This window comes from Carcharhinus amblyrhynchos, chromosome 9 (genome assembly GCF_965287045.1).
Source record: "Carcharhinus amblyrhynchos chromosome 9, sCarAmb.v2.hapA, whole genome shotgun sequence".
Lineage (NCBI taxonomy): Eukaryota > Metazoa > Chordata > Chondrichthyes > Carcharhiniformes > Carcharhinidae > Carcharhinus > Carcharhinus amblyrhynchos.
Genome location: NC_137332.1, coordinates 110,238,577 through 110,382,755, shown reverse-complemented (window position 1 = coordinate 110,382,755; position 144,179 = coordinate 110,238,577). Strand labels below are relative to the sequence as shown.

General features: G+C 47.2%; 1 protein-coding gene across 3 annotated transcripts; it reads right to left on the bottom strand.

The window, feature by feature from the left end:
- Window positions 1–49,394: 49,394 nt before the first annotated feature.
- LOC145348550 (N(G),N(G)-dimethylarginine dimethylaminohydrolase 1-like) lies at window positions 49,395–134,676 on the bottom strand. Of its 3 annotated transcripts, XM_080196740.1 has the most exons (7): window positions 134,580–134,676; window positions 132,715–133,060; window positions 65,043–65,142; window positions 60,691–60,764; window positions 58,163–58,282; window positions 56,282–56,425; window positions 49,395–50,618 (listed from the first exon to the last, which is right to left on the bottom strand). In XM_080196740.1, the coding sequence occupies exons 2-7, from the start codon at window positions 133,003–133,005 to the stop codon at window positions 50,502–50,504; spliced, it is 846 nt and encodes a 281-aa protein (XP_080052866.1). In that variant the 5' UTR covers window positions 133,006–133,060; window positions 134,580–134,676; the 3' UTR covers window positions 49,395–50,501. The 3 variants fall into 3 exon arrangements, with proteins under 3 accessions (XP_080052866.1, XP_080052865.1, XP_080052867.1); XM_080196739.1 differs by lacking the exon at window positions 134,580–134,676 and having other exon boundaries at window positions 132,715–133,228; XM_080196741.1 differs by lacking the exons at window positions 132,715–133,060; window positions 134,580–134,676 and adding an exon at window positions 79,759–79,870.
- Window positions 134,677–144,179: the final 9,503 nt, after the last annotated feature.

The following is a 144,179-nucleotide window of genomic DNA, read 5'->3' as shown; positions in this document are numbered from 1 at the left end:
GGTGGCCATTCGGCCTATCGAGTCTGTGCCAACTCTCCAACAGAGCATCTTACCTACGCTCTACTCTTATAACCCCACATTTACCCCACTAATTCTCTCTGACCTACATGTCTTGCGATACTCAGGGGCAATCTAGAATGGCACATTCTACACATCATACATGAGTATGGGAGGAAACTGCAGCACTCCGGGGAAACCCACGCAGACACGGGGAGAACGTGCAAACTCCACACAGACAGTGACCTGAGGCCAGAATTGAACCTGGGTCCCTGGAGCTGTGAGGCAGCAATGCCAACCAGTGTGCCACCACACCGTCAGGTACACTGTGGGAGAATGTAGCATGGCCAATGCACCTAACCAGCACTTCTTTTGGACTGTGGGAGGAAACTCCACATAGACACGGGGGGAACATGCAAACTCCATATAGAGAATTATCCTAGGCGGGAATTGAACCCAGGACCCTGGTGCTGTGAGGCAGAAGTGCTAACCACTGTGCCATTAGGTATGGCAAATGGGAAAGCATTGCATTCCAATCCAATCATCCCCAAATAGCATGATGTATGGTCTACTCTTACTGATGGCGGAACCACCACTTTGAAGTGGGCAGCCCATGGAATGGTACATGCCCCTCAGAGCAAGCATTTAACTGAGAATGGGCATGAGCGGCAATGTGTTGAAGGTTTTCCTGCAGAATCAATAGTGACCCGTACTTACAGTGCGATTTCCTTTCAGGTCGGGTTTGTGTAAATGAATCTGTTTCGCCTCCACTTGCTGGTCTCCTTGTTGGAAAATGCATTCTCACCATCTTCCTCATTGTCTTTGGTGTCGTGGCGTGTGTGGTAAAGGTATGAGCTCGCTTGATTGTTTCTGACAGCTAAGTGTGGCACGGTGGTGCAGTGGTTAGCACTGCTGCCTCACAGCTCCAGGGACCCAGGTTCGATTCCCAGCTTGGGTCACTGTCTGTGTGGAGGCTGCACATTCTCCCCGTGTCTGCGTGGGCTTCCTCCAGGTGCTCTGGTTTCCTCCCACACTCCAAAGGTGTGTGGATTAGGTAGATTGGCCATGATAAATTGACCCTTAGTGTCCTGGGATGCATAGATAAGAGGGATTAGTAGGTAAATATGTGGGGTTATGGGGATAGGGCCGAGGTGGGATTGTTATCAGTGCAGACCTGATGGGCCAAATGGCCTCCTTCTGCACTGTAAGGTTTCTATGATGATGTCTATGAAAAAAAACAGTTATCTGTAAATTAATACTGTCTTAGGAATATAGGAAATAGAATCAGGGGCCACTCAGCCCTTCAAAACTACTGTGCCATTCATTTTGATCATGGCTGATCATCCAACCCAATATCCTGATCCTGCCTTCCCCTACTATCTCCGAAATATAGAAATAAAACCAGCTGATGGCCATTTTAGTGATTTCAATTCCTACAATCAGAAGAAAAGTAGTGTCCAGGGTTGACTATGGAACATAGGAACGTGAGAAGGTTTCTCAGTCTCTCGAACCTCCTGGTTTCCTGACTGAGTGGCTAATCTGAGGGCTAACTCCTTCGATCCACATCCTTTAACCCATCTGGCTCACAAAACATTGACAAATGTCAATTTCAAATTTAACAATAGATCAAATGTCAGTTGCTTGAATATTCTAACACTGGAGCAGACTCGATGGGCCGAGTGGCCTAATTCTGCTCCTTATTAAAGTTTATTTATTAGAATCACAAGTAGGCTTAAATAACACTGCAATTAACTTACTATGAAAATCCCCTAGTCCTCACACTCTGGCACCTGTTCGGGTGCACTGAGGGAGAATTTAGCCAATGCACCTAACCAGCACGCCTTTTAGTCTGTGAGAAGAAACTGGAGCACCTGGAAGAAACCCACGCAGACATGGGGAGAACATGCAGACTCCACACAGAGAGTGAACCAAGCCAGGATCAAACGCGGGTCCATGCTGCTATGATGCAGCAGTGTTAACCACTGAGCCACAAAAAAGAACTGAGCTGTAATTTTATTCCTTAATAGTCTGTTTATCTTTTACAGAATGCGCCCACTAGTTCTGGCTCCTGAACCAGCGACAATAATTTCCCTCCTTTTACCCTATCAGCTCCTTTTTAATATCTTGATCAAACCTTTTCAGTTGCATGGAATATCACCCTAGTTTCTACATATGTTTCCTGGTAATTTTATCCTGAAGGTTTAGTTAGGCTGCTTTCCCTCCAAGGTCAATATATCCTCCTGAGGTGTGGTGCCTTGACCTGCTCCAGTTACAGTTGTACCGGGATTTTGTATTGGTGAAACATAATTTCTATCTCCTAACTAACTGTATAAAACTTTGATTAGACCGAATTTGCACTATTGTCACACTGAAGTAAAAGTAAAGTTTATTTATTAGTCACAAGTCTTACATTACACTGTAATGAAATTACTGTGAAATTTCCCCTAGTCGCCACACTCTGGCACCTATTCGGGTCAATGCGCCTAATCAGCAGGTCTTTCAGACTGTGGGAAGAAACCGGAGCACCCGGAGGAAACCCACGCAGACATGGGGAGAATGTGCAGATTCCACACAGGCAGTGACCCAAGCCGGAAATCGAACCCAAGTCCCTGTGAGGCAGCAGTGCTAATTACCAGGACGTTGAAGCTTTGAAGGGAGTTCAAAGGAAGGTTCACCAGGATGTTTCTTGTTCCCGAGGGTGTTGGCTATGAGGAGAGGTTGAGTACACTAGAATTCTGTTCACTGGAAAGATATGAGGGGAGATATGATAATGGTCTACAAAATTATGAGAGGCGTAGACAGGGTGGATGGTCAGAGGCTATTTTCCCAGGTTGGAAGTATCAATTACAAAAGGACACAGGTTCAAGGTGAGAGGGGAAAGTTTAAGGGAGATGTGTGGGGAATGTTTTTCATACAGAGAATGGTGGATGCCTGGAATGCGCTGTCAGAGGAGGCGGTGGAAGCAGACATATTAGCAACATTTAAGAGACATCTGGACGGGTACATGAATAGGGAGGGAATAGAGGGATACAAACCAAGTAAGGGCAGGTTTTCTTTAAGTTTAGTTACAGCATTGTGATCGGCAAGGGCTTGGAGGGCCAAAGGACTTGTCCCTGTGCTGTACTGTTCTTAGTTCCTGCTTCTCTCATATTCCCGTGTTCTAGGTATGAAAGCATCCCATTAACCTCTTTAATTATTCTCTTTGCCTGCTCGTGACAACATCTTGTCTTTGCATCTGTTACCTCAAGTCTCTTTGGGCACACTAACTTTCCACAATTTGGAAAGTGTTGTTTTATCATCTTCCGTTCCAAAGTGAATAATCTCTCATACAACTGTGTTGAAATATTTTCACATTTACCTAATCTTCTAATATCATTTTGCAATGTTGCACCTCCATCTGCACTGCGTATGATGCTACTTACAAAGATTTGTGCAATTGACAAACTTGGATACATGGCTTTCTATTTTACATTTAAAGTTGTGAATGGGTTCAGTCAATGATTGAGACCCCAAAACAGATCACATTCCTTATCCCATTAAAATGACCAATGAATAATGGGAAAAGTCAACAGGTCTAGCAGTGTCTGTGGATAGAGGAACATTGTTTCGAGTCTAACATGACTCCATCAGAAATGGGTAGAAACAGAAATGTGGTGGCTATATGCAGTTACAAAAGTTTGGAGTGGGGAGGGTGCAGGTGGAATAAAATAGGCCAGGGATAGATCGGAGATCAGGAGAGATTAAATGATCAAGATGTAATTGAATACATAAGAACATAAGAACATAAGAAATAGGAGCAGGAGTAGGCCATCCAGCCCTTCGAGCCTGCCCCGCCATTCAATAAGATCATGGCTGATCTGTCGCTGCTCAGTTCCACTTTCCCGCCCTCTCCCCATAACCCTTAATCCCCTCTCCTATCAAAAACCCATCAACCCGCGTCTTAAAAATATTTAGCGAGGTAGCCTCCACCACTTCAAAGGGAGTGCTAATGCCAGTATTAAAGACTAAAGAAGCTGCTAATAGCAGAGTTAAGATCAGTACTATCTGAAAACAAAATAGCAGAATGTGTTAATAGCTGGAAAGGAGGATAAAGCTTTCTGAAAGTGAAACATGAGAACAAGACCCAGATTAGTAATAGTGAGTGTGGGGTGTCCAAATGATGGAAAAACTTTGTGGTCTAAAGTTATTAAACTCAATATTGAGTCCAGAAAGCTGTAAAGTGCCTATTTGGAAGATGAGGCTGTGTTCCTTCAGCTTGTGTTGGGCTTCATGGAGATACAGCACCAAGTCCAGTACAGAAATGTTATCATGAGAGACATGATGGGGAATTGGAATCATGTGTCACCCAAACACTACTAATGTTTGTCTCTAACTGGGATATTGTTATGAAGACTCTATTGGCCTTGGAAGAAATGCAGCATGCCTAGACTCCAAAGGTTTGATTGAGGCAGATTGATAAATATCTTTCACTTTCCTGCATTAACTATCATTTTTTTACACCTTCAGCCCAAGAATGCTGATTGCGATAAAGATCCGATTATGTAATCCACGACATCTAAAGTTCATTTGAGAAGATTGGCGATCTGAGAAAAATGACATGGAAGTTCATTTGGAATAAATGAGTAGTTCTCTCACTCCAACCCCACCCACACCCTTCACTGTAGAACTTGTGACAAACATTGCTGCCTTTACATCGTAAACTTGCATTTTGCCCAAAGGTGAAAGTTTTGTTTGTTTGTGAGCTGTTTTGTTTTAATTATAGACGAGTATTTACCATTTTCTGATCCAGAGACGTTTGAAGAAGCTTAAATTAAGTGTGGCTTAATTGCTCACTGAACATCATGTTATGAGCTGCAAAGTCAAGCAGCAGTGTTACATTTTTTTTCTGTATTTATGCTGTTATTAATGTAGGGCTGTGTATTCAGTGGGAAAAGCTGTGAATGTATTTAAGAAACTAACATTAGAAATAAAATCAGGAGTAGGCTATTTGGCCCTGGAACATGCTTCACCATTCAATTAGATTGTAACTGATCTGGTGGCCTTAACTCCATTTTAAGGCCATCCTCTCCCCCTCATCCCCTGTCCCGTGACCCTCTTATAGATCTGCCTCCTTCAATATGCATATGGATATACACCAAAATAAAATCTACACATTATGTTGGTCCAAACTTTGGATCTATGTTCCGCCACCATTCAAAACAACATCAATAAATGGAGTTCAGCAACTTCAGAGTGAGAATCTCTCCTCCATTTTCACCTTGTTTCTATTTGTTCTATTTTATTTCTTCCTGTCATCTTATTCATCCATTTTTATTACTTTATATTTTTAATTTTATCTTTCCACTTCTAAAATCTCACTTTCCATCTTGATTACCGGCCCCTACAGCTAACTGCTACATTCCTTAGGTTGTCCTTTGACACTCTGCACCTTTGTCATTTTTTTAACTCATTTCGATCTCTTAATGGACGCTATTAGCACCTTTCTCAGCCTTTATCACCATTTACATTCCCTTTCTTTTCATCTAGGCCATTCCTATCAATTACAGCCATCCCCAAGCCCCTCACTCTTATACTATAGATTTGGAGATTCCAGTGTTGGACTGGGGTGGGCACAGTAAGCTTCACAACACCAGGTTCAAGTTCAACAGGTTTATTTGGAATCATGAGCTTTCAGAGCGCTGCTCCTTCATCAGGTGAGTTTGGAATTTATTTGGAATCACTCATCTAATGAAGGAGCAGTGCTCCAAAAGCTCATGATTCCCAATAAATCTGTTGGACTTTAACCTGGTGTTGTGAGACTTCTTACTGTCCTCATAGTATAAATCTTGTCCAATTTTCTTTGTCTTCAACTCTGACAAAGGGTGACTCGAAATGTTGGCTCTATTCTCCCTCCACAGATGCTATCAGACCTGCTGAGATTCTGCAGCTTTTGTTTCAGATTCCAGCATCCACAGTATTTTGCCTTTATCAATAAACGATGCATCTATAACCTTTCCATACTTAAAATAGATCCCGTTGCATGTAAAAAAAAGGGCGGTTTGATACCCGCATAGTTGGTAGTGGTGTGGATGACCTGCTTGTAAATTAATGGGTGAATGTTTATTACATGTTTACATGTAATACATGTTTATTACATGTTTACATGTTTATTGGAAACAGCATTGGATGTCAATCATGTAAGGCAGCAGAACAGGTTGCATTATAAAGAAATCGATTTGAACACTTATTCCAGGATTTTTCTCAATTACTTGGGATGACCAGGAAAATATTCATAAAATCTTTCCTGTCAGAAGATTAAATAATTGTGGTCCCTTCATGATGAGTTCAATGGTGTAGGATCAGCAGTCTAAGCACCTTACATTGCTTTCTTTATGTACATAGCTACCAAGCCTCAACAGATTTGCACCAGGAAGTTGGTTTACTGGAATAACTGTAGCGATATTATAGCAGTAAATGATTATTTTGTGAATGTGTTAAAATATTCCACGTGTTAAGAGGAAATTGTGCATCCCGCTTCTGTGACTGGCGAGATTTTTTTCACTTTTTCTGCTAAAGGCTTGATGTGGAATATATTAAAAGTGTTCCAATTAGTGCTTTTTCATGTGAGTGTAATGTTTATTTCCTGTAACACTTTCTTGGACACGCTGTTATGCAATTGAGTAATTGATGACACACCCTCGGTAAGTGCCGGATCAAGCAGACTTTTCTGACATCAGATCTAAGATATCAAGATTAGATTTTCCAAGTTGTAGAATTACACTTGACAAGAAATCATATCAACCAATTGCCTAATTCACTATGGTCCACACTAAGTTAATTCAAGCCAAGTGGTTAAGACTGAAAATATAATGTAATTATAATTCTAATTATTGCATTTACACTTCAATGCTGCTTAGATTCATTTTAAGGTTAGAGGTTAACATATCCATTGCTCAGTAGAATATATAGGGGAATTTTGATTGTGCATACTTGTAGACAAAACTGTACTTACTGCCCATTCAGGGTGTCGAGAGAGCGTTGAGAGGGAACCATCCAATGTGCAACTAGAATCAAATATAGGGCAGGCCATTCATCAATCTCTTGAATATAAATTTCAAGAAGGAATTAAAGTTTATTTATTATTGTCACAAGTAGTCTCACATTAACACTGCAATGAGGCTACTGTGAAAATCCCCTAGTCGTCACAGTCCTCCACCTGTTCAGGTACACTGAGGGAGAATTTAGCACTGCCAATGCACCTAACTAGCACATCTTTCAGACTGTGGGATGAAACCGAAGGAAACCCACGCAGACACAGGGGAGAAGGTACAGACTCTGCACAGAGAGTGACCCAAGCCGGCTCACTGATACTGTGAGGCAGCAGTGCTAACCACTATGTCACCGTGCCGCCCCAGGAGTTATATGTATGTAATGTGTCAAGTGGCATAGAATAATAATATTGTATCGTGTTACGTAATGTCAAGTAGGTGCTTTATTTGGCATTTCTACAAAGCAAAACACCAGTTTGAGAGAATATTGTGAACTGGGCGACCGTATACTGTAGCACCACGATATTGTGGAAATGCCGGCGTTGGACTGGGGTAAACACAGTAAGAAGTCTCAAAATACCAGGTTAAAATCCAATAGGTTTATTTGGTCTCCATTTAGACTTCAAATAAACCTGTTGGACTTTAACCTGGTGTTGTGAGACTTCTTACTGTGTGTATCACAATATTGCCAGCAGATGGGGTGGCACAGTAGCACAGTGGTTAGCACTGCTGCTTCACAGCTTCAGGGTCCTGGGTTCGATTCCCAGCTTGGGTCACTGTCTGTGTGGAGTCTGCACGTTCTCCTCATGTCTGTGTGGGTTTGCTCCAGTTTCCTCCCACAGTCCAAAGGTGTGCGGTTAGGTTGATTGGACATGCTAAGAAATTGCCCCTTAGTGTCCAGGGATGTGTAGGTTAGAGGGATTAGTGGGTATAATATGTAGGGATATGGGGGTAGGGCCTGGGTGGGATTGTGTTCAGTGCAGACTTGATGGGCCAAAGGGTCTCTTTCTGCACTGTAGGGTTCTATGATTCCATGTCAATAATTCTACCACAACAGTTGCCAATATCTGTTTCCCATTACTCTTGAAGGGAAAGACACATTAGTTAATTTTCTCAACCAGCTGGTAAACTGCATACAGTTTAAGTGTGTATCACATTTCAAATAAGCACCTGGTGTTTTTAATGTAAGTCAAGGGGGAAATGCTGGCACAGGTCCTTATCCTCTTATGAACTCAGTGACCTGTAACTTTCTTGTACTTAAATTCTCTGTGCGACAACTGCAAGAGTCACCACCCCTGCATCCTGTCAATGAGGCATATAAGATGATAAATGGGATGGATAGGATAGAGATGGAGAGGCTCTTCCCGCTCAGAAAGGACAGTAGGACTAGGGGGCACAGCCTCAAGATAAAGGGGGGGGTGGTTTAGAACGGAGTTGAGGAGGAACTTCTTCACTCAAAGGGTGGTGAATCTCTGGAATTCTCTGCCCGTTGAAGTGGTGGAGGCTGCCTCGCTAAATATTTTTAAGACGCAGGTTGATAGGTTTTTGATAGGCAAGGGGATTAAGGGTTATGGGGAGAGGGCGGGAATGTGGAACTGAGACACGACACATCAGCCATGATCTTATTGAATGGCGGGGCAGGCTCGAAGGGCTAGATGGCCTACTCCTGCTCCTATTTCTTATGTTCTTATGTTCTTATGTATCGAACTGTTTGCTGATGAAGCCATTGTCGATTGTCCAAAAAACCCCATCTGCTTCACTAATGTCCTCACAGCAGCAGGGACCCAGGTTCAATTCTGACCTTGGGTGACTGTCTGCATGGAGTTTGCACATTCTCTCGTGGGTTTCCTTGGGGTGCTCCAGATTCCTACTACAGTCTAAAGATGTGCAGGATAGGTGGATTGGCCCTGCTAAAAAAAACTATTAGTGTCCAAAGATGTGCAGGTTGGGAGGATTAGCCACGCTAAATTGCCCCTTAGTTTTCAATTCCAGCCTTTAGATGACTGTACGGAGCTTGCATGTTCTCCCTGTGGGTTTATTCCAGGTTCTTCAGTTTCTTACCACGGTCCAAAGATGTGCAGGTTAGGTGGATTGGCCGTGCTATATTTCCCCTCAGTGTCCAAAGGTGTGACGGTTAGGTGGATTCGCCATGCTAAATTTCCCCTCAGTGTCCAAAGATGTGCAGGTTAGGTGGATTGGCCATGCTAAATTTCCCCTCAGTGTCCAAAGATGTGCAGGTTAGGTGGATTGGCCGTGCTAAATTTCCCCTCGGTGTCCAAAGATGTGCAGGTTCGGTGGATTGGCTGTGCTAAATTGCACTTGTGTTTCCCAAGGTGACTGGCTTACATGGATTAGCCATGGTAAATGTGTGGGGTTATGGCGATAGGTTGGGGTGCTGATTAGGATATTCTGTCACAGAGTTGATGCAGACTTGATGGGCCAAATGGTCTCCTTCTGCATTGTAGGTATGCAATGTATTCAAAATAGGGTGTGTGACCACCAACGTGTTGCTTCCTGTTTATAATAACTCCTGGGTAATACATGAGTGGGTCACTTCCCTTTTGTTAAACCAAACCCTAAGGGAAGGAGATCTGCGCTGCTTCTGAAACCGACACAAAAGGGGAACCCAATAATGAGAACCTTCGTCCAAAAATGACACATTGGATGAGCTTGTGGAGAGACTATATATATATCCATATATCACATATAGAGTTTTTAAAAGGGGATGCAGGAGCAGTGAGACCTCGGCTTTGATGCAAACACACATTTGAAGGTGATACACCGTTTGAAAAGATAGCCAGGCCCTTTGCTTGACCAGACTGCATTTTGTCAGTTGGGACAGAATGCAAATTTGCCTCCTCTTTATCCTGTCATGGAATGTGTGCATCGCTTGGCATTGTCAGCATTTGGTACTCATCCCTAACTGCCCATTGAGCTGAGTGGGTTGCTAAGAGCGCAGTTAGGAATAAACCATATTGCTGTGGGTCTGGAGTCACGTGTAGGCCAGACCAGGAAGGGAAGGCAGATTCCCTTCCCTAAAGGAACGATGGCACAGTGCTGTCTCACAGTGCCAGGGACCTGGATTCAATTCCTGGTCTCAGGTCACTGTCTGTGTAGAGTTTGTACATTCTCCCCGTGTCTGTGTGGGTTTCCTCCAGGTGCTCCAGTTTCCTCCCACAGTCCAAAAGTGTATGGATTTAGGTTGATTGGCCGTGCTAGATTGACCCTAGTTTCAGGGGTGTTAACAGAGTAAATATGTGGGGTTACAGGAATAGGGCCTGGGTGAGATTGTGGTCGGCGCAGCCTTGATGGGCCAAATGGCCTCCTTCTGCACTGTAGGGATTCTATAGTTCTGAGCCAGGCAGGTTTGAACCTAGTTGCCATGGTCAGCATTACTGAGGAGTGATTCATATTCCAGATTTTAGTGATTGAATTTAAATTCCATCATCTGCTGTTGTGAGATTAGAACCTACACCATCAGGATATGAACCTGGGCGCCAGGGTTACTAGTCCTGTTATATTCACATTACATCACTGTTTCCCCTCTAGTAAGTCTGCAGCTGGGGAGGTGGCAGCAACTGGTTGCAATTTTCCTGTAGGAAGTCAGAACACCTCAACATGTGGAATGCCTTCTGAAAATGTTGGAGAGGAGAGTTCTGCAGCAGTTAGGGGCATTGGTGTGGAGTGAACACCCAACTGGCCTTGCCAACAATGCTAACTTGGTGGTGTCTCCATTGGGACATTGAGCATCTAGCTTGGAAGCATACCCTACCCCCACTCCACCTCCAACCCGCCCATGCTCCTTATACCCCCTGCAATACCCCTCGCCGCAAACAAGCTCTGTCATCTACCAGGAAGCCACCTCCAGAAATAATGATATGATTTTGTCATTTGTGGTCATACTTTTTTTTAAACTGTAGGAGGAAACCGGAGCACCCGGAGGAAACCCACTCAGACTATCAGAAAGAAGAGGGACACCTCCATCAGGGAAAAACCCACATTGGCGTGCTAAAAGCAATAATTGTTCTCTCCACTCACATTGTCTGCACTTGTAAAGACTTGATTACCTGTAAAGACTCGCATTCCAACCATTATCTTCTAATTGAGTTTGTGTCTATATGTGAAATAAACCCTGCACTCACCTAATGAAGGAACGGTTCTCCAAAAGCTTGTGATACCAAATAAACCTGTTGGACTTTAACCTGGTGTTGTGAGATTACTTACTGCGCCGACCCTAGTCCATTGCCGGCAATTCCACATCAAAACAATAATTTGCAGCCAATTTGTTTTTACCTGCTTGACATTATTTTCTGCCCACCCACTGCCAACTCCCATAGAGAATGAATTGTGCCAGGGATCCATCCTCCTATTCCCTGCCCAATTCTTCTGCCCCTCACCCCACCCCAGCCCCTTCCCCCGCCATTTCACTGCCTCCAAATCCTGTCTGCACGGGGTGAGAAAATCAAGTTCATAGCGAAGGAAGCAGGAAAAGATGTAAATTGGCCTGGCCTACACGTGACTCCAAACCCATTGATATGTGGTTGGCCCTGAGATACCCTCTGGAATGGCCTAGCAGGGCACTTGGTTGTATCCAATCGCCGTGAAGGAATGAAATGGACAGACCACCCAGCATCGACCAGAAACAACAATGATAAACCCAGACAACGTGTGAGGGTTTGTGCCAAAATGAAGAGAACTATCTCACAGAATAGTCATATGGTCACACTCTCGGAATCATACATATCAGATAATATCCCAGACACAGCCATCGCCATTGCTGGGCACGTCCTGTCTCAGAGGCAGGTTGAACACCACTCAGAAGATGGGAAAGGCAGAGAATGTACTCTTGGCGGAGGACTTGGGCGGCACGGTAGCACAGTGGTTAGCACTGCTGCTTCACAGCTCCAAGATCCTGGGTTCGATTCCCGGCTCAGGTCACTGTCTGTGTGGAGGTTGCACATTCTCTTCATGTCTGCGTGGGTTTCCTCCGGGTGCTCCGGTTTCCTCCCAGAGTCCAAAGATGTGCAGGTTAGGTTGATTGGCCATGCTAAGAAATTGCCACGTAGTGTCCAGGGATGTGTAGGTTCAAGGGATTAGTGGGTATAGTATATAGGGATATGGGGGTAGGGCCTGGGTGGGATTGTGTTCGGTGCAGACTTTTGGGGCCGAAAGGCTTCTTTCTGCACTGTAGGGTTCTATGATGATGACTTCCATGTCCATCACCAAAACTGGCTTGGTAGCAACACCATAGATAGGGTGCTAAAGGACATAGCTGCCAGACTGTGACTGTGGCAGGCGGTGAATGATCCAAAAGGAGAGAAAAACATGACTTCATCCTCACAAACCAATCTGCCATAGATGCATCCAAGTGGGATAGACTTCAAGCAGATCTAGCAACTAAAGGCAGGACAACCATGAGGTGCTGTGGACCATTAGCAACAGCAGAATTGTATTCAACCACAATCTATAACCTCATAGCCAAGCCAACATTTGTTCCCCACCCCTAATTGTCCTTGAGAATGTGGTGGTGAGCCGCCTTCTTGAAGTGCATACAGTGTAGGCACACCGCAGTGCTGTTAGGGAGAAAATTCCAAGTGTTTGACCCAGCGACAGTGAAGAAACGGTGATATATTTCCAATCAGGATGGTGAGTGACTTGGAGCAGAGCACCAAGTGGTGGTGTTGCCATGTGTCTGCTCCCTTTGTTCTTCTAGATGGTAGTAGTCATGCATTTGGAATGCTGTTGAAGGAGCCCTGGGTGAGTTGCCACTGTGCATCCTGTGGATAGCACACACGGCTCCCACTAGGCATCGGTGATAGAGGGAGTGAACGTTCGTGGATGGGGTGCCAATCTGGTAGGCTGCTTTGCTCCGGTTGGTGTCCAGCTTCGTGAGTGCTGTTGGAGTTGTACTCACCCAGACAAGCGGAACCAGTGATTAGGAACTTTGGTAGTGTGGAGAGACTGAAGAATGGGATCATTCGAGTGAGCTGGAAAAGGTTAAGAGCAAATACAATAAAGGTGTTCAAAATCAAACTGGGTTTGGCTGAGAAAGTAAAGGGAAATTCTCTTCAAAATTACAGATGGCAATCGAGCAGCAATCAGAGGACATACATTTCAGGTTAAGGGCAATAGGACCAGAAGCAACATGGAAAAATAACAGTGGCACAGTGGTTAGCACTGCTTCCTCACAGCACCAGAAACCTGGGTTTGATTCCCAACTTGGGTCACAATCTGTGTGGAGTCAGCCCATTTTCCCTCCATCTGCATGGGTTTCCTCCGGGTGCTCTGATTTCTTCCCACAGTCCAAAAGACGTGCTGGTTAGGTACGTTTGCCCTGCTAAATTCTCCCTCAGTGTACTGCATAGGTGCTGGATTGTGGTGACTAGGGGATTTTCACAGTAAGTGTTAATTAATGTAAGCCCACTTGTGACACTAATGTATTGACTTTAAGTTATTATCAGCTGGGGTGAGTAAACTAAAAGTTGATTTAACAGTTGGCATGGAATATGCTTGTAATGGTTGTAGGAGCTGATGTATTGGTAACTTTTAACAGGGATTCAGATAAATGCTTGAAGGAAAATGCATGCAGGGCTAATTGAATATTATTTAAGTGGAGAAAGGCTACAGAAAACAGCAGCACAGAATGATTTGGAATACCTGGAATACTGGAATACCACGCCTGGAATACTGGAATACCTGGAATACTGGAATACCACACCTGGAATACTGTAAATAGTTTTGTGCTCCTTTGCTACAGAACGATATATTGGTATTCGAGACAATGCAATGAAATTTCACTAGGTTGATCCTGGGTATGGATGAATTTTCTTCTGAGGAGATGTTGAGTGCTCTTGTACTCAATGGACAATGAGAGATGATCTAATTAAGATATATCAGATTCTCAGGGATCTTAACTGGGTAGATTAGGAGAGGTTGTTCCCCTTTGCGGGAGAGTCTAGGACTAGAGGACACATCCTCAGAGTAAGATGTTGCCCATTTAAGACAGTGACGATGAGGATTTCTTCTCTAAGAATGTTCTGGAAGTATGGAATCCAGAGGGCTGTGGAGGTTTGGTTGTTGCATATATTCAAGGCTGGGGTATACAGATTTTTAATCCGTAAGGGAATCAAGAGTTATGGGATAAGGTGGGAAACTGGAGTTGTGAATTATCATATCAGATCAGTCATGATCTCATTAAATGATGGGGTAGGCTCGATGGGCAGAATTCCCTACTTTGATTCCATGTCTGAAGTTCGATGTTATGCAGGGGTAGAATTGTCTCTATATAACATTCACAAGATGCACTGCAGCAACTCACCACGGCTTCTTCAACATCAACTGCCAAAGTGTTACAACTACCATCTGGAAGGACAAAAGCTGCCAATAAATGGAAGTACCACTACCAAAATGGTTGATTGGCCATGCTAAATTGCCCTTTAGTGTCAAGGGGTTTAGCAGGGTAAATTCATGGGGTTTGGAGATAGGGTTTGGGTGGGATTGTTGTCAGTGCAGGCTCAATGGGTCAACTGTAGCGATTGTATGATATATCTGTCCTTATACGTACGTCCAATTTCCCTTTGCAATTGAACTTGCTTCCAACACCTTCTCAGCTCATTAGCACCATAACACTTATAACATCTCTCCGTGAAAAAATCCTAATCAACTTTATCCACCTCCCTAGTTTTTTTTTGCCATTTATTTTACTCTGCCCCTTTTGTTTGCTGATCCCTTCCCCTCCCCCTCCTCTGCCTCCGAACCCCACACGACCTGTGCAAACGCATCCTTCCCAGTCTGCATTATCACTTTCAACAGCTCTATGAATCTTAAATTCACTTTAACGTAGCAACGGGGACATAGAGTTTAAAATTTTAAAGTTTATTCATTAGTCACGGGAAAGGAACGCCACAAGGATGTAACTGTGAAATTTCCCCAGTCACCACACCACGGCACCTGTTCAGGTCAATGCACCTAACCAATATGTCTTTCAGACTGTGGGGGGAAGCCCACACAGACAAGAGGAGAATGTGTAAACCCCACACAGACAGTGATCCAAACCGGGAATTGAACCCGGGTCCCTGGTGCTGTGAGGCAGCAGTGCTAACCACTGTATCACTGCCTAGAACCAGGAGGTTACGTTGTATTTTATAAGTGATTTCAAAGCAAAGACAAATGAGGAAACAGGGGAATAAAAAATGTGTAAGAGAGGCAGTGTGGAATAAGAACATAAACATAAGAAATAGGAGCAGGAGTAGGCCATCTGGCCCTTTGAGCCTGCCCCGCCATTCAATAAGGTCATGGCTGATCTGTCATGGCTCAGTTCCACATTCCCGCCCTCTCCCCATAACCCTTAATCCCCTCTCTTATCAAAAACCCATCAACCCGCGTCTTAAAAATATTTAGCGAGGTAGCCTCCACCACTTCAACGGGCAGAGAATTCCAGAGATTCACCACCCTTTGAGTGAAGAAGTTCTTCCTCAACTCCGTTCTAAACCGTCCCCCCTTTATCTTGAGGCTGTGCCCTCTAGTCCTACTGTCCTTTCTGAGTGGGAAGAGTCTCTCCACCTCTATCCTATCCATCCCATTCATCATCTTATACGTCTCAATGAGATCTCCCCTCATTCTTCTAAACTCTAACGAGTACAAGCCTAGTTTATTCAGCCTGTCCTCATAGCTCAACCCCCTCAACTCCGGCATCAGCCTAGTAAACCTCCTCTGCACTCCCTCCAAGGCCAAAATATCCTTGCGTAAGTACGGCGCCCAAAACTGCACACAGTACTCCAGCTGCGGCCTCACCAATGCCCTATACAGCCGCAGCAAGACCTCCCTACTTTTATATTCAATCCCCCTCGCTATGAAGGCCAGCATCCCATTAGCCTTCCTGACCACCTGCTGCACCTGCAAGCTGGGTTTTTGCGACTCATGCACAAGGACCCCGAGGTCCCTCTGCACCGTCGCCTGCTGCAGTTTTTCTCCACGTAAGTAATAATCCTTCCTACCATTATTCCTACCAAAGTGAACCACCTCGCACTTGCCAACATTAAATTCCATTTGCCAGTTCCTGGCCCATTCGCCCAGCCTATCTAGATCCTTCTGCAGACTCTCCACACCCTCCGCACAATTTGCCTTTCCACCAATCTTGGTGTCATCAGCAAATTTCGACACCATACACTCAGTTCCCTCCTCCAGATCATCTATATAAACGGTAAATAGCTGAGTGAATGAAGAATGAAGAATGGTAGACCATTTAGGCACCAACAAAAAAACTGTTTCCTCCGCTTCGTGACTGCACAGTTAGATCTTTGCGTTCCTTTCTGTATGGCTTCCCTATTGAGTTAAGTTCAAATGTGGTCTGAAAGATCTCACTTCTCTCTGACAACTGCACATGACTGTTAAACATTGAAGTGTTTCTCTTGCTTCCATGGACTGCCGAAAGTAAAACAACGAAGATAGTCTCTTAGCTACTTGATTTGAGATTTTCATTGGGTTTGGGTGGATGGATGAGCTGATGATGTTCCCTCAACCCGTCCTCTCCAGAGCACCCTCATTCTAGTAAAGTGTCAGCAGCCTTTTGAGTCCCCAATCAATATATCATCATAAGCTCTTGTCAACAGATCAACCAGGGAAACTATGGGAACTAGTAATATTTAGCAATATTCCCAATAAAGCACATTGCTGGTTTGTGCTTCTGCCTATACCACCATCCCTGCTTGTCTGTTTCTTTATCTAATATTCATTCTTGGAATGCGGATTTCACTGACATTGGTTATGCATCCCTAATGGTCTTTGATCTGAGTGTAGATGGGGGCAGTACAGTTGATGTAGTCCACATGGACTTCATTAAGTAAGAAGTCTCCCAACACCAGATTAAAGTCCAACAGGTTTATTTGGAATCACAAGCTTTTGAGCACCGCCCCTTCATCAGATGAGTCCCATTTTCTCTGGAAGTTCATGATTCCAAATGAACCTGTTGAATTTTAGCCTGGTGTTGGGAGGCTTCTTACTGTACCTACCCCAGTCCAATGTTGGTATCGCCACATCAGGACTTTTTTCAAGGCTTTCAACGATCTACCCCCATGGGAGACTGAAAAAGAAGGTCAGAGCCCATGGGATCCAGGCCATTTGGCAAATTCGTGACAAATTTGGCTGAGTGGTAGGAGGCTGTGTGATGGTCAAAGGTTGTTTTTTGTGACTGGAAACCTGTGTCCAATGGTGTGCACAGTAAGAAGTCTCACAACACCGGGTTAAAATCCAACCAATTTAACCTGGCGTTGTGAGACTTGTTACTGTGTTTACCCCCCAGTCCAACACCGGCATCTCCACATCATGTAGGGAATCAAGTAGATAAGGTTGTTAAGAAGGCATACAGTGTCTTGGCGTTTATTGGTAGGGGGATTGAATTTAGGAGTCGCAGCGTCATGATGCAACTGTACACAACTCTGGTGCAGCCGCACTTGGAGTATTGTGTGCAGTTCTGGTCCCCACATTATAGGAAGGATGTGGAGGCTTTGGAGAGGGTGCAGAGGAGGTTTACCAGGATGTTGCCTGGTATGGAGGGGAGGCCCTATGAGGAGAGACTGAGGGATTTGGGGTTGTTTCCGCTAGAAAGAAGGCGGCTAAGAGGGGATCTTATTGAAACATATAAGATGATTAAAGGTTTAGATAGGGTGGATAGTGATAGCCTTTTTCCTCGGATGGAGAAAGCTAGCACGAGGGGGCATGGCTTTAAACTAAGGGGGGGTAGTTATAGGACGGATGTCAGGGGTAAGTTCTTTACCCAGAGGGTGGTGAGGGATTGGAATGCCCTGCCTGCTGCAGTTGTAAATGCGCCTAGTTTAGGGGCGTTTAAGAGATCCGTGGATAGGTTTATGGACGAAAAGGGATTGGTTTAGGTTAGAGGGTCATTGTTTTGTAACTGGTCGGTACAACATCGTGGGCCGAAGGGCCTGTTCTGCGCTGTAATGTTCTATGTTCTATGACTACTGTCAAGTGGTGTGCTGCAGAGATCGGCGCTGGGACCCTTGCTGTTTGTCGTGTACATTAAGGATTTAGATATGAACGTGGGGGGTATGGTCAGAAAGTCTGCAAATGACACTAAAATCGGTGGTGTCGTAAATAGTGAGGAGAAAAACCTAGGATGACATAGATGGCTTGGTCACTGGGCAGAACGATGATAAATAGAAGTTAACTCTGAAAAGTGTGAGGTGATGCAATTTGGGAGGACTAATGAGGCAGGGAATATACAATGAACAGTAGGACACTAGGAAGTACAGAGGACCAGAGGGATCTTGGGGGGTAGAAGGGTGGGCGCATGTCCCTGAAGGCAGCAGGACAGGTAGACAAGGTGGTTAAGAGGCATATGGGACACTTGCCTTTATTAGTCCAGACACTGAATTTAAGAGCAGAGAGGTTATGATGGTGCTGTCCAAAACCCTCATTAGGCCAAAGTTAAAGTACTGCGTGCAGTTCTGGTCACCGCACTTAGGAAGGAAGTGATTGCACTCGAGAAGGTGCAGAGAAGATTCACTATGATGTTGTCTGGGCTGGAACATTTCAGTTGTCAGCTGGATGATACAGACCAAGTGCTGGAAAATGGCACTAAAATAGGCAGAAACATAGAAACTCTACAGTGCAGAAGGAGGCCATTTGGTCCATTCAGTCTGCACCAACAACAATCCCACCATCCCCACAACCTCACACATTTACCCCACTTAACCCTGTAATCTACACATCCCAGGACACAATAAGCAATTTAGCACGGTCAATCAACCTAACCCGCACATCTTTGGACTGTGGGGCGAAACCTGAACATGCGGAGGAAACCTATGCAAACATGGGGAGAACATGCAAACTTCACACAGACAGTGAATCAAGCCGGGAACCAAACCCAGGTCCTTGGTGCTGTGAGGCAGCAGTGCTAACCACTGTGCTACCGTGCCCAGCACCCGGATAGGGGCTTGATGGTTGGAGCAGACACGATGGGTGGAGGAATCTCTATTACTCAGTGAGTGGTTTGTTAGGCCATTTCCTAGGGCAGGTGAGATTCAACCATTTTGCTGTGTGTCTGGATTGGATGTACATCAGATTCCCTTCTCCTAGACACATTAGTGAGTCAAACTGCCGTCATGGTGACCATTACTAAAACTTGCATTCATTTTTTTAACACGTATTTTCAAAATCGAATTTGCATTCTACCAGAAGTGGTGGGATTGTGATCCTAATAAATTCACCTGGACTTTATTCATCTGCACTCTGGATTGACAGTCAAAGTGACATTATCAATGCACCATCCACAGAACCCCAGGAACACTGTCTCTGAATCGTTAAACTTCTCTTATTCCCTCATCTAATATTTAAAATCTTGCCGCTAATTAGTATTTTTTACCAAGTCCCTAACCTAGGATGTTGGATATGCAAAAAGTAAAACTTAATTTTGTGCATTTGTGTGGCGGCATGGTGGCATAGGTTGTTAGCACTGCTGCCTCACAGCACTAGAGATCCAGATTCAATTCTCAGCTTGGGTCACTGTCTGTGTGGGGTTTGTATATTCTCCCTGTGTTTGAGTGGGTTTCCTCCTGGTGCTCCAGTTTCCTCCCACAGTCTGAAAGATGTGTGAGTTAGATGGATTGGCCATGCTAAATTGCGTACAACACCAGGTTAGAGTCCAACCAGTTTATTTGATAGTAATCTCACAAACTTTCATAAATGGTGTTCCTTCGTCAGGTGTATGGAAAGTTCTGATCAGAGAAGGGCATTTAAAGACACACACAGTTTACAGAATACTGAAAAGAATGCAAGTCTTTACAGCTAACCTGCTATTCAAGTCTTAAAGGTGCAGACAATGTGAGTGGAGATAGTATTAGCATAGGTTAAAGAGATGTGGATTGTCTCCAGACAGGACAGTAAGTGAGATCTTACAAGCCCAGGCAAGTCATGGGGGTTACAGATAGTGCGACATGAACCCAAGATCCCGGTTCAGGCAAGACCATTCCCTTCCTGTTGGCAAACACTTCAGCGGTCACGGGCATTCAGCCTCTGATCTTCGGGTAAGCGTTCTCCAAGGAGGCCTTCACAACACATGACAGCGCAGAGTCGCTGAGCAGAGACTGATAGCCAAGTTCCGCACACACGAGGACGGTCTCAACCAGGATCTTGGGTTCATGTCACACTATCTGTAACCCCCATGACTTGCTTGGCCTTGTAAAATCTCACTTACTGTCCTGTCTGGAGACAATACACATCTCTTTAACCTATGCTGAATACTATCTCCACTCACATTGTCTGCATCTTTAAGACTTGAATAGCAGGTTAGCTGTAAAGACTCACATTCTAATCAGTATTCTGTAAACTGTGTGTGACTTTATATGCCTTTCTCTGATCAGAACTTTCCACACACCTGATGAAGGAACACCATTTTCGAAAGCTTGTGAGATTACTAACAAATAAACTGGTTGGACTCTAACCTGGTGTTGTGAGACTTCTGACTGTGTTTACCCCAGTCCAACGCCAGCACCTCTACATCATGCTAAATTGCGTCAGAGGGATTAACAGGATAAATACATGGGGTTAAGGAGATAAAGCCCTTCAGATTAACCAGGTCTCTATCTTTCCCGATAGAAATCATATTGCCATTATAACATGTTTATTCCTTATTCGTTTTAAAAATTGAAATGTTTGCTGTCGATGGACCGAATGGCCTCCTTCTGCACTGTAGGGTTATCAACATTAACCTCACTTTGTGAATCTGTTAACGATGCATTTTTACTGTTCCATTGTACAACTTCTAAGGTTCATTTCCGCTACTGTAAAGGTTCCCTTCTCGTCTTCTCGCTTGGTTTTAATCAGCAGGGAACCACCCTGGCGCTAAATGGCGTGGGGGAGCGGAGGGAGGGTGGTGTGGTTTGCAAGTCCAGCACCCATTCATTAACTGAGAGCTAGCTGCGTGCAATATTGCTTAGCCTGGTTCCACAGGTTGGGAGTTCCAGGTTTCATAGAATTCCTGCAGTGCAGAAGGAGGCCATTCAGCCCATCGAGTCTGCACCGACCACAATCCCACCCAGGCCCTATCCCCATAACCCCATGTATTTACCCTTAGCACCCACCCCCACACTATGGGCTAATTGACCATGGCCAATCAACCTAATCCGGTCTATCTTTGCACCCGGTTCCCGACCTCATTGTAAAAGTCCTAACCTTAACAAACATACGATGAGTTTCTACTCGCAGTGTGCATCTCCTTCAACATATCCGGTGATGCCTATGAAATATTCAAGCCCAGTTATTTTTAAAACATCGAAACCGCATCGCAGTTGGAAAAATTACTGAAGTTTCTCGGCGTTGCGTGATATCAACTCACCACAGGTTAGTCTCTTTACTCGTCAGCTCCTGCGGTCCGAGCTTTTGTTTTTGGCTTTAACATTGCTTCCCATCGCCGCAGGTCACATATGAGTTCCTGCTGTTTCCCAGGGCAAGGATCAAGATGCAAACCATTTGTACATGGACATTTCTGAATTTCATGGCAATTCTTCTCCATATCGGTGAGTCTCCCTGTTAACCACATTGAATTCATTTAGATTTTTTAACACGTACAAATTGTTTCCTTCTGCACAGATGAAGCATAAAGCTTGTTGTGCTGAAGCAACGATTTTGTTTAACAACGCTGCCTTACCCTTTTGCAAACTTGCTTCTTGATTTGATTTGATTTATTACTGTTAGATTTATTTGTATACAGTGAAAAGTGCTGTTTCTTGCACGCTATGCAGACAGCACACCGTTCACAGAGAAGGAAAGGAGAGGGTGCAGAATGTAGTGTTACAGGGTGCAGAGAAAGATCTACTTAATGCAAGGTGGGTCCATTCAAAAGGCTGACCGCAGCAGGGAAGAAGCTGTACTTGAGTCAGTCGGTATGTGACCTCAGGCTTTTGTATCTTTTGCCCAACAGAAAAAGATGGAAGAGAGAATGTCTACGGTGCATGGGGTCCTTAATTATGCTGGCTGCTTTGCCGAGGCAGCGGGAAGTGTAGACAGAGTCAATGGATGGGAGGCTGGTTTGCATGATGGACTGGGCTACATTCACCACCTTTTGTTGTTTCTTGCGCTCTTGGTCAAATTAGGAGCCAAACAAAGCTGTGATGATTAGAGGTTTAGGTAGGGTGGATAGTGATAGCCTTTTTCCTCGGATGGAGAAAGCTAGCACGAGGGGGCATGGCTTTAAATTAAGGGGGGGTAGCTACAGGACGGATGTCAGGGGTAGGTTCTTTACCCAGCGGGTGGTGAGGGATTGGAATGCCCTGCCTGCTGCAGTTGTAAATGCGTCTAGTTTGGGGGCGTTTAAGAGATCTCTGGATAGGTTTATGGACGAAAAGGGATTGGTATAGGCTAGTGGGTCATTGTTTTTGTAACTGGTCGGCGCAACATCGTGGGCCGAAGGGCCTGTTCTGCGCTGTAATGTTCTATGTTCTATGTTCTATGTTCTATACAACCACAAAGAATGCTTTCTATGGTACACCTATAAAAGTTGGTGAGAGTCATAGCTGACATGCCAAATTTCCTTAATTTGTTCTTAGTTGTTGAAGCTGTGCTCGTTCAAGCAAGGCATAGAATCATATAAACCCTACAGCGCAGAAGGAGGCCATTTGACCCATTGGGTCTGCACTGACCACAATCCCACCTAAGCCCTATCCCAGTAATCCCACATATTTACCCTGCTAATCCCTCTAATCTACGCATCCCGGGGCACTAAGGAAATTTAGCATAGCCAATGCACCCTAACCAGCACATCTTTAGACTGTGGGAGGAAACTGGAGTACCCGGACGAAACCTATGCAGACACAGGGAGAACGTGCAAACTCCACACAGACAAGCTGGGAATCAAATCTAGGTCCCTGGAGCTGTGAGGCAGCGGTGCTAACCACTGTGCCAGCATGCCGCCAGTGCCCCGTATTGCATCATGATGTACCGATACAGCGGGATAGGCTTGGGTGGAGGAACGGCAGATAGAACATAGAACACTACAGCACAAACAGGCCCTTCGGCCCACGAGTTGCACCGATCACATCAATACCTACCAATCCAAAGACCTATCTATAACCCCCAATCCCATTAAATCCCATATACTCATCCAGAAGTCTTTTAAAAGACCCCAGCGAGTTCGCCTCCACCACCACTGACGGCAGCCGATTCCATTCATTCACCACCCTCTGAGTGAAAAACTTACCCCTAGCATCACTCCTGTACTTGCCTCCCCGCACCTTAAATCTGTGTCCTCTCGTAGCGACCATTTCAACTCGGGGAAATAGCCTCTGAGAATCCACCCTATCTATTCCTCTCAACATTTTATAAACCTCTATCAGGTCGCCTCTCAACCTTCGTCTCTCCAGGGAGAAGAGTCCCAGCTCCCTCAACCTATCTTCATAAGGCATGCCTCCCAATCCAGGCAACATCCTTGTAAATCTCCTCTGTACCCTTTCAATAGCTTCTACGTCCTTCCTATAGTGAGGCAACCAGAACTGCGCACAGTACTCCAAGTGAGGCCTGACAAGGGTCTTATAAAGTTGCAGCATTACCTCCCGATTCCTAAACTCAATCCCTTGATTAATGAAGGCCAGTACACCATATGCCTTCTTGACCACATCCTCCACCTGCGAGGCCGATTTAAGAGTCCTGTGGACCCGGACCCCAAGATCCTTCTGCTCTTCAAAGAATTTAATCCGGGCAAATGTGAGGTGATGAATTTGGGAAAGTCTAATGCAGGAAGGAAGTATACAGTAAATGGTTTGGAGGAATCAGTGGGTGGATTCGGAAAGATGTGACTCTTGGAACTCCCTATCCCAGGGAGCTGTGTTACTGATATAGCCAAGACTTGGGACAGTGGATTGTTGGGTTCAAGGGAATTCATTGACACGGGGATAATGCGGGATTGAGGGAAGAGTGGAATAGGCTCAAGGGAGCAAATAGGGAATTGGGCAGCATGGTGGCAAGTGGTTAGCACTGCTGCCTTGCAGAGCCAGGGACATGGGTTTGATTCCTGGCTTGGGTTACCATCTGTGTGGAGTCTGCACATTCTCCCCAGGTCTGCGTGGGTTTCCTCTGGGTGCTCCGGTTTCCTACCACATTCCAAAAATGTGCAGATTAGGTGGATTGGACATGCTAAATTACCCCTTAGTGTCCGAAGATGTGTAGGTTAGATGGACTAGATATGGGAAGTGTGTGGAGTTACGGCAATAGGATGGGAGAAGGGCCTGGATAAAATACTCTGTCAGAGAGTTAGTGCAGACTTGGTGGATCAAATTGTCTCTCTCGCTGTAGGAATTCTATGATTCTTTGAGGGGGCACGGTGGCACAGTGATTAGCACTGCTTCCTCACAGTGCCAAGGTCCTTGTTCAATTCCCACCTCAGGTAACTGTGCTGACTTTGTACATTCTCCCCATGTCTGCGTGGGTTTTCTCCAAGTGCTCTGGTTTCCTCCAAAGATGTGCGGGTTAGGTGGATTGGCCATGCTAAGTTGCCTCTTTGTGTGGGGGAATCAGCAGGGTAAATACATAGAGTTACGTGGATAGGGTCTGGGTGGGATTGATGTCGGTGCAGACGTGATGGGCCGAATGGCCTCTTTCTGCACTGTAGTGGATCTATGACTATCTATCCCAGCTCCTGTTTCAGATGTCTCTATGATTACATTGTTCCATTTGTACTCCAGACTATGGGCTGAGGAGTGAAATCAAAGTGTCCCAGTCTCCGGACATCATCAATGTCACAGAAGGTGACTCGGTGCAGCTAAACTGTACGTTTGAATTGAGTCAGACAGTCGGACATGTTTTATGGAGACGGGCCTTGGAAAACACGGAGCTTTCTGTTCGGAATGTTTTCTACAGGAGCCGGATACAGAAGTCAGGGCCGGAGTTATTCGCCCAGCGCATGGCTTTCGTTAGAATCAACAATGTGGTGAAAATGGACTCTGATTTTTACTACTGCGAGGTGGAAATTCAGGGAGCTGGAAGTGGAAACGGGACAGGAACCCAACTCATTGTGACTGACAGTAAGACAAAAATACCCGAGTTCGAGTCAGTTCCCACAGTTTTACATGTGTATGGGTTCACCCCATACATTCATTCAATCAAGGTTGCTGCAGAAGGTTAGGGTGCACAGAGTTGGGGGTAAGGTGTTAGCGTGGATAGAGGATTGGTTGTCTAATAGGAAGCAGAGAGTTGGAATCAATGGGTGCTATTCTGGTTGGCAGTTGGTGACTAGCAGAGTGCCGCAGGGATCAGTGCTCGGGCTTCAACTGTTTACCATTTACATAGATGATCTGGAGGAGGGGGCTGAGTGCAGGGTAACGAAATTTGCTAATGGCATCAAGATGAGTGGAAAAGCAAATTGCGTGGAGGGTGTGGAAAGTCTGCAGAGGGGTTTGGATAGGCTGAGTGAGTGGGCGAGGACCTGGCAGATGGAGTATAATGTTAGCAAGTGTGAGGTTATTCACTTTGGTAGAAATAATAGTAGGAGGGATTATTATTTAAAGGGTGAAAAGCTGCAGCATGCTATGGTGCAGAGGGACCTAGGGTTCCTTGTGCACAAGTCACAAAAACCCAGTCTGAAGGTGCAGCAGATGATCAAGAAGGCGAATGGGATGCTGGCCTTTATAGCGAGGGGGATAGAATATAAAAGCAGGGAGGTCTTGCTGCAACTGTACAGGGCACTGGTGAGGCCGCAGCTGGAGTACTGTGTGCAATTTTGGTCGCCGCACTTGCGCAAGGATATATTGGCCTTGGAGGGATTGTTAAGGAGGTTCACTAGGCTGATACCGGAGATGAGGGGGTTAGCCTATGAAGAGAGACCAAATAGACTGGGTCTGTACTCATTGGAGTTTAGAAGGCTGAGGGGGGATCTTATAGAGACATATAAGATAATGAAGAGGATAGATAGGATAGAGGTAGAGAGATTCTTCCTGCTTAGAAAGGATAGCAGGACTAGAGGGCACAGCCTCAAGATAAGTGGGGGGCAGTTTAGAACGGAGTTGAGAAGGAACTTCTTCACTCAAAGGGTGGTGAATCTCTGCAATTCTCTGCCCGTTGAAGTGGTGGAGGCTATCTCACTAAATAGATTTAAGTCACGGGTAGATAGGCTTTTGATAGACAAGGGAATTAAGGGTTATGGGGAGAAAGCGGGAAAGTGGAACTGATCCATTTCAGATCAGCCATGATCTTATTGAATGGCGGGGCAGGTTTGAAGGGCTAGATGGCCTACTCCTGCTCCTATTTCTTATGTTCATATGTTCTTATGTTCTTATGTATGGCTTGCACGTATAACACGCCCCTAGATTTCAATTCCCTTTTATGGTATGTCTCCAAGTCTAAATCATTTGTAAAGTCTTTCTAGTCAAAAAGGAATTGAACTGGATTGATGTCTGAGCGATTGGTAATTAAGTGACACATAACTTCAAATCGATAGATAGTATCTTCTGAAATCTGGCTGCCTATATCTTAACTGGCACCCAGTTCATCCATTGTTCTCACTGGCTCCCCATCTAATCAATTTTAACGTTGTCTCTTCAACCTTCTTCCATTGGGAAAAGAGATTCCAAAAGCCTGGAAACAAGCATCAACCAACTCAAGAACAGCTTCTTCTCTGCTGCCATCAGACTTTTCAGAGCAACTGTACAGTGCAGAAGGAGCCCATTCCACCTATCAAGTCTGCACTGGCAACAACCCTATCTTGGCCCTATCCCTGTAACTCCACACATTTGCCCCACTAACCCCTCTAAGCTATGCATCCCAGAATACTCAGGGCAATTTTGCATGGCCAATGCACCTAACCCGCACATCTTTGTACTGTGGGAGAAAATTGGAGCACCCAAAGGAAACGGCATGTTAGCACAGTGGTTAGCACTGCTGCTTTGCAGCTCCAGGGACCTGGGTCCGATTCCCGGCTTGGGTCACTGTGTGGAGTTTGCACATTCTCCTCGTGTCTGTGCGGGTTTCCTCCGGGTGCTTTGGCTTCCTCCCATAGTCCAAAGATGTGTGGGTTAGGTTGATTGGCCATGCTAAATTGCCCTTAGTGTCCTGAGATGCATAGGTTAGAGGGATTAGTGGATAAATATGTAGGGATATTGGGCTAGAGCCTGGGTGGTTTTGTGGTCAGTGCAGACTCGGTGGGCCGAATGACCTCTTTCTGTGCTTGGGGTTTCTATCTATGTTTTCTACGAAACCCATGCAGACACGGAAGGAATGTACAAACTCCACACATGCAGTGACCCAAGCCAGGAATCGAACCAGGTCCCTGGTGCAGTGAGGCAGCAGTGCTAACTACTGTGCCACTGCACTGTTTTTGAATGGTCCCATATTAACACAATCTTTCTCTACACCCTATCAGTAACTGCAACACTATATTCTCCTTTCCTTTGCCCGTATATAGAATCATTGAATCACACAGTGCAGAACAGGTCCTTCGGCCCATCAAGTCTGCACGGACACGTGAGCATCACCTGAACTCCTATCTGATCCCATCTGCCAGCACTTGGCCCATAGCTCTGAATGTTCTGATGTGCCGAGTGTTCATCCAGGTGCTTTTTAAAGGATGTGAGTCATCCCGCCTCCCACCACCCTCCCAGGCAGCGCATTCCAGAGCCTCACCACCCTCTGGTTAAAAAAGGTTTTCTTCACATCCCCCCTAAAGCTCCTGCCTCCTCACCTTGAACTTATGTCATAAGAACATAAGAAATAGGAGCAGGAGTAGGCCATCCAGCCCTTCGAGCCTGCCCTGCCATTCAATAAGATCATGGCTGATCTGTCGTGGCTCAGTTCCACATTCCCGCCCTCTCCCCATAACCCTTAATCCCCTCGCTTATCAAAAACCCATTAACCCGCGTCTTAAAAATATTTAGCGAGGCAGCCTCCACCACCTCAACGGGCAGAGAATTCCAGAGATTCACCACCCTTTGAGTGAAGAAGTTCCTCCTCAACTCCGTTCTAAACCGCCCCCCCTTTATCTAGAGGCTGTGCCCCCTAGTCCTACTGTCCTTTCTGAGCGGGAAGAGTCTCTCCACCTCTATCCTATCCATCCCATTCATCATCTTATACGTCTCAATGAGATCTCCCCTCATTCTTCTAAACTCTAACGAGTACAAGCCTAGTTTATTCAACCTCTTCTCATAGCTCAACCCCCTCAACTCCGGTATCAGCCTAGTAAACCTCCTCTGCACTCCCTCCAAGGCCAAAATATCCTTGCGTAAGTACGGCGCCCAAAACTGCACACAGTACTCCAGCTGCGGTCTCACCAATGCCCTATACAGCCGCAGCAAGACCTCCCTACTTTTATATTCAATCCCCCTCGCGATGAAGGCCAGCATCCCATTCGCCTTCCTGACCACCTGCTGCACCTGCAGGCTGGGTTTTTGCGACTCATGCACAAGGACCCCGAGGTGCCTCTGCACTGTCGCCTGCTGCAGTTTTTCGCCATGTAAGAAATAGTCCTTCCTATCATTATTCCTACCAAAGTGGACCACCTCGCACTTGCCAACATTAAATTCCATTTGCCAGTTCCTGGCCCAGTCGCCCAGCCTATCTAGATCCTTCTGCAGACTCTCCACTCCCTCCGCGCAATTTGCCGTTCCACTAATCTTGGTGTCATCAGCAAATTTCGACACCCTGCACTCGGTTCCCTCCTCCAGATCATCTATATAATTAAATTCCATTTGCCATGTCCCCTTGTGACTGACCCTTGAAGTAAGGGGAACAGCTGCTCCTTATCCACTCTGTCCATGTCTCCCATAATCATAGAATGCCTACAATGGAGAAGAAGATCATTTGGCCCATCAAGTTCACACCGACAATAATCCAGGTCCTATCTCCACAATCCCTGTATTTATCCTGCTGATCCTCCTGACACTAAGGGGCAATTTAGCCTGACTAATCCACCTAACCCGCACCTTTGGACTGTGAGAGGAAATCGGAACACCCCGATGAAACCCACGCAGATACGAGGAGAAGGTGTAAACTCCACACAGACAGTCACGCAAGGCCGGAATGCTAATCACTATGCCATCGTACCACCCTTAACCTTGTACACCTCGATCAGGTCACCCCTCAGTCTTCTCTGCTCCAATGAAAACAATCCAAGCCTACCCAAAATCCCTTCGTAACTTACATGTTCCATCCCAGGCAGTATCCTGGTGAACCTCTCTGCACCCTCTCCAGTGCAATCACTCTGTATATAGTATGTTTTGTCTGTATAGCTCGCAAGAAACAATATTTTACACTGCACCCCAATACATTTGACAATAATCAATCAATCAATTGCCATCCATGCCTCTGGACTCCCCTCTTTAAACTTCTCTATCTCTCTCTCCAACTCCCCATCTCCCCCTTCCTATCTGAACCCGCTCATACCCTCACTCCCTTTGACACAATTTTTGATCCCCAGCCCTAATAACTCCTAAGGCATTGCATTAATTTTGATTGACAATGCTCCCTTTCCACGTTGAAGGTAATATTTAAATGTGGTTAGTTCTCGTTGTTGGTAGGAGGCTATATGCAATGAAATACCAGGTCACTGGAGAGCCTTGGCCTGCAGTTACCACCCTACAACCCCACCCCCCCCGGCACCCCCACCCCCACCCTCACGCCCATCCCAAGTGGCCGATAGAAAAGTTTATTTATTAGTCACAAGTATGGCTTACATTAACACTGCAATGAAGTCACTGTGAAATTGAAGCACAGAAACATAAAAAATGAAGCAGGAGTAGGCCATTTGGCCCTTCGAACTTTCTCTGCCATTCATTGTGATCATGGCTGATCATCAAATTCATTATTCTGATCCCCCCCTTCTCTCCACATCCCTTGATCCCTTTAGCCCCATTATCTAAACCTAATTTTTTCTGGAAATCAGACATTTTTGCCTCAGCTACTTTCTGTGATAGTGAATCTCACACATTCACCACCCTCTGGATAAAGAAATTACACCTCATCTTAGTTCTAAAAGCTTTACTCCTTACCCTCAAACTATGACCCCTAGTTCTGGACTTCCCCCACTATCAAGAACATTCTTTCTGAACCTACCTTGTCTAACCCTGTTAGAATTTTATAAGTTCTATGAGATCTCCTCTCACTCAATATCCACCAAGAGTAAGACTTCCTACCTCGCAGGCAGTTGCAGATGATGGTTTTACTTGGGGCACGGAGGTAGCATCAGTAGAACTACGTACAACTTCACCTTTGGGGTTTAGGAGGGAAAATACCTGTTTAAAAATGCTGCAACTGAAGTTAAATCAAGTTGGATGAGTTTTATTCCAAACCATATTTTTAACTCTGTGGCACAGTGGTTAGCACTGCTGCCTCACAGCACTAATGTCCGTGTTTCAATTCCCAGCTTAGGCCATTGTGTGTGTGTAGAATTTGCACGTTCTCCGCATGTCTATGTGAGTTTCCTCCGGGTGCTTACGTTTCCTCCCACAGTCCGAAAGACGTGCTGGTTAAGTGTATACTAAATTCATACTAAATTCACCCTCAGTGCACCCGAACAGGCACCGGAGTGTGGAAACTCAGTGATTTTCACAGTAACTTCATTGTGGAGTTAATGTAAGACTACTTGTGACACTAAGAAATAAACTTCAATCTTTTAAAACTCTGTATGTTTAATGTCTATAATGGCTTTGGCCCCAGACCCGGTTTAACTGATTTAGTAACTTGGTCTAATGGCCTGGAGAAAGACTAATAGCTTCACTGGGATATTACTCCCCGGAATGGATTACAACTTCATTGGGCTAAAAACCCTCCAGGGTCATGTTCAAGATCACTGCACCCAATGCAAATTTAAGAGTTTAATTGAGAGGAGAAGGAAAATTTTACCCTACTCCTCTCCCCCCACCCCCCCTTGCCCTGTCACCCCTTCATTGAATATGTTTGTATTACTCACTGCTTTACTGACGGAACTCTATTCCTTCTGAGTTGATCCATTTCTGCTTGACCTCCTTCTTTGCCCCTAACTTACTTCCAACACATGCCAGTTGGAAATTAATTCATTTCTCCAAATGATAAAGCGTCTTTGATCAGATTGTTTTATTCTTTGATTTGGTATAGGATCATAGGAATTGGTTGTCCTAGGTAGGACAATGTGATCAGCACAAGCTTGTGGGCCGAGGGGACTGTTTCTGTGCTGTACTGTTCATGGTTCTTTGTTCCCTTTAATTAGTAGCAGAAGTGGGCAAATTTAGCCCTTCAAGTCTGCAGCATGGTGGCACACTGGTTAGCACTGCTGCCTCACAGCGCCAGGGACCAGTTAGATTCCTGGCTTGATTTACAGTCTGCACATTCTCCCCATGTCTGCGTGGGTTTCCTTTGGGTGCTCTGGTTCCCCCCACATTCCGAAAGACTTGCTGGTTGGGTGCATTAACCTGAAAAGGTGCTGGGCAGTGACAACTAGAGGAATTTCACAGTAGCTTCATTGCAGTAAATATAAACCTACTTGTGACGAATAAATAAACTTTACTTTGTTCTGTCATTCAATCAGATCAGGGTTGATCTCTCCCTACTCTGAAATCCACCTTTCCACCTGTTCCCTTTATCCATTTTTTTTAAATCAGAAATATATCTATCACCATCTTGAAACCATTCAATGATACAGACTTCACCACATTATAGGAGAGCGAATTCCACAAGTTCACCACCCTCTTTGAAAAGTAGTTCATCTTCATCTCAGCGTTAAATCTAATGCCTCTCAAACTATACCTGTGACCTCTTGTATGGGCAAAGTCCGTCTCTAATTGCCCTTGAAATGCCCCCCACTTCCAGTCAAGAAGCTAAGCTTCCCCATCATCCTCTCCTCCATAGGGCAGCACAGTGGCATAGTGGTTAGCACTGCTACTTCACAACACCAGGGTCCCAGATTCGATTCTTGGATTGGGTCACTGTCTGTGTGGAGTTTGCATGTTCTCCCCGTGTCTGCGTGGGTTTCTTCCAGGTGCTCTGGTTTCCTCCCACAGTCCAAAAGACATGCTGGTTAGGGTGCATTGGCCATGCTAAATTCTTCCTCAGTGTACCCGAACAGCTGCCGGAGTGTGGCGACTGGGGGATTTTGACAGTAACTTCATTGCACTGTTAATGTAAGCCTACTTGTGACACTAATAAACAAAACATCAAAATTAAATAATCTTTATAAACTCCATTGCATTGACTGGATGTCACAGAAAACCTCAGTTCAATTATTTTGATTTAATCTGATTTATTATTGTCATATGTATTAGTGTAAAGTTTCTTGCAATAGTTTCTTGTTTCTTGCAATATACAGACCAAGACAAAGAGAAGGAAAGGAAAGGAGAGTGCAGGAAGTAGTGTTACAGTCATAGCTAGGTTGCAATTAAGTTGAAGTGTCCATTCAAAAGTCTGATAGCAGCAGGGAAGAAGCTGTTCTTGAGTCGGTTGGTACATGACCTCAGACTTTTGTATCTTTTTCCCAATGGAAGAAGGTGGAAGAGAGAATGTCCGGGGTGTGTGGGGACCTTGATTAAACTAACTTCGTTACCGGGGGAATGGGAAGTCTAGACTGAGTCAATGGTTGGAAGGCTGGTTTGTGTGATGGACTGGGCTTCATTCATGACCTTTTGTAGTTTCTTGCGGTCTTGGGCAGAGCAGGAGCCATACCAAGTTGCGATACATCCAGAAAGAATGTTTTCTATGGTGTATCGGTAAAGGCCAATGAGAGTTGTAGCTGACGTGCCAAATTTCCTTATTAATTAAGTTAATTAATTAATCGATAAAGTTAAACTTAACAAATTAATTTGACTACTCGGGTCTGTTTAATGCACTGAGTTTACAACCCCTTGCAATGTTTTTCAAGTGTCCTGTTGCCAATAATATCCAACTTGACTTTCAAGGAAACTCTCCCCAACCTATTTTTTTCTCTCAGGGTTTCAGATTGCTAATGGTTAAACTGTGAATGGTGAACTAAACCCTCACTGTTGTCTCACACCAGGGAAGGTACCTGATTGTCCCTCAGTACACATGGCAACCAAAGATCAACTACAACCACTGTTGCTGGGATTCCTAGGGTTATCCATTCTGATAATGGTGCCCCTAATCGCACGGATATACTATCAACATAAAGGTATGATGTGGCTGCTGTAGTAATCATAGCCTCTGCAGGGAGGTGATGGCATTGCGGTATTGTCATTGGACTCGTAATCCAGAGACCCAGAGTCATGCTTGGGGGAATGTGGGGTCAAATCCCATCATGGCAGCTGGTAAAATCTGAATTCAATTCAAAAATTCTGGAATTGAAAGGGGAGAGATACAAAAGGGTCTGGAGGGGCAATTTTTTATCACACAGAGGGTAGTGAGTATCTGGAACAAGCTGCCAGAGGTAGTAGTGGAGGCGGGTACAATTTTGTCTTTTAAAAAGCATTCAGACAGTTACATGGGGAGGATGGGTAAAGAGGGATAAGGGTCAAACGTGAGCAATTGACACTAGCTTCAGGGTTAAAAAAGGGGTGCATGGACAAGTTGGGCCGAAGGGCCTGTTTGCATGCTGTAAACCTCTATGACCTCGAATTAAAAAAATGTCAAAAGGTGACCATGAAACTGGTGTCAATTGTAAAAACCCGTCTGGTTCACTCAAGTCCTTTAAGCAATGAAATCTACCAGCCTTAACTGGTCTGGCCTACATGTCACTCCAGATCCACACATGGTTGACTCAACTGGAGATGGGCAATAAATATTGGCCCAACCACATCCCATGAATGGATAAAAGAAAGCTTCTCTGTTAATTGTTCAAATAGTTAATGTCGTCCTGTAATTAAAGATCAGTAACAAACTTGGCAATGAATACAGAAATTGTGCCTTTTAATCATACATGTAATGCTGCAAATTAATAGCTGTTATTTGCAAAGACACTTAAAAAAAACCTCTAATCTTCAACCCTTTCCTTTTGCTTCAGTGATCTCAAGGCTTAAAAGGTATGTAACATTGTTATTCATGGATTCATTGGCATTTACAATTTAGCAATGTGGAATCTTGCATTACGTTTAACTTCTTCTCATCTTGCAGGGCACAGATGGTCACACTGGCCAGAAGATCGGATTATGTATATGGTAATTCTTCATTGCACATTCCTTCATTTTCAGTCAGTTGAAAATCAAACACAATGCCTTTTCAGGATGATTTTCGTTTCTTGCCGCAATGCATAATGACGATTAAGTATCGATTCTAGAAAGAGTTGTCAGTAATTAAGGGGACATTGGCCATGCAATCAATAGTGAGGAACCAGGACCGTGCATGGAGCAATCACCTCACCTTCAAGAAGAACCTCCCTCTTGCTTGCTTGTGTGCACAGCTTTTGATTTGATTTATTATTATCACGTGAATTGGGATTTTTACTTAATATATAATAGGTCCATTCAAAAGTTAGCACTGATGCCTCACAGCGCCAGGGAACCAGGTTTGATTCCTGACTTGGGTCACGCACCTTCTCCCCGTGCCTGAGTGGGATTCCCTCCGGGTACTCCAGTTTCCTCCCACAATCGGAAAGACGTGCTAGTTAGGTGCATTGGCCATGCTAAATTCTCCCTCAGTGTACCCGAACAGGCGCCAGAGTGTGGCAATTATAGGATTTTCACAGTAACTTTATTGCAGTGTTACCTGTAACACTAATAAATAAACTTTAAACTGTAAGTCTGATGGCAGCAGGGAAGAAGTTATTCTTGAGGCAGTTGTTACATGATATCAGATTCTTGTATCTTTTTCCTGATGGAAGACAATATGTCTGGGGTGATTATGCTTTCCTTCATAACAAGTGGGAAGTGTAGATGGGGTTAGTGGATGGGAGGCTGGTTTGAGTGGTAGACTGGGCTACATTCACAACTCTTTGTAGTTTCTTGCGGTCTTGGTCAAATCAGGAGCCGTACTGTGATGCAATTGGAAAGGATGCTTTCTGTGGTGCATCTGTAAAAATTGGTGAAAGTAATCGCGACTCTATGGAAACAAAATGAACTAGGGTGCATTTAGTACCAGCCACCTCTTGATTCAGAAAGTTGTGGGTTTATGTCCCTTTCCAGCTTATGAGCAGTCAAAATCTAGGCTGACACCCCCTCAATGCTGAGCTGTCTTACAATGCTGTCTCGCAAATGGGATGTCAAACAGCCTGACTGCTCAGCTGGGCATTAAGAAAATCCCATGTGACGCCCTTAAAGGGACAGTCACCACAAATCACAACATTGGATGTAATGATTTGCATTGTCCTTAAAGGGACAACATGGAACTGGAGCAACAGAGTACTTCTGCGCAGTGTCCTGGTCAATGATTATCCTGCAATCAATATCAGATCTTTCTGATCTATCACGGTGCTGTTTTTAGAAACTTGTTGACTGCGAACAGGCCGCCATGTTTGCTATATGTGGAGCCATGGCTACACTTTAAGACGCTCTGAGAGGTTTGGAATTACATTATCACATAGAGAGTAACAGAAATCTGGAACACTCTCCCTCTCAAAAAGCTACTGGGGCTTATTAAACATTCAAAACTAAGATTGAGAAACTTTCCATGGGCTAGGATATCATTGTGGAATCCATATGGATAGGTAGGCTTCAGACAAAGAACAGGCATGATCCAGTGGAAGGTAGCCATGAGGTGGAGATGCTGGCGTTGGACTAGGGTGGGCACAGGAAGAAGTCTCACAACACCAGGTTAAAGTCCAACAGGTTTATTTGGAATCACGAGCTTTCAGAGCACTGCTCCTTCATCAGGTCACTTGATGAAGAAGCAACTGAATGGTGGCACAGGAGCTAGGGGCTAAATCGTCTCATCCTGTTACTAAATTCCGGGTATCATTCCTGATTTTGGAAACTTAAGAGTTGGTGATTCTTAATTGGTGTGTGGCCATTGTGAGAGCATTGCTGATGGGGAAATTCTAACTCTCCTACTTACATGCTGTGCATGAAAAATGCCTACTTGTACAAAATATTGTACGACAAGCAGTGTCCCAAGCCAATGTCAGTATGTCTATGACCAGAATGAAGGAAAGGGTTGGGGGGAAGAGAGTAGGATCTGTTGATTGAGAGCATGTCTGCTGTATGTAACTATGTAATATTGTATGTTCATATTACAGATACAATTGACCTTCAGGTAAGATCATTTTTATTCTAATTTCAAATCACATTTACACATTGGATATATTTCCCCCAATCCCAGTTAGCTTCAAAATGGGTGTTATCTTTCTTAGTTACAATTGTAGACATAGCTGATGAGGCCAGAACTTTTTCCGCATCCTAAATTGCCCTTGGGAATGTGGTGGTGAGCTTCCTTCTTGAAATATTGCAGACCGTCTTAGTACATCCAGTGGACTGTTGCCGAGGGATTCGTGGCATTCCCACAGTGCAGAAGGAGGCCATTCAGCCCATCAAGCCTGCACTGACAACAATCCCACCCCGGGCCCTATCACTGTAACTCCATGTACTTTGTTGGATACCCTGATTTGGCGCGGCCAATCAGCCTAAGCTGCACATCCTTGGACTCGGGGAGAAAACCCACGCAGACACGGGGAGAACATGCAAACTCCACACAAATAGCGACTTGAGGGTGGAATTGCATTTGGGTCCCTGACACTGTGAGGTAGCAGTGCTAACCATTGTGTCATCGTGCAGGGAGTTCCATGATGTTGACTCAGTGGCAGTTCCATGATATTGACTCAGTAAGAATGGCAATATCATACCAATTCAGGATGCTGTGTGGTTTGCAGGGGAACTTGCGGGTGGTGGTGTCCTCATGCAGTTGCTGCCTTCGATCTTCTAGGTGTTAGAAATCATGAGTTTGGAATTGCTGTTGAAGGAGCCCTGGTGAGTTGCTGCGGTGCATCTTGTAGATGGCACACACACCTGCCATTGGGTGTTGGTGGAGGGATTGAATGTTGAAGGTTGGGGGATGGGGTACCTATCAGGTTGGCTGCTTTGTTCTGGATGGTGTCGAGCTTCTTGAGTGTTGTTGGAGCTGCACCCATCCAGGCAAGTGGAGAATATTCCATCACACTCGACTTATGCCTTGTAGACGGTGGACAGGTTCTGTGATGTCAGATTTCCCAGCCTCTGGCTTGCTCTCATAGCCATTTGTTAATATAGGCGGCACGGTGGCACAGTGGTTAGCACTGCTGCCTCTCAGTGCCAAGCACCCAGGTTCAATACCGGCCTTGGGTCACTGACTGTGTGTGCTTGCACATTCTCTCCGTGTCTGCGTGGGTTACTTCTGGGAGTTCCTGTTTCCTCCCACAGTCCAAAGATGGGCGGGTAAGGTCGTTTGGCCATGCTAAATTGACCATAGTGTCAGGGGGATTAGCAGGGTGAATGTGTGGTATTGTGAGAGTGGGGCCTGGGGGGGTTGTGCTCGGTGCAGACTCGATGGGCCGAATGACCTCCTTCTGCACTGTAGTGATTCTATATGGCTGCTCATTTAAACTTTTTGATGAAAGATAACCTCCTGTTTCCCTGGGATGTTGATAGTGAGGAACTCAGTGTTGACAATGTCATTGATATCAAGGGGTGATAGTTATATTGTTTCTTGTGGGGGATGGTCACTGCCTGGCACTTACATGGCACAAATGTTACTTACCATTAGGTAGTCCTAGGCTTTGCAAGTGACACTGAATGCTTCAATAACTGAGGATTTGTGGGAGGAAACCTGAGGATTTTTGAATGGGACTGAACACCGTACAATCATCAGTGAACATCCCCACTCATTGATAGGGGGCTGAAGGTGGTAGGGCCTAGCGAGATGCATGTGACGATACCCTGAATTAATTGGGCAACAATCACAAAAATATTCCTTTGTGCCAGACATGTCTCCAACCAGTGAAACACTTCCCCCTATTTGAAATCTTTGGATGATGTATGGATGGGAAACAGGTGGCACGGTAGCACAGCGGTTAGCACTGCTGCTTCACAGCTCCAGGGTCCTAGGTTCGATTCCTGGCTCGGGTCACTGTCTGTGTGGAGTTTGCACATTCTCCTCGTGTCTACATGGGTTTCCTCCGGGTACTCCGGTTCCCTCCCACAATCCAAAGATGTGCGGGTTAGGTTGATTGGCCGTGCTAAGAAATTGCCCCTTAGTGTTCAGGGATGCGTTGGTTAGAGGGATTAGTGGGTATGATATGTTGGGATATGGGGGTAGGGCCTGGGTGGGATTGTGTTCGGTGCAGACTCGATGGGTCGAATGGCCTCTTTCTGCACCGTAGGGTTCTATGAGTGTGATGACGGTGGCCTTAAACTTTGAGCGGACATGGACATGTTGCTAGATTGGGCAGAGATGTGGTAGGATGAAGTTCAGTGCAGCAAAGTGTAAGATGACTCAGGACAAGTGGAGAGAGACAGTGTAAAATAAAGCGAGAAATTCTAAACGACCTCAGTGTATATGTACAGAAGTCATCGAAGGTGCCAGGACATTTTGAGAGTGCAGTTAATAAAGCATGTGGCACCCTAGGTTTGATTAATGGGGGCACTGAGTACAAGGGTAAGTCATATTGTACTTGTACAATACACTAGTCAGGCCTTATCTGGAGAACTGTATCCAGTCCTGGGTGCCATACTTGAGAAAGGATGTGAATTGGGGAGAATACAGAAGAGATGCACAAGAAAGAACTGTAGCTGTGATGATATTTTGGAGAGGTTGGGATGGTTCTCCTGGAGAAACGAAAGCTGAGAGGAGATTTGCTTGAGGTATTCAGGATCCTGAGAGATATGGAGAGAGTAAATAAAGAGAAAATGTTCCCATGCAAAGTTACATTGTGAACTACAAAGGGTGAAATGGGTAGTAATATTGTGACTGATTCACTCAGTTGGAATTCCCTGAGAGGACGGTGGAGACAGGTTCAATTGGAACATTTTTGGAAAGGAAATGGATTGCTATCGGAAAAGAAAGAATGTGCCAACATATGGGGATAAGGCAGGGGAGTGGGACTGGGTAGAATGTTCTTTCCGAGAGCCAGTGCAGAGATGATGGGCCGAATGGCCTCCTTCTGCACTGTGAAGAGTGACCCTGATTCCCATTGGCTTCAGCTTTGCTGGGGCTCTTTGAGTTTACTGGGATGGTTTGATGAAACTGACTCGCTCACTGGGCCATTTCAGAGGGTATTAGAGAGTCAACCATTGCGCTGTGGTTCCGGTCACGTGGGGGCCAGAATGAGTAACGATGGCAGATTTCCTTCCCTAAAATACACTAGAAAATGCAAGTGGGTTTTGACCACAGTACTGTGGTTCTGGAGTCCAGATCGAGTAATAAAAATTTCCCACCCTGTTGATGGGATTTGAACCCATGTCTCCAGGGCATTAGGCTGGTCCCCTGGATTACTGTTGCTGTAGTGTTATCCCTGTGGCATCACTGCCATCGACTGGGTTCAGCTTGGCCATTTCCTGTTCAAGCTCCATTTTCGTATCCACCCCCCTGCCACCCCAGTCCTAATGTTACACTGCAGTGCCATCCATACAAAGTCAGCAGAAGTCATTCCGTCTCTTCCACAGGCCGCCAATGTCCAAGTTCACGGTTAGCATGGTGCAGTTTGTGGGTGGGATCATGCTGTGCGAAACCTGGCTGCCACGTGTCCGACACCTCAGAAGTGCTCCGATGACTGGGAAAGGCTTTTAGGGTGCACAGTGTACACGATACCAACCTAAGTTATTTCCTTAAATAACAGGTTCAAAATAAGACACTTCCTTTTGATTTTTTTTTGTGTGGTTGCATCTTTTTTTCTTCCTTCCTAGGAAACATCTTTTGGCAGCATACAGGGGACAACTGTGCCACAGAACTGTAATGCTCCTGTCCCTGAGTACAGCACCGTAAATGCACCGAGCACCATTAAAGGATTCTACCCTTCAAACCAGTGTATTACCTTTACCCAGTCTACATTCCAGTAGCAGTGGGGAAGACAAGTACTAAAGGAACCTTGAGGGAGGAATAACAAGGGTTAACCCATGAGTCATTTGCATTTCAGCAGTATTCCTGAATGATACAATATTAATGGAATCTAGATCAGAAATTATTGTCAGCATTATGCATAATAAACATGAAATTCTTACAGTGCACTGTGACTACATTTCAGAGTACTCAATTGGCTGCCACTCACATTTATCCAAGCTCTACAAACTGTTCACTTTCCTGCTAACGTAATTAGCATTTGTGATACTGTTTTTGGGTCGGACGGAGAGAGGATATGTTCCCTTCTCTCCGTGCTGTCTCACTTGCCATTCATCCCACGTCTAACCCTTGTTGCCCCTGTGATGCCTTACCCTTATCTTGTGGTTTGTTGTCTTCTTGTCTCCTGGGCCTTTTTCTGCATCTTATATATTTATTACGACTCCTGTTACTTTTCTCTTGCGTGGGGTGGTGAATAGTACCCCCGAATGGCGGAAGGAAAATGGGCGAATGTGGGCAAGGGGGGAAGAGGAAAATAGGGTGATGGTCTGCTTCTGCTGATTTTAGGTGGTTGGGGGGAGGTGATTGATGAGGATTGATTTGATTTAATATTGTATTAATACAGTGAAAAGTATTGTTCCTTGTGTGCTATACCGTTCATGGAGAAGGAAACGCGAGAGTGCAGAATGTAATGTTACAGTTATAGCTAGGATGCAGAGAAAGATCATCTTAATGTAGATAAACCCATTCAAAAGTCTGACAGTAGCGGGGAAGAAGCTGTTTTTGAGTCAGTTGGTACATGACCTCAGACTTTTATATCTTTTTCCCAACAGAAGAAGATGGAAGAGAGAATGTCCGGGGTGTGTGGGGTCCTTAATTATGCTGGCTGCTTTGCCAAGGCAGCAGGAAGTGTAGACAGAGTCAATGGATGGGAAGCTGGTTTACATTCACGACCTTTTGTAGTTCCTTGTGGTCTTGGGCAGAGTCGGAGCCATACCAAGCTGTAATACAACCAGAAAGAGTGTTTTCTGTGTTGCACCAGTAAAAGTGGTGCAACTGACATACCAAATTTCATGATGTGGATATGCCGGCGATGGACTGGGGTAAACACAGTAAAAAGTCTGACAACACCAGGTTTAAGTCCAACCGATTTATTTGATAGTAAACTCACTAGCTTTCGAGGTTACCCCCTTCGTCAGGTGAATGGAGAGTTCTGGCCTCAGACAGAGCATATAAAGCACAGACAGTTTAGAGATTACTGATTAGAATGCGAATCTTTACACCTAACCTGCTGTTCAAGTCCGAAAGTGGCCGACAATGTGAGTGGAAGGAGCACTGATCACAGGTTAAAGAGATGTGTATTGTCTCCAGACAGTACAGTAAGTGAGGTTTTGCAAACCCAGGCAAGTCACGGGGGTTACAGATAGTGCGACATGAACCCAAGATCCCTGTTGAGACCGTCCTCATGCGTGCGGAACTTGGCTATCAGTCTTTTTAGGACTCGAACAGCAGGAATGATTCGCATTCTAATCAGTAATCTGTAAACTGTCTGTGCTTTATATGCTCTGTCTGAGGCCAGAACTCTCCATTCACCTGACGAAGGGGGTAACCTCGAAAGCTAGTGAGTTTACTATCAAACAAATCAGTTGGACTTAAACCTGGTGTTATCAGACTTCTTACTGTGTCTACCAAATTTCCTCAGTCTTCTGAGAAAGTAGAGGTGTTGGTGGACTTTCTTAACTATAGTGTTGGCATAGGGGGACCAGGACTGGTTGTTGAGGATCTGGACACCACAACCCTGAAGCGCTGAACCCTTTCTACTTCGTACGTGTTAGGGGGAGGGGGCTGTTAGGTTGGGGGTTTCTGTGTTTGTGGCTGGGGTGGATATCAAGGTGATGTCTGTTGAAGAGACCTTTTGGGGGTTTTGTGACTGTGGTGGTTTTGTATCTGTTGCATAGTCAGATTCTGGTTTTGTCGGGGGGTGGTGGGGAGGGATGGTAGATGTCTACTTTGGGGGAGGTCAGACGGTGGGGGGGGAAAAAGTTCTGGGGGTTTCCTGATAGGGATTGTTGGTGGGTAGGTTGTTGGTTGAAGGGTGGGGTTATTGTCTTTAAGGTTGAACTCGATGCATTGATTTGATTTATTATTGTATTAACACAGTGAAAAGTATTATTCCTTGCGTGCTATGCAGACACTCCCAAAATTGGGAGTTCGAACCTCAGTTCAACGATTGAGACAAAAACAGAAAGTTTGGAAAATCTCAGCGGGTCTGACAGTATCTGTGGAATTGAGCCAACGTTTCGAGTCTGGGCGACCCTCCGTCAGAGCTTTTGTTTCAGATTCCAGCAACCGCAGTATTTTGTTATTGTCGAAGTTTGGAACGTGGGCGAACCCAGTGTTGAGGGAGTGCTGCACTGTCATTGATGCTGCTGTTCGAAGGAAATATTAAACCGTGACTCAGTCTGACCCGCTCAAGGTGGGTACAAAATACAGCAATCCCCCTAGCCACAATTACTTAGAAGAGTAGACTGATTCTCCCAGATTGCAGCTCCACATTCATCTCTCAATTTACATTGCTATCCCTCAGGCAAGATTCAGTGCAAATTAGCCAGAAAGTTTCTCGGCCTTTGGCTAAAATCAAGAGTAGTTTTGCTGTCCTACACTTGATAGGAATCAATGAGGTTACACTGGGGCGTCATTTGAAGCAATTTTTTAAAACGGCATCAAGTCCTTTTAGCTAAGATGCAAATGAGATTAAGCCTTGGAGGAGGTGCAATGCCTCATCCTATAACAGAGCCCAAGACAGGAAGAGGGCAACCTGTCTTGTCAGCTTGGGTCTGTAATGTCTCGCTGGTCTAGCCTTTGAATTGGACTTTGATTAGATTTGATCAGACATAATTTTTTTTAAAAATAGCCAGAACGTTTCCTCAGATTACAAGAATCTCTTCAAAATTCAGCGGTTGTGGAAGGCACTAAAAAAAGAACATGCAAGTATTTATTTATTTTAAATCCTACTTGATTCGCCACAGATTGTGATCTACCTATGGTACAGAGTTGCATTGTCCAAATATGTGCAGGTTAGGTGGATTGGTTATACTAAATTGTTTTTTAGTGTCCCAAGATTAGGGGGATTAACCATGATAAAGTGTAGGATTCCCAGGATAGAGAGGGGGAAATACGGATGGTGGCCTGGGTGAGATACTCTGTCAGAGAATTGGTGCAGACTCTATGGATTGAATGGCCTCTTCTGCACTGATTTGATTTGATTTGGTTTATTATTGTTACGTGTATCAGTACGCAGTGAAAAGTATTGTTTTTTGCATGCTATACAAAGTCTACATTTCCTAGATAAGGAAAGGAGGGAGTGCAGAATGTAGTGTTACAGTCGTAGCTTGGATGTAGAGAAAGACCCATTTAATGCGAGGTAGGTCTATTCAAAAATCTGATGGCAGCAGGAAAGGAACACTCCTCGAATCAGTTAGTGTGTATCCTCAGATTTTTGTATCTTTTTCCTGACGGAAGAGAGTATGTCTGGGTTGCATGGGGTCCTTAATTATGCTGACTGCTTTTCCGTGGCAGCGGAGAGTGTAGACAGAGTCAATGGATGGGAGGCAGGTTTGACTGATGGGTTGGGCTTTGTTCCTGATCCTTTGTAGTTTCTTGTGACCTCGGATAGAGCATGAGCCATACCAAGTTGTGATACAACCAGAATGTATACTTTCTATGGTGCATCTGTAAAAGCTGGTGAGCGTCGTAGTGGACATGCCAAATTTCCTTAGTCTCCTGAGAAAGTAGAGGCGTTGATGGGCTTTCTTGACTATAGTGTCGATATGTCGGGATTCTATGTTGATTGTGACCTATAATTAGTCTATATTGATATGAAGGTCCTGGAGATTTTCTTTTTGGATCATTATCGGAAACTAAACTTCTGCACAAGATAAATTCTTGGAAATGCAATTTATGACACCTACCTGCACTGTATTGAAAACTTCAACTAAAAAATGCGCAAGATGTCTGGAACGAAATATCCTTTGGGATATATTGCAAATAGGCAGCTTTATTCAGACAATATAAAAATGTTAAAAGTAAATATCCTGTGAGGGAGAATATTATTCAGGGAGAAGGAGCAGGAGCAGTTTGTGACCATAGATAATGAAATGATACCAGGGAGACGAGACAAGGTAAAACTCATTCAAACAGAGGATCTTGGATTTACTAGAAACCCAGATGGCCAATGATCTGTGGGAGATAGGTTCAAATCCCACCACAGCAGTTGGTGGAATTTGAACTCAACTAATACATCTGGAATATGACACTAATCTCAGTAATGGTGACCAAAGAACTATCACTGCAAAATCTCATCTGTTTTAAGTTTATTTCTTGGGTTTACATTCACACTGCAATGAAGTTACTGTGAAAATCCCCTAGTCGCCACACCCCAGCATCTGTTCAGGTACACTGAGGGAACGTTTATCACGGTCAGTGAACCTAACCAGCATAGCTTCCGGACTGAGAGAGGAAACTGGAGCACCCGAAGGAAACAGACAGTGATCCAAGCCAGCAATCGAATCCAGGTCTCTGGCGCTGTGAGGCAGCAGTGCTAAGCATTGTGCCACCGGGTTGTCCTGTGGTTCACTAATGCACGTTCGGCAAGGAAATCTGCCATCTCTATCCGATCTGACCAACATGTGATTGCAGGCTCTCAGCAATGTAATTGACTCGTGTAGATCAGCAATGATCGTTATTGAATGGCGGGGCAAACTTGAGGGGCTGGTGGCTCTTAAATGCCCCCTCTGGAATGGTTTGGCAAGCCATTCACTGCAAGGAAACATAAGGAGGGGCAACAAATGCTGCCTTTGCTGGTGATGCCCACAGCCCATGAAAGAATTAAAGAAAAATAGATTTGGACAAGTCAGTTCCTGGAGATAACGGAGAAAGTAATGAGGCTGAAAAAGAAACTCCGAGAACTCTGCTTTTGCCCCAGGATATTAAAACAAGTTGATGATAAATTCAATTTGCATAAGTTATGACTTCCAAAACACTCACTTCCAATATAGTCCTCTCACATTGTAAACTTTCAATGTGACTCTACGTAATCTGAAAAATATAGACCTTTTAGTTCAATGTCATTTCACAGATTTGTGACTAGACAGATAGAATGTTGGAGGCAGAGACCCTCATGTTATTTAAATATTTCGATGTGCACTTCAGATTCCAAGGAACACAAGGCTAAGGACCAAGTGCTGGAAAATGGGATGACAATATTTGGCTGGTTAGGCTTTGTTGTAATGGGCCAAAGGGCTTTATACCAGGCTGTATATCTCTTCGACTCAATGAATGACTGATCCGTTGGATAGATCAAACCAAGTAGTCTTTATAAACCAATGCTAATGTATGTCTAACTAAAGTTAAGTTTATTAGGCACAAGTAGGCTTATGTTAACACTGCAATGAAGTTACTGTGAAAATCCCCTAGTAGCCACACTCTGGCACCTGTTCCGGTACACTGAGGCAGGATTTAGCATGGCCAATACACCTAACTTGCACGTTTCTCGGAGTGTGGGAGGAAACCGGAGCACCCGGAGGAAACCCATGCAGACTCCACGCAGACAGTGACCCAAGCCAGGAATCGAACGTGAGTCCCTGGAGTTGTGGGGCAGCAGTACTAACCACCATGCCACCCATACTAACTAACTACTTAGTAACTAACTTTAATGCACCCATCTCTACCACATGGAACTACAGATGTTATTTTCAATGACTTTCAAAAGGCATTCAGTAAGGTTCCATAAAGGAGGCAGTTAACAAGAATGAAAGTTTGCATGGAATGGGAGGCAAACTATTGACACAAGTTGGGAATTGGTTTGTAGATAGGAAACTGAGAGTTGGATTAATGGTCATATAATCAATCGCCAGAAATTGGTACTGGGGGCCTCAACATTTTAAAATGCATTAATGGATCATGCAGACAAAGGGGTAGATCACCAAGTTTGCTCAGCACATCAAGTTAGATGATATCTGAAGCAACATTTAGGGGCGACACGGTAGCACAGTGGTTAGCACTGCTGCCTCACAGTGCCAGGGACATAGGGTTCAATTCTGGGTCACCCTCTGGTCGGAGTTTGCACATTGTCCCCATGCCTGCATGGGTTTCCTCCCACAGTCCAAAGATGTGCGGGTTAGGTGGATTGACCATGCTAAATTGCCCCCAACGTCAGGGAGATTAGCAGGTTAAATCTGTGGGGTTCTGGTGATAGGGTCTGGATGGGTTTGTGGTCGGTGCAGACTTGAAGGGCCGAACATCCTCCTACTGCAGTGTAGGGATTCTAACGTAAATTGGAATTGAAAATGCAGAGTTGTTAACAGATAGAGCAAGTGGCCAGAGGTGTGGTAAAATTCATCATAGAAAAGCAACCATCCATTTCAGGCTGAAGGTCTGAAAGGCTTTAATGGTGAGAAAGTTGTAACTGTGGAGGGATTTAGGATTTTTTTCTTCATTCATGGGTCATAGGCATCACTGACCAGCATTTATTACTCATCTCTAGTAGCACGAGGGCAGTTAAGAGTCAACCATTGCCGTGGCTCTGGAATCACACATAGGCCTGACAGTGTAAAGACGGCAGATTTCCTTCCCTAAAGGACATTACCGAACCAGATGGGTTTTTTCCGACAATCGACACTGGTTTCATGCCCATCAGTAGATTCTTAATTCCAGATTTTTTTTATTGAATTCAAATTCCGCCATTTGCCATGGCGGGATTCAAACCCGGGTCCCCAGAATATGAGTTTCTGGATTAGTAGTTTAATACATGTGCATAAAATCGTCCACAAAATTAGATGGTGTAAGTTAGGGAAGAAAAGCTAATCAAACTTCATTCCTCATTGCAATGGGATTGGGTCTAATGGGGTGAAAGTTAGGTGGAATTCTGGACTACATTAGGAATACTGCGTTCAATTGGTTGGACACCATCCATCTCTGGAAGGATGTCTTTGGAGAGGTTTCCACACAGAATTTCATTTCAAGAAGATGCAAAAGCCTGGAGTATTAACAAATATCTAAAACATTAGTTAGCCTCATTTGGAATATTGCGTGCTGGTCACCACACTATTCTCACTTTGGAGAGAGTGCAAAGAAGGTTCACCAGGGTGTTGCCTGGTCTTGAGGGTGTTGTCTATGAGGAGAGGTTAAATAGACTAGGATTGTTTTCAGTGTAAGGACGGGGGCTGAGGGGAGATCTGATAGAGGTCTACAAGATTATGAGAGGCATGGATAGTCAGAGGCTTCTTCCCCAGGATGGAAGTGTCAATTACAAGGGGGCACTGGTTTAAGGTGAGAGGGGGGAGGGAGCTTAAGGGAAAGGTGCAAGGCAAGTTTTGAAGGCAGAGAGTGATGGGTGCCTGGAATGTGATGCCAGTGGAGGTGGTGGAAGCAGGCACATTCAAACATTTAAGAGGCATTTAGGTGGGCACATAAATAGGGAGGGAACAGGGGGATATGGTCCGAGTAGGAGCAGAAGATTTTTTTTAAGTTTATCCAAACATAGATAAAGCTGTAAAGGATCAATGAACATTTCCGATCTGGGTTATAGAAATGAAGGTAGAAAACTCTTGTGATCTATTTGAATATGGAGGGACTGGTGTCCTCTATACACACACAACACACCCACTCTCACACATATAGCCCAGGAAGAATATTTACACCGCACACTGATTTTCAAGGCAGATTCTCAATTTTATTGTCAGAAGAGTCGCTCATAAAGGAGACGTGGTACAAAAGATGGGATTTTAGTCTCAGAAATAAAAAGCACCAAGTGAATTGACTCTGCCTCAGCTACACTGATCCCAATCCAGGGGGAAGATTGGGATGAGGGGACACACTGGAAGTGGATCGGACTGCAGGAAGAATCATAGAATCCCTACAGTGCAGAAAGAGGCCATTTGGCCCAACCAGCCTGCACCGACAACAATCCCACCCAGACCCTATTCCCGTAACCCCACATATTTATCCTACTAATCCTCCTGGCGCTAAGGGCAATTCAGCATGGCCAATCAACCTAACCCACACATGTGGGAGGAAAACCCACGCAGACACGGGGAGAATCTGCAAACTCCAACAGACAGTGGCCCAAGCCGGGAATTGAACCTGGGTCCCTGGCACTGAGAGGCAGCAGCACTAACCACTGTGCCACCTGTTGAAGAAGTACATAAAATCTGACCCATGTTACCGCTGTAAAGATTGAGGGGGATCTGCTTGTACAGCACAACGTTAAATTGTCACTGCACAAGAAAAATGTGTCTGTATTCAGGTGTTAAAAAAAATCTTGCACTACAATCATAAAATCCCTACAGTACAGGAGGCCATTCGGCCCATCGAATCTGTACTGACCACAGTCTCACTCAGGCCCTATTCTCGCAACCCCACACATTTACCCAGACACTAGGGTCAACTTAGCATGGCCAATCAACCCAACCCACACATCTTTGGACTAAGAATACTCTCAATCATATTGTGTGTGATACATACACACACACAGGTGACATGGGCTGGGTATCTGAATTTGGCAGGGTAACATTCACAGGACTGCACCTATCAAAAGGGAACTTTTAGATGCTAATGAGTTTGCAACATTGATGATTTATTGCTCTCTGTTAATTCAAAAACAAATGACAAAGATCGGCCAAGAAAGCTGAGCAGAGCCGTCTGTGATCCTGCAATATTGTTTTCCAACTCTAGGTGGTGCAGTTGCCCACAGGGTCAGGCAGAGCTGTTGCAGGAAGCTCGCAGAGTTTTAATGTTCAAATTGGTCTCTGGGTTTACAACTGGTTGGTAATGGAATATTTGTTTCCCTAAACCCGACAACTGACCTGCAATGCCGGGTTTGCGCCCAGCGAACTGTGGATTGCGGCAGGGGGGCAAAAGGGGAGCTTCACCACACGTTTCCATTCTGTTAACCCTGGATTCACAGTAAGCACAGTAAGAGTTCTCACAACACCAGGTTAAAGTCCAACAGGTCTATTTGGTAGCACAAACCACAAGCTTTTGGAGTGCTGCTCCTTCATCAGGCGAGTGGGAGTTGTGTTCACAAACAGGGGATATAACGAGACAAACTCAATTTACAAAATAATGGTTGGAATGCGAGTCTTTACAGGTAATCAAGTAAAGGTACAGACAATTTGAGTGGAGAGAGGGTTAAATGCAGGTTAAAGTCATGTATTGTCTCCAGCCAAGACAGTTAACAATTAACATCTCCTTAACGTGTGCTTAACCCTCTCTCCACTCACATTGGCTGTACCTTTAAGACTTGATTACCTGTAAAGACTCGCATTCCAACCATTATTTTGTAAATTGAGTTTGTGTCCTCATATGCCCTGTTTGTGAACAGAACTCCCACTCACCTGATGAAGGAGCAGCGCTCTGAAAGCTAGTGGCTTCTGCTACCAAATAAACCTGTTGGACTTTAACCAGGTGTTGTGAGATTTCTTACTGCGCTTACCCCAGTCCAACGACGGCATCTCCACATCAGGGGGAGACACAAATGGTCACCAAACATCCCAAGACTGCTGTTCTCCACTCCCCAAATCTCCCCGCTTTGAGAAAATCCTCCTGGCTTCCAAATGCACCAACTGCATACACTGTGGTTTTAAAAAAATAACAATGAGATGAACCAGTGAGTGACTAATATATGAGGGAGGGGAGCCCAGACATCTGTCCCATGTTCTTTGAGAAGTTTCTGAAATATTAAAAGACCGTGTTAATTGCAAAACATTCCTTGCATGGTTTCAGTGCTGGATTAAGTCAGAGAAGGGTTTGACCACAGCTGGGTTTGGGATGATTCCTAGTTTGAAGAATTTGACATTTCTGTCTCCTCTTCGCTCCCCCCACCCAGATATTTAAGCCAGATTTTGGCCAGTTGCAGGCAGGATATCCAACACGAGAAACAAGCTGGATAATTCCTCCCCCTCTCCCCTCCAGGAGAATCCGCCACATTTGGGAGAAAGCTGGGATGAGATGGGGGGGTGGGGATGAACGAGGTGAGGTTTCTCGGAAGTCTGTACAGAATTAGGGAGGTCTCCCTCATGCCAAGTTTCAATAACATCCAGATCAGAAATCAAGCACGCATTCTTAGAGAAAAGAAAGAACAGAGAGGGGGAGATGGAAATGTGGGAGAGGATCTCGGATTTCAGGGAATGGGGTGGAAGGACATGACAGCGCTCGCTGGGAGCACTGAGTGGTAAAATGGACATGTTTGCCTCAGATTAGAGCCAGTGTATTAGGTGTGGTAATGCTGAGGTCTTCAACACCCCCCCCATAATCTTGAAATGCCTCCTACAATAAAGGCTTTGCTCTGTAAGTTAGGCCCTTGGCTACATTGAAGGTAAATCCTCAATCTCTAGTCTGGTGCGTGGAAAGAATCCAGCTTCATTCTTGGGAATAGGGGGTGGGGGAGATAGATCCTGATCCAAATATTCCAGTGCGTCCCCCTCATATCCTTGGCATCCATCAAATCAGAGCCATTTCTACTCGATTCCACCGTGGGATTAAGGCAGGTGCGTTGTGGGGTGGGGGAAGAGGAGGGGGCACAAGAGGGCCATTCCCCGTCCACTAGTATTCAAACTTCTTGTTGATTAGAATGGAACAGGAGCTCAGGGCTGCTCCCAGTTTGGCCACTTCTGTGCAGGAGGCTGGGATCAAAGTGTAGTCCGGAAGCTTCTTGAAGGCCTGGAGGCGAAGACGGAAAAAGAATTTAGGAAAAAAGTGCCACGATAGCGGTTTTCAAACTATGTCAGAGCCCCCTGCACAATGAACATTTGATAGAATCCCTACAGTAAATGCATGGGGTTAGGGCCTGGATGGTCAGTACAGACTCAATGGGCCAAATGGCCTCCTTCTGCACGGTACAATTCTATGAAAATCCCACCTGGGGCCTTATCCATTGTAACCTCACGCATTTACCCTGCTAATCCCCCCCAACACTCAGGGGCAATTTAACACGGCCAATCCACCTAACCCGCACATCTTTGGAGTGTGGGAGGAAACCGGAGTACCTGGAGGCAACCCACGCAGGTACAGGGAGAACATGCAAACTCCGCAAGTGACCCAAGCCAGGAATCGAACCCAGGTCCCTGGTGCTGTGAGGCAGCAGTGCTAACCGCTGCTAACCGCAAACAAACAAAAAGGTCTCCTCACTTTGTATTACTGTACCATTAACATAGTTATCTACTGTAAAATGTAGCTGAAACATGATTAAATCAGACACTCAGATACATCCTTTCAATTCATTCTTGGGATAAGCGTGTCTTGGTTAAATCCACCACTTGTTGCACTTTCCTGGAAGAGAGGGTCCTGGTGAGCCCCCATCCTGAGTCTCCTCCACGTGACTCTTCCTTTCAGAGCCCAGGTCTTCTAGAGACTCCCAGGAGGGCAATGGAAAAGCTTTAGAGACATCCTTGGTGCAATGGTTAGTACTGCTGCCTCACAGCGCCAGGATTCTAGGTTCAGTTCCAGTCTGGGGCGACTGTCTGTGTGGAGTCTGCACATTCTTCCTGTGTCGGCGTGGGTTTCCTCCGTGTACTCCTGTTTCCTTCCACCGTCCAAAGATCTGTAGGTTAGGTGGATCGGCCATGCTAAATTCCTCCTTAAGTGTTCAAAGGTGTGTATGTTAGGCAGATTGGACATGTTGAATTGCCCCTTAGCGTCCAAAGATGTGTAAGTTAGGTGGATTGGCTATGAACAAAGCACGTAGTTAGGGTGGGGGAGTGGGCCTAGGTAAAATACTTTGTCAGAGAGTGGGTGCACACTCCATAGTTCGAATAATCTTCTACTGCACTGAAGGGATTCTATGGATTCTCCAAAAGCTTTCCTGAAGAGATCAAATATCTCTGATGACTTCTGACTATTATTGGACGAAAGTGGAGGAAGCCCATTCGGGAAGACATTGAACATATCGTGCAACTTCATCGGGAATGTGCGGAGGTGAATTTAGCGTGTCAGAGAGAACGCGCACAAACCCACCCAACCCCTGCACTGGACCGAGGCACCATCTCAGACCCCATCGCAACAGGAGTAACCCTCGATCCAGAGGCACTGCCCAAGGAGAGGAAGCCACGCTCCGCATGAAGGAATTCTTCCCGATCGTCCCTCTTCTGTGGATTATTTTAAAGCTATGACTTTGACTCAGTTGCCAGAGGAAAGGTCCACTTTCTTGCACATTGAAAACCCGTCCATTCTAAGCAGCTCCAGTACCTCTCCCTTTAACTTAAGGAAGGGTATCTTTCCTATAGAGGGAGTACAGCAAAGGTTTACCAGGCTGATTCCCGGGATGGCAGGTCCATCGTATGAGGAGAGACTAAGTGGGTTAGGATTATATTAATTGGAGTTTAGAAGAGTAAGGGGGGGGGCAAGGGGATCGTGTAGAAACTTATAAAATTCTAACAGGGTTAGACAGGGTGGATTCAGAAAGAATGTTCCCAATTTCTTTTGTCACAAGTAGACTTGCGTTAAAACTGCAGTGAAGTTACTGTGAAAATTCCCTAGTTGCCACACTCTGGCACCTTTCTTATACAGTGAGGGAGAATTTAGCCTGGCTATTGCACATAACTAGCATGTTTTTGCACTGTAGCAGGAAACCAGAGCACCCAGAGGAAGCCCATGCAGACATGGGGAGAATGTGCAGACACCACACACACAGTGACCCAAGCGGGAATCGAACCCGAGTCCCTGGTGCCGTGAGACACCAGTCCTAACCACGGTTCCAGTGGAGAAGTCGGGAACTAGCAATTCACAGTTTGAGGACGAGGGGTAAACCTTTCACGATGGAGACAAGGAGAAATTTCTTTACCCAGAGAGTGGCGAATGTGTGGAATTCACTACCACGGAAAGTAGTTGAGGCCAAAACATTGTGTGATTTCAAGAAGAAATTAGATGTTGCTCTTGGGGCTAAAGGGATCGAGGGATATGGGAGGGAAGGGTGGGATTAGGATATTGAATTTGATGATCTGTCACGATCAAAATGAATGGCGGAGCAGACTCGAAGGGCCGAATGGCCCACTCCTGCTTCTATTTTCAATGTAATTTTCCCCACTTCTTTCTGCTTCAGAAAGATTAACCCGCAAGCAAGCGAGTAACCCATACACAGTGTCAATACTGTCACCGAGACAAAAAGCAGGCAAATACTCCCAGCTGTGGGACTCTCTGCTACGCACGTCCTTGCTTGCCAGACACAAGATAAAAAAGTAACTAAGTCTGCCAACATCTTTTTCACGACCCCCTCCCCTCCCCTTCCAATTAGTCACTGCGAGCCTGGCTGGCTAACTTGCCCTTTTCTTTTAAACAGCGTACATCCAACATTGCCAAGATCCGAGTTTAAAAACCTGCTCACATCACCCTTAAGGATTTAAGGACAAACCACGGCTGTTAATTCCTTTCCTACATCGACTAAAGACATTGTCAGACAAGGGTTAGGCTTGGCCCTCTCTCTTTAGCAATAGGACAGAGCAGGGGCAGTGATCCCCAGCAGTGTGGGGACACACTCATATTTCAAGATATTTTTCAGATCCACCAGTTCACAACCTGCCAACAATGAGAAGTGTCCCGTGGGACTTAAAAAAACCTGCTGTTTGGTCTGTTATTAAACAGGCATTCAAACAAATAAGACTGCCTCCCGATACCTTCACTACCACTACAGCTGGGACCAGCACAGCAGACTCAATAACCCCGCGATATTGTAATACATTTGGAGAAATAGGGGGAGGAATAAAAACACTCAGGATAACATGGGGGTGGTCCACAGAGTCAGATTCATTCATGCTTGAGATTGGGTGGTCCCTGGGAAGGTTTTAAGGGAGAGACAGCATTGGGGGTGGATGGATGGAGGAGGAGAGAGGCAAGGGAGAGAGTTGGTGAGGGATTGTGTGTGTGTGTGTGTGTGTGTGTGTGTGTGTGTGTGTGTGTATCTGTGTGAGTGGGAGGGGGGGAAGGGAGAGAAGTGGGAGGGGGGGAAGGGAGAGAAGTGGGAGGGGGGGAAGGGAGAGAAGTGGGAGGGGGGGAAGGGAGAGAAGTGGGAGGGGGGGAAGGGAGAGAAGTGGGAGGGGGGGAAGGGAGAGAAGTGGGAGGGGGGGAAGGGAGAGAAGTGGGAGGGGGGAAGGGAGAGAAGTGGGAGGGGGGGAAGGGAGAGAAGTGGGAGGGGGGGAAGGGAGAGAAGTGGGAGGGGGGGAAGGGAGAGAAGTGGGAGGGGGGGAAGGGAGAGAAGTGGGAGGGGGGGAAGGGAGAGAAGTGGGAGGGGGGGAAGGGAGAGAAGTGGGAGGGGGGGAAGGGAGAGAAGTGGGAGGGGGGGAAGGGAGAGAAGTGGGAGGGGGGGAAGGGAGAGAAGTGGGAGGGGGGGAAGGGAGAGAAGTGGGAGGGGGGGAAGGGAGAGAAGTGGGAGGGGGGGAAGGGAGAGAAGTGGGAGGGGGGGAAGGGAGAGAAGTGGGAGGGGGGGAAGGGAGAGAAGTGGGAGGGGGGGAAGGGAGAGAAGTGGGAGGGGGGGAAGGGAGAGAAGTGGGAGGGGGGGAAGGGAGAGAAGTGGGAGGGGGGGAAGGGAGAGAAGTGGGAGGGGGGGAAGGGAGAGAAGTGGGAGGGGGGGAAGGGAGAGAAGTGGGAGGGGGGGAAGGGAGAGAAGTGGGAGGGGGGGAAGGGAGAGAAGTGGGAGGGGGGGAAGGGAGAGAAGTGGGAGGGGGGAAGGGAGAGAAGTGGGAGGGGGGGAAGGGAGAGAAGTGGGAGGGGGGGAAGGGAGAGAAGTGGGAGGGGGGGAAGGGAGAGAAGTGGGAGGGGGGGAAGGGAGAGAAGTGGGAGGGGGGAGGGAGAGAGATGGGGGAGGAAAGAGAGAGGGTGTGGGAAGAGAGAGGGGGGCTGATGAGGTTGTGTGTGTATGTTTGGAAGGGTGCTGGGGAAAACAGGAACAGAGATTGAGAGAGACCCGGAGCATGAGAGGAGGTACAGAGAATAGGACACTCACAAATGGATACAGAGACACACACACACAAATACTGAGATACACAGGGACACACAGAGGCAGACACATGCAGGGATACAGAGATGATGTGGATGTGCCGGCGTTGGACTGGGGTAAACACAGTAAAAAGTCTGACAACACCAGGTTGTGAGTTTACTATCAAATAAATCGGTTGGACCAAAACCTGGTGTTGTCAGACTTTTTACTGGGGATACAGAGAGACAGACACACAGAGATTCACACACACGGGGACACACATACACACACACACACACACACACACACAGAAACACACGGGCTCCTGGTGTGCCTGTGCCACATTTCTGCATAACTTTCAAACATCTGTGAAGTATTAAGCAAAGTACAGACACGTTGCAGCTGTGGTGCTAATTGAACACTGCCTGGGTTACAGATTGCAGCTAATTTATGCTGAAAAATAACTTAACACCTTCTCAGAACATGCACAGCATGTCCCTCACATAAACCAAAACCCAGGAGAACAGAGAGATTCTGCTCCACGGGGTTAACTTGAAGATGGGGGGGAATTTTAAGCTGGTCAGTTTGGCTTCTCTGACCCTGTTCTTAGATCAGAGCCCGCTCTCCCTCTCTGCTAACTCTGCAGTGCTGATCTCCAACCAGAAGGTGCCGATGTTGGACTCAGAACCTTCTGCAGTCTTGAGTAATGTTAAATTCCTTAGACGAGAATACATAAAGCTCACCTACCCTGCCTTAAAGGGGAATGCACACTAATATCACCACTCACCGACCCTGCCTTAAAGGGCAATGCACACTAATGTCACCACTCCCATACCTTTGCTTAAAGGGGAATGCACACTAATGCCGCCACTCACCTACCCTGCCTTAAAGGGGAATGCACACTGTCACCACTCACCTACCCTGCCTTAAAGGGGAATGCACACTAATGCCGCCACTCACCTACCCTGCCTTAAAGGGGAATGCACACTAATGCCACCACTCCCATACCTTTGCTTAAAGGGGAATGCACACTGTCACCACTCCCATACCTTTGCTTAAAGGGGAATGCACACTAACGTCACCACTCACCTACCCCGCCTTAAAGGGGAATGCACACCAATGTCACTGCTCCCAAACCCTTGTTTAAAGGGGAATGCCACTGATCAGCCTCAGTCTAGAACATCGCAGAGGCTTCCCATGGCTAGGGTAGAATCTCATTCGCCTCATTTCAAACCTTTTGAACAGTTTTTGTTAAATCCTGAAGCAGTGGTTCTGTGTGCCATTGACCCCCCCCCCCACCTTCCACTCCCATCAGGACAGAGCCCCAGAGAGAAAATCGCAGGCCGATGTTATTGTACAGCTTTGCTCAAACACCCAAGGAAACCAGTCCCAAAAAAAAACAAAAACCACTTTTGACCTGGGAACTTTCTGGAAACTCATCCGCTGTCCGATGGACCAGGGTGTTGCTCTTATTGCCAACTCGTGCGTAGATGCAGTTGGCTGCGGCGTCATCCGGCACACTCAGTTTGTCGTACTGATAATCTGTTAGCTGCTCCATCGCCTGGTGACAAAGAGGAAAGTGGTCAGACACCTGAAAAACACAGGCCTGTTTCTATCATCGCCCCTCAGCAGCAACTCAATCCTATCAGCTTCACCCTCTACACTGTCTCTAACCCCGTGCTGTACCTGTCCTGGGAGTGTTTGATGGGGACAGTGTAGAGGGAGCTTTACTCTGTATCTAACCCCGTGCTGTACCTGTCCTGGGAGTGTTTAATGGGACAGTGTAGAGGGAGCTTTACTCTGTATCTAACCCCGTGCTGTACCTGTCCCTCGAGTGTTTGATGGGGACAATGTAGAGGGAGCTTTACTCTGTATTTAACCCCGTGCTGTATCTGTCCTGGGAGTGTTTGATGGGACAGTGTAGAGGGAGCTTTACTCTGTATCTAACCCCGTGCTGTACCTGTCCCTCGAGTGTTTGATGGGGACAATGTAGAGGGAGCTTTACTCTGTATTTAACCCCGTGCTGTACCTGCTCTGGGAGTGTTTGATGGGGACAATGTAGAGGGAGCTTTACTCTGTATTTAACCCCGTGCTGTACCTGCTCTGGGAGTGTTTGATGGGGACAATGTAAAGGGAGCTTTACTCTGTATCTAACCCCGTGCTGTACCTGTCCTGGGAGTGTTTGATGGTGACAGTGTAGAGGGAGCTTTACTCTGTATCTAACCCCGTGCTGTACCTGTCCTGGGAGTGTTTGATGGTGACAGTGTAGAGGGAGCTTTACTCTGTATCTAACCCCGTGCTGTACCTGTCCTGGGAGTGTTTGATGGGGACAGTGTAGAGGGAGCTTTACTCTGTATCTAACCCCGTGCTGTACCTGTCCTGGGAGTGTTTGATGGGGACAGTGTAGAGGGAGCTTTACTCTGTATCTAACCCCGTGCTGTACCTGTCCTGGGAGAGTTTGATGGGGACAGTGTAGAGGGAGCTTTACTCTGTATCTAACCCTGTGTTGTACCTGTCCTGGGGAGTGTTTGATGGGGACAGTGTAGAGGGAGCTTTACTCTGTATCTAACCCCATGCTGTACCTGTCCTGGGGAGTGTTTGATGGGGACAGTGTAGAGGGATAAATATCTGATGAGGAAAAACTGGGAGAAGGCAGGGGAGTGGGACTAGATTATTATCATTGCAAAAGAGCCAGCAGCAACAACAAATTGAATGGCCTGCTTCGGGGCTGGAACCATTCTGTGAATTGAGGCAGTATGAGGGAGTGTGAGGCAGCACAACAGAGAGTAAGCAAGAGAGAGATTGAGTGAGAACAAGGTATTAACATTGAGATTGAGGATGAGTGACCGAGACAGCGAGACACAGAGAACAAGAGCGAGAGCGAGAGGGCGAAATGAGTAATATTGTGGGCGCCACAGTGACACTGCTGCCTCACAGCGCCAGGGACCCGGGTTCGATTCTGGCCTCAGGCCACCGTTTGTGTAAAGTCGGCACATTCTCCCCGTCTCTGCGTGGGGGGGGGGGCGGTTTCCTCCGGGTGCTCTGGTTTCCACCCACAGTCCGAAAGACGTACTGGAGAGCGTGTGTGGGGTGGGGGGAGCAGGGGGAGAGGGGGTTGCGGCAAGCATGGGGAGGGGGAAGGGCATGGATATTAGGGGAGAGCAGAGGGGCGCAAGAGCGGGGAAGGGTTCCTGATTGAGGGGGTAGTGGGCTGGGGGTTATAAATGGGTAATTCTGGGTGAGGTTCTGTGTTCGGAGGGGAGAGCGGTGGGGGGTGGGTAACGCGGGGTAACCTCACCTTGATGGCTTTTCGAGCAGCCTCACTGTTCCCGATGATAATGGTGCTGGGACCTCCCATACTGCAAAAACTCTTCAGATGATGGGGTTCGGGAATGTGCACGACGGAGACAGTAAAATCCTGGACAGCCAAATAAAACAGCAATCCATTATTACCAAACCCACCTTTACCGTAGGAGAGACTCACCCACCAGCTCACAGGCTCCACCAGATCTTACCTGGATTGTCAGCGAACGGAGATTCCCAGGTCCTGTCTGTACCCCCCAAAATACACCCCCTCCCTCCAGAGAGGGGACAGATTCAGAGTAAGATCGCTAACAAACTGTCCATGTATAAAACCAGCCTAGAATTGCTTCTTTTTTATATATAAACGTGTAATAATCTTTATTTTGGGAATGGAAACCTAATCCTTGGCATCAGCTTCACACTACAAAGTCAGTTGAAAAACCACAACCTTTCCACTAACCCCGGCAAACCTCCCCCCCCCACCATTTTACCTGGACAGCTCATCATTTCAGAACATAGAACGGTACCGCACAGGAACAGGCCCTTCGGCCCACAATGTTGTGCTGAAATAAACTAACCCCTTCCGCCTTCCCTCAGTCAATGTCCCTCTATCCCTTGCATATAGGCATAGAAACTAGAAGCAGGACTAGGCCATTTGGCCCTTTGAGTCTGCTCCACCATTCATTATGATCATGGCTAATCATCAAATTCAATATCCTGATCCCCCCTCCCCCCCCCCATTCTCTTGATCCCTTTAGCCCCAAGAGTTGTATCTAATTTCTTCTTGAAATTTCACAATGTTTTCATAGAGCATAGAATCATAGAACCCTACAGTGCAGAAAGAGGCCCATCGAGTCTGCACCCACCACAATCCCACCCAGGCCCTACCCCCATATCCCTACACATTTTACCCATTAATCCTCCTACCCTACGCATCTCAAGATACTAAGGGGCAATTTTTTAGCACGGCCAATCAACCTAACCCGCACATCTTTGGACTGTGGGAGGAAACCGGAGCACCTGGAGGAAACCCACACAGACACGAGGAGAATGTGCAGCCTCCACGCAGACAGTGGCCCGAGCCAGGAATCGAACCCGGGTCCTGAAGCTGTGAAGCAGCAGTGCTAACCACTGCGCTACCGTGCCGCCTAGTTTTGGCCTCAGCTATTTTCCCTGGTAGTGAATTCCACACATTCACCACCTTCTGGGCGAAGAAATTTCTCCTCACCTCAGTCCTGAAAGGTTTACCCCTTATCCTCAAACTGTGACCCCCTAGTTCTGGACTCCTCCCACCATCGGGAACATTCTTTCTGAATGTACCCTGTCTAATCCTGTTAGAATTTTATAAGTTTCTATGAGATCCCCTCTCACTCTTCTAAACTCCAGTGAATATAATCCTGGAGAGACTTAGTCTCTCCTCATATGACAGACCTACCAACCCAGGAATCAGCCTGGTAAACCTTCACTGTACCTTAGCAAGGACATCCTTCCTCAGATAAGGACACTAAAACTACACATAATACTCCTGGTCTGGCCTCACCAATCATGTACTTATCTAAAAGCCCCTTACGCGCCTCTGTTGTATCTGCCTCCACCACTGCGTCCCAGACACCCAGCACTCTGTGTAAAATAACTTGTCCCTCACATCTCCTTTGAGCTTTCCCTTCTCACCTTAAGTGCGTACCCCCTAGTTTCAACTCTGGGCCTGACTCTCAACTCTAATCGATGCCTCTCATAATTTTATAGACTTCTATCATGTCTCCCTTCAGCCTCCGCCACTCAAAAGAGAACAACCCTAGTTTGTCCAGCCTCTCCTTATAACACATACTCTCTAATCCAGGCAGCATCCCGGTAAACCTCTTCTGCAGCCTCCTTCCCCCAGTCTGAGTACTGAACCCCACATTCATAGAATCCTTACAGTGCAAGAGGCCATTCAGCCCATCGAGCCTGCAATCCCACGCAGGACCTATCCCCGCAACCACATGTATTTACCCCAGCTAATCCCCCTCTGATACTAAGGGGCAGTTCAGCATGGCCAATGCAACTAACCTGCACATCTTTAGAGTGTGGGAGGAAACTGGAGCACCACCTACACAGACACTTGCAGAAGGTGCAAACTCCACAGAGGCAGTGACCCGAGGCCGGAATCGAACCCGGGGCCCTGGCGTTGTGAGGCAGTAGTGCTAACCACTGTGCTGCCCCTGCCTGTGATAGATGTCACTGTGTGGGCTCAAGGGTTAATGTGAAGTATGTCAATAGACAGTCCACATCATCGGTGATGTAAGATCACATGACAGTAGAGTACGCCAAGGAAAAGTTCCTGATGCACCACCGTGGTGATAAAAAAAAGCTGCCCGCTGCCAACTACCCGTCACACCCCACCCCTCCCCAAATACACACCCACCCACTTGCTTTGCCCCTTGACCATCTCCCAACTCCAATCGGCCATTCGACTCCCAGAACCACTGGACTCCAGGAGGTTGTTGAGGTGAGGTGGGATTGGGGAGAGGGGGGGGGTCTCACCTTGAATGCATCCGCCACGTACTCCGCTCCTTTGTGATTGGTCCATTTTGAGATCCCGACAAAGAACTCGCGCCCTGGAACCGAGTAAAAGAGGAGGCGGGAGAGGTCAGGTCAGAGAGGGAAAAAAAACACCAAGGGAAAATAGACAAGATGTCACAGGGTCGGGAGAGCGTACGTGGACTGGTGCCAGAGGGGGCGGTGATACAACATGCAAAGCACAGCCTGGGGAAAAGGGTAGAAGCAGATTCGATCTCAAATTTGGGAGAGAGCTGTGGTGTGTGGGGCTAGCTCTGTCAAAGGGCTGGCAGAGGCCTGATGGGCTGAATGGCTTAATCAATCTCAGCCTGTGACCCTTGTGGGAGGGAGCCCTCTGTATAGGGATGAAATGGGTGCCCCCTCCTCAACTCAACCTACCCTAACCTAAGGAGGCCTAGTTAGACAGAGGAAGCATAGTGGGGCCTTGCCCCTGTCTACATCAATGGGGACAAAGTGGAAATGGTCGAGAGATTCAAGTTTCTGGGCGTGCAGATCACCAAAACCTGGTCCCTCCATGCCGACACTATAGCCAAGAAAGCTCACCGACACCTCTACTTTCTCAGGATGCAAAGGAAATTTGGCATGTCAGCTACAACTCTCACCAACCTCCAGGATGCACTGTAAAAAAGAGTCTTTCTGGTTGAATCGGAATTTGGTATAGCTCCTGATCTCACCAAGACCGCAAAAAAAACTACAAAGAATGAAGCCCAATCCATCACACAAACCAACCTCCCACCCATTGACTCTGTCTACACTTCCCCCTGCCTTGAAAAAGCAGCCAGCATAATCAAGGACCCCACGCTCCTTGGACATTCTCCCTTCCACCTTCTTCCGTCGGGAAAAAGATACAAAAGTCTGAGGTCACGTACCAGGCGATTCAAGAACAGCTTCTTCCCTGCTGCTGTCAGATTTTTGAATGGACCGCATTAAGCTGACCTTTTTCTACACCCGAGCTACAAGTGTAACACAACATTCTGCACTTTCTCCTTTCCTTCTCTGTGAACAGTATGCTTTGTCTGTATAGCAAACAAGAAACAATATTTTTCACTGTCTGCTAATACAAGTGACAATAACAAATCAAATGCCAACCAGCACGCCTGTTAAAACAAGTGTATGGATGCCACATCCTCCTAATTAGTCCCATGATCATATATCACCCAACCGGAGGGTTACCATTTACCAGTAACTATACGGGAGCAGCCAGGTAAGTGCTGTGGCCACAAGAGCAAGTCAAAGACTGGGAATTCTGTGGGAGTAACTCACCTTCCCACACTCCACTCCCCAAAGCCTGCCGAATATCCACAATGCACAATAGCACAGTGGTTAGCACCGCTGCTTCACAGCTCCAGGGTTCAATTCCTGGCTTGGGTCACTGCCTGTATGGAGTTTGCACATTCTCCCCATGTCTGCATGGGTTTCCTCCCACAGTCCAAAGATGTGTGGGTTAGGTTGATTGGCCATGCTAAAATTGCCCCTTAGTGTCCTGAGAAATGTAGGCTAGATGGATTAGTGGGTAAATATGTAGCGATAAGGGGTTAGGGCCTGGGTGGGATTGTGGTCAGTGCAGACTCGATGGGCCAAATGGCCTCTTTCTTGCACTGTAGGCTTCTATGATTCTATGAATGCTCAAATAAGGAGTGTTATAGTATACTGTGTACTGCCTGGATCTCCTATGTACCATCGACAAGATGGACCACAGCAACTTGCCAAGTCTCCTTCAAGCACAATCCTCGGAAGACCAAGGGCGGCAGATACGTGGGAACACCACAATCTTCAAGTTCCCCTGCGGGCTGCACACCCTCCTGACTTGGAACTACATCGCCCTTCCTCCACTGCCACTGGGTCCAAATCCTAAACCTTCACCAGCACCGTGAGTATTGCTGCATCGTATGGACCACAGCAGCTCAAGGTGACAGCTCACCCACCACCTTCTCAAGGACAACTAGGAGCGGGCAATAAATACTGGCCTAGTCAAGATGCCGTGACACTCAAATCTCATGGAAAACTAAAGTAAAAACAAATGAGGCTGACCAGAACTTAGTGCCTAGGCTTGAACAGGAAGCCTATGAGGAGAGACTAAGTCGGTTAGGATTGTACTCATTGAAGTTTAGAAGAATGAGAGGGTATCTCGCTGAAACTTATAAAATTCTAACTGAGTTAGAAAGGGTAGATACAGAAAGAATGTTCCTGATGGTAGAGGGAGTCCAGAACTAGGGGTCAGAGGATAAGGAATAAACCTTGTAGAACAGAGGTGAGGAGGAATTTTGATTTGATTTATTATTGTCATTTGTATCAGTTTATCCTCAAACTATGACCCCTAGTTCTGGACTCCATCATCGGAAACATTCTGAATCTAACCTTTCTAACTCTGTTAGAATTTTTTAAGTTTCAATGAGATCCCCTCTTCTAAACTCCAATGAATACAATCCTAACCAACTTAGTGTCTCCTCATAAGCTTCCAGTTCAAACCTAGGCACTAAAATCCGTGCAGTTTCATCTGATTTTTCTTTAACCTTTCATGAGATTTGAGTGTCACAGCACCTTGACTCGGCCGGTATTTATTACTCATTCCTAGTGAAAAGTATAGTTTCTTGCATTAAGAGAAAGCATACCATTCATAGAGAAGGAAACGAGAGAGTGCAGAACGTCATGTTACAGTCATAGCTAGGGTGTAGAGAAAGATCAACTTAATGCAAGGCAGATCCATTCAAAATTCTGATGGCAGCAGGGAAGAAGCTGTTATTGAGTCAGTTGGTACATGATCTCAGATTTTTGTATCTTTTTTCCAATGGAAGAAGGTGGAAGAGAGAATGTTTGGGGTGCGTGGGGACCTTAATTATGTTAGCTGCTTTTCCAAGGCAGGGGGAAAATGTAGACAGAGTCAATGGATGGGAGGCTGGTTTGTATGATGGATTGGGCTACGTTCATGACCCGCTGTAGTTTCTTGCGGTCTTGAGCAGAGCAGGAGCAATACGAAGCTGTAAATTTCTTCACCCAGAGAGTGGTGAATGTGTGGGATTCACTACCAACAGAAAATAGTTGAGGCCAAAACATTCTAAACCTTTTAGAACTGGGCGGAGGAGAAATGTCTTCACCCAGAGAGTGGTCAACGTATGGAATTCACGACCACAGAACATAATTGAGGCCAAAACATTACATGATTTCAAGAAGAAATTAGAAAAAGCTTTTGGGAAGTAATTGGAGGCGGGGGAGGAGGCGAGATCAGGATATTGATCAGCTACGATCAAAATGAATGGCGGAATAGGCTTGATGGGCCGAATGGCCTACTTCCAGCTTCTATTTTCTTTGTTTCTACGTAAGCACATCAAGTTGCTCGAGGTACCAGTTCGGCATCCAACACAACAGCTTTCAAGGGAGAAAAATTAATTCAAGGAGATTGCCCGGTGTACGTGGGACACAGAGACCCTTCCGAGCAACATCCCCCTCCCCCCCACCCCTAAATAAAAGGGGCTTCACTCATATCATCAGTATGTCACGCCAACCACTTCCTCATCTAAGTCAGAGTCCAGAATAGAATGGCGAGTGAAAAATATAGCCTTTTCTAAATGTGTCACTTCCTGAATGACAAATGGGGGGGGAAGGTTGTGGAGAGGCTCAGGGAGGGATTGGGTTGATGCAGATGCCAAGTGTCCAATGTAAACCTCCACAAGTCTCACATGGGAGAAATTTTCTCCGTTGACTAAGGGCCGCAGAGCGAGATAGATTTAACATTCGGGATCTGCCCCCAGATCTAACAATTTCATTCCAACAGGGTGGTGTGGAAAATGCAGCAACGTCCCCTGGGGTCACAGCGTGATGGGGTCGGATTCAGTCGTGGCTTCCAGAACGGGAATTGGATAAGCATCTGAAGCGAATAAGGTTTGCAGGGCCCAGGGAACGTGGGACGTGGTGAGCTGCACACCCAAATATCTGGCACAGGGACAATGGGTCGAAGGGCCTCTCTCTGTGCTGTAACCATTCTTACAGACGAGGTTTACAGATTCCCAGCCCATGGTCATCGTGTGGGTCCAGTGAACGGGCCTGCAGTGCCACAGAGCTATTGGCACTCCTGAAACCATACCCCAAGACACTAGGAATGTCTTTGATAGGGCGGCCATTTTATTGTGGCTAATTTTGCCAAAACTGAGAGCGAGTGCGAGAGCGAAAATGAGCGAGAGAGAACGAGTGAGGGGGAGAAAAAGAGAACATTTGAGAGAATAAGCGAGAGAGAGACCGTGAGCAAGAGAGCAAGAGATAGAGCAAGCAAGAAAGAGGGAGAGAGAGAGCAAGAGCCAGCGAGCATAACCAGCTTTCACCTGTGAAGAAGACATCGCTGCCATCAAGCGTGGCTTTCTCATCTGTCACCTCAAACACCCGTAGCTTCAGCTCTTCCAGAACATTCTTCACCGTCTCCACCTGCAACACAAGAAGCTGCTGGTCAAAACTTGGCCCCGCTTACAGGAAAACTAACTGCTAAATCACACTCCCCGAGCAGGGGGTGCTGTTAACCCGGCCAACAATCTCAATACACTCTGAGGCAAGAGGTGGATGGCAAAAATCGCCTTATAGAACAGGGCAGCGTAAGAGGCTGTTTGAGCCTTTCAGCTCTCTGTGTAAGATGCAAACACACAGGTAGATATTTACCAATTTTCCCAGCACTCAATGGGCAAATGCATTGATCCAGAGGCCAGCCTTCAATCTCATCCATCTTCAGGCAAGGATTTTAACCAGAAACCCCCTCTGGTGAAAGGAAAAAAAATCCTGTGGCCTAGCATTTTGAAGTAGTTCCCATGCCGATATTTACCCGTCACGGCAAGTCATTCAATCTGGGGTCATTCCCTCAGAGCTAGCTGTGGGATCTTGCTGTGCTCAAATCGGATTCTGAATGTCTTACATTACAGTGGCCACCGATCTCAACAAAATAGAATTGTCCTTCACTGGCTGGTAGAGGGCTGCCTCACAGCGCCAGGAACCCGGGTTCCATTCTGGCCTTGGGTGACTGAGGAGTTCACCCCGTGTCTGTGAGGTTTCCTCCGGGTGCTCCAATTCCTACCATGCTTCAAAGATGTGCCCGAAAGGTGGATTGGCCTTGCTGAGTTGTCCCTTATTGTCCAAAGATGTGCAGGTTGGGGGGATTAGCCATATTAAATTGCCCCTCATTGTCCAAAGATGTATAGATTAGATGGATTGGCTGTGTTAAATTACCCCTTATTGTCCAAAGATGGGTAGGTTATGTGGATTGGCCATGCTAAATTACCCCTTATTGTCCAACAATGTGTAGGTTAGGTGGATTGGCCGAGCTAAATTGCCCCTTATTGTCCAACGATGTGTAGGTTAGCTGGATTGGCCATGCTAAATTGCCTCTTATTGTCCAAAGATGGGCAGGTTAGGTGGATTGGCCATGCTGAATTGCCCCTTATTGTCCCACGATGAGTAGGTTAGGTGGATTGGCCACGGGAAATGTGTGGGGTTATGGGAATAGGCTGTGGGGAGGTGCTGGATCAGATACCCTGTCAGAGTAGATGCTGACCTGGTGGGCCAAATGGCCTCTTCTGCACAGCAGGGTTCTAAGAATCACAAATTGAGCTTGGTGCCAGTGAAACAACTCATAAGAAACAAGGGTAGTACATTCAGCCCCTCGAGCCTGCTCCATCGTTCTGCTAACACATTGCTGACCTGATTGTGGTCTGAACCCCATTACCTTGCCTGCCCTCCCCCATGCCCCTCAATTCCACTGTAGATTAGAAAGCTATCGGACTCAGCTTTCAGCATATTTAATGATCTTGTCTCCACTTCTCCTGCAGGTATAAAATGCCAAAGGTTAAGATAACAATAAGGGAAAATATTCCTCCTCATCTGTGCCTTCAAAGGGAGACACCTTATTCTGAAACTAATTTGATTTATCATTGTCACATGTATTAACATACAGTGAAAAGTATTGTTTCTTGCGCACTATATAGAGAAAACATACTGTTCATAAAGGAGGAAAGAAGTAAGTGTTACAGTCATAGCTAGGGTATGGAGAAAGATCTCTACGTGGCACGGTAGCACAGTGGTTAGCACTGCTGCTTCACAGCTCCAGGGACCTGGGTTCGATTCCCGGCTCGGGTCACTGTCTGTGTGGAGTTTGCACATTCTCCTAGTGTCTGCGTGGGTTTCCTCTGGGTGCTCCGGTTTCCTCTCAGTCCAAAGATGTGCGGGTTAGGTTGATTGGTCATGCTAAAATTGCCACTTAGTGTCCTGAGAGGTGTAGGTTAGAAGGATTAGTGGGTAAATATGTAGGGATATGGGGGTAGGGCCTGGGTGGGATTGTGGTCGGTGCAGACTCGATGGGCCGAATGGCCTCCTTCTGCACTATAGGGTTTCTAAAGATCAACTTAATGTGAGGTAAGCCCATTCAAAAGTCTGACAGCAGCAGGGAAGAAGCTGTTCTTGAGTCGGTTGGTAAGTGACCTCAGACTTCTGTCTCTTTTTATATAGATGATCTGGAGGAGGGAACCGAGTGTAGGGTGTCGAAATTTGCTGATGACACCAAAATTGGTGGAAAGGCAAATTGTGCAGAGGGTGGGGAGAGTCTACAGAAGGATCTAGATAGGCTGGGCGAATGGGCCAGGAAATGGCAAATGGAATTTAATGTTGGCAAGTGCGAGGTGGTCCACTTTGGTAGGAATAATGGTAGGAAGGATTATTACTTATGTGGAGAAAAACTGCAGCAGGCGACGGTGCAGAGGGACCTCGGGCTCCTTGTGCATGAGTCGCAAAAACCCAGCTTGCAGGTGGTCAGGAAGGCAAATGGGATGCTGGCCTTCATAGCGAGGGGGATTGAATATAAAAGTAGGGAGGTCTTGCTGTGGCTGTATAGGGCATTGGTGAGGCCGCAGCTGGAGTACTGTGTGCAGTTTTGGGCGCCGTACTTACGCAAGGATATTTTGGCCTTGGAGGGAGTGCAGAGGTGGTTTACTAGGCTGATGCCAGAGTTGAGGGGGTTGAGCTATGAGGAGAGGCTGAATAAATTAGGCTTGTACTCGTTAGAGTTTAGAAGAATGAGGGGAGATCTCATTGAGACATATAAGATGATGAATGGGATGGATAGGATAGAGGTGGAGAGACTCTTCCTGCTCAGAAAGGACAGTAGGACTAGGGGGCACAGCCTCAAGATAAAGGGGGGGCGGTTTAGAACAGAGTTGAGGAGGAACTTCTTCACTCAAAGGGTGGTGAATCTCTGGAATTCTCTGCCCGTTGAAGTGGTGGAGGCTGCCTCGCTAAATATTTTTAAGACGCGGGTTGATGGGTTTTTGATAAGAGAGGGGATTAAGGGTTATGGGGAGAGGGCGGGAATGTGGAACTGAGCCACGACAGATCAGCCATGATCTTATTGAATGGCGGGGCAGGCTCGAAGGGCTAGTTGGCCTACTCCTGCTCCTATTTCTTATGTTCCCTGATGGAAGACAGAATGTCCGGGTTGTGTGTGGTCCTCAATTATGCTGGCTGCTTTGCCGAGGCAGCGGGAAGTGTAGAGAGAGTCAACGGACGGGAGGCTGGTTTGCGTGATGGATTGCGCTACCCTGGCCCTAGGGGAAACTCATGCAGACCCAGGGAGAACGTGCAAACTCCACATGCACAGTCACCCAAGGCTGGAATTGAACCTGGGTCCCTGGCGCCATGAGGCAGCAGTGCTAACCACCATGCCGCCCTCCTTCATGGAATTTCATTGTCAGTGCAGGTCTGATGGGCCTTTTCTGGGCTGTACAATTCTGTGACTCATGTCAGGGAACCAAAACCGTACACAGTCCTCCATTGCACCATTTACCTGCAGGAAGACTTCCCAACCGTATACCCCATCCCCTCCGCAATGAGGGCCAGCATTGATAAAACATTTGTTTGGCAAAATATCGGGTTGGATTAACTGCGGCTCCACATCTCTTTCCATCTCCAAATTTCAACTACAGGGAAGCTGTACCGCCCTCTGTCTCTCCACCCCCCACCACCCACCCACACACACAACTGGGGAGGCTGGGGGAGTTAAGTCTGTCAGAACACAACTCAACTCAGTGGAGATTCAGCAAGATAAAAAGTCCAGGCCCACAATCCTGCCTTGGTGCAGGCCCGCGGTTGCCGAGGAGACCACACTTGAGGCCTGATGACTTCCCAGCATCCCCCCCAGGCAGCTGGCCTGGAACCAGAGGCCTTGTACGCAGCCCAGTCAGACACCTTCCCCCAGCAGCTGTTCCGCTGAGCTGACCTTTACTGCTGTAAATGCATTGAAATCAAGGTGGACGGAGTCCAAACACTGCGGGCGCCGCAATTTGGGAAGGACATCAAGGCCTCGGAGAGGGCATAGAGGAAAGCTCCCTTCGGGAGGGAAAGGCTAAGGCAACTCAGACTACAGAAAGGGTGAGGAATGGTACCAGGCCTGCCATGGGTGAAAGTCCACTGACTGGCACAGTTCAGGCACCCAATTAAAAACCGTTATTAAAAAAAGACTTCTAAAAATAAGTGAGGTAGCTTGCATTCTGGAATTTGACAGTGGGGAGGGAATAAAAGGAGGGTTTTATCTATTCGGAGACTGAGACTCTGCAATTTGGCATGTTTTAGTCACATGCACGGCGCTATACAAATTCAGATTGCTCCCCCTCCCCACCTTGTAGAGATTCGATACGGTTTTAAAAACCCGTAAACCATTTTGGTCAGAGTAAACAAGGCAAAACAGCTTTCAGCTAAAGGGGAATCTGCAGACAGAAGGCGCAGATTTTCTGAAGCCTGGCGAACGAGGCAGAGGTGAGATGAGGAAACACTTTTAAAACACACAGCGAGTTTTGTTTATGATGATCTGGAACGTACCGCCTGAAAGGACGAGAATTAGGTAAATATTTGGAGAGAAAAATCTGCTCAATAGCGGAAAAGGAGCAAGAGATATTGGCGAGGACTTAAGACTCAGGCATAAAGGGGTGAATGTTGTGAGCCTGTTCTTCTTCTGAACTCACTGAGCGGTGCAAAACGTAAAAAGGTCCCAATCTGGGGTTGATCAGGGTTATTTTAAAGTTTAAACTAAAGTTTATTTTACTACTGTCATACATTAACACTGCAATGAAGTTACTGTGAAAAATCCCCTAGTCGCCACACTCCGGTGCCTGTTTGGGTACACTGAGGGCAAATTTAGCATGGCACCCAACCAGGAAGAAACCACAGGGTGGCATGGTGGCACAGTGGTTAGCACTGCTGCCTCACAGCTCCAGGGACCTGGGTTCGATTCCCGGCTTAGATCACTGTCTGTGTGGAGCTTGCACATTCTCCTTGTGTTTGTGTGGGTTCCCTCCGGGTGCTCCGATTTCCTCCCAAAGTCCAAAGACGTGTGGGTTAGGGTGATTGGCTATGCTAAAATTGTCCCTTAGTGTCCTGAGATGCGTAGGTTAGAGGGATTAGTGGGTAGGATATGGGGATAGGAACTGGGTGGCATTGTGGTCAGTGCAGACTCGATGGGCCAAATGGCCTCTTTCTGTACTGTAGGGTTCCTATGATTCTATGAACACCAGGGACCCATGTTCAATCCTGCATCAGATGACCGTCTATGTAAAGTTTGCACATTCTCCCCGTGTCTGTGTGGGTTTTCTCCCACACTCCAAAGATGTGCGGGGTTAGGGCCATTCTAAACTGATCCTACTGTCAGGGGGATTAGCAGGATAAACGTGTCTGTGGTTACGGGAATAGGGTCTGGTTGGGATTGTGGTCAGTACAGACTCTGTGGGCCGAGTGGCATCCTTCTGCACTGTAGGAATTCTATAAACTGGAGCACCTGAAGGAAACCCACGTAGACACGGGGAGAATGTACATAGTCAGTGACCGAAGTTGGGAATTGAACTCAGGTCCCTGGCATTGTAAAGTGGCAATGCTAACAACTGTGTCGCCCCCATCTGTTGCAGTACAGGCTGTGAGGGGTATTCATGCTAAGGAGTACAGGGACAAGATTAAAGCCACATCAAAGAGACAGAGAATGGCACGGTGGCACAGTGGTGGGCAGTGCAGCCTCACCGCGCCAGGGACCCAGGTTCAATTCCCTTCTTGGGTGGCTGACTGTGTGGAGTCTGCACATTCTCCCAGTGTCTGCTTGGGTTTCCTCCCACAGCCCAACGATGGACCAGTTACATGGATTAGCCATGTTAAATTGCCCCTTGGTGTCAAAAAGATGGTTGGGATAGGTGGATTTTTTAAAAATTCATTTGTGGGACATGGGCGTCGCTGGCTGGCCAGCATTTATTGCCCATCCCTAGTTGCCCTTGAACTGAGCTGCTGGCCAGGCCATTTCAGAGGGCAGTTGAGAGTTTGCTCAATGGTAAATACATGGGGTTAAGGGGATAAGGTAGAGGGGGGGGGTCTGGGTGGGATGCTCTTTCAGACGATTGGTGCAGGCTCATTGGCTGAAAAGCCTCTTTCTAACTGTAAAGATTCAATGATTCTATGAATCCTGGAGAAACGAGAATTGTGTTCGGCTTCTGTGATACCAAGCCTGCAAAATCTGCCTCTTCCTCAAACTTCCCTCTCTTCCCCCAACCTTCCCTCTCTCTGATCGCTTCCCTCTCTCCCCCTCCTCCCTAAGCCATGGGCGGAAACGTTCCCAGACACTGAAAGATTCCCATTTCGCTGACACAGGAGTTTTCCCTGGCACGCTGATCGATATTAAGCTCCTCGATTAACATCACACGAGGGGGCATTAACTTTCTGCGTGCAAACTGCCCAAATGTTCCACAACTGCCGTTCAACAAATGGCTTTATTGGCTAAAAGATGCTTTAGGGCGATGCAGACAAGTACACAGATATACCTCGGGATTATAGAACAGCTGACATATAGAAACACAGAAGCTAGAAGGGCCATTAATCCCTTCAGCCTTTCCCCACCATTCATTATGATCATGGCTGATCATCAAATTCAAACCCCCTTCCCCTCCATATCCCTCTATCCCTTTAATCCCAAGATCTATATCTAATTTCTTCTTGGAATTACACTACGTTTTGGCCTCAACTACTTCCTGTGGTAGTGAATTCCACACACTCACCACTCCCTAGGTGAAAAAATTTCTTAGAATCTATAGTGCAGAAAGAGACCCTTCGGCCCATCGAGTCTGCACTGAACACAATCCTGCCCAGGCCCCACCCCCATATCCCTACATATTATACCCACTAATCCCTCTAACCTACGCATCCCTGGATACTAAGGGGAAATTTCTTTGCATGGCCAATCAACCTAACCCGCGCATCTTTGGACTGTGGGAGGAAACAGGAGCACCCGGAGGAAACCCACGCAGACATGAGGAGAATGTACAAACCACACAGACAGTGACCCGAGCCGGGAATCGAACCCAGGACCCTGGAGCTGTAAAGCAGCAGTGCTAACCACTGTGCTACCGTGCCGCCCATATTTTCCTCACCTCCAAACTAGAAGGTTTACCCCTTATCCTCAAACTATGACCCCCCCCCCCCCCCCCCCCCACTCTCTAATTCTGGACTTGCCCCACCATCAGGAACGCTCTTTCTGAATCTACCCTGGGAATAGGGCCTGGGTGGGATTGTTGTTGCTGCAGGCTCGATGGGCTGAATGGCCTCCTTCTGCACTGTAGAAATTCTGGTAGAATTTTATAAGTGTCTATGAGATCCCCTCTCACTCTTCTGAAGTCCAGTGAATATAATCCTAACCAATTTAATCTCTCCTCATATGATAGACCTGGAATCCCAGGAATCAGCCTGGTAAACCTTCGCAGTATTCCTTCTATAGCAAGGACATCCTTCCTCAGATACGGACACCAAAACTGCACACAATACTCCAAGTGTGTCCTCACCAACACCCTATAAAATTGCAGTAAACATTCTATTCCTATTATATGTTTCTACATATGTGTCGATATGAACATACAAAGTTGCATTCAGGTGGCACAGTGGTTAGCAATGCTCCCTCACAGCGCCAGAGACCAGGTTCAAGTCCAGCCTGGGGTAATTGTGTGGAGTTTCTCCCCGTGTCTGTGTGGGTTTCCTCTGGGGGCTCCGATTTCCTCCCACAGTCCAAAGGTGTGTGGGTTAGGTTGATTGGTCATGCTAAATTTCCCCTCAATGTCAGTTCCCCCAGCGGAGTAAATAAGTGCAGTTACGTAGATAGGACCTGGGTGGGATTGCTATCAGTGCAAACTCGATGGGCCAAATGGCTTCCTTTTGCACTGGAGGGATTCTATGATTCTATGAAATATAGATGCCCTCTTTAGAGAGGCAACCTCTTTCATTGAGACAAATTGCTCACTCTTAAGTTCAGCCTTCCCTAATGCTCCTGTGGGATCAGTCAGCATTTCTGCTGCCAATTAAGGTTTTATTGGGAAATAAAAGGAGATGGTTTTGCTGCTGGGGCATTACAGAAACACAGCAGCTGATAGAGATGCTGAAAAAGCAGCAAAGCTGTTCGTCCTTCTCTTCTTTTCCTCCCCACTGGTCCCATCCTGCCAGATACGAGAAGGCCAAAACATTTAAGAGAGTTAAGTTAGACTGATGGGAGATTCAAGGATGGAGGGAGGCCGCTCAGCCCACTATATCTCTGCTGGCCAAAAGAGTGTCACGTTCCAGCTCTTGGTCCGGAGCCTACTGGGTTACCAAATTTTCAAGTGCATCCAAATACTTTTTAAATACAAGACATTCTGCCTCTACCACCCACTCAGCGAGGTCCAGATCCCGCCCCCCCCCCCCCACCCAAATTAGTGAAAGATTTCTCGATTTCACATCAGTTTAAATCTAAGCTCCCCGTGTTGTTGATCTGTCAGGGAAGTGGGATCTTCCTCTCCATTTTGTCCAGCCCTCTGAATTAAACCCCCCCTTCAGCCTCCCGTAACCGCTCCAGCCAGCCCGATCTTTCCTTCTCCTCTGCAAATCTCCCCCGGACCCTCACCCGTGCGCTCCCTGCGGTGTGCCAGCCACAATTCTTGGCAGTGCTGTCGCTGCGATGTAACAAAAGTTTAATGCGCTTCTAGCATGCTCGGGCCCCAGGGCAGAAACCCCAAAATATGTCAGAAAGTCCGATTAGATCCCGGCGGACTTTCTGTTTTAACACTATAAGAAGCCTCACAGCACCAGGTTAAAGTCCAACAGGTTTATTTGGTATCGGAGCACTGCTCCTTCATCAGGTGAGTCAACATTGTAACCTACACATCTTTGGGACACTCAGGGACAAGTTAGCATGGGCAACCATAGAATCCCTATAGTGCAGGAGGTGGCCATTCAGCCCATCTAGTCTGCACCGACCACAATCCCACTCGAACCCCATCTCCATACTCTCACTTAGATACTCTGCTAACCCCCCCTGACACTGAGGGGCAATTTAGTATGGCCAATCCACCTAACCCGCACATCTTTGGATCCTCCTTGGATCGCATGGGTTTCTACTTTTCTGACGAGGCAGAACTTGCCAAAAGCCTCCTTACTAAGTGTCTACACTTATAAGAAATGTACCACCCTCGTTACCCCCCTCACACGAGTTAGATGTGACCTTCCATTAACAAGTCCACGCTGACTGTTCATCTGAACTTCTCGAACCGAGAAGTTTTTTGACAAATTTGTCCACCACCCAAGGTTAGGCTGGCGGTCCTGTGCGATTACTTCATTTATCCCATTTCCACTTTCCGAACAACAGCAAAATCATTAAGTCCAGGTTCTCCAGCCCTCTGACACCACGCCCGCAATGACAGGGGGCTAGAAAGTGATGGTCAGAGCCCCCACTGCAATCTCCCTCATTTCTCTTCGCCCTTATAGAATCCCTACAGTGCAGAAAGAGGCCATTCAGCCCATCGAGTCTGCACCGACCACAATCCCATCCAGGCCCTATCCCCATAACACCATGCATTTACCTTAGCTAGCCCCCCTGACATGAAGGGGCAATTTATCACGGCCAATCCACCTCACCCGCACATCTTTGGAGTGTGGAAGGAAACCGGACCTCGCGGATGAAACCCACACAGTTATGGGGAGAATGTGCAACTCCACACTTCCCAAGCTGGGAATCGAACCCAGGTCCCTGGCGCTGTGAGACAGTAGCGCTAACCATTGTGTCACCATGCTGTTTGACATTCATTTCACCCAGGCCTGGTGATTTAGCCACTTCTGAAGAGACTGCACAGTGGTTAGCACTGCTACTTCACAGCTCCAGGGACCTGGGTTCGAATCCCAGCTCGGGTCACTGTCTGTGTGGAGTTTGCACATTCTCCTTGTGTCTGCGTGGGTTTCCTCCAGGTGCTCTAGTTTCCTCCCACAGTCCAAAGATGTGCAAGTTAGGTTGATTGGCCATTCTAAATTGCCACTTAGGGTCCTGGGATGCATAGGTTAGAGAGATAAGTGGGTAAATTTGTAGGGATATGGGGATAGGGCCTGGGTGGGATTGTGGTCCATGCAGACTTGATGGGCCAAAGGGCCTCTTTCTGCACTGTAGGGTTCTATGATTCGATGCTTATACTTGGACATGCATGCACGCATGGCGATTGCTTTGCAAGGAAGGTATATTAAACAGTGCTGTGGAGTGAGAACATTGGCTGATTTTCCAGTTCTCTGGCCCCTGTTGGAGAATCATTCCATTACTCTCCCCGCACTGCCCCCCACCGTCCCACCGCAGTTGACACCAGGCACCTCATCCCAGTCATCAAACGGTGACTAGATATTGGGGTGAATGGGATCCAAGTTTATGGGGAGAAAGCAGGATAAGGCTATTGAGTTGGATGAACAGCCATGATCATGATGAATGGCGGAGCAGGCTCGTAGGGCTGAATGGCCTCCCCTATCTTCCATTGTTTCTATGCATATTGACACTGTTATCATCCAGGTCAGAAATTCCAAGGTATTTTATGACATCAGCCTAGACCATAGGATTTGCACTTTTGAATTTGGCTAAGGTAAGCATAAGATGCTTCACCGTAGGTATGATACAAATGACCCTCTAGGGAGCTTTTATCAAACAAAGTTTATTTAAGTAATAAAAGCAAATTACTGCGGATGCTGGAATCTGAAACCAAAAGAGAAAATGCTGGATAATCTCAGCAGATCTGGCAGCATCTGTAAGAGGAGAGAAGAGCTGATGTTTCGAGTCCAGATGACCAGCTTTATAATCCAGTTTTGACAAAGGGGACATCTGGACTTGGGACGTTAGCTCTTTTCTCTCCTTACAGATGCTGCCAGACCTGCTGAGATTTTCCAAAGTTTATATGATACGGTTAACACATAGAAAGAAAACAGCAATACCGTTTACCAGTCACAAACAAGAAAAATAAAACAAGATATTGTATAAACCTTAACAACTAAATGCACTGTTCTAACCAAACAAGTCCCTTAAACAAACACCATTGCTGGAATTAGCACAGGAAGCTCTTATGCTCACATTTTGTTGTTGGATTTTGCAGCTTTCTTGACACACACCCGCAAGCTTGAAGTCAGAACAGTTTCCCAAAATACCAGATAAAGAAAGACAGAACACTACATTCCAACCTGAAGTCAAAACACCTTCTATCTAGCCAGCAGCCAGAAGGGAAACAACTCTTGGAGGATAAACTGTCCCACCTATACAGTTAATCATTCTTCCCACCACAACTCAAAAGATTATAAACTCTCAGGAAGTGCATTAGGCCCAGAGTAAAAATAAACAAAAGCCATTTAGGCAGCAAGAAATGGACATCTAATCAGGCAAAATTTACAAAGCTGCTTATAACTGCAGAGAATATAATTAAAGTATACATTTGTTAATGGCACAGTAGCACCACAAAAGCATAGACTTCATCTGCCTGGCTCTACTTAGAGGTCTATAAAATAATGAGTGACATATATAAAGGTAGATAGTCAATATCTTTTCCCAAAGGTAGGGAAGTCTAAAACTAGAGGACTTGGGTTTAAGGTGAGAGGGGAGAAACTCAAAAGGTCCAGATGGACAATTTTTTCATACAGAGGAGGGTAAGTGTCTGGGACAAGCTGCCAGAGGTAGTAATAGAGACAGGTACAATTTTGTCTTTTAAAAAACATTTAGAGAGTTACATGGGTAAGATGGGCATAGCAGGACATGGGCCAAATGCAGGCAATTGGGACTAGCTTAGAGGTTTCAAAATGAAAGGATGGCATGGATAAGTTGGGCCAAAGGGCCTGTTTCCACACTGTAAACCTCTGACACCAATCTGAGTCATAAACGAAATGAGTTTAATTTAAGAGTGGCTATTATAAACTTATGTACAGGAAGCATTATTGCGTAATGGAACAGGCAACATATACCACGAGACAGTACCACGACAACAGTTACCAATTTAAGTCTATCCTGTTCTTTAAAAACTAAATGTGTTTTGAATTTTTGTTGGCTAGAACTTAAAGCAAACTATTCTTATTTCTCACCCTCCAGTTATCCATTGGCCCACCGACTTCCCAAATTTGAGGCCTTCATTCTATGCCCGGACTAAGTAGGACTTCTTCACTCAATATCCTCTGCATGTGTTATACAGGATGTGGGTATGCTGGCGTTGGACTGGCGTAAACACAGTAAAAAGTCTGACAACACCAGGTTTTAGTCCAACCGATTTATTTGATAATAGACTCACAAGCTTTCGGGGTTAGCCCCTTCGTCAGGTGAATGGAGAGTACTGGCCTCAGACAGAGCATAGACCATTGTTCGCAGCAAACTACCCAGCCTTCACAGGAGAACAGTGACCACAATACCACACAATCCTGCCACAGCAACCTCTGCAAGACATGCCAGATCATAGACATGGATACCATCATCACACGTGAGAATACCATCCACCAGGTACACGGTAAATACTCTTGCAACTCGGCCAACATTGTCTACCTGATACGTTGCAAGAAAGGATGTCCCGAAGCATGGTACATTGGGGAGACCATGCAGACGCTACGACAACGGATGAATGAACATCGCTCGACAATCACCAGGCAAGACTGTTCCCTCCCTGTTGGCGAACACTTCAGTGGTCACGGGCATTCAGCCTCTGACCTTCGGGTAAGCATTCTCCAAGGTGGCCTTCACGACACACGGCAGCGCAGAGTCGCTGAACAGAGACTGATAGCCAAGTTCCGCACACGAGGACGGTCTCAACAGGGGTCTTGGGTTCATGTTGCACTATCTGTAACCCCCGTGACTTGCCTGGGTTTGCAAAACCTCACTTACTGTACTGTCTGGAGACAATACACATCTCTGTAACCTGTGATCAGTGCTCCTTCCACTCACATTGTCCGCCACTTCAGGTCTTGAACAGCAGGTTAGGTGTAAAGATTTGCATTCTAATCAGTAATCTCTAAACTGTCTGTGCTTTATATGCTCTGTCTGAGGCCAGAACTCTCCATTCACCTGACGAAGGGGCTAACCCCGAAAGCTTGTGAGTCTATTATCAAATAAATCGGTTGGACTAAAACCTGGTGTTGTCAGACTTTTTACTGTGTTATACAGAACAAGATAGGATATTAACACATAACACTTGTGATATTATCACAAGACTGTTAATCTGGAAACTTAGCTAATGTTCTGGGGACCCCGGTTCGAATCCCACCACAGCAGATGGTAGAATTCGAATTCAATAAAAAAAAATCTGGAATTAAGATTCTACTGATGACCGTGAAATTGTCATTTGTCGGAAAAAGCTCATCTAGTTCACTAGGGAAGGAAATCTGCTGTCCTTGGCGATTCTGGTCTACATGTGACTCCAGAGTCAGACAATGTGGCTGACTCTCAACTGTCCTTGTTCACAAGTAGGCTTATTTGAACACAGAAATAAACTTACTGTGAAAATATGCTAGTCGCTACGCTCTGGCGCCTGTTTGGGGGAGAATTTAGCATGGCCAGCGCATCTAACCAGTGTGTCTTTCAGGCTGTGGGAGGAAATTGGAGCACCCAGAGGAAACCCATGCAGACATGGGGAGAACATGCAGATTCCGCACAGGACAGTGATCCAAGCTGGGAATCGAACCTAGGGCCCTGGTGCTGTGAGGCAGCTGTGCTACTGAGCCGCCCGAGGCAGCCAGCGACATCCGTGTACCATGAATGAATAAATCCTTTAGCTGAAGTCTGCATGCTCTGCAGCTCAGAGACATCAACAAAGCAATTTGACCAACTTCCAGTTTCCATGCATGTGCATACGTACATGCATGTAGAAATGGGCACAAGCATTTGGGTGTGCGTAAAAATGTGTGCATGTATAAGTGTGTGTATGTGCACATGCGAAGATATGTATCTGCATACTGTGTATGTACATCTATGTATGCATTTGTGCATGTAATATACACAGATACACACGTAAACATATATGTATGCATGCATATATGCGTGTGTGTGTATGCATGCATGCATATATGTGTGTGTATGCATGCATATATGTGTGTGTGTATGCATGCATATATGTGTGTGTATGCATGCATGCATATGTGTGTATGCATGCATGCATATATGTGTGTATGCATGCATGCATATATGTGTGTATGCATGCATGCATATATGTGTGTATGCATGCATGCATATATGTGTGTGTATGCATGTATATATATATGTGTGTGTATGCATGTATATATATATATATGTGTGTGTGTGCATGCATATATGTGTGTGTGTGTGCATGCATATATGTGTGTGTGCATGCATATATGTGTGTGTGCATGCATATATGTGTGTGTGTGTGCATGCATATATGTGTGTGTGTGCATGCATATATGTGTGTGTGCATGCATATATGTGTGTGTGCATGCATATATGTGTGTGTGTGTGCATGCATATATGTGTGTGTGTGTGCATGCATATATGTGTGTGTGTGTGCATGCATATATGTGTGTGGGGGGGGGGGGGGAACGTGTGTAATTGCGTGTTTTAGAAAAAGGCAGCTAAAAGCTGCACCACATTCCCCAAGGGAAAGCCTGCTGTTTATCAGCTGATTCTCAATGTGAAGCAGCTGCTCACAACACACCCTCTGCCTCAGTCGACAGAAATAATAGACAGACAATGGAAAGCAGGAGGAGGACTTGGCACGCCGCACACAATACCATTTAAACTCAGCCCTCCCGTGCTCCCGCACTCGACAGCAGTTAGGCAGCCACAGTCTGTCAGTCTGTCTCCCCTCAGTTTGAAGATCATTACCAACGTGGTCATTACGCCGGACGTTTGTTCGATGCCATAGAGCTCTAAGTGGCCTGTTTGTGCCCTTGCATCATTTCTATATTGAAAAGTAAGCTCTTATTACTTCCCAGGACCTAAAGAAAGCCTCTCCCCCTCTCAATCCACAGACTTTAAAAACACAACAAGTGCAGCAAGAAAACAATTTTACATAGTGCGGTGAGTGATGTAATGCACGATTCATGGTACCCAGGCTTTTGCACAGCAAGATCCCATAAACACACTTTAATAATCCCCTGTCTCTAACGGTGTGTACGCACGTTCATATGAGATCGGTTGAGGCTATGCTTAATTAACCCTCTCACACCCTTCCCTTCCCCTGTTTTTTTTCCTCTGAATAGCACCATTGGGTCTATATATCTAGCTGAGGGAGCAGTCAGGATCCCCGCGCAGCACTCTGGGGAACTGGAGTGGGACTTGAACCCCATGAACTTGGTCGAGTCAAGAGATCAGAATGCAACCAGCAGAGCCACAGCTAACCCCATTACTCAGCTAAAACACTGTCTAAAGGACCTTTAACCACCAGTGGTTGTGGGGGAAGGGAACGGGGAGAACCCAATACTGGTACATCGAAACTAGTCTACACTTCCCGCTGCCTCAGGAAAGCAGCCAGCAGACCTACGCACCCCGGACATTCTCTCCTCTGTTGGGAAAAAGATACAAAAGTTTGAAGTCATGTACCAACTAACTCAAGGACAGTTTCCTCCCTGCTGCCTTCAGACTCTTGAATGGACCCTATCTTCTATTAAGCTGATCTTTCCCTGCACCCTAGCTCTGGCTGTAACATGACATTCTGTACCCTCTCCTTTCCTTCTCCCCTACGTACTTTTAACATTGCAACATAGAAGATAGGAGGAGCAGGAGGAGGCCATTCGGCCCTTCAAGCCTGCCCCGCCATTCATCACTGATGGTCCAACTTAATAGCCTAATCCTGCTTTCTCCCCATAACCTTGATCCCGTTTACCCCAAGTGCTTTATCCGGCCACCTGTTCTATACATTCAATGTTTTGGCATCAACCACTTCCCGTGATATTGAATTCCACATGCTCACCACTCTTTAGGTGAAGAAATGTCTCCTCACCTCAGTACAAAACAATTTACCCCAAATCCTCAGGCTGTGACCCCTGGTTCTAGACAACCCCCATCATCAGGAACATCTACTCTGTCTAGTCCTGTTAGAATTTTGTGAGTCTCTTGCGAACAGTAAAGCTTTGTCTGTATAGCACGTAAGAAACAATACTTTTCAATGCATCCTAATACACGTGACAATAATAAATCAAATCTGTGCTTCAAGTATGGCCTCACCAATGCCCTGTACAACTGCTCCCAAGCATCAGCCACTTGTGAGACCCCCCCCCTCCCCCGCAAATTCAAGAGCGCTGAAGACAAAACAAGGCAGTCTCCCCCTCTCCCAGAGAGACAGGCTGATTGTTCTGGTGTTCATGATGTGGGAATGCTGGCGTTGGACTGGCATAAACACAGTAAAAAGTCTGACAACACCAGGTTTTAGTCCAACCGACTTATTTGATAATAGACTCACAAGCTTTCGGGGTTAGTGATTCACCTGACGAAGGGACTAACCCCGAAAGCTTGAGAGTCTATTATCAAATAAATCGGTTGGACTAAAACCTGGTGTTGTCAGACTTTTTACTGTGCTCTGCCTCTCACAGGTCTCCCCGGTTGAATTCTGTGCATAAGAGTTGATTGCCCCTCGAGGGCCGGGAGCCGAGTGCCGCTCCGCAAGGCAGATGCGGCCTGTCAGAGTCAAGCGTTCAACTGGGCAGAGTGACGAAGTAAAAAGTCTGACAACACCAGGTTTTAGTCCAACCTATGATCTCCTCAGAAGGCAAACACAGGACACAGTGGACAGAGTACCCTTCGTCGTCCAGTACTTCCCCGGAGCGGAGAAGCTACGACATCTTCTCCGGAGTCTTCAACATATCATTGATGAAGACGAACATCTCGCCAGGGCTATCCCCACACTCCCACTTCTTGCTTTCAGGTCAGACTTTTTACTGTGTTTACGCCAGTCCAACGCCGGCATACCCACATCAGAGTGACGAAGCCCAGCTTCACGTAAACTTATTAAAAGCAAACACAGAGGGACGAGCGAGGCCATTGGAATAGACCCGGCACCTTGGGATAGTGCAGCCTGCCGGCGTGGAATATTAAAGTAGATTATTAATTCCCACGGATGGAAAGTTGGAGCCAGTGGGTTATAGTCTGATGAGGGCATTTTGGGGAGGTGGCAGCATCGAGGGTATCAAATTGAAACAAAATGCAAACAAAGAGGCAAAGATTAGTGGAAAACTAGAGGATTGGGAAATTTTAAAGAACAAAGAACAACACAGCATGGGAAACAGGCCCTTCGGCCCAACGAGTAATGGGTCTCAATTGGCCCGCAGTGAGTTAATGAATTAATAATCTAGAGACCTCAAGTAAGATCTGGGGACCTGTGTTCGAATCTTGCCATGGCAAATGGCGATATTTTGAATTCAATAAAAATAATCTGGAATTTAAAAGTTTAATCATAGAATCCCTACAGTGCAGAAGGAGGCCATTTGGCCCATCGAGTCTGCACCTACCCCAATCCCACCCAGGCCCCATTCCTGCAATCCCTCACATTTACCCTGTTAATCCCCCTGACATGAGGGTTAATTTAGCATGGCCAATCAACCTAACCCACACATCTTTGGATTGTGGGTGGAAACCCTCGCAGACACGGGGAGAATGTGCAAACTCCACACAAACAGTGACCTGAGGCCGGAATTGAACCCGGGTCCTTGGCGCTGTGAGGCAGCAGTGCTATGATGACCACAAAACCATTGTCGACTGTCAGAAAACCCATCTGGTTCACTCGTATCCTTGAGGGAAGGAAATCTGTCGTCCTTATCCGGTCTGGCCTACACGTGACTCCAGAACCACAGCAAGATGGTTGACTTGCAACTGCCCTCGGACAACCAGGGATGGGTAACGAACAGTGGCCAGCCTGCGACACCCATGTTCCACAAATTAAATTTTTAAAAACAGGCTGATTCTGATGAGAATGTTAGAAATTCGGAGCAATAGAGCAATGCAGGATGGTTTTACACCACCTACCCTTCTCTCCCCAAATCTATCCTCAAACCCAGTGCTGCATACTCAACCTTACACTCCCTCCACCCATATATTCACACTGGGCCCTGCAACAATCTCTTTGTAAATTTTGATCTATTACTAATTCAAACCAAATTCATAACAACATAAGCCATCGGAGAAAAATATAATCACTTCCCATTTCTCTAACTACGGGTGATACAGATAATCAGTGTGGAGGCAGCGGTGTAGTGCTAATGCCACTGGACCCAGACTAATGTTCTGGGACATGGGTTCAAATTCCACCAAGGCAGCTGGTGGAATCTAAATTCAAATCAGTAAAATCTGGAATTGAAAGCTAGTCTCAGTAATAGTGACCAAGGGCGAGATTCCAACCCCCTCTTCCATCCCTTCCCCATGGCAATGGAGGTGATCCGCCACTGGTCAGTGGCAGATCTTCTAGTTAGAAGTTGTATCATAGAATCCCTACAGTGCAGAGAGAGGCCATTTGGCCCATCGAGTCTGCACTGACCACAATCCCAGGCCCCAGCCCCATATCCCTACATATTTACCTGCTAATCCTTCTAACCTACGCATCTCAGGATTCTAAGGGGAAATTTTTAGAACGGCCAATCAACCAACCCCGCACATCTTTGGGCTATAAGAAACTGGAGCACCCAGAGGAAATCCATGCAGACACGAGGAGAATGTGCAAACTCCACACAGACAGTATCCCAAGCCGGGAATCGAACCCAGGTCCCTGGCGTGTGAAGCAGCAGTGCTAACCACTGTGCTACCGTGCCGCAGATTGTATATGTACACAATCCGGGAAAATCCCCAGTAAATCCCGCCAGTGAGAATGGCTGGAAAATTTCACCAAATGAGACTGTTTTCAATTGTCATAAAAGATTGCCTGGTTCACTCATGTCCTTTAGGGAAGGAAATCTGCCGTCCTTACCTGGTCTGGCCTACATGTAACTCCAGAGCCACAGCAATGTGGTTGACTCATAACTGCCCTCTGAAATGGCCTAGCAAGCCACTTAGTTCAAGGGCAACAAGGGATGGGCAATAAATACTAGCCAGCCAGCAACGCCCACTCCCATGAAAGACTCAAGTGTTAAAAATCTGCACATTTGAGCATCCCATTATTATCTGTGAAGCAGGGAAATCTCTACATTCAGATCACAGTTCATGACCTCCATCATTAGGTGGAAATGGTTAGGTGGATAGACCATGCAAAATTGCCTCTTAGTGTCCCATAATTTGTAGGTTGGGTATATTGGCCATACTAAATTGCTCCTTAATGTACTAAGATGTGTAGGTTGGTGGATTGGCCCTGTTAAATTGCCCCTTAGTGTCTCACGTTGTGTAGATTTCATGGACTAGCCATGTTAAATGTGTGCTGTTACAGGGTTAGGGTGGGGGAAAAGGGCCAGGGTAAGGAACTCTATCAGAGAGAATCAACGCACATTTGATGGGCCGAATAGCCTCCTTCTGCAGTGTAGGGATCGTATAAATCAGGAAATCATAGGGGGGTAGGGGGAACATAATTGCCCAATTTAAACACTAAGAGGTTGGGAGGGGTCATGACCTGCCCACACCCATGCTACTGAAATTAATCCATACTGGGAATGGAGATGGGACTTCAGGACCTGGGACACAGCCATAATCTTTTCCCTCCGTACTGTCATTTCAATCCCGATTGGCGATATGAAAATTCAGCTTTGGGATCAGGTGTGGTCAGTCTGGGAGGCAATGCAGATTAATGATTTGGTTTGATTTATTATTGTCACATGTATTAGTATACAGTGAAAAGTATCGTTTCTTGTGCACTTTACAGCCAAAGCATAGAGAAGGAAAGGAGAGAGTGTAGAATGTAGTGTTACAGTCATAGCTAGGGTGTAGAGAAAGATCAGCTTAGTGCGAGGTAGGTCCATTCAAAAGTCTGACAGCAACAGGGAAGAAGCTGTTCTCGAGTCGTTTGGTGCTTGTGACATCAGACCATTGGAGGAACACAGGGAGTGATGGTTATGACAATGTCAGCTGTTTATAAAACACTCTCTCAATACAAATACAACTGTGTTTGTGTTGAGAGACAGAATATCCAGGGCGGTGGGTGGAAGGTGCAGCTTAACAGCTTTTAACGATACTTCCTATGGTACCACATGGTACCTGAGGAGGAATCAGCCCATAAATCACTGCTTCTTCGATAAAACACCAGGGTCTCATCACCGTGCAAAGTTCAAGCCTCCACTAGGAATCAGATAAGTGATGGATTCCTAACTCCCCATTACACTGACCGTACTGGATCAAGAGCCTCACAATACTCCCCCAACACACACACACTTGCGACAAAGTTGCTGATTAACAGCAAGAGTTACTCAGAGATGGCTAGAACAACAGGGGAGGCAGAAACTGAGGCACTCCAACAAGACCTCAGGTTTAGAATTCTCATCCCAGCATTCAAATCCCAACCCCTCCCTTTTGCCCCACAGCCCCTTCTTAAGCCCCCTCCAGCCCAACTGCAGATCACAATCTCTGCAACCCTGACTATACTCTCACCAATTTTTACAGATGCACCGGAGAAAGCACCCTTTCTGGCTCTATCACAGCTTGGCATGGCTCCTGCTCTGCCCAAGACCGCAAGAAATGACAGAGTTGTGAGCGTAGCCCAGTCCATCACACAAACCAGCCTTCCGTCCATTGACTCTTTCCCGCTCCCTCGGGAAAGCAGCCAGCATAATCGAGGACCCCACTCCACCCGGACATTCACTCTTCCACCACCTTCTGACAGAAGTCTGAGAACATGCACCAAGAACTCCAAACTCAAGAACAGCTTCTTTCCTGCTGCCATCAGACTTTTGAATGGACTTACCATATATTAATCTGATCCTTCTCTACACCCTAGCTGCCACAGTAACACTATGTTCTATATCCTCTCCTTTCCTTCTCTCCTATGTACTCTATGAACAGTATAGAAGTCATAGAAACTATACAGTGCAGAAGGAGGCCATCTGGCCCATTGAGTCTATACTGGCAACAATCCCACTTAGGCCTTATCTCTGTAACCCCCCATATTTGCCCCACTAATCCCTCTAATCTATGCACCCTGGGAGACGAAGGAACAATTTAGTATGGTCAATGTATCTAACCCGCATATCTTTAGACTGCAGGAGGACACTGGAGCACCAGGAGAAAACCCATGCAGACACGGGGAGAACATGCAGACTCCACATTCTTCCCATGCCTACAGGTCCTCCGGTTTCCTCACACAGTCCGAAAAGTGTGCTGATCAGGGTGCATTGACCATGCTAAATTTTCCCTCAGTGTGTGCGAACAGGCGCAGGAGTGTGGCGACTGGGGGATTTTCACAGTAACTTCATTGCAGTATTAATGCAAACCTACTTGCGACTAATAAACAAACTTCATTCTGTCGCTGGAATTCCCTCTCTCCGTAGCAAACGTTGAGGGGCCCCTTAAAACCCACCTCTACCACCACTTTGGTCCACCCTCTGTTAACACTCCCTGTGGTATTCAGTGTTGAATATGATCCGGTGCAGCATATGGAATACTTTGCTCTTCAGGCTGTTACTGCAGTGGCGGCACAGGGTGGGGGAGGGGGTGGCAGATGGTGTAAGCACAGATGCAGAGAACACATTGAGCATGACTCAAAACATCAGTGTGACTTCGAGCGCGCGACCAAACAAGGAGAGTCTCAGCTCTAAGCAGGCTGAGGGTTGGTTAGCAGAAAGGAATGGGATCCTCCAACCTACATCAGCAGGCAAACCTCCCCCCAGGTCACCGCTAGTTCCACTAAACCCCAGCCCAGTAACGTGCTACTCACTCGAAACTCCGAACATCCTCCTCTGGATATATTAAGAAAATGTAACGGTCGCAATCAATAGAATAAAGGCAGCACAGTGGTTAACACTGTTGCCTCACAGTGCCAGAGATCTGGGATTGAGTTTGCACATGTCTGCGTGGACTTCCTCCCGGTGCCCCAGTTTCCTCCCACAGTCCAGGGATGTGCAGCTTAGGTGGATTGGCCTTGCTAAATTTGTCCCTTAAATTTGAGGGATTAGCGGTGCAAATCATGGGGTTATGGGATAAACCTGGGTAACAGTACAGACTCAATGGGGAGAATGGCCTCCACATCCTGCTAGTCTCTCTGATATTAAGGGGCAATTTAGCACAGACAATCCCCCTAACCGGCACATCTTTGGAGTGTGGGCGGAAGCCCATGCAGACATGGGGAGAGTGTGCAAACTCCACACAGGCAGTCACTTGAGGCCGGAATTGAACCTGGGTCCTTGGTGCTGTGAAGCAGCAGTGCTAACCACTGTGCCATCATGAACTTACTTTCTTTTCTGAATCCTGAGGTACTGTTAATAGCTGGACGAAAAATTCTAGAGCCTAGAGCCTGTGCACAAGTAGGAGCGGACGGAGGCCATTCAGCCCCTCGATCCTGCTCCACCATTCGATAAGGTCATGGCTGAACTGTTTGTGTTTCCCATTCTACACTCTCATCTACCTCCCTGCTGCCTTTTGCGGCAGTGGATTCCAAAGTCAAACAACCCACAGGGAAATCACTTCTCTTCATCTCTGTCCTAAAAAGTGCAACCCCCTAATTTTAAAATAGTGCCCCCTAGTGTTGGACTAGCTCACATGTGGAAACATCCTTTCTACATGCTCCTTGTAAGGTGTTGGAACAGAGATTTGGGAGATCCAGTGACCTAGAGTTGGGACGATGTTTTTTCATTCATTCCTGGCACATGGGTGTCACTGGCTGGCCAGCAATTATTGCCCATTTCTAATTCATAGAACCATAGAACCCTACAGTACAGAAAGAGGCCCTTCGGCCCATCGAGTCTGCACCGAACACAATCCCACCCAGGCCCTACCCCCATATCCCTACGTATTTATACCCACTAACCTACGCATCCCTAGATACTAACGGGCAATTTCTTAGCATGGCCAATCAACCTAACCCGCACATCTTTGGACTGTGGGAGGAAACCGGAGCACCCGGAGGAAACCCATGCAGACACGAGGAGAACGTGCAAACTCCACACAGACAGTGACCCGAACCGGGAATCGAACCCAGGACCCTGGAGCTGTGAAGCAGCAGTGCTAACCATTGTGCCGCCTTGAGAAGGTGGTGGGGAGCTACCTTCTTGGATCGCTGCAGTCCACATGCTGTGGGTTGACCCACTATGCCATTAGGGAGGGAATTCCAGGATTTGGGAGATCCAATGACCTAGAGTTGGGAGGTTGTTTTTTCATTCATTCCTGGGACATGGGTGTTGCTGGCTGGCCAGCATTTACTGCCCATCTCTAGTTCATAGATCATAGAACCCTACAGTGCAGAAAGAGGCCCTTCAGCCCATCGAGTCTGCACTGAACACAATCCCACCCTGGTGGGTAGGACGGCGATAGATTTCTAAGTCAGGATGATGAGTAGCTTGGAGGGGAACTGGCAGGTGGTGGCGCTCCCAGATACCTTAACATTAAAGTTTATTTATTAGTCACAAATAAATCTTACGTTAACAATACAATGAAATTACTGTGAAATCCCCCAGGTATCTGTTGCCCTTGTCCTTCTAGGTGGAAGTGGTCCTGGGTTTGGAAGATGCTTCCTAAGGATCTTTGGTGAATTGCTCTTGTAGATAGTACACACTGCTGCTACTGAGCATCAGTGGTGGAGGGAGTGGATGTGGTGATCAAGTGGACTGCTTTGCCCTGGATGGTGTCAAGTTCCCAGAGTGTTATTGGAGGAATGCAGAGTTTGAGGGTTGTGGGGCTCAAGGAGGCTACAGAGATGGGGAGGGAGACAAGGACATTGGAGAGGAGGAAGAAAATTTTAAGAATAAGGGTTTTTTTTTAAGTATAATGATTAGTATCACAAGTAGGGTTACATTAACACTGCAATAATGTTACTGCGAAAATCCCCTAGTCGCCACACTCCGGCCCCTGTTTGGGTACACGGAGGGAGAATTTAGCATGGCCAATGTACCTTACCAACACGTCTTTTTGGATTGAGAGGGAGAAATCCACGCAGACACGGGGAGAATGTGCAGACATCCCACAGCCCCAAGCCGGGAATCGAACATGGGCCCCTGTGAAGCAGTAGTGCTAACCACTGCACCACCCCTGACCTTCTTAAATGCACCGCGAGTACAAGCAACATCGTTCGGTTAAACTAAAATCAGCTCATCCTAAACCAAGCAAAAAAAAAACAAGTACGAACAAAGGCAAAGTGAGTTTCCCCAATTCAGACCCCAGTAAATTTAAATCGGTGTCTATAAGGGCACATTGTGGATAAAGCCAGCAGACAAATGAAAATTTAATCCCATCAGCTCAGTCAAGGTTGAAGACAACACCAGGGGTTAACATCTCGCGTTCCCCAGCACCAACGCTACACTTGGCATCCCGCCAAGTCTCACTCGAAATAGAAGCAGCTTGAACTTGCATTGAAAAACAAGAGGAGGATGCATCAGATGCTGGAAATCTATACCCAAGAAAAGATTCAGGAAGTAGCTCGATCAACATCTGCCATGGCAGATGTTTCAGGCCCATGACCTTTCGTCTGAACTCGCTGCAAGGTCACCCGCCTGAAAATTTAGCCCCATCTTCCTACATATCCCAGCATGCCCTGGGTTTGGATGGAGGGCATCAACACGGAGTGCGTGATGGTGAATTGAGTCACAAAAAAAATCCGGTGGGAGGATGAAGGCAGTTCTGTTAGGATTATCCACACAGTAACCAATGGAGAAAACACTTAACAGCCAACACTCCCATTGCTGAAGTCTTGCCAGTTTAGGGCAAGTTCAGGATTACATGTTGCCCATGATGCTGCCTACAGAGGAATAATAGAAACACAGAAAATGGAAGCAGGAAGAGGCCATTCAGCCCTTCAAACTTGCTCCACTATTCATTATCATGACTGATCATCCAACTCAATTGCCTGATCTGGCCTATTCTTGGATATCCTTTCATCCCCCTTCACCTCAAGTACTGTATCTTGAAAACATTCAATATTTTGGCCCCAGCTATTTCCTGTGATAGCGAATTCCACAGGCTCACCAGATGAAGAAATTTCTCCTCATCTCTCTTCTAAATCATCTATCCTGTATCCTCAGACTGAAGGCCCTGGTTCTGGATTCCTCCAGTATCAGGAACTTCCTTCTCACACCTAGTCTATTAGAATTAAAGATTTCTATGAGATTCCCCCCATCATGGCGGCACAGTGACTAGCACCCTGCCTCACAGCTCCAGGGGCCTGGACTCGATTCCCGGCTTGGGTCACTGTCTGTGTGGAGTTTGCACATTCTCCCCATGTCTGCATGGGTTTCCTCCCACAGTCCAAAGATGTGGGGGTTAGGTTGATTAAAGGGCAATTTAGCATGGCCAATGTTCCAGGATGTTTAGGTTAGAGGGATTAGCAGGGTAAATATGTAGGGTTACAGGGATAGAGCATAGTGGGATTGTTATCATTGCAGACTTGATGGGCCGAATGGCCTCTTTCTTCATTGTAGGGATTCTTTGATTCTATTCTTCTGAATTTCAGTGACTATAATCCCAACAGGCTCAATCTCTCCTGGAATGTTAGTCCCACCATCCCAGGAATCACCCTGGTAAATCTTCTCTGCACTCCCTCTAAAAGAACACCCTTCCTCAGATAAGGAGACCAAAAGTACACACAATATTCCAGCTGTGGCCTCTCCAAGGCTATGTTGCAGACACCCCTGCTCCTGCATTGAAATAACCACCATGTACTCAGTACCACGGCTTACAAAACTGGAGCAGCGCCAGTTAACAGCATTGCTGGAGTCTGTGGCAATATTGCACGGAATTATAGAGTCATAGAGGTTTACAGCATGGAAACAGGTCCTTTGGCCCAACTTATCCATGCTGCCCCATTTTTTTAAAACTAGTAAGCTAGTCCCAATTGCCAGCATTTGACCCATACCTCTCTTTACCCATCTTACCCATGTGACTATCTAAATGCTTTTTAAAAGACAAAATTGTACCCGCCTCTGGCAGCTCGTTCCAGATACTCACCACCACTCTGTCCCTCTGGACCCTTTTGTATCTCTCCCTTCCCAGTTTAAACCTACGCCCTCTAGTTTTAGACTCCCCTACCTTTGGGAAAAGATGTTGACTATCTAGCTGATCTATACCCCTCATTATTTTATAGACCTCTATAAGATCATCCCTCAGCCATCTGTGCTCCAGGGAAAAAAAGACCCAGGCTATCTTGCCTCTCCTTATAACTCAAACCATCAAGTCCCAGTAGCATCCTAGTAAATCCTTTCTGCACTCTTTCTAGTTTAATAATATCCTTTCTATATTACGGTGACCAGAACTGTACACAGTATTCCAAGAATGGCCAGGTACAACTTCAACAAGACATCCCAAATCCTGTATTCAATGTTCTGACCAACGAAACCAAGCATACTGAATCCCTTAAAGTTTATTTATTAGTCACAAGTAAGGCTTACATTAACACGGCAATGAAGTTACTGAGAAATTCCCCTAGTTCGGGTCAATGCACCTAACCAACGCACCTGTTTTGGGAGGAAACCAGAGTGCCCGGAGGAAACCCACGCAGAGACGGGGAGAATGTGCAGACTCCACAAGATAGTGACCCAAGCTGGGAATCAAACCTGGATCCCTGGTGCTGTGAGGCAGCAGTGCAAACCACCAATGCCACCACTCTGCCCACCTGTGACTCCACTTTCAAGGAGTTATGTAAGGGTAAGGTGGGTATCGAGGGATATGGGCCAAACGCAGGCAATTGGGACTGGCTTAGTGATTGAAAGAAAAGGGTAGCATGGACAAGTTGGGCCAAAGGGCCTGTTTCTATGCTGTAAACCTCTATGACTCTATAAAGAGACCCAGGGGTACAGTTGTTCTATAGTTATATCAGTGGTGTGTCTTTAAACCGATGGCCAAGCAGGAAACAGATACCACTTTCACATTCTGAATTTGAGTCTGAGTAAAGCAGAAGTGCAGGTGGCATACGGGGAGACATGTGTGACCACAGGACAGTGAAACCCGCCATCAGCTGCTGCTACAGCGGGTATGGGAAGGGTTACAGAAGAGCCAACTGGACCAACAGGGAAGGCTAAGCGGGCGAGAGATTCAAAACAGAAATGAGGAGGAATTATTTCCCTCAAATGGGGCTGAATCTGTGAAATCCTCTACCCCAAAACAAACTGGAGCGAGATAGGGAGGTTTGTAATTAGTACAGGATGAAGGGTTAAGGGTAGCTGGCAGGAAGGTGGAGATGAGTCCAAGATGAGATCAACTATGATATTATTGACTGGCAGAGCAGGTTGAAGGGGCCAAATTGCCCACCCCTGGCAGCACATTGGCACAGTGGTTTAGCAGTGTTGCCTCACAGTGCCAGGGACCCGAGTTCGATCCCCAGCTTGGGTCACTGTCTGTGCGGAGTTTGCACATTCTCCCCATGTCTGCATGGGTTTTCTCTGGGTACTACTCCCACAGCCCAAAAGACGTGCTGGTGAAGGCACATCGGCCGTGCTAAATTCTCTCTCGGGTGTACCCCAACAGGCGCCGGAGCGTGGCGACTAGGGGATTTTCACAGTAACTTCATTGTGGTGTTAAGGTAAGCCTATTTGCGACACTAATAAATAAACATTAGTTTATATATGTTCAGTTTATCACAGCCACCACCTTCCTGCCTCCAAATATATTGTCATTAACACAAGTCTTTTTGAGAGCTGGGCATGCACAAAAAAATTCACAGCTTGTTGCTTTAGTTTTGTGTGTATCGTTGTTATGCGTTCTGACTAGCTAAATCAGGGAGCTCAGGGAATAAGCCTGGTTCACTAGGCTGATACCGGAGATGAGGGGGTTGGACTATGAAGAGAGACTAAATAGACTGGGTCTGTACTCGTTGGAGTTTAGAAGGATGAAGGATGAAGGATCTTATAGAGACGTATAAGATAATGAAGGGATGGATAGGGTAGAGGTAGAGAGATTCTTCCTGCTTAGAAAGGATAGCAGGACTAGGGGGCACAGCCTCAAGATAAGGGGGGGGCTCAGTTTAGATCAGAGTTGAGGAGGAACTTCTTCACTCAAAGGGTGGTGAATCTCTGGAATTCTCTGCCCGTTGAAGTGACGGAGGCTACCTCGCTGAATATATTTAAGTCACGGGTAGATAGGTTTCTGATAGACAAGAGAATTAAGGGTTACGGGGAGAAAGCAGGAAAGTGGAACTCATCCACTTCAGATCAGCCATGACCTTATTGAATGGTGGGGCAGGCTCGAAGGGCTAGATGGCCTACTCCTGCTCCTATTTCTTATGTTCTTATGTTCGTATGTAAGTCACGCCTTATGGTTGCAGAGGAGTTGGGAACATTTCCTTAACTGTGGTTGGAACGATGATGTGTTTTTTTTAAACGCTTTATTGAATATTCATGTTGGTATCCAGCGTCACCCTTGTTACTCTGTGGAGCATGAACGAACTTGCAGCTTTCACCTTCCCCTCCTTTCCAATGCATTGTAAAAGAGACTGCCTCACCCCACTCTCAGCAGGAGTAACGGACAGATTGTCAATGAACTAAAAAAGCCCTGTTTCTAGAATCATACGATCCCTACAGTGCAGAAGGAGGCCATTCAGCCCATCAACTCTGCACAGATCAGAATCCCACCCGAGCCCTATTCCCATAATCCATGCATTTACCGTAGCTAGTCCCCCAACAACAAGGAGAAATTTAGCATGGCCAATCCACCTAACTCACACGTCGTTGGAATACGGCAGGAAACCCGGAGGAAACCCACACAGACACAGGGAGAATGTGCAAACTCTGCACAAACTGGGTAGATGCAGACTGGGAATTGAACCTGTGTCCCTGGTGCTGTGAGGTATCAGTGCTAACCGTAACACTGAGAAGTGTGAGATAATGCATTTTGAGAATACACTACTTTGGGATTACACTAAGCAGGTAGATGAAATGAGAGATCTTGGCGTACACAGGTCCCTAAAGGATCAAGTAGACAAGGTTATGAAGAAACCATATGGAATGTTCTTCCTTCATTGGCAGAGGTACAGAATGTAAAAAGGAAGGATATAATGTTGGAATTGCTATAAAACGCTGGTGAGGCCACAACTGGGAGTATTGTGGGCAGTTCTGGTCACCACATTACTGGAAAGACGCAGTTGTTTTGGAAAGTGCAGAGGAAGTTAACAAGAAAGTTGCGAGGGCTTGAAAAGTGTAGCCAAGGAGGGAATCAAACCCAAGTCACTGGCACTGGGGCAGCAGTGCTAACCACTCCGCCATCCATTCTTGTCAGCCAACTCCCTGAGATGGATCCACATAGACAGTAACATAGCAGCAGTAGGCCATTCAGCCCTTCGAGCCTGTTCTGCCATTCATTACGTTCATGTCTGATCATCCATCTCAACAACTGGGTGGGATTGTGGTCAAGCCTCCACCTTCCTGCCAGCTACTCTTAACCCTTCATCCTGTACTAATTACAAACCTCTCTATCTCGCTCCAGTTTGTTTTGAGGTAGAGGATTTCACAGACTCAGCACCATTTGAGGGAAATAATTCCTCCTCATTTCTGTTTTGAATCTCTCGCCCGCTTAGCCTTCCCCAGGCCCCTATCCTTTATCCTGTTAGTCCCCCTAACACTAAAAGGTCAATTTACTATGGCCAATCCAGCTAACCCGCACATCTTTGGAAACTGGAGCACCTGGAGAAAACCCACGCAGACATGGGGAGAACATGCAGATTCCAGACGGACAATAACCCAGGCAGGGATTCGAACCCTGGTCCCTGGTGCTATGAAGCAAGAAAGGATGTCCCGAAGCATGGTACATTGGGGAGACCATGCAGACGCTACGACAACGGATGAATGAACATCGCTCGACAGTCACCAGGCAAGACTGTTCCCTTCCTGTTGGCGAACACTTCAGTGGTTACGGGCATTCAGCCTCTGACCTTCGGGTAAGCATTCTCCAAGGCGGCCTTCACGACACACGACAGCGCAGAGTCGCTGAACAGAGACTGATAGCCAAGTTCCGCACACATGAGGACGGTCTCAACAGGGATCTTGGGTTCATGTCGCACTATCTGTAACCCCCGTGGCTTGCCTGGGTTTGCAAAACCTCACTTACTGTACTGTCTGGAGACAATACACATCTCTGTAACCTGTGATCAGTGCTCCTTCCACTCACATTGTCAGCCACTTCAGGTCTTGAACAGCAGGTTAGGTGTAAGGATTCGCATTCTAATCAGTAATCTCTAAACTGTCTGTGCTTCATATGCTCTGTCTGAGGCCAGAACTCTCCATTCACCTGACAAAGGGGCTAACCCCGAAAGCTTGTGAGTATATTATCAAATAAATAGGTTGGACTAAAACCTGGTGTTGTCAGACTTTTTGCTATGAAGCAGCAGTGCTAACCACTGTGCCACCCACGAGTTCAAAGGGTGAAGTGTTAACCCTTTCACAGCCTCCTTCCCCGATTTAACAATCCCCTTCAGCTTAACTGAGGGGCGTTTAAGGCCATCAGTGTCGCTCATGATTGCCGAGACTTGAGGTGATGGCACAGTGGTTAGCCTCACAGCGCCAGGGACCCAGGTTCAAAGCCAGCCTCGGGTCACTGTCTGTATCTGTGTGGGTTTCTTCCGGGTGCTCCAGTTTCCTCCCACAGTCTATAGATGTGCAGGTTAGGTTGATTGGCCATGCTGAATTGACCCTTAGTGTCCCAAGATGTGCAGGTTGGGGGGATGAGCAGGGTAAATGTGTAGGGTTATGGGGGTGGGGTTGAGATCAGTACAGGCTTGATGGGCTGAATGGCCTCCTTCTGCACTGTAGGACCCGTCAGTGGAATTGGTTTCGAGAGGATGCTTTGGTGTAGTCGGGTTGTACCCCAGCAGTGCTGTGTTGCGATGGGTGTACGAGGCTGCTTCAGAGCTCGGTTCTCAATTATTGCAAAGGAAATGTTCGCTGGGCTGCCAGTTCTCCTCCCCGGCTCCCATTTCAGGAAAAGAAAATTCCAGCAGGAGAGAATCCAGACTTCCTTTTCGCAGAGGCCCCCCTCACTAGCTTCCAAAACACTGGAGTAACCTTCGCCTCTTTAACTGTAAGAAGCACAGTTTGAGCAAGCTACCACAAACAGCAATGGAGGTGGGTGGGCCAGACACGGTGACACAGTGGTTAGCACTGCTGCCTCACAGTGCTGGGTTCAATTCCTGGCTTGGGTCACTGTCTGTGTGGAGTCTGCACGTTCTCCGTGTGTCTGCATGGGTTTCCTCCGGGTGCTCCGGTTTTCTCCCTCTGTCCAAAAGACCAGTTAGGTGCTAAATTCTCCCTCGAACAGCGAGAATGTACCCAAATAGGCGCCAGAGTGTGGCGACTAAGGGATTTTTGTAGTAACTTCATTGTAGTGTTAATGTAAGCCTACTTGTGACACTAACAAATAAACTTTAATCTGTGTTGGTTGTGGGATAAATCTTGTTCATCGGCAGGTTTGAACTGTGTCACAGAATCTTATACTTAGCGAGGGGGATTGAATATAAAAGTAGGGAGGTCTTGCTGCGGCTGTATAGGGCATTGGTGAGGCCGCAGCTGGAGTACTGTGTGCAGTTTTGGGCGCCGTACTTACGCAAGGATATTTTGGCCTTGGAGGGAGTGCAGAGGAGGTTTACTAGGCTGATGCCGGAGTTGAGGGGGTTGAGCTATGAGGAGAGGCTGAATAAACTAGGCTTGTACTCGTTAGAGTTTAGAAGAATGAGGGGAGATCTCATTGAGACGTATAAGATGATGAATGGGATGGATAGGATAGAGGTGGAGAGACTCTTCCCGCTCAGAAAGGACAGTAGGACTAGGGGGCACAGCCTCAAGATAAAGGGGGGGCGGTTTAGAATGGAGTTGAGGAGGAACTTCTTCACTCAAAGGGTGGTGAATCTCTGGAATTCTCTGCCCGTTGAAGTGGTGGAGGCTGCCTCGCTAAATATATTTAAGACGCAGGTTGATGGGTTTTTGATAAGAGAGGGGATTAAGGGTTATGGGGAGAGGCCGGGAATGTGGAACTGAGCCACGACAGATCAGCCATGATCTTATTGAATGGTGGGGCAGGCTCGAAGGGCTAGATGGCCTACTCCTGCTCCTATTTCTTATGTTCTTATGTTCATCAGCCCGGATCGCGTATCCAGGTTTCGGGGGAGGGACATTTAGGCTGGGAGTTAGTGTTCCCGTTCACATAGGGCAGCAATGGCGATCAGAGTGCAAAATCTGCTGAATGCATTAGTCCCCTTGTGATTGAGGCACAGTTGTTATGCTGAGGCCCATTGGTATGGTTCCTGCTATGCCCAAAAAGTACAAAGGGTCACAAACGTAGCCCAGTCCATCAGACAAACCAGCCTCCCACCCATCGACTCTGTCCACACTTCCCGCTGCCTCGGAAAAGCAGTCAGCATAGTTAAGGGCCCCACGCACCCCGGACATTCTCTCTTTCCACCGGGAAAAAGATACAAAAGTCTGAGGTTATGTACCAACCAACTCAAGAACAGCTTCTTCCCTGCTGCCGTCAGACTTTTGAATGGACCTACCTCGCACTAAGTTGATCTTTCTCTACACCCTAGCTATGACTGTAACACTACATTCTGCACTCTCTCCTTTCCTTCTCTATGAACGGCATGCTGTGAGTGTACAGCATGCAAGAAACAATACTTTTCACTGCATGCGTGACAATAATAAATCAAATCAAACGGAAAATACTGGAAAAACTCAGCAGGTCTGGCAGCGTCTGTGGAGGGAGAAAAACAGAGGTAACATTTTGAGTCCGTATGGCTCTTATTCAAGGACTTCACACACAAGCCTGCTGGTTAGGATGGTGCTGCATCTACCTGGTGCTCCCACCTTACTGAGGCCGAGCACCAGCTCTCCGACAGGTTTCCCTACCTGTCTCTGGACCACGACCCCACCACAACTCCGAAGTAGCTTCACACCGACTTGGAACAGCATTTCTCTCTCCACAAGTGCTGCCAGACCTGCTGCGTTTATCCAGCATTTAATTTCAAATTCCCAGTATTTTGCTTTCAACTTAAAATCTACCCCTCCGGCCGAATTCTCGATCACCTGATTTTGTGACTCAGTGTCACGCTTCGTTTGATGACCCCAGGCAATTTGCTGGAAGATTACGTGATCACGTTTAAACAGGGAGTGCATACATTGCCTGTTACATAAGCTAACACTTTCCCCTCCCCTTGTTGGAGATTAGGACAGTCACTGCTTGCCGAGAAACTAATTTGTTTGCGCCACGATCCACCTTAACCACATTACTGCAAGGCAATGATCTAATTTCTTTGATGAAGTGATGTGGTATCACCGCGACTGCATTGCTGGCTTCTTTGTGTTGGCAATGGGCGCAGGCCATAACGCCGTGAGCAACCTGTAAAAGACTAACCCCTTCTAGTCCCCAGTGGGTCATAAGGTCACAGAATCTGTCCAGTGCAAGAGGAGGCATTGAGCCCATCAAGTCCAAAGATGTACGAGATAGGTGGGTTGGCCGTGCTAAATTGTCCTTTAGTGTCGGGGGAACTAGCTAGGGCAAATGGGGAGGGGGCCCGGGTGGGATTGTGGTCAGTACAGGCTCGATGGGCTGATGCTATTATCTATGACCAAAATTGCCCCTTAGTGTCAGGGGGATTAGCAGAGTAAATGTATGAGATTGCAGGGATGGGGCCTGGGTGGGATTGCTGTCTCAATGGGCTGAATGGCTTCATTCTGCAATTTAGGGATTCTATAATTAAGTCTGCACTGACTCTGTGACACAGCATCTTACCGAGGCCCTGTGGCTGTAACCCTGCGAATCCTGCCAAACTACACATTTTTGGACAATTTAGGGGCAATTTAGCATGGCCAATCCACCTAACCCGTACATCTTTGGACTGTGGGAGGAAACCGGAGCACCCAGAGGAAACCCACGCAGGTTGGAGGAGTGGTCGGTGAAGTGGCAGATGGATTTATTTGTTCTACTTATTTATTAATGTCACAAGTAGGACTTACGTTAACACTGCAATGAAGTTACTGTGAAAATCCCCTAGTCGCCACACTCTGGTAGCTTTAGCTAAGGCAAAAGAAAGGGCTGCCATGTTCACCTTCAATTCGGGCCATAGGATCATTTGCCCCCCACCCCCTGAGGGGGCCTCATATAAAACATGTCATCCAAAGGCAGGACGGTAGCACAGTGGTTAGCACTGCTGCCCTCACAGCTCCAGGGTCCTGGGTTCGATTCCTGGCTCGGGTTACTGTCATTGTGGAGTTTGCACATTCTCCCTGTGTCGGCGTGGGTTTCCTCCGGGTGCTCTGGTTTCCTCCCACAGTCCAAAGATGTGCAGGTTAGGTTGATTGGCCATGCTAAAATTGCCCCTTAGTGCCTGAGATGCATAGGTTAGGGGGAATTAGAGGGTAATATGTAGGGATATGGGGGTAGGGCTTGGGTGGGATTGCGGTCGGTGCAGACTCGATGGGCCGAATGGCCTCTTTCTGTACTGTTAGGTTTCTATGTTTCTAAAAGACTACCTCTGCCCATGCGGTATTCCTTCAGTTCTGTACTCAAGCGCACTGAGGCAGAATTCAGCACAGCCAACGCACCCTGACCCGCACGTCTTTCGGACTGTGGGAGGTAACCGGAGCGCCCGGAAGAAACCCACGCAGACACGGGGAGAATGTGCAGGCTCCACACAGACAGTGACCCAAGCCGGGAATCGAACCCTGGCGCCGTGAGGCAGCAGTGCTAACCAGTACCATTAGTTGATAATGACAATGTCCATTGAGAAAGCCAGTAGGACGATCTGAGCTTTGATCCCCAACTCCTGAGTTAGAATCCAAACAAAGTCACTGCGGGCAATAAATGACAACTATATTCAGGGCCCTGGGGCTTTGGAGGGGAGACGGTGCTGAAATTGCTGAGGGAGTGGGGTGGGGAGGGAGGTTTGTGACCTTACTGATCCATTCCTTTAAACATGGTCACGTATCACACGGAAAGAACTGGCTTTCCGAAGCTAGGATTGTAGATCAGAACTCTACCACCTCGCCTGCCACAGAGCTGGGCGGTCAGAGAGTGGGGTCAGTAAAGAGTGGCAAGTACCTGTTCAACCCTTCAGTGTCACCAGTAGATATAATAAAAATTGACAATGGAAATAAAGGCTTATCATAGCATTGAGTCCTTAGAGTGAAGGAAGAGGCCATTCAGCCCATCTGCAGCGACTCTCTGACAGTAGCCCCAGGTCCTCTGCCCTGCCCTATCCCCGTAATAAGAAGTCTCACAACACCAGGTTAAAGTCCAACAGGTTAACTTGGGGCAAACGCCATTAGCTTTCGGGGCTTTGCCTCTTTGTCAGGTGACATGAACAAGGGGCAAAGCCCCAAAAACTAGTGGTATTTACAACCAAATAAACCTGTTGGACTTTAACCTGGTGTCGTGAGACTTCTCACTGTGTTTACCCCTGTCCAGTGCCGGCATTGAGCTATGAGGAGAGGCTGAATAAACTAGGCTTGTACTCGTTAGAGTTTAGAAGAATGAGGGGAGATCTCATTGAGACGTATAAGATGATGAATGGGATGGATAGGATAGAGGTGGAGAGACTCTTCCCGCTCAGAAAGGACAGTAGGACTAGGGGCCACAGCCTCAAGATAAAGGGGGGGGCGGTTTAGAACGGAGTTGAGGAGGAACTTCTTCACTCAAAGGGTGGTGAATCTCTGGAATTCTCTGCCCGTTGAAGTGGTGGAGGCTGCCTCGCTAAATATTTTTAAGAAGCGGGTTGATGGGTTTTTGATAAGAGAGGGGATTAAGGGTTATGGGGAGAGGGCGGGAATGTGGAACTGAGCCACGACAGATCAGCCATGATCTTATTGAATGGCGGGGCAGGCTCGAAGGGCTAGATGGCCTACTCCTGCTCCTATTTCTTATGTTCTTATTATGACTATCTCTATAGCTCCACGCATGGCTTATTCGCCTAACCTACACATTTTGGAGTGGCGCAGTGACGTGACGCTGTGAGGCAGCAGTGCAAGGACCCGGGTTCAATTCCAGCCTCAGCTGACTATCTTTCTGGAGTTTGACACCAGGCCATATCTTTGGAGTCTGGGTTGGGCTGAGAGGAGATTTGCCTGCAGCCCAGTTAATCTTCCACAGCGGGTCAAACTGAAAGCCCAAAATCTACTCAACGTCCTTCTGTCAACGACCAATTTCTTAAAAATCAAGGATTGTGCAGGGATACTGAACATTATCAGGGTTAACTCCTTTTGTCTCATCTGAATAAATGAAGCTTTCCATCCCTCCTTCACCCTCCCCCTCCCCCCAGTACAGCTGCCAGGGAAACTATCAATGGATCAGGTTCACGTTACTCTGAACCGCAGGACAAAAACGGAAACAGACAGAAAACTGACGGGAATAAATTATTACAGACAACGCAGGCAACAAATTTGACAATTGGAGGAAGGGAGGGAGAGGGGGAGGGAGGGAGGGACGGGGAGGAAGGGGGAGAGAGAGAGAGAGAGGGGGGAGGAAGGGGGAGAGAGAGAGAGAGAGAGGGGGGAGGAAGGGGGAGAGAGAGAGAGAGAGAGGGGGGAGGAAGGGGGAGAGAGAGAGAGAGAGAGAGAGGGGAGGAAGGGGGAGAGAGAGAGAGAGAGAGAGGGGAGGAAGGGGGAGAGAGAGAGAGAGAGAGAGAGAGAGGGGAGGAAGGGGGGGAGAGAGAGAGAGAGAGAGAGAGAGAGGGGAGGAAGGGGGGGGGAGAGAGAGAGAGAGAGAGAGAGAGGGGAGGAAGGGAGAGAGAGAGAGAGAGAGAGGGGAGGAAGGGGGAGAGAGAGAGAGAGAGAGGGAGGAAGGGAGGGGGAGAGAGAGAGAGAGAGAGGGGAGGGGGAGAGAGAGAGGGGAGGAAGGGGGAGAGAGAGAGAGAGAGAGGGGAGGAAGGGGGGGGAGAGAGAGAGAGAGAGAGGGGAGGAAGGGGGAGAGAGAGAGAGAGAGAGAGAGAGGGGAGGAAGGGGGAGAGAGAGAGAGAGAGAGAGAGAGAGGGGAGGAAGGGGGAGAGAGAGAGAGAGAGAGAGGAGGAAGGGAGGGGGAGAGAGAGAGAGAGAGAGAGAGAGGGGAGGGGGAGAGAGAGAGGGGAGGAAGGGGGAGAGAGAGAGAGAGAGGGGAGGAAGGGGGGGGAGAGAGAGAGAGAGAGAGGGGAGGAAGGGGGGGGAGAGAGAGAGAGGGGAGGAAGGGGGAGAGAGAGAGAGAGAGAGGGGAGGAAGGGGGAGAGAGAGAGAGAGAGGAGGAAGGGGGGGAGAGAGAGAGAGAGAGAGAAGGAAGGGGGGGAGAGAGAGAGAGAGAGAGAAGGAAGGGGGGGAGAGAGAGAGAGAGGGAGGGAGGGAGGGAGGGAGGGAGGGGAGGAAGGGGGAGAGAGAGAGAGGAAGGGGGAGGAGAAAGAGCAGTCCCTGGCGCTGTGGGCAGCAGTACTAACCACTGTGATACTAAATAAAAACTTCGAAGCTACCTTTTCATTACATGAATCATTTGAATTTTATTTTGTATGAAGTCTCACAACACCAGGTTAAATTCCATCCGGTTTATTTGACAGCAGAGGACACGAGCTTTCGGAGCGCTGTCCCTTCATCAGGTTATGACGTCACAACGTGAGCGGGTCCAGGCCTCCCGTCCAGACCTGTCAATCTGCATTGGACCCGCCTATGTTGTGACATCATCACCTAATGAAGGGACAGCGCTCCGAAAGCTAGTGTCTCGTGTGACCAAATAAACCTGTCGAACTTTAACCTGGTGTTGTAGAACTTCTTACTGCGTTTGCCCCAGTCCGACGCTGGCATCTCCACATCATATTTTTTTTTGGCCAGGGTTTGTTTAGAGATGTAGAGAAACTACAGCACGATACAGGCCCTTCGGCCCACAAAGTTGTACCAAACACGTCCCTACCTTAGAAATTACCAGGCTTACCTACAACTCTCTATCTTACTAAGTTCCACGTATTATCTAAAAAATCTTTTAAAAGACCCTATCAAATCTGCATCCACCACCATAGAAACATTTGCAGCTGTCTCAGAGACTCCAGGATAATCGTGTGTGTGTGTGTGTGTGTGTGTGTGTGTGTGTGTGTGTCTCTCTCTCTCTCGGGGGATGGGGGGGGATTAGGGACTAGGTAAGCCCCTATTGGCATCAGGTGTCAGAGGTCAGGAAGGGCCAATGGATCAGCACAAGAGTCAACGGTTCGAAGCTGAAGAAGAATTGGAAAAAAAAAATCCTCTCTGTGTTCTGCACGCTCGGGGGATACTGTGACAGCCTCAAATCAATTACTTGAGTTATTTAGAGGCAGGCCGAGTCATTCCTGTCTCCAATTACAGTTATCGACATGCACTGAGAGAGAATTGTTCCACGGAAAAGCCAGTCTTCTTGCGAGGTAAGTGGGTGAAAAGAAAAGATTTTGAACACCAGAGTGCAGGCTGAGGTCAGGAGGCAGTAACTTCCACTGACAGGCTTTTTAGGCCCGGTCGCCGTTGCCATGGTTGCCGACGGCAAATTGCTAAGTTTAAACGCTTTGCACTCGAGGAACACTAGCCCCGGGGTGGCACATCCTCAAGAGGATGCCAGATTCAAATGGATAGAGTGTTTTTCCTAAGAGAAATACAGAAGCACAGGCGAGGATCAATCTTTCTAAGTGCAAATACTTAACCAGAAGTGTGACTGGAAGGTTTTTAAACCACAGGTATCCCTCAGTGGTAAATAATCAATTTTGAGTAACATCAGGTTGGACTGCCAATCATTGATACTAAACTCATTCAAGCTTTTGCTGCTCCTTATCCCATCACCCACTGCTCTCCTCCCCCACGCACCCCCAATGCCTCCGTCACGCCTCCCATCCATCGCCTACATCTACATAATAAGAACATAAGAAATGGGAGCAGGAGTAGGCCATCTAGCCCTTCGAGCCTGCCCTGCCATTCAATAAGATCATGGCTGATCTGTCATGGCTCAGTTCCACTTTCCCGCCCTCTCCCCATAACCCTTAATCCCCTCTCTTATCAAAAACCCATCAACCCGCTTCTTAAAAATATTTAGCGAGGCAGCCTCCACCACTTCAACGGGCAGAGAATTCCAGAGATTCACCACCCTTTGAGTGAAGAAGTTCCTCCTCAACTCCGTTCTAAACCGCCCCCCCCTTTATCTTGAGGCTATGCCCCCTAGTCCTACTGTCCTTTCTGAGTGAGAAGAGCCTCTCCACCTCTATCCTATCCATCCCATTCATCATCTTATATGTCTCAATGAGATCTCCCCTCATTCTTCTAAACTCTAACGAGTACAAGCCTGCTGTCTTGAGAAAGCAGCCAGCATAACCACGGATCCCGGATACACTCTCTTCCATCAGGAAAAACGATACAGGAGTCTGAGATCACGCACCAACCGACTCCAGAACAGCTTCTTCCCTGCTGCCATCAGACTTGGTAAGAAGTCTCACACCACCAGGTTAAAGTCCAACAGGTTTATTTGGTAGTACAAGCTTTCGGAGCACTGAGACTTCATCAGGTCAGTGGAGAGTTGGGCTCACAAACAGGGCATATACAGACACAGAGTCAATTTGAGTCTATGAGTATATGTTGAGTCTGTGTCTATCTCTGCCCCGTTTGTGAGCCCAACTCTGCACTCAGCCGATGAAGGAGCAGTGCTCCAAAAGCTCGTGCTGCCAAATAAACCTGTTGGCGTTTAACCTGGTGTTGTGAGACTTCCTACTGTGCCCACCCCAGTCCAACGCCGGCATCTCCACATCATGGCCATCAGACTTTTGAATGGACCAACCTTATATTAAGTTGACCTTTCTCTCTAGCTGTGACTGTAACACTACATTCTGCACTCTCTCCTTTCCTTCCCTGTGTACTCCATGAATAGTATGCTTTGTCTGTATAGCACCGCTGTCTCACAGCGCCAGCGACCTGGGTTCAATTCCAGCCTCAGGTCACTTTCTTTGTAGAGTCTGCACATTCTCCCCGTGTCTGCGTGGGTTTCCTCCCACGCTCCAAAGATGTGCGTGTTAGGTGGATTGACCATCGAGTCAAGGGATTAGCAGGGTACATGTGTGACGTTATGGGAATAGGGCCTGGGTAGGATTGTGGTTGGGATTCTTCTGCATTAGAGGGATTTTATGAAGAAACAATACTTTTCACGATATCCCAATACATTTGACAATAATAAATCAAACCATCTGAACATCGGGATGAATAAAGAAAAAAATAAAGCCTATCTCAGCTGGCAACACCATTTAACTTAATATGACACCATGGAAACAGTTTGCTCAACCCCTACTCCCCTGGAGAGCTGCAGGCAAAGATCCATGAAATGGTTATCTTAATTGGGCCCTGGTGTCCCAAAGACCCTGAAAATCATCACCCGGTGAGCCAAGCTCTCAGCCAGTGACATCTTTGATGCCCTTTCGATCACTCTCGACTTTAAATGGCACATCCTTATTTCTAAATCCTTCTGTGGCTTCGCTATTCCCAATCTCATTAACCTTCGACCTCCGTAACCCTTCCAGATTCTTACCCTCTGCTAATCCCAGAAACATAGAATCCCTACAGTACGGGAGGAGACCATTCGGCCCATCGAGAGTGCCCTGACCACAATTCCACCCAGGGCCCTATTCCCGTAACCCCGTGCATTTGCCCTGCTATTCGCCCTGACACCAGGGTCAATTTAACAGGGCCAATCGACCGAACCCGCACGTCTTTGGAGAGCGGGAGGAAACTGGAGCACCCGGAGGAAACCCACACAGACATGGGGAGAATGTGCGAACACCACACAGACAATCTGAAAACACCCATCAACAGATTCAAGAATAGCTTCTTCTCTGCTGCTATCAGACTTACGAGTGGTCTATCGTATATTAAGTTGACCTTTCTCTACACCCTAGCTATGACTGTAGCACTGCATTCTGCTCCCTCTCCTTCCCTTCTCCCCGTGTACAATATGAAGATATGTTTTAGAATCACAGAAACCCTACAGTGCAGGAGGAAACTAATTGGCCCACAATCTCACCAATATCTTATCTCTGTAACCCCACATATCTACCCTGCTAGTTCGCCGACTCTAAGGGGCAATTTTCCAATGAGCCTAATCCACACATCTTTGGAGTGGGGGAGGAAACCCACACAGACATGGGGAAAAACGAGCAAACTCCACAGACAGTCACTTGAGGCTGGAATTGAACCCCGGTCCCTGGTGCTGTGAGCTGCTTAGCACTGTACCACCGTGTTTTGTCTGTATAACGCACAAGAAACAATGCTTTTCGCTGTAGCAAGTACGCGTGACAATAAATCGATTCAAAATTGACAGAGCTGGCACGGTGCTGATGGGTCGGATGGCCTCCTTACCGTTCTAACGACAGCAGCTTAGCGGGAAGTTAGGGAGAGATCAGAAACAGTGCTGAGGGGAGATCCCCACCCCTCCTGGCTAAGCAAAGGCATCTTCAGCCAGTTTCTTGTGAAGGCAGACAAAAAATAACAAAGAGAATAAATAGCACTCAAAAAAAAAACTCATCTAACTAAGAATAGTCAGCGAGGGGTACGTGTCTTGTTTCAAAGATGCAGTTTGAGAGAACCGGCAGTGTTCTTTTCTCGTCGCGCGCATTCTTGTGTTTGTGTGTGAAGGCAGGGTTTGTGGTTTTATTTTAAAGCCGTTTCCAACGTTGGAGAAACCTGAAGCGGGCTCCTGCGATTGTCTGAACCACATGTATGCAGTCTCTCAACCCACTGACCCTCAAATCCCCTCTCCCCTGCTCAGCGGGCCTGGGGCCCACAGCATTCACGCCACCCACTGCTTCCTCCGCATCAGTATGCTCTCTCTCAAAAACAAAAAAAAAACGACTTGTATAAAAGGCACTGGGCTTTTCTTTTTGTGTGTGTGTGTGTGAACATCGAACTCAGTGAAGTGTGAGACGATCATCGGTGGCAAACGCCCAGAGAACCACTTGGTGCCGACATTGAGTTGTCTCGTTGCTAAGTGCCATAAATCGGTCACCTCCAGCTCAGCACGACGCATCGCTTTAACAGTATACGTTTCCGGCTTTGGCTCATCTTCCCCGGGGTTGGGAGGGGAGCGGCTAGGACGGCAAACTAAAGACCTCGCGCATTCAATACAAAAATACACTTCCCCTTTCAAGGCTGGCCCACATCGCGGGCAGCGCAGGATTTTTTTTTGAGACAATCTTTCTGGCTAACCACTTAAACTAAATCAAACGAACTGAGGTAAGTTTATTCAAAGGGCCGGCTGCCAAAAAGAAGGCCTGAAACAAAAGGCAAAGTTGAAAGGAAACTTAAAACCTCAAACTGAAAATGTGATAATGAGCCCCAGCCACTGCGGTGCCCAGCGGGCACGGAAGGCATCCACAGTGCCCTCTGACACCGTACGCTCCAGCGATACCCAGCCACGAATGTATTTGCCAAAGGGGGGCAGATTTCGGGTCAGACGACCCCCTCGGTTGCCCGCTGCCTGGACCTGTTGATGGCAAGTCTTTCCAGGTTCAGGAACAGGCTGACGAGGGAGTCCTCCTCCTTCCCAGCCTCCCTTCGCATCAGGTGACTTTTAGATCGAGGCTGACAACTTATAATGATGATCTTCACAGGAGCGTTATAAAGCAAAGAGTAACAAAAGACAATGGTGAGAGATGTAGGTTTTTAAGAAATGGCTTGAAGAAGGAGAACGGTGAATGGGAGAAGGAGGGATCACAGAGTTCCTAGAGTGCAGAAGGACACCATTTGGTCTATCAAGCACGCACCAACTCCCCAACAGAGCACCTTACCCAGACCCACTCCTCCGTCCGATCTTCATAGCCCCATGCATTCATCCCCCCCTAACTATCTTGGGACACTAAAGGGCAACTTTAGCACCTAACCAGCACATCTTTGGACTTTGGGAGGAAACCGGAGTATCCGGAGGGAACCCACGCAGAACATGCAGACTCCACACAGACAGTCACCCGAGGCTGGAATTGAACCCAAGCTTATTTAGCGTCACCAGTAAGCTTACATTAACACTGCAATGAAGTTACTGCAAAAATTCCCTAGTCATCACACTCCGGCACCTGTTCGGGTACACCGAGGGAGAATTTAGCATGGCCAACGCACCTAACCTTCGGACTGTGGGAGGAAACTGGAGGAAACCCACGCAGACACGGGGAGAACATGCAAACTCCATACAGACAGTGGCCCAAACTGGGAATTGAACCCAGGTCCCTGGTGCTGAGGCAACAGTGCTAACCACTGCGCCACCTATTTCTTCTTTAAATTTCCACAGTATTGTAGGAACTATACATACAGTAGACATTTTCAATTTTCCTCTCTAGCAGTGTACAAATTAAATGATGGAGCACAGTGGTTAACACTGCTGCCTCAGTGCTAGGGACCCGGGTTCGATTCCCAGCTTGGGTCACTGTCTGTATGGAGTTTGCACATTCTTCCCGTATCCACATGGGTTTCCTCCAGGTGCTCTGTCTTTTTCCCCCACAGTCCAAAGATGTGCTGGTTAGGCAGACTGGCCATGCTAAATTGCCCCTTAGTATCAGAGGGGCTAGCAGGATAAATACGTGGGATTGCTGCCAGTGTATATTAGATTGGCCGAGTGGCCTGCTTCTAGAATTATAAGATTCTATGAATTGAAATGAGGTAGTCAGAAATCAAGATACACAGATATCAGAGTGTTGTGGGACTGGAGGGGATTATAGGGGTAGGGCAGTCCCAAGTGTGAACCAATTATCTGGGTATTGAGTTAGTGTACTCCCCCACCAACTTGTCCCCCACCTGCCCCACCTTCCAGGGACCTCTCCACAGCCTAGTTCTGGGAACCAGAGATTTCAAGATTAGTCAGTAGCCCTGCCCCAGTGCATCTGAACTCGGAAAGTGCACAGCTGCCAACTTCATACAAACCCAGCTGCGAAGCCCGCCACAGCTGAATAACTAGCCGTCACCCAACCATGAAGAATGGCCACTCGGATGAGGGGTGGACGGAGATCAGGACTGCATCCATTGTGAGTCAGGAGGGAGTCTGGGGTAGGAGGGATAGGGAGGAGAAACATTTTGTAAAAGTGATCTGATTTTTAAAATCCCTATCCGTGTTTTCAAACCCCTCCATGGCCTCGTCCCCTCCTCAACTCCAGCCTCAGAACCCTCCGGGACATGCGCATTTCTCCAGCCTTTTGAGCATCCCCCATTTTAATCAGTCCTCCAGGTAGCTGTGCCTTCAGTGGACTAGGCCTCAGGCTCTAGAACACCCTCCCTGCCACCTCTCTAATCCAAGCCTGCTTTCAGACACCCCTTAATCATAGAATCCCTACAGTACAGAATGAGGCCATTCTATTTATTATTCATTCGTGGGACATGGGTATCGCTGGCAGTCCAACATTTATTGCCCATCCCTATTTGCCCTTAGAGGGCATTTGAGAATCAACCACACTGCTGTGGCTCTGTAGGCCAGACAGGGTAAGGATGGCAGATTTCCTTCCCTGAAGGACATTAGTGAACCAGATGGGTTTTTCTGACAATGGTTTCATGGTCATCAGTAGATTCTTAATTCCAGATTTTTTTTTACTGAGTTCAGATTCCACCATCTGCCATTGTGGGATTCGAACCCGGGTTGCCAGAATATTAACTGAGTTTCTGGGTTAATAGTCTAGCGATAATACCACTAGGCTATCGCCTCCCCTAAATTTTGGCCCATCGAGTCTGCACCAACCATCATCCCATCCAGGCCCAAGCCACGTAACCCCATGTATTTACTCTGCTATCCCCCATGACTAAGCTGCAATTCAGCATGGCACGCACATCTGTGCAGTGTAGGAGGAAACCAACGCAGACAGGGTGGCACAGCGCCAGGGACCCGAGTTCAATTCCAGCCTTGGGTCACCGTCTGTGTGGAGTGTGCACATTCTCCCCGTGTCTGCGTGGGTTTCCTCCCAGAGTCCAAAGATGTGCGGGTTAGCTGCTAAAAGTGCCCCTTACTGTCCCAAGATGTGTAGGTGGATGGATTAGCTTTGGGAAACGTGTGGGGTTACGGGGATAGGATGGGGGAAGGGAGCCCGGAAAAGATGCTTTGTCAGAGAGTTGGTGTACTTGAAACATAGAAACAGAATCTTACAGTGCAGAATGAGGCCATTTGGCCCAAGGAGCCTGCACCAACTACCATCAGGTGGTCCACAGCATAACAGGGAGGCAATTGCCATGCAAATACTTACCTGTGAAGTTTAGCGAGGGATCCCCAGCTACCTTTGGGGTAACACCCTCCCAACCTGACACTGGGGAACTCAGAAGTTACAGCCCTTAGAACGCCTTCGTTGGCCTAAGAATTGGCGAAATAGCTTGAAAAATTGTATTGCTAAGGTTAGCCTTTGATGGGCCGAATGGCCTTCTCGGCACTGTGGGGATTCTAGGTACGTGCAAACTCCACGCAGACAGTGACCCGAGGTCGGGATCGAACCCGGGTCCCTGGCGCTGTGAGACAGTGGTGCTGACCACTGTGCCACCATGCAACAGGTCACCTGGCCTAATGTGGCACATATTTCATTTTGTGATCCTACTCGGAGACTGCCAAGCATGTTTCATTATTGTGGAGACGGTGCGTGTGTGTGTGCAGTAAATAGAAGCCACTGCACTTCCCTCCTCCTCAATAGGTCTGTAAAACACAGCGTAAGTGGTTATAAATAGCACGAGAGTCACACGACAGCCCACGCTGCTCTCTCACCACGCTGTGCTCGCTAGCTGCACTGCAGAACTTCAGGTAGGCTGAGATGATGTTGGGGGAGCGGGATACAGTGCTGAGCTGCAAATTCAATCCAATATCACCACAGTGACAGATCAGACTTTTAAATTCTGAGGTCACGTACTAACCGACTCAAGAACAGCTTCTTCCCTGCTGCTGCCAGGCTTTTGAATGGACTTACTTGCATTAAGTTGACCTTTCTCTATGACCGTAACACTACATTCTGCCCCCTCTCCTTCCCTTCTCTCTGAACGGTATGCTTTGTCTGTATAAGAACATAAGAAATAAGAGCAGGAGTAGGCCATCTAGCCCTTCGAGCCTGCCCCGCCATTCAATAAGATCATGGCTGATCTGTCGTGGCTCAGTTCCACATTCCCGCCCTCTCCCCATAACCCTTAATCCCCTCGCTTATCAAAAACCCATCAACCCGCGTCTTAAAAATATTTAGCGAGGCAGCCTCCACCACTTCAACGGGCAGAGAATTCCAGAGATTCACCACCCTTTGAGTGAAGAAGTTCCTCCTCAACTCCGTTCTAAACCGCCCCCCACCTTTATCTCGAGGCTGTGCCCCCTAGTCCTACTGTCCTTTCTGAGCGGGAAGAGTCTCTCCACCTCTATCCTATCCATCCCATTCATCATCTTATACGTCTCAATGAGATCTCCCCTCATTCTTCTAAACTCTAACGAGTACAAGCCAAGTTTATTCAGCCTCTCCTCATAGCTCAACCCCCTCAACTCCGGCATCAGCCTAGTAAACCTCTTCTGCACTCCCTCCAAGGCCAAAATATCCTTGCGTAAGTGCGGCGCCCAAAACTGCACACAGCGCGCAAGAAACAATATTTTTCACTAGATCCCAATACATTCCACCCAGGAATGTACTGGGCTACAGGAGGGTGGCACAGCGGCTGGCACTGCTGCCTCACAGCGCCAGGGACCCGGGTTCAATTCCAGCCTAAGGTCACTGTGTCTGTGTGGGTTTCCTCCAGGTTCCCTGCTTTCCATCCACCACCCAGAAGTGTGTGGGTTAGGTTAATTGGCCGTGCTAAATTGACCCTAGTGTCAGGGGGATTAGCAGGGTAAATGAAGGTTATGGGAATAGGGCCTGGGTGGGATTGTGGTCAGTGCAGATGCGATGGGCCAAATGGCCTCCTTCTCTACTCTAGAGGTTACATAGAACACTACAGCACAAACAGGCCCTTCGGCCCACGAGTTGCGCCGATCACATCAACACCTACCAACCTACAGACCTATCTATAACCCTCAATCTCATTCAACCCCATATACTCATCCAGAAGTCTTTTAAAAGACCCCAGCGAGTTCGCCTCCACCACCACTGACGGCAGCCGATTCCATTCACTCACCACCCTCTGAGTGAAAAACTTACCCCTAACATCACTTCTGAACTTCCCTCCTTGCACCTTAAATCTGTGTCCTCTCGTAGCAACCATTTCAACCCGGGGAAATAGCCTCTGAGAGTCCACCCTATCTATTCCTCTCAACATTTTGTAAACTTCTATCAGGTCGCCTCTCAACCTTCGTCTCTCCAGGGAAAAGAGTCCCAGCTCCCTCAACCTATCTTCATAAGGCATGCCTCCCAGTCCAGGCAACATCCTTGTAAATCTCCTCTGTACCCTCTCAATAGCGTCTACATCTTTCCTATAGTGAGGCGACCAGAACTGCACACAATACTCTAAATGAGGCCTGACAAGGGTCTTATAAAGTTGCAGCATTACCTCCCGACTCCTAAACTCAATCCCTCGATTAATGAAGGCCAGTACACCATACGCCTTCTTGACCACCTCCTCCACCTGCGAGGCCGATTTAAGAGTCCTGTGGACCCGGACCCCAAGATCCTTCTGCTCTTCAACACTACTCAGACTTCTGCCCTTGATAGTGTACTCGTTCATCCTGTTGGTTCTGCCAAAATGGACGACTACACATTTATCCGCGTTGAAGTCCATCTGCCACTTCTCCGCCCAGTCCTGCATCCTATCTATGTCCTGCTGCAACTTTTGCCATCCTTCCAGACCATCCACAACACCACCGACCTTAGTGTCATCAGCGAACTTACTTACCCATCCCTCCACTTCCTCATCCAGGTCATTTATGAAAATGACAAACAACAAGGGTCCTAGAACAGATCCTTGAGGCACTCCGCTGGTGACTGACCTCCATTCAGAAAAAGCCCCATCCACAACCACTCTCTGCCTTCTGCAGGCAAGCCAATTCTGAATCCACAAGGCCAAAGGCCCTTGGATCCCATGCCCTCTCAGGTTCTATGAATCTGTGTGACAATAATAAATTAAATGACGTTGCCACCTTCTCCAAGAGTCCGGGGAGTCAGTCAGTGGGCATCACAGGGGTTCAAATCCCATCCCTGGTCTTGAGCACAAGTAATTAATAATAATTCTTAGAATCCCTACAGTGCAGAAGGAGGCCATTCAGCCCATCGAGTCTGCACTGACTTCAATCCCATCCTGGCCCTATCCTCGTAACCCCATATATTTACCCTGCGTGGGAAGTGTGCCCCTATTAGCCAAATAGCCGGTCTGACATCCCCGTTGGGGTGAGGTAGAAGAATCGCTCCAGTTCAGAAGAGGCCATTTGGCCCGTTGAGTCTACACTGGCTCTCTGACAGAGTATCTTACCCAGGCCCCCTCCTCCTCAACCCATTTCCCACGGCTAATCCATCTGACCTACACATTTTGGGACACTAAGGGGCAATTTAGCATGGCCAATCCCCCTAACCTCCAATTTTTGGTGGCGCAGTGGGTAGCAGGGACGCAGGTTCGATTCCCGGCCTCAGGTGAGTACATGGAGTTTGCACATTTTCTCCGTCTCTGCATGGGTTTCCTCCGGATGCCTCAGTTTCCTCCCACAGTCCAAAGATGTGCGGGTTAGGTAGATTGGCTATGCTAAATTGACCCCCGTGTCAGGGGGATTATGGGAATAGAGCCTGGGTGGGATTGTTGATGCAGAGTCAATGGGCCGAATGGCCTCCTTTATGTTCTTATGTTCCGTACAGTAGGGATATGATCAACTGGAGCACCCAGAGGAAACCCACACAGACACGGGAGAGAACGTGCAGACTCCACTCAGACAGTGACCCAAGCCGGGAATCGAACCCGGGACCCTGGCGCTGTGAGGCAGCAGCGCTAACCACTGTGCCACCGTGCTGAAGAGGAGAAGGGATAGTTACTCCAGTCTCCTGGCCAATATTAATCCTTCAATCAGAAACAGGTACGGTCATTATCACATTGCTGTGTGCGTGTGTGTGTGTGTGTGTATTGGCTACCACCTTTCTTAGAGATAACTACACTTCAGAAGCAGTTCGCTGGCTGCGAAATACGTCAAGACACCCGCAGGAGGTGTGAATAGAACGGCGCTACATAAATGCAAGTCTATCGTCGATGGTGCTGCCGGGGCCGGGGAGTTCCGGATGGCCACTTTCACAGAGCGAACGGAAGGGGCACGACCTCAGCTCTGCCACACACGGTGCCGAATGCTTTTGATCTCTCCCCGGCCCCTGGACTCTCCGGCCTTATGAAAAGCAGCTGCGTGGCTGCAGTCTGGAACATTCCGTGACAAGGGAATAAACAAAAAGAAGAAAAAAAAAATCTAACGGGTACAACTGCGGATGTTCACATCTTTCTTGTTTACATTTCCATTAGGGAGAGGCAAAAATCTGAGGGCACTGCCTCGAAGTAAAAGGACAACTCTTTAGGGTGGCATGGTGCCACAGTGGTTAACACTGACGCCAGGGACTCGGGTTCAATTCCCAGCTTGGGTCACTGTGTGGGTTTCTTCGAGGTGCTCCGGTTTCCTCCCACTATCCAAAGATGTGCAGGTTATAGGTGGATTGGCCATGCTAAATTGCCCCTTAGTGTCAGGGGGACCAGCTTGGCTAAATGCCATGAGGATAGGACCAAGGTGTTGGAGTTGTATAGCACTTTGGCGAGGCCACAGATGGAGTACTGTGGTCACTATATTAAAGGGATGGTAGGAAGTCTCGCAATGCCAGGTTAAACAGGTTTATTTGGAATCAAGAGCTTTCAGAGAACTGCTACATCATCAGGTGAGTGACTCCGAAAGTTTGTGATTCCAAATAAACTTGTTGGACTTTGACCTAGTGTTGAGAGACTCCTTAATGTGCCCACCCCAGTCCAATGCCAGCATCTCCACATCATAAGAACATAAGAAATAGGAGCAGGAGTAGGCCATCTGGCCCTTCGAGCCTGCCCCGCCATTCAATAAGATCATGGCTGATCTGTCGTGGCTCAGTTCCACATTCCCGCCCTCTCCCCATAACCCTTAATCCCCTCTCTTATCAAAAACCCATCAACCCGTGTCTTAAAAATATTTAGCAAGGTAGCCTCCACCACTTCAACGGGCAGAGAATTCCAGAGATTCACCACCCTTTGAGTGAAGAAGTTCCTCCTCAACTCCGTTCTAAACTGACCCCCTTTATCTTGAGGCTGTGCCCCCTAGTCCTACTGTCCTTTCTGAGCAGGAAGAGTCTCTCCACCTCTATCCTATCCATCCCATTCATCATCTTATACGTCTCAATGAGATCTCCCCATGGGAGTTCAGGTGTTTCTAATGTGTTGGTGCAGACTCGATGGGCTGAAGGGCCTCTTCTGCACTGTATGATTCTATGATTTAGCATATCATCAATCAACCTAACCCGCCCATCTTTGGACTGTGGGAGGAAATCAGAGCACCCGAAGGAAACCTACGAAAACATGAGGAGAATGAGCAAGCTCCACACAGATAGTCACCGAAGGCTGAATTCGAACCCGGGTCTCTGGCACCGTGGGGTAGCAGTGCTGACCACAGCTGGCGAGATTTCCAGAAGGGGAGACAGTTACTGTGTTTCGAAGAAAAATTTTAGATTTAATAATAGCATCACAGCGCTACCCTGATTAAAAATGTTAGAAACAGTCAGTATGATACTTGGACAGAAAGCCCTCCAACAGGCCTCAATCCAAATGTAGGCCCCAAAGAGAGTGGGCCGCTCCCTTTCTGTCAGACACTTAAATATTTCCAGTTTTGTTTTGATTTCCAATGTGCCAGATGTACTCTTCCAATGATAGATTGCAAAGGTCACAGAGTGCAAGATCAGAGGTCAAACTAAATTGGAAAGCCTTAATTGTCTCGGGCGCGAGAGGGAAGCAGATGGGTGACCAGATGCAGTTCCTTAAAGTTACGAACATGGGTTTGGAGGGGTGGATATCGTGAAGGCGTGTCCGCTTTTGGAGGAGTCCAAAAAAAAAATAGGGGCCTTCGATATAAGGATGTCACTCATAAAACTGGGTGAATCTTTGTCTCAGAGCTTGCAACTTCCTGGAGTATTTGGGGCAAATTACAGGGATGTGTTTTGGGGGAAATTCAACTAACATGAGGAAGAAAGAAATAGAAGGAGCTTTTGATTGGTCGAGATGAAGCAAGGCGGGAGGAGACTGGTTTGGAGTGTAAACACTAGCATGGGTGTGTGGGGCCAAATGGCTTCTTCTCATACTGCAAAACCCCTATGATACACCACATGCAAACTCCTTCCACAGGAGGCATTGTGGGCTCATAAATCAAAAAGGTGCCACAGCAGAGAAAGGAGTGGCACTGCTGCCTCACAGTGCCAGGGATCCAGGTTCAATTCCAGCTTTGGGTGATTGTCTATCTAATTCTTCTCGTGTCTGCGTGGGTTTCTCTTGGATGCTCCAGTTACCTCCCACACTCAAAAGATGAGCCGGTGAGACGGATTAGCAATGCTAAATTGCCGTAGGTGTCCAAAGATGTGTAGGTTAGGGGGATTAGTGAATACTTGGGGTTACGGGCAGGAGGGTGGGCCTGTGAAGATGCTCTGTCGGAGAGTTGGTACAGACCTGATGGGCCAAATGGCCTCCTTCTGCACTGTAGGAATTACATAAGAACATAAGAAATAGGAGCAGGAGTAGGCCATCTAGCCCTTCGAGCCTGCCCCGCCATTCAATAAGATCATGGCTGATCTGTCGTGGCTCAGCTCCACATTCCCGCCCTCTCCCAATAACCCTTAATCCCCTCTCTTATCAAAAACCCATCAACCCGCGTCTTAAATATATTTAGCAAGGCAGCCTCCACCACTTCAACGGGCAGAGAATTCCAGAGATTCACCACCCTTTGAGTGAAGAAGTTCCTCCTCAACTCCGTTCTAAACCGCCCCCCCCTATATCTTGAGGCTGTGCCCCCTAGTCCTACTGTCCTTTCTAAGCGGGAAGAGTCTCTCCACCTCTATCCTATCCATCCCATTCATCATCTTATACGTCTCAGTGAGATCTCCCCTCATTCTTCTAAACTCTAACGAATTCTATGATTCTAATCTCTTCCTGAACAACTAATGGTGTTTGTGAATAATTCCCATTAGAAAGGGCTAGACGTGGTGGATTCAGAAAGAATGTTCCCAATGGTGGGGGAGTCCAGAACCAAGGGCTTGAAGATAAGGTGTAAACCTTTTAGAACGAAGGTGGGGAGAAATTTCTTCATCCAGAAGATGGTGAATGTGTAGAATTCAGTACCAAAGAATACAGTGGAGGACAAAATATTGTGTGTTTTCAAGAAGAAATTAGATACAGCTCTTGGGGCTAAAGGGATATTGGAGTTTGCACATTCTCCTCGTGTCTGCGTGGGTTTCCTCCGGGTGCTCCGGTTTCCTCCCCCAGTCCAAAGATGTGCGGGTTAGGTTGATTGGTCATGCTAAGAAATTGCCCCTTAGTGCCCCGAGATGTTAGAGGGATTAATGGGTAAAATACATAGGGGTATGGGGGTAGGACCTGGGTGGGATTGTGTTCGGTACAGTCTCGATGGGCTGAAGGGCCTCTTTCTGCACTGTAGGATACTATGATATGAGAGGTGAAGGAGAGGGAAATCAGGATATTGAATCCGATGATCAAAATGAGTGGTTGAGTAGGATCATAAGGCTGAGTGGCCGACGCCTGCTTCTAGTTTTTATATGTTTCTATGTTTCGTCTTTACCGTTTGGGCATTCAATAGGAAGAAGATTCTCCCTCAGCAACTTGGTTTAAGTAGCAAAAAATCAGGTTCCTTCTGATGCACGCTGGAGGAGTTGGCTGGTTTGGTTAAGGGCGGCGGAGAGGTGGTATGGGTAAGAGCCCTTCACTGCCCATTTCTGAAGCTGGCATGAATGCCCAGCCATGTGAATCGAGACTCCTGCTCAACCAGATTCTGGCTCAGAGCCAATGGTTGAACAGCAGCGAAATAATAATTCACTGCACTCCTGACCCCAGGCAGAGAGGGAGGAAGAAGACGACCCTCGAGAACACAAGAGAACTCTGTAGGAGATCGTGACCACAATCAGATCCAAGTCTTTCAAGGGAAACAACTCCAGGCAAAATCGCATTACTCAGTCCCAAGTGAAATCAAAAGCTTTCATTCAACAGTAAACGGGTGACAGAATGTCTCACTCTCTCCCTCACAGCATCGTAAACCATGGAACTGTTTTGTCCCGTCAATTAGAGGATGAGAAAATGCCAACTTCTGTTCATTCCCTCTTCACAGAGTGGAGAAAACGCAAACAGATTGTGTGCCCGAACTGCTGGCATTTACACTGCACACCCTTCATCCAGTCCCGTTGACATAACCTTTGGTGGCACAATGGTTAGCACCGTTGCCTCACAGCTCCAGGGACCCGGGTTCAATTCCCGGCTTGGGTCACTACCTGTGCGCACATTCTCCCCATGTCTGCGTAGGTTTCCTCCAGGTGCTCCCCAGAGCAAAGATGTGCGGATTAGGTGCATTGGGAATGCTAAATTTCCCCTTTGTGTCCCGGGATGTGTAGGTTAGAGGGATTAGCGGGGTAAATGTGAGAGGTTATTGGGATAGGGCCTGGATGGGATTGTTGTTGGTGCAGACTCGATGGGCTGAATAGTGTCCTTCTGCACTATAAGGTTTCTATGATTCTATTCCTTTCTCCCTAACATCTGGGGTGGCACGGTGACAGAGTGGTTAGCGCCAACCACAATCACACCCAGACCTTATTCCCATAACACCATACATTCACCCTGCAAATCCTCCTGACACTAGGATCATGGTCAATCAACCTAACCCACACATCTTTGGACTGTGGGAGAAAACCACTTCCCTCACAGCACCAGGGATCTGGGTTCAATTCCTGGCTTGGGTGTCTACCTGTATGGAGTTTGCAGAGTTCTCTGAGTGGGTTTCCTCCAGGTGCTCCAGTTTCCTCCCACAGTCAAAAGATGTGCAGGTTAGGTGGATTGGCCACTCTAACTTGCCCCTTTGTGTCCCAAGATGTGTAGGTTGCAGGAATTAGCAGGGTAAATGCATGGAGAGGATTAGCCGGCTTAAAACGTGTGGGGTTACGGAGATAGGGCTTGGGTAAGATGCTGTAACAGAGGGTCGGTGCAGACTGGATGAGCCGAATAGCTTTGTTCTGCACTGTAGGGATTCTACCGTCCTTTTCAATGCAGCTATTTCATTGGCCTCAGCTATTCAAATCATTTCAAAAGAAAAGTTGGATGGGCATTGAGTAAAAAAAAACTTGCTAGGCTACAGGGAGAGTGTGGCGCAGACTGGTTTGCTCGACAGAGAGCCAGTATGGACTCGATGGGGCAGGTGGTCTCCGTCTGTGCATATTGGGCTTCTCAGGACAGAATTTTGGGGGGGGGGGGGGGGGGGGGGGGGCGAAATCCAGGGCAGCGATGGCTCTGACTCAGCATTAACCGCTGTGAGGCTCCTTTCTATCCTTTTCGTTTCTTTAACAGTGGACGTGGCCTAATTGACCAACCTTACAAGCCCGATTCCTGTTCTGGACAATAAAAAAGCCAATGAACCGATAGGTAGTTTTTTAATTTTGAAATCCTGAACCCCCACGTTTATGGTTAGTCCCCACCCACAGCTCTCCCCGCAGTCCAGATGCTTCACATTTCGTCGTAGTCATAAATTTGTACAGCGCGGTAAAGGCCCTGCGACTCCTTGAATTCGCACCAACAACAATTATCACTAAAGGCGCACTAATCCCATTTTCCTGCGCTTGTCCCATATCTTTGAATGTTATGATATTTCAAGAACTCAACCAAATTTTTTTTTTTAAAAAGAGGTTGTAAAGTTTCCAGCCTCCACTACCTCCCCAGGCAGTGCATTCCAGATTCCCAACACCCTCTGTGTGAAAAATCCTTATCTCAAGCCCCTTCATCATCTCCTGTTTCCCCACCCTCGCTCCCTCATGACTGAACCCTCAATCAAGGGGAATAGCCATTCCCAATGCACTCTGTCCATGCCCCTCAATCGTCTACACCTCAACCACGTTCCCCTCTCCCACCCCACCCTTCTGTGCTCTAAAGAAAACAATCCAGGCCTATCTAGTCTCTCCTTGTAACTCAAATGCTTCATCCCAGCCAATATGGCAATGGGTAGCACAATGGTTAGCACTGTTGCTTCACAGCTCCAGGGACCTGGGTTCAATTCTCGGCTCGAGTCCACTGTCTGTGTGGAGTTTGCACATTCTCCCCGTGTCTGTGTGGGTTCCCTTCAGTACTCTGGCCTCCTCCCACAGTCCAAAGGTGTGTGGGTTAGGTTGATTGGCCGTGCTAAATTGCCCATAGCATCCCGGGATGTTAGGAACAGGTGGTCAGGAAGGCGAATGGGATGCTGGCCTTCATAGCGAGGGGGATTGAATATAAAAGTAGGGAGGTCTTGCTGTGGCTGTATAGGGCACTGGTGAGGCCGCAGCTGGAGTACTGTGTGCAGTTTTGGATGTTATGATATTTCAAGAACTCAACCAAATTTTTTTTTAAGAGGTTGTAAAGTTTCCAGCCTCCACTACCTCCCCAGGCAGTGCATTCCAGATTCCCAACACCCTCTGTGTGAAAAATCCTTATCTCAAGCCCCTTCATCATCTCCTGTTTCCCCACCCTCGCTCCCTCATGACTGAACTTACTTACACAAGGATATTTTGGCCTTGGAGGGAGTGCAGAGGAGGTTTACTAGGCTGATGCCGGAGTTGAGGGGGTTGAGCTATGAAGAGAGGCTGAATAAACTAGGCTTGTACTCGTTAGAGTTTAGAAGAATGAGGGGAGATCTCATTGAGACATATAAGATGATGAATGGGATGGATAGGATAGAGGTGGAGAGACTCTTCCCGCTCAGAAAGGACAGTAGGACTAGGGGGCACAGCCTCAAGATAAAGGGGGGGCGGTTTAGAACGGAGTTGAGGAGGAACTTCTTCACTCAAAGGGTGGTGAATCTCTGGAATTCTCTGCCCATTGAGGTGGTGGAGGCTACCTCGCTAAATATTTTTAACTCGCGGGTTGATGGGTTTTTTGATAAGAGAGGGGATTAAGGGTTATGGGGAGAGGGCGGGCGGGAATGTGGAACTGAGCCACGACAGATCAGCCATGATCTTATTGAATGGCAGGGCAGGCTCGAAGGGCCAGATGGCCTACTCCTGCTCCTATTTCTTATGTTCTTATGTAACAAAATCAGCCCGGGAAACAGGCCCTTCGGCCCAACGAGCCCACGCTGCCATCTCAAGACCACCTCTCTACCCATGACCCCTATCTAATGTTTTATGGCCATCCAGATTGAGGGAAAACTGATTTAGGGACAATTTATTCCTGCCAATCAGCCTAACAGCACATCTTTGGGGTGTGGGAGGAAACCGGTGCACCCGGAGAAAACCCACGCAAGCACGGGGAGAATGCGCAAACTCCCACAGACACCGGCCCAAATCCATGTGTCTGCACAGCAATCAGCGATAGTCACTGAGCTGTCGTCTTGCCCAGTATCTTGTCCAGGTGAGGGGGATAAATGTGTGGGATTGTGGGGAAAGGGCCTGAAGAGGGATTGTTGTCAGTGCAGACTTGATGGGCCAAATGGCCTCCTTCTGCACTGTAGGGTTTCTATGATTTCTATATTCTGGTGAAATCACTCTGTACCCTCTCTACAGCAATCACATCCTTCCTATAGTGAGGTGACCAGAACAGTACACAGTATTGTGGCCAAATCAATGTTCTATCCAATGGCAACATTACCTCCTTGCTCTTATGCTCTATGCAATGACTGTTAAAATAGGTGTCCAATACGCCTTTTCAACTATACTATTTACCTGCGCTGCCACCCTCAGGGATCTCTGAACAAGTGCCCCCAAAATCCAGATGTTCCTCCAAGCTTCCTAGCGTCCTGCCATTCGTTAAATACTGCCTTGTCTTGTTCCTTTTTCCAAAGTGCTTCAGTTCACACTTATCGGGGTTAAATACCGTCTGCCGCTGCTCGACCCACCCATCTCTACCTTCCAGTAACCTCCAACCTTCTTCTTCACTATTAACCGCCCTAATAATTTGTGACCACAGAAACTTTCAAACAGTGCGGAAAACAGGTTAGAACAAGTTTACTGACTTACAGTTCTACCCTTTGTGGTAGCAATTTCCACAGCGTGATTATACTCTGGGTGAAGATGTTTCTCCTGAATTGGTGATTATCTCACAGTTATGGCAACATGTTGCATAATCTTCCTAAGGAATCTTTACTATCTCACACCATGAATCTTGATGTAAATAAAATCTAAGGAGTGGGTACTGGGAGCAAAAGGCATTCGCCTTTCCTGTCAAGGTCCACTTTTATTCATACATCCTTCAGTAAGATCTATATTGATCGGGAGGTGACGGCCTTGTGATACTGTCGCTAGACTATTAATCCAGGAATTTAGCTCATGTTCTGGGGATCCGGGTTCGATTCCCACCTCAGCAACTGGCTGGAATTTGAATTCAATAAAATATATCTGGAATTAAGGATCTACTGATGATCGTGAAAGCATTGTCGATTGTTGGAAAAACCCATCTGGTTCACCTTTAGAGAAGGAAATCTGCCATCCTTATCCAGTCTAGCCTGCAGGTGACTCCAGAACCACAACAATGTGGTTAGCTCTCAACTGCCTTCAGGCAACCGAGGGATGGGCAATAAATGCTGGCTCAGCTAGCGACACCCATTTCCCACGTTAAAATAAAACGTGCACGCACCTCTCCACTTGTGTCTGCTTGCACACCCCTCCCCACATTCGCAGGTGAGTCACTCCCTTAAGAGTTCACTTGTTTCATTACTGGTGAAATAAAATGCAGCCGCACTGGTAAAACGCACAAGCTTCTGCAGGAGACACACCCAAAGAACCTCAGAGCAAACGAAGCGTCCACGTTTGCAAGGTGCACACTCTCCTGGGACAAATCAGGAGAGAAACTACAAACAATGGCACGGTGGCACAGTGGTTAGCACTGCTGCATCACAGCGCCGGGTTCAATTCTGGTCTTGTGAGTGTGGAGTTTGCACATTCTCTGCGTGAGGATGCTCCGGTTTCCTCCCACACTCCAAGGATGTGCAGGCCACATAGAAAATAGAAGCAGGAGTAGGCCATTTGGCCCTTCGAGCCTGCTCCGCCATTCATTTGGACCATGGCTACTCATCACCCTGATTGCCTCAACCCCCCAAGAGCTGTAGAAACACAGAAAATAGGAGCAGGAACATAGAACGTAGAACCAGGTTAGGTGGATTGGTCATAGTGCATTGCCCCTACGTGTCTCAAGACACATAGGGTTAGTTAGATTAGCCATGGAAAATTGTGTGAAGTTACGGGGATAGGGCTGGAGAGAGGATCTGGGTAAGATACTCTGTTAGACAGTCAGCGCAGAGTCGATGGGCCAAATGAATCCCCGCACTGTGCAAGGAGGCCAATAAATTGGAACAAAAGGTCAAATTTAATCAGCATGCGGCAAGAATGTGTAGAAAGGAGGCCATTCAGCCCCTCAAACCTCTTCCCACATTCAAGCAGATCACAGAATCCTACAGTGCAGAAGAGGCCATTCAGCCTGCACCGACACTACTGACCTGCCCACCTAATCCTACTTGCCAGCACTTGGCCCATAGCCCTGAATGTTACGACGTGCCGAGTGCTCATCCAGGCGCTTTTTAAAAGGACGTGAGGCATCCCGCCTCCACCACCCTCCCAGGCAGCGCATTCCAGACCCTCACCACCCTCTGAGTAATAAAGTTTTGCCTCAAATCCCCCCCCTTAAATCTTCCACCCTTCATCTCGAACTCGCGTCCCCTCGTAACTGACCCTTCAACTAAGGGGGAAACAGTTGCTCCCTATCACTCTGTCCATGCCCCTCGTACACTTTGATCAGGTCACCCCCTCAGTCTAACACTGGGCTTGTATTCCGATTCCATTTTCCCACAGAGACTCCGTATCCTTCAGTACTCTTGGTGAGTAAACAGTTTTTGGACTCTCATTTATTCATTAAGTTAGCATCCCTGTTCTTTGCAGTTTGTTCCATATTATAAAGGGAGGGTTTCTTAACATCTCTCCAAATTGAGGTCGCTCTGTAACGTTTAATAAGTGCCGACGGCCATCAGTTAGATCAACCGAGCAGCTAGTTCGTAGATATTAAAAGGGTACCCAGTCGGAGCTTACATGAAGATTAATAGGTTCTGACATTCTGTTCAATTTATTGCTCCCCAACATACAATCCAATTTTGCCACCAACCGTTTAGCATTGTCGGCTTTCAGCTACTATTTCACTCAGGATATTGGGGGAGGTGGAAGAGAGACTCTCAGCATCTTTCCACTCCGCTCCAGAAATAGACAATCCTGTTTTTCAAACTTCTCGGGCAAGGCCACCAGATGTCAGAGGATCGGGAAGGTCAATAATTTTAATCCTGGTGTAAGCCAGGGCTCCTGATCACCCAGCAGCCCTGCCGGATAATATACACTTGTGAACTTTGACCCATTCATTAGGAGAGAGCGTTAAGTTTACAGAAGCGCCTCACATTTAGCTGGAGTTAACAGCTATGATCTAATTGAATGGTGGAGCAGGTTCACAAAAATCGCACAGCGCAGAAGAGGCCCTTCAGCCCATCAAGTCTGCACTGATATACGCGAAACGACTGACCTCCCACCTAATGCCATCTGCCGGCACTTGGCCCGTAGCCCTGAATGTTATGATGTGCCGAGTGCTCATCCAGGCGCTACATAAAGGTTGCGAGGCCTCTATCACCCTCCCGAGCAGCGCATTTCAGACCATCACCACCCTCTGGGTAAAAAGGATTTTCCTCACATTCCCCTCCCGAAACCTCCTGTTCCTCATCTTGAATCCATGTTCCCTCATGACCGAACTAAGGAGAACAGCTCTCCTTATCCACTCTGTCCACGTCTCCCGTAATCTGTACACATCGATCAGGTCATCCCCCAGTCTTCTCTGCTTCAGTGAAAACAACCCAATCCTACCCAACCTCTCTTCATAATTAAATGTTCCATCCCAGGCAGCATTTCCTCTGCACCCCCTCCAGTGCCATCACATCCTTACAATAATGTGGCAACCAGAACTGCACACCAGCTGTGGTCTCACCAAAGATCTATGACTTTCCTGCTTTTGTATCTATGCCTCGATTGATAAAGGCAAGTATCCCATTTGCCTTTTCAAGTGCAAATAGTTGAAAGTACCTACTCCTTGTTCAGAAGTATAGAAAAATTATGGAAGGAGGCCATTCAGCCCATCTTGACAATGCCAGTCCAAAGACAACCAATTGCCATTTCTAATCCCACCTTCCTATGCCTGGCCCATTTCCCTGTAGCTAAGAGCACTCAGGTAATTTTTAAAAGAGTTTAGGGTCTCTGCCTCCACTCAAAAAGCGAATTCCAGACACCCACCCTCTACTCAAAAAAAAACGGGAATCAAACCCGGATCCGCTCTACACCTACTGCCAATTATCTTTAATCCATGTTGCCCCGTTCTAGAACTCTCCATCCAGGGAAACAATTTTGTCCTGTCCACTCTCTCTCTCTCTCGTCCCCTCATAATTTTGTCCATCAAGTCACGCCTCAGCCCTCTTTGTTCCAAGGAAAATATCCCCTATCCAATCTCTCCGTACTATTTTAGACTTGCCAATATTCTTGTAAACCTCCTCTGCACTCGCTCCAGAGCGATTACACCCTTCCTGTAACGTGGTGACCAGAACTGCACGCAATACCCTAGCTGTGGCTCCACCAGCATTTTATAACAATTCCAAAAATTATATCCTTACTTTTATATTCTGTGCCTCTGCCACTGAAAGAAGAGCATTCCATATGCCTCCTTTACAACCTTATCTGCTTGAACTGCTGCCTTTAGGGACCTGTGTACACCAAGATCTCTCATTTCATCTATCCTTCTTAGGATACATTCTCAATTATTGTGCATTCCCTGTAACTGTTTGATCTCCCAAAACACATTGCCTCATACTGCTCAGTGTTACGGTGGCATAGTGGTGCCTCACAGCACCAGGGATCTGGGTTCGACTCCCGGCTTGGGTAACTGTCCGTGAGGAATCTGCACGTTCTCCCCCATGTCTGTGTGAGTTTCCTCCGGTTTCCTCCCACAGTCCAAAAGAGGCGCTGGTTAGGGTGCTAAATTCTCCCAAAGCGTAGCCGAGCAGGCGCTGGAGTGTGGCAAATAGGGGATTTTCTCACCAACTTCATTGCAGTGTTAATGTCAGCCTACTTGTGACACTAATAAATTTTTAAAAATCCATCTGCCACTTTACCACCCACTCCACAAACCCATCCATGTCATTTTACAGATTATAGCTATCCTCTACACAGCACCAAGGACCCAGGTTCAATTCCTGGCTTGGTCACTTGTCTGTGCTGAGTTGGCACTTTCTCCCCTGTGTCTGCGTGGGTTTCCTCCGGGTGCTCCGGTTTGCTCCCACACTCCAAAGATGTGCACGTTAGGTTGATTGGCCACGCTAAAATTGACCCTACTATCAGGGGGATTAGCAGGGTAAACAGGTGGGGTTACGGGGATAGGGACTGGGTGGGATTGTGGTCGATGGGCCAAATGGCCTCCTCCCTGAACTGTAGGGATTCTATGATTTTTCCAATCGTGTCCCTCTGTTCACACCCAAATCGCTAATATATAGACACAAACCAGCAAAGGTCCCAACACTGAACTCTGCGGAATAGCATTTGAAACAACGAGATATGTGAAAAGCAGATTCAGCATTGAAGCCTCCATCCCATTTCCAACAAGTAGGTATTCATAGAATTTTTTTTAAATAACGTGTAAAACAGCAATCTGAGTGCTTAGGCAGGTGTTAGCTGACAAAACTGGGTGCCAAGTAAAGGGCAGTGTGAAAAGATTGTACACAAGTTAGGTTGGTTTTAAAGAGAGCTTCAGAAAGATTAAAAAAAAGGGTGTTTTTTTTAAAATCATTCCTTGATGTGAGGTGACTGTCACTGGCAAGACCAACATCTATTGTCCTTGGGCTGGTTTACCCCCACGTCCTTCTAAGAGATAGCAGCCTTGGAAGATCCTGTTGAAGCCAAGAGTTACAGTGCATCTTATCAAAGGATCACATTACAGCCACTGACACTCGCTCCCTAGTCTGGTGCTGCACAAGAACTAAGAGCGGGAGGGACCACACAGCCTGTCGAACCTGCGTTAGCTTTCAATTTTAACTCTACTCCCCCCCCACCCGCTCTCCATTCCCTGAGAGACCAAACACCAGAATACATTTAAGGCTGTGATAGGCAATGACCACAAGATATAGGGACAAGAATTAGGCCATTCGGCCCATTGAGTCTGCGCCATCATTCAATCATGGCTGATAATTTTCTAATCCCCATTCTCCTGCTTTCTCCCCATAACCCTTGATCCTCTTACTGATCAAGAACCTATCTATCTCTGTCTTAAAGACACTCAATGACCTGGCCTCCACACTCTTCTGTGGCAATGAGCTACACAGATTCACCACCCTCTGGCTAAAGAAATTCCTCCTCATCTCTGTTTTAAAGGATTGTCCCTTTGGCTTGAGGTTGTGCCCTCAAGTTCTAGTCTCTCCCACTAGTGGAAACATCCTCTCCTCTTTCTAGGTCTCTCACTATTCTGTGAGTTTCAATTCGATCCCTCTCCCCCTCATTCTTTTAACTCCATCAAGTAGAGACCCAGGTTCTTCAACCGCTCCTCATATGACAAGCCTTTCATTCCTGGAATCATTCTTGTGAACCTCCTGCGGACTCCCTCCAAAGCCAACACGACCTTCCTTAGATATGGGGCCCAAAACTGCTCACAATATTCCAAATGGGGTCTGACCAGAGCCTTGCACACTCTCTGCCCTTGTCTTCTAGCCTTCTCGAAATGAATGCTATCATTGATTTTGCCTTCCTAACTGCCAATTGGAACTGCATGTTAACCTTATAAGAGTCTTGAACCAGCAGTCCCAAGCGCCTCTGTGTTTCAGATTTCCAAAGCCTTTTCCCATTTAGAAATTGATGAGGCATCTACAACCCCCCCAGAGGGTGGGTAGAGAGAATTCCAAAGGTTACAACACTTCGAATGAAATAATTTCTCATCTCTATCCTGTATGATTTGACCTTTATCCTGAGAACATAGCCCCGCGTTTTAGATTCCCCGATCAGTAAAACAATCTCAACCTCTCCCTTTACAAGCCCTGTCAGAGTCTTTGGTTCCAATAATATTGCCTTTTATTCTTTGAAATTCCAGAGGATTTAAGCCTGATTTACTCATCTTCACATCATAGGACAAACCACACCCCACCCCCCACCCCACCAACCGTGAACCAATTTATAGAGCTTTCGCTGTACCACCTCCAACACAAGTATCCATCTTTCCTTCAATTTTGGTGACCAAAACTGCACACGGTACTCCAGGTGTGGTCTCACCTTGTACAACCGTGATGTGGGGAGTGTTCTTCGGGTAAGCACTCTCCAAGGCGGCCTTCAAGACAACGCAGAATGGCCAAGCAGAAACTGATAGCCAAGTCCTGCACACATGAAGACGGCCTCAACTGGGATCTTGGGCTCACGTCACACTACGTGTAACCCCCAATATTTGGCCTGGGCTTGCAAAATCCTACAAACTGTTCTGGCTTGAGACAATTCACACCTCTTTAATCTGTAATTATCCCTCCCTCCACTCGCGCTGTGTGTATCTGTAATGACTTGGTTACCTGTAAAGACTCGCATTCTAACTACTTTGCAATTATATTTTTGTCTTTTTGCTGTGTTTGAGAAACCTACCTCTCCACACACTCGAAGAAGGAGCAGTGCTCCGAAAGCTCATGATTCCAAATAAACCTGTTGGACTTTAACCTGGTGTTGTGTGGCTTCTTACTGTAGCCAACGTAGCAAGACTTTTTTTAAACAACTTCCCCCTTGCAATAAAGGCCAACAAGATGAAAGGGGTAGGACTGAGGTGAGGAGAAATTTCTTCATCCAGAGAGTGGTGAATGTGTGGAATTCACTCCCACAGAAAGTAGTTGAGGTCCAAATATTTCAAGGAGAAATTAGATATAGCTCTTGGGGCTAAATGGTTCAAGGGTTATGGGGGGGGAGGGGGGGGTGGGGGTGTGGAAGAAGTGGTCAGGATATTGAATTTGATGATCAGCTATGATCAAAATGAATGGAGGAGCAGGCTCGAAGAGCCAAATGAACCACTCCTACTTCTATGTCAGTTGCCACCTTAATTGCTAGCTGACTTTCTGCATTCCATAGAACATGGAACCGTAGAACATCACAGCACAGAAACAGGCCTTTTGGCCCTTCTTGGCTGTGCAGAACCATTTTTCTGCCTAGTCCCACTGCACCTGGACAATATCATAAGAACATAAGAAATAGGAGCAGGAGTCGGCCATCTAGCCCTTCGAGCCTGCCCCGCCATTCTATAAGATCATGGCTGATCTGTCGTGGCTCAATTCCACATTCCCGCCCTCTCCCCATAACCCTTAATCCCCTCTCTTATCAAAAACCCATCAACCCGCGTCTTAAAAATATTTAGCAAGGTAACCTCCACCACTTCAACGGGCAGAGAATTCCAGAGATTCACCACCCTTTGAGTGAAGAAGTTCCTCCTCAACTCCGTTCTAAACAGCCCCCCCTTTATCTTGAGGCTGTGCCCCCTAGTCCTACTGTCCTTTCTGAGCGGGAAGAGTCTCTCCACCTCTATCCTATCCATCCCATTCATCATCTTATACATCTCAATGAGATCTCCCCTCATTCTTCTAAACTCTAACGAGTACAAGCCTAGTTTATTCAGCCTCTCCTCATAGCTCAAGCCCCTCAACTCCGGCATCAGCCTAGTAAACCTCCTCTGCACTCCCTTCAAGGCCAAAATATCCTTGCGTAAGTACGGCGACCAAAATATCCCTCCACACCCCTCTCATCCATGTACCTGTCCAAGTGTTAAAAGTGAGCCCACTTTCACCACTTCATCTGGCAGCTCATTCCACCACTCTCTGCGTGAAGAAGTCTCCCCCTAATATTCCCTTTAAACTTTTCACCCTTCACCCTTAACCCATGTCCTCTAGTTTTTTTCTCCCTTAGCCTAAGTGGAAAAAGCCTGCTTGCATTCCCTTTATCTATATCCATCATAATTTTATACACCTCTTCAAATCTCCTCTCATTCTTCTACACTCCAGTAAATAAAGTCCTAACCAGTTCAACCTTTCTCTGTAACTCAGTTTCTCAAGTCCCGACAATATCCTTCTCTGCACCCTTTCAAACTTATTAATATCCTTCCTGTAATTAGGTGACCAAAATTGCACACAATATTCTAAATCTGGCATCACCAATGTCTTATACAACCTCACCATAACATTTCAACTCTTACACTCAATACTTTGTGTACTTTGTACAAGCACACCCAAGTCTCTTTGGGCAGTAACACAGACAAGTTTCACACCTTTGAAAAAAAAATTCTAACTCAGCTTTAGAAAGATGTTCTGTGGCCCTATCCTCATTGTGCTCGGGGGGGGGGGAATGAGTTCCACAGACTAACAACTGTTCACTATGCAGCCTGCCCAGTCTATATCTGGCAGGACACCAGACCATCTGCACAGGCCCATTCTTCCTTGCGAATCCAAAAAGGAAATTTCAGCTAATAGTCCCACACACCCAGCAGGGAGCCAACACCTGTGGAACGAATCAGAGAGCAAGCAAGGCCCATTAGAAGAATCAGAGAAGTAAAATCTCTGCAGTGCAGAAGGAGGCCATTCAGCCCATCGAGTCTGCACCGACAACAATCCCACCCAGGCCCTATGCCCGTAACACTATGTATTTACTCTGCGAAAGATGTGCTGCTGAGGTCGCTAAATTCTCCCTCGAAAGGCGTCAGAGTGTGACGACTAAGACATTTTCACAGTAACTTCATTGCAGTGTTAATGTAAGCCTACTTGCGACACTAATAAATAAACTAATCCTCCGACACTAATGGGAAATTTAGCATGGCCAATCGATCTAACCCACACGTCTTTGGACTGTGGGAGGAAACCCATGCAGACACTGGGAGAATGTGCGAACTCCACACTGTCACCCGAGGCCTGAATTGAACCCAGGTGCCTGGCGCTGAGAGGCAACAGTGCTAACCGCTGTGCCACCTACTGTGGGAAGGAGTGGACGAGGAGGACGAACATAAAACAAACCTAGTGCAGCAAGGTTCTCTGGGTGAGAAGGCCCACCATAGCCGTTAAGGTGAAGGCTCATCTTTCAAGCTTTGAAAGAGGCAGAGACCAGAGCGCTTAAGGCTAAGGATTAAGGTGCCACAACTGCCCACCAGAACACCAAGAGTCAGCCATGCCCCAGAGATGCCCTGCATGGTATCATGCTGGCCCAATCAAGCATAATTAAGCACCCTACGCACCCCAGACATTCTCTCTTCCATCTTTTTCCGTTGGGAAAAAGATACAAAAGACTGAGGTCACGTACCAAGACAGCTTCTTCCCTGCTGCCGTCAGACTTTTGAATGCACCTCTCATATATTAAGTTGATCTTTCTCTACACACTAGCTATGACTGTAACACTACATTCTGCACTCTCTCCTTTCCCTCTCTCGTGTTCTCAATGAACGGCATGCTTTGTCTATATACTGTGCAAGAAATAATACTTTTCACTGTATCCCAATACATGCAACAATAATAAATCAAATCAAATATATTTTATCAAATTGTCGATAGTAGGATTAGGCTAATTTCTGTTTCCTCACATTGTAGGGTTGCTGTCTTGGTTTCTCATACACGTACAGAGTATCCACCTGGGTGAACAAGTGGAGGAATCTTGAAACTGTGAATCTAGCACAAGTTACCAGCGACAGTGGAAAGAGAGGAACAACAGACTAGAACATCCCAACAACACTGGAATCACAGTAGACTGGTCAGGGTGGTGCAATCTGGTACAATACTGTCGAAAATGACCGGCACTGGATTTTTACAGAACACAAGCCTCAAACTTGGCTCTCAGAGATAGGAGTAACAGAATTGTTAACTCTTTGAAGAGTCAAGCAGCTTAAGAGACCCCTCCAGAAGTGGGAGTAACAATTCCAGAAGAAAAAAAACAGAGAGAAGGGGGAGTGAAAAACTAAGAATATTAGAGCAGAAATGAAAAATGTAAATGCCAGAAAAGTGGAGGGGGAAAAGAGGGCAGGGCACGAAGGGTGGGGGGGGGGGGAGGTGCAGGGGGTAGGGGGTAGGGGGGGCAGGGGATGGGAGAGGGGTTGGGGGCACAGATGGGATGGGGGGGTGTGGGGGCACGCAGGGGGCCTGGGAGGGACAGTGAGAGGCAGAGGGTGGGGGGGGCAGGGGGCAGGGGGCAGGAAGGGGCAAGGGGCAGGCAGTGGGCAAGAGGGCAGTGCAGTGGCAGTGGGCAAGAGGGCAGTGCACCGAGGTGCAGTGGGTGGGGGGCAAGGAGACAGGGAGGGACAGGGGGTTGGGGGGGGGGATCTGGGGGCAGTGAGAGGCAGGGGATGGGAGGGCAGGGGGCAGGGTGGCAGTGGGCGAGGGGGCAGTGCAGCAGGGTGCAGTGCGTGGGGGCCAGGGAGACAGGGGGGGACAGGGGATTGGGGGTGTGGGGGCAGTGAGGGGCAGGAGGTGGGGGCAGAGAGGGCAGGAGGGGTAGGGACTCTACGTGTGCCCTGAGCTGTGTGTCTCACCTCTTTCCTCCTGTTGGGGTCCCCGGGCCGGGTGATGAGTGCAGTGTCTCCCTGAACCACCACGATATCCTCCACACACAGGCTGTGAGGGTGTCCGGCTTCCTCGGTGGCTGGCAGCTCGATCACCTGTAAACCCAGTTTCTGCCGCAGGATCCCGGTGTACACCCCCAGCTGCCGCTGAAGTTTGGCCGTGTCCAGCTCTGACACCCGCTTCTCCTCCTGATCCCTCTGTCCCGCTGTGGCCGGGATACCCCGGACGATGGCGTGAGTGTATTTCCCGAAGGATGACATGATTCCCGGAGGATAATCCGCCTTTTCCCGGGAGCTGGGATCCAGACTCACTCCTCTGAATGTTGTTGCAAAACACAAATTGACCTGATCCGTTTCACTTTGAATTTGATTTACTTCAATGGATTAATTTGTTTGTGTTTTGGTCTTAAATATCTCCTTACCCCCTAACTAATTATCTCTGTATCCACCTTCCCGTTTAACTCGATAGTTCTGTATCAATGTTCAATTCGCTCCAACTGCCCCCTGCTTAACCCTCTCCCCAATTGCCCCCTGCTTAACCCTCTCCCCAATTGCCCCCTGCTTAACCCTCTCCCCAATTGCCCCCTGCTTAACCCTCTCCCCAATTGCCCCCTGCTTAACCCTCTCCCCAATTGCCCCCTGCTTAACCCTCTCCCCAACTGCCCCCTGCTTAACCCTCTCCCCAATTGCCCCCTGCTTAACCCTCGCTCCAATTGCCCCCTGCTTAACCCTCTCCCCAATTGCCCCCTGCTTAACCCTCGCTCCAATTGCCCCCTGCTTAACTCACTCCCCAATTGCCCCCACTTAACCCTCTCCCCAATTGCCCCCTGCTTAACCCTCTCCCCAATTGCCCCCTGCTTAACCCTCGCTCCAATTGCCCCCTGCTTAACTCACTCCCCAATTGCCCCCACTTAACCCTCTCCCCAATTGCCCCCACTTAACCCTCTCCCCAATTGCCCCCTGCTTAACTCACTCCCCAATTGCCCCCTGCTTAACCCTCTCCCCAATTGCCCCCTGCTTAACCCTCTCCCCAATTGCCCCCTGCTTAACCCTCGCTCCAATTGCCCCCTGCTTAACCCTCGCTCCAATTGCCCCCTGCTTAACCCTCGCTCCAATTGCCCCCTGCTTAACCCTCGCTCCAATTGCCCCCTGCTTAACCCTCGCTCCAATTGCCCCCACTTAACTCACTCCCCAATTACCCCCCGCTTAACTCACTCTCCAATTGCTCCGCTTAACTCCCTTTATCTCCAATTGCCCCTGTTTAACTCTCTCCAGTTGCCTCTTTAACTCTATGTATTTGAAATTGCCTCTCTCTCTATCGCCTCCACCTCTGTCTATTCCGAGTACTCCCCGACCCACCTTATCCCAGTGATCTGCTTTGATCTGAAAGGTACATGAAGATGAATCTGAAAAATCCTGTGTCTTTCTTGCTGGGATCCTCCCAATCCCACTTTAACCCGCTTTCCACAATAACCCAGCTCCGTCTGACAATCCTCCTTCCCAGTCCCGGATTATACTTTATTTAAAAAGAAAGGGGGAGATTTGCTTTTGTTTTACACCCTCTCTCTGCTACCTCCCCCAAATTATTTAAACATATAAATCCGTCTTTCGCCAGTTGGATCGTCCCCCCGCCCTCAAATCCGATTTAAGTTTAGGCGGATTCCCAATTTTCTTCACTCAATCATAATTCCAACCTCTCCTTGGGTAACAAGGGGGCCTCTGTCGTGTCCTCAAATCGCTTTCTTCGCATCAAATCCTCTTCTCTGATTTTTCCTCTTGTTCTCAACTCGTCTTTTTTTTCCCCCCCCCGCTTTCTCCCTCTCTTCTGGTCTTACCCTCCTTTTCTTTGTCTCTACCGCTTTTTCGCCCGCTGAGACGAAGTTTTACACACTCAGATAACGGGAGCGAGTGAGGTGTAAGCCTTGACCGATCGCGCCTCTGGTATTTACAAAAGAGAGGGAGTCACAGCATTTTAAAATAAAGAGAATAGACAGGGAACACGGACAACGCCACCTTCTGACTGCTTTGCCTGAAAGACAAGAGTTGTTTTTTTCTCTCTCTCTGAATTCATTTCGTGGCCAATACTTATCACTCACTAATTAATGCCCTTGAGCCCAGTGGCTACTTCAGAGGGGCAGTTCCAAACCAACAGCACCGCGGGATGTACCCACACCACAGCCGTTCAAGAAGGCAGCTCGCCCCTGCCAGGGCAATTAGGGAGTTACTTTGTTTTAGAACTATGCTTTCTTCATAAAAATCTTTGCAAGAACATTCCATGTGGCAGCGCGGTGGCACAGTGGTTAGCACTGCTGCCCCACAGTGCTGGGGACCTGGATTTGATTCCAGGCTTGGTGCACTGTCTGTGTGGAGTTTGCACTCTCCCCATGTCTAGAATCATAGTATCCCTACAGTGCAGAAAGGGACCATTCGACCCATCAAGCCTGCACTGACAGCAATCCCTCCCAGGCCCTACCCCCATAACCCTGCCTAATCCTCCGACACCAAGGGGCAATTTACCATGGCCAATCCACCTAACCCACACATTTTAGGACTCTGGGAGGAAACTGGAGCACCCGGAGGTAACCCACGCAGACATGGGGAGAATGTGCAAGCTCTGCAGAGACAGTGACCCAAGCTGGGAATCAAACCCAGATCCCTGGTGTTGCGAGGCAGTGGTGCTAACCACTGTGTGAATGGGCTTTGCACGTTCTCCCCACGTCTGCGTGGGTTTCCTCTGGGTGCTCTGGTTTCCTCCCAAAGATGCGCTGGTTAGGGTGCATTGGCTGTGCTAAATTCTCCCTCAGTGTGCCTGAACTGGCGCCGGAGTGCCAACTAGGGGATTTTCACAGTAACATCATTGTAAGTGTTAACATAAGCCGACTTGTGAGACTAATAAATAAACCTTAACAAACAGAGGTTTATTTTGTTGCAAAAATATGCTTCCTTTTATAAAATCTCTGCAAGAAAATTCCAAACTGGCCATCACACAAAATGCAGTAAAGGTGGTACAGTGGTTAGCACTGCTGCCTCACTGTGCCACGGGCCCGGGTTTGATTCCGGCCTCAAATGATTGTCTGTGTGGAATTTGCACCTTCTCTTTGTGTCTGTGTGGGTTTCTTCCAACAATCCACTGATGTGCAGGTTAGGTGGGTCGGATCTCAAACAATGATGAGGCAGAGCACAGGAATGAGATAGAGAATCTGGCGAACTGGTACAGCAACAATAATCTCTCCCTCAATGTCAACAAAATGAGGGAGGTTGTCATTGACTTCAGGAAGTGTCAAGGTGAACATGCCCCTGTCTATCTCAATGGGGACAGAGTAGAAAGGGTCGAGAGCTTCAATCTTTTATGTGTCCAGATCACCAACAACCTGTCCTGGCCCCTCCATGCTGACACTATAGTTAAGAAAGCCCATCAATACCTCTACTTTCTCAGAAGACCTAAGGAAATTTGGCATGTGAGTGACGACTCTCACCAACTTTTACAGATGCACCATAGAAAGTATTCTTTTTTGGTTGTATCACAGCTCTGCCCAAGACCACAAGGAACTACAAAAGGTTGTGAATGTAGCCCAATCCATCGTACAAACCAGCCTCCCATCCATTGACTTAGTCTACACTTCCGCTGCCTTGGCAAAGCAGCCAGCATAATTAAGACCCCACACACCCCAGACATTCTCTCTTCCACCTTCTTCTATTGGGAAAAAGATACAAAAGTCTGAAGTCATGTATCAACCGACTCAAGAACAGCTTCTTCCCTGCTGCTGTCAGACTTTTGAATGGACCTACCTCACAAGTTGATCTTTCCCTACACCCTAGCTATGACTGTAACACTATGTTCTGTTCTCGTTTCCTTCTCTATGAACGGTACACTTAGTCTGTATAGTGCGCAAGAAACAATAATTTTCACTGTATGTTAATACACGTGACAATAATAAATCAAATCAAATTGATTTATTATTGTCACATGCATTAGTGTTAGACAAAGCATACCATACATAGAGAAGTAAAGGAGAGGGTGCAGAACGTAGTATTACAGCCATGGCTAGGGTTAGAGAAAGATCAACTTAATGCAAGGTAAGTCCATTTTGGCCTTGGAGGGAGTGCAGAGGAGGTTTACTAGGCTGATACCGGAGTTGAGGGGGTTGAGCTATGACGGGAGGCTGAATAAACTAGGCTTGTACTCGTTAGAGTTTAGAAGAAGGAGGGGAGATCTCATTGAGACGTATAAGATGATGAATGGGATGGATAGGATAGAGGTGGAGAGACTCTTCCCGCTCAGAAAGGACAGTAGGACTAGGGGGCACAGCCTCAAGATAAAGGGGGGCCGGTTTAGAACGGAGTTGAGGAGGAACTTCTTCACTCAAAGGGTGGTGAATCTCTGGAATTCTCTGCCCGTTGAAGTGGTGGAGGCTGCCTCGCTAAATATTTTTAAGACGCGGGTTGATAGGTTTTTGATAGGCAAGGGGATTAAGGGTTATGGGGAGAGGGCGGGAATGTGGATCTGAGCCACGACAGATCAGCCATGATCTTATTGAATGGCAGGGCAGGCTCGAAGGGCTAGATGGCCTACTCCTGCTCCTATTTCTTATGTTCTTATGTTCTTATTCAAACCCCTGATGACAGTAGAGAAGAAGCTGTTCTTGAGTCGATTGGGGTGTGCGCGCCTATGCATGCATGCGCGATAGTGTGCATGTTCAAAGGATATTTCAAGGACCATTCAAAAGTTTGAGGGGTTTGATTGAAATTTTAAAGTTTATTTATCAAGATCACAAGTGGTCATACATTAACTCTGCAATGAAGTTCCTGTGAAGATTTCCTAATGGCCCCAACTCCGGCACCCTGTTCGGATATACTGAGGGAGAATTCAGCATGGCCAGCACACACTCACCAGCCCATCTTTTGGATTGTGAGAGGAAACCGGAGTACCCGGAGGAAACCCATGCAGGCACGAGGAGAATGTGCAGAATCCACACAGACAGTAATCGCGAATTGAACGTAACTTGTGGTGCTGTGAGGTAGAGGTGCTAGCCATTGCGCCACTGATTGGATACAAAGGTGAAACTGTTTCCACTGGCCAGGCTTAGACACAAGAACAAGAGAGGGATGAGAAAACAATTCTTACAGTGTGTGTGTTATTGTGGTTGGAAATGAGATACCTGAAACAGGGTTCGAAACAGGTCCTCTGCTTATGGATTTGCCAGTGTGTGGCATTAACCTTATCTTTACACATGCATTTGGATTGCAGACACTCTTTGGATCAAGTTAAGGCCTTGTGTTAATATTTCTCCATTGCCTCCCTATCTCTCTAACCCCATCCCCTCTGAGATCTCGACATCCTTCCAATTCTATCTCCTCCTCTATCTGATCCTTCTAATCCTCTCCAAAGCCTCCGTTTCCTGGGAAAGACAAATTTCCTTCATTTTTTTTGGTACATTAAATAGACAAATCATTTCAAAAAAGGCCATTGCAGAAAATGCAATTAAATTCAAGTTAAGCCCTGGAATTCCCACCCCTTGCCTCTCCACTGTCCCTCTCTGCTCCCTAGAACCTATATCTTTGACCAAGGTTTTGCTCATCTGTCCTAATAAAGTTTATTTATTAGTCACGAGTAAGGCTCACATTAACACTGCAATGAAGTTACTTCCTCAGCTGACTCTATGTTGAATTTCTGAATGATAATGATGGGCAGAACGATGGTTAACACTGCTGCCTCACAGCGCCAGGTTCGATTCTGGCCTTGGGTCGCTGTCTGTGGGGAGTTTGCATGTTCTCCCTGTATCTGCGTGGGTTCCCTCTGGGTGTTGCAGTTTCCTTCCATACTCAAAGATGTGCAGGTTAGGTTGATTGGCTAAATTGCCCCTTAGTGTCAGGGGAACTAATGGGGTTTGTAGAATCCCAACAGTGTAGAAGGAGGCCATTTGGGCTATCGAATCTGCACAGACTACAATCCCATCCAGGCCCTATCCCCATAACCCCATGAATTCACCTTGCTAATCCTCCGTGACACTAATTCAGCATGGCCAATCAACCTGACCCACACATCTTTGGACTGTGGGAGGAAACAGGTGCATCCAGAGGAAATGCATGCAGACACGGGGAGAACATGCAGACTTCACACAGACAGTGACCTGAGCCAGCAATCGAACCTGGATCCCTGGTTCTGTGAGACAGCATTGCGTGCCACAGTGTTGGATCACAGGGATAGAGCCTGGGTGGAATTGTTGTCGGTGCAGACTCGATGGGCTGAATGGCCTCCTTCTGCACTGTAGTGATTCTATGAAGAGAGATTCTGATTTGAACTCTGACTAATAAATAAACACATCTGTGAAGCGCTTTGGGAGGTTTCGCTATGATGAAGGTGGTGTATAAATGCAAATTTGTGTTGTATGTAGCTGCTCAGTGGGGTTGTGATGGTTTATCACACAGATTCTGCACTGAGAAATTATATGCAGGTCGGATTACATGCTATCATTTCTTCCAGTGCACTTGCATCAAGTGGTTGCCAATCACAGCTTCCTCTTTTTTGGCAGTCCCCCGGGTTTGTGGATGACTTGCTTTGACACTGGTTCAGTGAGTTCTGAGGTGGTTAACCCCCTCCGGTGTGTGATCTGTACACGGGCAGGTGGTGTCTGGGAGGGGGGTTGGGTGCATGGAGGTTTCCTCCAATGCTCCAACTTCACCTCTGCGCATTCCCGAAAAAAGTCTCTCGATGAGTTTGGTGCCTTCAAGGTAAACCTTCGCCATTTTGGCTCATTACAGCCCAGAATCTCTCAGCACTCCGTGGGGTTGGGAGGTAATGGCCTAGTGGTATTATCTCTTTGACTTTTAATCCAGAAAACTCAGCTAATGTTCTGAGGACCGGGGTTCGAATCCCACCACAGCAGATGGTAGGATTTGAATTCAATAATTAACAAAATTTGGAATTAAGAATCTACTGATGACCATTGTCAATTATTGGAAAAACTCATCTGGTTCACTAATGTTGTTTGGGGAAGGAAGTCTGCCATCCTACCTGGTGTGGCCTACATGAGCCACAGCAATGTGGTTGACTCCCAACTGGACTCAGGCAATTAGGGATGGGCAATAAATGCTGGACAGCCAGTGACACCCATGTCTTATGAATGAATTTGAAAAAACATGCTCGGAGTCTCACCCGATCTGCATGTTTCCCTCAAAGTGACCGTGTTGGGGGACTGAATGCTATCCACCTCCTTATAGAAAGTGCCTTTGCAAAGGAGGTCAGGAGAGAGATTTCTGTCGAGCTTCATCCCAAACAATTCCGTGTCGCAGGATTCTGCACTTTACGGGCTGTTCCCAGGGATGCACTTTGAAATAAGCATTAAGTATTGCTGGAGGATCGGTGAAAGACTGTCTTTAATTCTACCTGAAACTTGCTGGTCTTCCAGTACACAGAATTATCCCTGGCTGCGTGTTGCAGACTGGCACATTCCAAGGACCAGGACTACAGAGGGATGCACTAAAGTTTGGGATGATCACAGAGGTGAACTGTGGAAACTCCAGTATCTAACATCATTTAGCCCTAATACTCCGAGTGGTTAAAACCTAGCAAAACCCTTGGGCTGTAATTCTGACAGGCAATGAATCTTGTATATATTGACTGTAACTGTGAATGTAATGAGCAAGATGCAATATTGGAAATAACTAATTGGGTTTGCAATTTATGTCAACTTTGAATGGTCATGTGATGTAGTCCTTTATATTTTTATCAATAAAGTATATTTCTGAAAAATATTTAACCTTACAGTTTAATTTCTGAGTAAATAAATTAACAATTCCATAATGGCCAATATCAAAAAAAACTAACTCTCGCCAACAGGGGGCAGCATGGTGGCACAGTGGTTAGCACTTCTGCTTCACATGCCAGGGACCTGGGTTTGATACCAACCTCGGGTGACTGTCTGTGTGGAGTTTGCACATTCTCCCCGTGCCTGTGTGGCTTTCCTCCGGGTGCTCTGGTTTCCTCCCACAGTCAAAAGATGTGCAGTTTAGGTTGATTGGCCGTGTTAAATTGCCCCTTAGTGTCAGGGAGATTAGCAGGGTAAATACGTGTGGTAAAGGGGATTGGGCCTAGGTGGGATTGTTGTCGGTGCAAACTTGGTGGGCCAAATGGCCTCCTTCTGCAGCGCAGGGGTTCTATGATAATGGGGGTGCCACAGTGGTTAACACTGCTGCCTCACAGCACCAGGGACCCGGGTTCGATTCCCGGCTTGGGTCACTGTCTGTGCACAGTCTGCACATTCTCCCCATGTCTGCGTGGGTTTCCTCCAGGTGCTCTGGTTTCCTCCCACAGTCTGAAAGGCGCACTGGCTAGGTGCATTGGCCGTGCTAAATTCTCCCTCAGTACACCCGAACAGGTGTGGCGACTAGGGAATTTCCACAGTAACTTCTTTGCAGTGTTAATGTAAGCCTGCTTGTGACACTAATAAATACATTTTAAACAATACTGCCATTTTTATAAGCAATGCCATCTGCTGTTCAACTACAGTACTGCAGGAATCATAGTGAGTTGATCCCATTTCCATTGGACTGCACAGAGGGGAGGAGATTTAACCCAAAAAGATGAGAGGGATAAAGAGCGGGCAGTTGGTTAAATGGGGTGAATTGATGGCACTTTGGGTGTTGGCAGTGACCAATCATCCTCTGCCCACTCCGCTATGTGTGTGTGTGTGTGGGGCAGTGCCCCCACAAGGGAGAAGCTTTGCCAGTTATAACTTTAAGGGCATTTCAACTTCACTTTTTAAAGTTAACTCTGAACAAACAGGTATCCCAGTCTTCCTGGAATTCGGCAGTGAAAAACAAGACAAAAATAAGGGTGCGATCGCACTGGAGGGGGTGCAGAGAGGCTCGCAAGGATGCTGCCTGGGATGGAACATTTAAATTATAAAGAGAGGTCGGATAAACTTAGGCTGTTTTTCGTTGGAGCTGAGAAGACTGAGGGGTGACCTGATCGAGGTGTACAACATTATGAGGGGTATGGACAGGTTGGACAGCACTGACAGCAATCCCACCCAGGCCCTATCCCCATAACCCCACATATTTACCCTGCTAATTCCCATGACACTATAGTCAATCCACCTAACACGCACATCTCCCGAATGCGAGAGGAAACTGGAGCACCCGGAGGAAACCCACGCAGATACAGGTGTTGTGTCTGCCGCACAGTACGTTTTAACCCTTAGATGGTGAACAAATAACTACAAGTAGATATCTTATTAGTACAACCAATACTTATTTAAACCCACACGATCAATAATCACCCACCTGACCAACAATAGGTTATCTTACAGGAAAAATACTAAAATTCAATCAAATATGAGACCTTAACTTTGCGTGACAGGCAAGTACCCAAGCAGATATTGGCCTTTATATTGGGTGACACGGTAGCACAGTGGTTAAGCGCTGCTGCTTCACAGCTCCAGGGTCCCGGGTCCGATTCTCGGCTCGGGTCACTGTCAGTGTGGAGTTTGCACATTCTCCTCGTCTCTGCGTGGGTTTAAACATAAGAACATAAGAAATAGGAGCAGGAGTAGGCCATCCAGCCCTTCGAGCCTGCCCCGCCATTCAATAAGATCATGGCTGATCTGTCGTGGCTCAGTTCCACATTCCCGCCCTCTCCCCATAACCCTTAACCCCCTCTCTTATCAAAAACCCATCAACCCGCTTCTTAAAAATATTTAGCGAGGCAGCCTCCACCACTTCAACGGGCAGAGAATTCCAGAGATTCACCACCCTTTGAGTGAAGAAGTTCTTCCTCAACTCCGTTCTAAACCGCCCCCCCTTTATCTTGAGGCTGTGCCCCCTAGTCCTACTGTCCTTTCTGAGCGGGAAGAGTCTCTCCATCTCTATCCTATCCATCCCATTCATCATCTTATACGTCTCAATGAGATCTCCTCTCATTCTTCTAAACTCTAACGAGTACAAGCCTAGTTTATTCAGCCTCTCCTCATAGCTCAACCCCCTCAACTCTGGCATCAGCCTAGTAAACCTCCTCTGCACTCCCTCCAAGGCCAAAATATCCTTGCGTAAGTACGGCACCCAAAACTGCACACAGTATTCCAGCTGCGGCCTCACCAATGCCCTATACAGCTGCAGCAAGACCTCCCTACTTTTATATTCAATCCCCCTCGCGATGAAGGCCAGCATCCCATTCGCCTTCCTGACCACCTGCTGCACCTGCAAGCTGGGTTTTTGCGACTCATGCACAAGGACCCCGAGGTCCCTCTGCACCGTCGCCTGCTGCAGTTTTTCTCCACGTAAGTAATAAGGTCACCTGGTTTCCTCCAGGTGCTCCGGTTTCCTCCCACAGTCCAAAGATGCGCGGGTTAGGTTGATTGACCGTGCTAAGAAATTGCCCCTTAGTATCCAGGGTAGCGGAGGTTAGAGGGGGATTAGTGGGTATAATATGGGGGTAGGGCCTGGGTGGGATTGTGGTCGGTGCAGACTCGAAGGGCCTCTTTCTGCACTGTAGGGTTCTATGATCTATCTGTGTGCTGGTCTCAGTAGTTGTCTGTGTAGTTTGGTCCTTTGGTCTGGCCTGGCATTCTGCCTCTGGTCTTTCTTCCTCCCTTATTGGGTGTGGTGGCTCTCCTTGTGTTGGCGATGGTCACCATTGTTGTAGCTCGTTCGTGGGGTGAGAGAGAGATTCCTGGTTGCACAGCACCCTTTATACCCCGTTTGGTTTCACGCCACTTTTTGGCCATTGCCAATCAATCGATCAGGACTTGATCGCCCTGATCGATAAGAGTCCAATCAGGTGCTACCACACCGATCTCTGGGTGTGTCCCCAGCGGCCATGTCTGTAGGTGTTGTAGGCACATAGGTCACATACCTTCCTCCTAAATAAGGGTTCACGGTGCCCCTATATCTGGCACACAACCCAGTGTGACCAGAAAGTCTCTTTCATCCTGGAGATGAAAAAAGCCAGTGTGACCAAAAAGTCCCTTTCATCCTGGGGATGACCCATATCCTGTTTATTCACTCATCACGGTTACAGCCTGTTTGTCTTTAAACTGCAGCCTGTTGGTTTAGTTTCTTGCCCAATTGTCCCAGAGTGCTTTACAAAACGCCACTTTAGGTGGCCCGTATGGCCTCACAGGGACAGTTGAAGGGTCAGTCACGAGGGGGCATAGGTTCAAAGTGAGGAGTGGGAGGTTTTGGGGGGATTTAAGGAAAACCCTTTCTCCCCAGAGGGTGGTGAGGGTCTGGAATGCGCTGCCTGGGAGGGTGGTAGAGGCAGGGTTGCCTCACATCCTTTAAAAAGTACCTGGATGAGCACTTTGCACGACTTGTGCTTGACACAGTGACACAGTGGTTAGCACTGCTGCCTCACAGCGCCAGGGACCCGGGTTTGATTCCCGGCTTGGGTCACTGTCTGTGCAGAGCCTGCACATTCTCCCCGTGTCTGCGTGGGT

Coding starts and splice junctions, on each gene's coding strand:
- LOC145348550 (XM_080196740.1), bottom strand. CDS start 133,005: ATGTCATCCTTCGGGAAATACACTCACGCCATCGTCCGGGGTATCCCG. Junction 60,765..65,042: donor CAGCGATGTCTTCTTCACAG/GTGAAAGCTGGT, acceptor ACTCGGTTCCAG/GGCGCGAGTTCTTTGTCGGG. Junction 56,426..58,162: donor CTGCTCGAAAAGCCATCAAG/GTGAGGTTACCC, acceptor CTTTGTCACCAG/GCGATGGAGCAGCTAACAGA.